We start from the raw sequence: 102,814 nt of genomic DNA on the forward strand, positions 1-102,814 counted from the left end.
GAAATGGGGTTTAACGTCCTACTGTTCTGCTCCTAACCTGGGCTAATGAAGACGGTGAAGAGAGGGCGGTTATTAACAACATAACAGTTTTAAAAAATAGACAGTATTTTATATAAACATATATAAAAGTAGGGGATATTCAGAAACAATACAAAACTGCGGAAATGCACTACTGTTTTTATTAGAGGTAACCAGTGTATGTTAATAACAGGTCAATTGCCTACACATGGACATAAACAGTTCATATGGGCGGCTTATCTGGCGGCCCCATTTCACTCACAAAGAGATACACCGTCAAAAGTGAAAATGGACGTTTTTGATTTTTGTCTTAATAATGAGTAATTGCTCCACCAATCCTTGGATATTCAGCAATTCGTCGTGGCATGCACCTAATCAACCGTTCAATCACGATTTGGGGCAATCTGACCCACCCCTCTCGCAGTGCCACGGCCAATTCTTGCAGTGATAAACCAGCACGCTGCAGTTGTCATCAACCCTTCCTTGAAGTGTCAAATTTGACAATGAACCCCTACTGCGTGTCGCATGTGCAGCTCAGTGGTTCTGTTGGGGAGATAAGTTCTTCATCTGTGAACATACTCACAAAGCATGTCAAATGTCCATGACTATTTATCATATCGCAATCCGCATAGGTTTTTGCATTTCAATTTTAAAGAGTATACGTTTAGTGTACACAAAGGTGTGAATATAAAAACACAAATTAAAACCATATAATGCAAAAATGAGGAATGTTTATAACAAAATATCATCACCGTCACTATAATATCACAGTCTAAAGTAAAATTTATTCCCCATCCATACCGAAATGGCATTAATTATACAACGTTCTTACTGGATTCAGTTCCTTTTAAAAAAGTTGATGTGTCGGTATTGTTTGTATCAGTAGATGAGACAGGTAATTTATGCATCATATTTTCTGCTGGTAAAATATATCAACAAATAACCTTTCACTTTTAAATTTTGTAGTGGTGAATGAAGTAACTGGATGATCTCTAACTGTCAGTTCTGAAATGAAGGAAGGTGGATGAAATGGAATTTATTGTCCATTGGGCCAAATTTTTATGACTTTTTGTTCCACCCATCGGTATTGTGGCTAAAATTAATTGCCGAAACGAGCTCATACGTGCAAAAATCCTCTAACCAGATATCCGAATAATTTTCTTAATTTAGGTTTTTATTTTATTGCGGATTCAGCGATGACAACTGGCAAATAACTGCTGAACGGCTTTTCAGCCAATGAAATCGCTACAATTTGCTGTCATCATTGAAGGTAAACCAAACGTCTCCTTTTGATTGTTGTTCTGGGTTTTACTTCGTCGTGAAGTTACTGGATTAGTCTATTTAATTGTGAGTACACGTCAGTCACAACGCTCGTATGTAGGACATACTATAAATATTCGAAACCGATTAACTCAGCATAATCGAGGCGCTGGATCTGTAGACACTCCATGCCCCTTCTTGCGCCCGTGGGCAGTATAAATCCTGATCACCGGCTTTCCTGACAACGGTGATCTGGATAATAAAGATGCACCACACCAAATAGAAAGACAATGGCATCACAGGAATACCATTCGCCCTATTCTGCCAGATACGCTTCAGATTTATAATATTGGCAAAACAGTATATTACAGCATGCTCAGACAATATCGTAATCTAATATTGCAGGACTTTTTATCGATTGCACTGGAACATTAACACATTTTGAATTCTTCTTTGTAAAGTGGTATGTTTTTGACATTATAAAATCATTAATGATGGTGAGAATAAAGTAATCTAAATCATTTATAAGAATAACGTCATGCTTAGTTTGTATGAAACCGAAAAGTCTTAAATGTTGCCTTTCTTGACTTTTGAGGTATGGAGCAAATGACATACTATTTGGGAAATGGCAGGTAGGTCTAATGGTAAACTTACACTAACCGATGTCATTGTATATAACTATGACAATACTTTTGACAAGGAACGCCTGACTGTGACATCGCCTGCTTGGTCCATGCGCGGGCGTACTTGCACATAGACCAAGCAGGCGATGACTTATTCGCCGCCTCACTAACTAGTATATTGACAATGCACAACGCTATAGCTAGTACACCATTTTTCTGGAATATATTGTTTGTTTCAAAAGGATGACGTCACGTGAGTCTCAGTGTGGCATCTTCTCTTGATGACGTACTGCGAGTTCCACCAGAACGTTGATGTACACAATGGTTTGTAAAAAAAATGTGAACATTGACAACCATATTTCGAAATACCAAAATTTTAAAAAAGTATAAAATTTTGGTTACATAACAAATTTAACGAAAACAGTAGGTCACCGCTATAAGTAACGCTAAATCTGCACTCTTTTAAAAGCTTCGCTGGTCTATATATTTTAGGTCACATCAATTTTATCAGACATAGGTCCACTTCTTCAGCGAATGACCGACGTCATGGTTAAGCAAAAAATAAAACCAGATATACTATATTATGCCATATGACTTAATTATTAAATTATATTAAATATTATCATGTTTTATATACGTCATAAATTTATTCCTAGTCATGCGTCTATTTCTAGCTTATATGTTAACAATAGGCCAATGTGCAAAAAAAATAAAGCAACAACCTCAACGACAACTTCATAGATTTACTTGAGAAAAGACTCGAATCTTGGCCTAGTTGACCGACATGTTTCTTATTCTGCTAGCAATGGCACACTTAAAGATACAGTAGTTAAGAGCTAAATATGCCTACTGCAAATCTATCTGTAGGCTTGAAATGTTATAAAAATTATTAATTAGGCCTTTATTTACATAAAACGACTGACCAATATAACATTTGCCGTTAATCACTGACGTCACTACCGGAGACTACTGATGAAAGGACTGACAATTGAGGGTACCGTACGTAGGTATTGAGAAATGTTATTTGATAATCGATAATATGTGGGCGGAGTTATCGTCTGTCAATGAAACGATCGACATTTCTCGGAGACGGTGCGGAGACAGTTGATGCTTATCTCTAGTCCGAACGTCCAACAGTGATAATTTTGTTCAGAATAAAGTAATTTGACTGAAATTTTCAACGTTTTCTTTTTTTGATCATCTATTTTTGAACTGTTATATCAAGAATGGCCAACTCTTTATCAAAATCTTAACTAATGTATCTTTGTTGATATTGAATGGTTATTTAGTTTTGGTGTTTAAGAAAAATTTAAAGGGCCAATCTCGATTATATTTTGGAGAATAAAACTGCTTAATTTTGTGTTAAAATCCCTGAAAATCTTCTACCTTAGGGCCGAGCAAATAAATAAAAAACTTAAACTCCTCAATATTTATCTGGAAATAGAGACCGGTGTCCCAAGCTGTATTATACGTTATCTGGTTAAAGCCAGACTTTTATTTTATAATAAGGATTTACATGTTCATTTAAATATGAAGGTACATGCGTTGAATGCACTTAAAAATACAACTGTTAAATTTTTTTAATATATACCGTTTTCACTGTAGGAATATATGGAAGATTTTGGGTGATTTGGAAACCAGTCTGGCTGTGATAAATCAGATGAAATGCCACTAAGAAGACTGTAACAGACAATGGTAAGGATATTACAAGGGAGGCTGTGATTTGCGTGGTTAAAATATGGCGGGTGCTGCTGCTGTTCCTGAGATGATACTAGCATTTCTTGTTAAAATGGTTTACTTGACTGGGGTCCAAATATTTACCAAACGCACAAGGCAGCCGTTAAGTCTATATAGCTAGAAATATCAAATTTATTTAGCATACAATATTCAAAGCAGTTTCTTTTTCTTGAATTATTTGAGCTTAAACGCTCCATAATACGGATATTTACAGCACTTTCAATTTTAGCAATGGCAGGAACAAACTATAAACACCGATCTCTTTTGAGAAACGCCAGGGGCGACAGTCTCCGACCCCAATTTTTTTTAAATTGTCCAAAAATGAAACGGAAAGAAAACGCCGAATCATGGGAGAAAAGTTAAAATCGCCCGTGTCCCTTCATGGCGACGACGAACCATTCGCCTGATCAATCGCTCGTTTTTTCGCCGGCGATCAAATTCGGTCGTGTGCCCGTTTCCAGCGTTGGGCTAACCATTTTTATAACCCAGTCGGAGACATAATTGATCTCACATGATCTTAAAATGTCTGCTTCCACTTCCGAAGCATGGAATCACTCCTGTGCCACAAGTTTCGATTTCTCCAACGAACCCTTCTATGTATATTCTGCGTTTTATTTTTAGCAAATAAATAGCAAGCTACAACAGCATTCATAAGATTTCGCGATTCGCCATTTAGAACAACTCACATGATCGACGTTATTTACTCGCAGACCGGCATATACACTCTCGACGATCGCTACGTCGGCCGTAAAAAAATCGCTGGCGAATTTTAATCAGCGCGATCAGGCGAAAAAATACGCTCGTCTGCCCCTAGCATTAGGCAACATCCCAATGGGCAACACCCTCCGTTTACTTAAAGTAGCGAAGTCTCTAACTCAATATCATCCAAAGTCTTACACATTGAAAACACGAATTATTTGTCAATTCAAATCAACACTGATGTTGTAATCTTACCGGGAAAAGGTAGGCTTCTGATATCCAATATTCAAGACAAAATAAACATTTTACCATTGGAACACGAATCGTGTACCATAGTGCGTTTCAGCGTCATTTGTAACAAGTGACCAGAAAGAACGAGGCTAGACATATTCAACAACTCATGTCAAACGGTGACGCCATATCTTATCTGGAGAGCATGCGCAATAGACTGGAATAACCAGATGCTAGAAATTGACATTCGGTTGAGACTTATGTCGTATTTCGCTGGACATAACTGATTTGAAATTAGGATCAAAACGGAAACAATTGAATGTAAATAAGTTTATAAACAATCAGATTACATTATTATATGGTCAATTTCTAGGTCCCAAATATTAACGATTTAGCTCCTTTAACACAAACGGAAAAGTTGATTTGGAAGTTGAAACTAATGTAAACCCCAAATTCGCATAATTTACGTTAGCTATATCATTATATTTTAATATTCTATATAAATAAAATCAAAGATCTCTGTTTGTGCGTTCGCCCCTCACGCTTCGTCGCCGCGATTCACCCCCACATAATGTGGTAACAAATTAACCAGTAGGACCCCATGAATGTTTTGGACCATCGAATTGGGCCTGAGCCCCGGGAAAATCGTGCTTCTTCGCCGCGATCCACCCCACATAATAATATGCGGTATGAAATTAACCAGCATGACCCCGTGAATGTTTTAGGCCATCGAATTTGGGCCCCGAGCGAATTGGGCCCCATAGTTATAACTTAACTAGCAGGATACCCGGCTTCGCTCGGGGGTCATAACTCCGAAACCGGAAGGGGTAGACTAACGCCACCTGGCCTATATTACTCCCCGGTCCGAGCTACCCCTATACCCCAAATTTCAGACTCGGGGCAGACCTAGTGTAGCCGCCAACCCCGACAGACAGACAGATACCCGGCTTCGCTCGGGGGTCATAACTCCGAAACCGGAAGTGGTAGACTAACGCCACCTGGCCTATGTTACTCCCCGGTCCGAGCTACCCCTATACCCCAAATTTCAGACTCGGGGCAGACCTAGTGTAGCCGCCAACCCCGAACAGGCCGGCTTCGCTCGGGGGTCATAACTCCGAAACCGGAAGTGGTAGACTAACGCCACCTGGCCTATGTTACTCCCCGGTCCGAGCTACCCATATACCCCAAATTTCAGACTCGGGGCAGACCTAGTGTAGCCGCCAACCCCGAACAGACAGACAGACAGACAAACGACAGTCACAAATATTAGTATAGAAGATTTGATTTTATTTCTCTTGCATTATAAATACAATGTCAGTGAGGGTGATTTCTGTTACGTGATTACCAATGGTATCAACATTATCTAAGTTCGGTTAAGCCATTTAGAAAAAAGTTCATAAACTGTATAAGAGGGGCTTGCGATTTATAAGAATTAAATCCGGATCACCAAAGGTCAGCAAATAGATATTTTACATACCGGATGTAATATTATTTTGCTTTATAAGATACCCAGAAAACGGATCTAAATATAGGAAACTTATCGGGGAATAATGAAAATAGCGAAAAATATTTCATATATCCGTTATAAAAGATTACATAGCCAACAATTTATATTGTTTAAACTATCCCATCGTTTGTTTATAAGTACTTGCTGATGTAGTAAACTATACGGGCTATGCTATGAGTTCATTGTCTTATGTAATCTTGTTGTATACCTCTCTATTTTGGATATTGTTAGTTATTTATGACTGGCCTCCCCATTGCGGTATGAGCCCCGAAGTACGAAATGTTTGACCCAGTCACTGGCCTTTTCAGCGGATATTTATATACAGCCTCAAAACATGTCCAGTCTACCCGTCAAATTTTATTTATGTATGCCCGCAGATCATGAAGACACACTTTACATTAAATTGAATAGGTCATTATAGAGTTACATGGAAATATTAATCCTCTTAATGATGTTAATAGGTCGATTAATAATTAATAACGTGACTTATATATGTAAATAAATATGACAGTATTCCAAGTCTAAGGATCGGAGCCATGTCACTTCTTTTAAACCCTAGAGCTGCCAATGCAGCTAAACCAACCCACTTCGCTTCTTAATTTCAAATGTCAAATTAAATTCTGTAACAATACTAGGGTTATGTCGAATAGGTGACATTATTATTTTAGAATGCAAACAAATTGTTTTCTTTAACAATGGTAAGGTTATGTCGAATAAGTGACATTAGTATTAGTAAATTAGTAGATTGCAAAGAATTTTCATCCGTTTACAACTAAAGTAAGCTAATCATATTCGGACAGGATAAATAACGGAAAAGGATGAACGCAACAAATAAAATAATAAAATTTTGCTTAACAATTATATTAATGTGAGTGTTACGGCATTTTTCGCCATAATATCCCAATTACTTTATATAAGCTTTAAACAAAATCACATTATGTTGTAATAGTGTTTTTATAAAACTAAAAAGAATTTTTGTTGTAGTTTTTCACTTATTTCGCTTTCTTATTAGCTGTAATAATAACCCATATTTTCCTATCACAATAAACTGTCAATAGTTAACTGTTATTGTGTTTTTTATGGTGTTAATATATACACATGTCACAAATCATGTAACCTAGTTTGTAAATCAGACACGGGGATTGGCTGAGGCGATATGACACATACCTACGTCACAGTAAATGTAAAGGATGTTTTCGGTTTTACCTGTGTACACGGTTTTCACGTCGTTTATTTTTAATTATGTGACATAGCCGTACAGACGCTGTTTATAAAGACAAAATAACTATACTGTTCAGAACCACATTCGCGAACAATCTAGTTAGGAAAGAATCGACGCTATACCCAAACAATGAATTCTTATCAGTTTTTACTTGGATTTCTTTATACGATGGTGAGTACATGTATATATAATTTAATGTTAATAATTTAGATTATGAATTATTTAGCCAGAAAATAAAACTCATTAAAACTGAATAACATGTTGGTATAAGACAAGGGGAGTATTCAGGGTCATGTGTTTTAACATATTTTTTTAATAACCTTGATATTTAAACACAATATTGTAAGCTTGTAACAAATTCGTAATATTGATCAGTAAAGTTTATTTAACAATTTTTATAAATAATATAACATTAATAATTTTAGAATTTCGTTAAATGCTCTATAAGCAGGACTCTTAGTTGTGCATTCTCCTACAAAACAGTATTTAATTTTTTAACAAAAACACCAACACTCGTTTGTTTTATACAGTGTTTTCATTATTGTCTTGTCAATAAAAAAAATACTGACGATGGACTTTAATTGACTTTTGATACATTTACGTGACTGAAAGGGTAAATGTATGAACATTAAACTAAAAGAGAGCCCTAGGGTCAAACAACTTTTCCTGCCATAAATATGAATAATTGGTTTTAAAGACGTCTTAGAATGACTGGGAGCATATACACTCATCACAGCCCTAGTAACCTCAATAATGTTTACAGTTTGACAGGCGCCCCAACTCCTTGTCACGTACAAGCGGGGAATCCAAACCACACCACTTGACACAATGACAGACCTTGTGATCCAACGCGCCCCCACGCCGATGCTAATAAAGATTACCATTACAAACCGTCAAGTTGTTCTTACTAATTAGTTAATTTTAGTTTAATGTATCGTTTTTCTGGAAAGGTTAGAGTATATTAGAAATTCAGAAATCCTCAAATTCAGAACAAGGAAACTGTTTTTCAAAATCGCATGAAATATAAATTCTGTCATACTGGGGCTGTTAGTACATAATCTAAGATATTGCGCAATATAGCCCACTCGGTTATCTCGGTGGGTGGATAAAAGTAGGACGTTAAACCCCCTTTCATTCATTGAATTAAATCATCGTTTACTTTCATCTGATGAAAATATCACCTATATATATCATTTTTTTTTTAAAATGGCCATTGTTTAAATTGTTGAATCACGTGCAAAGTATTTTCCACAAATTTCTGAGTTAAGATATAGTATTTGTTTGTTCCTGAATAGTAATTACCAGTCACATCCTCGTGTGTAATTTTTATCTCTTAAAAACTATTTATAATTAATGTTTGTTCCTATTGCAATACAAATCCGTGACAAACTACAATGCAACGTTTTTCCGAAAAAAATTACCTAAAAAAAAAACCCGACTCAAATACGGATGTAGCTTTAAAAAAATAGATAACATTGTTTCTATAAGTTATATTAAAACAATTGACATTTTAAAATAAAATTAAATAAACATCAAACAAAATTATTTAACTATTTCACATCACATATTTACATAATTTTATGTTTATCGACGTTTGGACATCTTTTTTGAATATCTCAAGTTCTGTAAAGAAACTATGACACATACTTATGGAAGAACAATTACTGATTTATTTAGGCGACGTTTCGAAAAGTATTCCCTCAACGTTTTCAAGCACTACAGTAACAAATATGTAGAACAATTATATATAGACATAACCAGCAATAACAACAAATCATAAACCATGCATGGCAACAAGGGCATCAATGTCACCTAAATATATCAGTAATAGTTCTTCCAAGTGTTATAGTTTACGCTCTATCCAGTTACTAAGTGCCTCTGAAGGATTATTCTTTAATTAACTGATTATTCTTTAATTGATTGTTTTGAATAAATTTCATATGTATAAAAAGAATGTGCGATGAAATGAAATGAAATAGGGTTTAACGTTTTAGTTTTCGACAGCAACCGGGTCACTGTAGACAGGCATGTATAACAACCTTGAGGAACATTTTGCTTAGACAGTGGCCTTTCGGTCTACCCTTCATCGAATTATGAATGTCAAGGGTTCCTTACGTGCACGAAAAGGAGTACACGGGTGGACCTTGGACTTTTGTCCAACCCGAACCCCCAAATTGGATAGGTGAGTGTGGGGATGTGGAATGGTCTAACGCTTGGGTATTAGATCTCGATCTTGTACGTGACAATGAGTAATGTGATCTGCCAAACCTCGTGGGCTTTCTCCAGGTCCTCTGGTTTTCTTCCACTGCTAAAGACCCCTAAAATCAGCGAATTACAGAAATAAAGTTGTACCATATGTTAGTTCTGAAATGACCAAGTCTTCAAAGTAGAAATGGTACCTAGAAAGAGTAAGCATAACCTGTGTCTACAGACAATCTAGAATGATTGGCGATTCCTGTTAATGGACAAATTTACAAATAGTACTGTAAATAAATCAACACATATATACATGTAGTTTAATAAGAATGTCGTTTTATGTATTTCAGTGCCTTTTATGGCGCATCAATGGCGAACTAACTACGACCATTAATACAGCACAAAATGTAGAGAATCAACATATTACTACTGAAGAAACAGTGACACAGAATAATCCGTACACAGCAGAAGACATAGTTCGATACCAAGACACTACAACAACAATTTCGATGATGCTTGATAATACGACAACACAAATTACCGACTATTCCAATGATACTGCTGTCAATGAAACTTTAGTTGGCGGGGCTGAAGTTTTGGAAACAAGTATAGCAACGCCCGAATCCCTACCAATTGGTGTATTTACAGAGGAAGAGGCGAGCCTGATATTTGATTTATTTGGTATCGATACTGATGGAGGTAATTCAGAAACATCAACTCAAGCGATACCAGCAGATACAACTGAGTCAACGTCAGCAGAAACAACCTCGCAGGTGGTGTCAATACAAGCACCAGATGCATGGGAGCCTCAGGTTCTTGAATCTGGGTTAGTGGTGGAGAAACAAATACTAACAAATGCCTCCGACAGTGACCTTGTAAATAAACAAGAAATAAACGTCACTGTAAGTCAGGATACAGAGACGACAACTATTATGACAACCACGTCATCTTCTAAAGAAACAGGGCGGGATGTTATCGCTGCCAGCTCCACTGACGCAGAACCTCGTGCAGATTTCACCCCACACGTTCCGGTATTTGCTGACGTCGGGTCAAAACAACAGACGTCAAATCTGAGCCCAGGAGGCAAATTAAAAGATTTATTCTCAACAACAAAACAATATGAATCTGACATTACAAATATAGTCTATGATGAAGAAAGTCATATTAAAAAATCAAATGACTTTCACTATCCGTCACACATGTCAGTGTTGACTGGTATCATATTAGCAATTGTGGGTGTGTCGGTCCTTGTAGGTGCATTTCTCGTGTTTAAACGCAAAAGAACACATATCAAAAGAAAATTGATGATGAATTTTGACCTTAAAAGATTGGACTTATGGCATTTGCGTCAACAGCCATCAAATGTACTCATTGTTGACTTCCCTCTCAAACACGATGAAGAGAATTGGCATGATGTCAAACCAGTGACGTCATCAGTGATTTGAAATGCCCGATTCACTGCGGCATTCCTGGATCTCGAAGACATTTTGCCTGCTCGGTAAATAATCATGGATCTTTGAAAAAATAGATCGACTTATTTGATTTGAGATGTTGTCCACATTGAAAGGTTTAGGAACATGACTAATTAACATGAACTGTCTTGTTCAAATAGCTCATAATCTAGTCTTTTATTGTATCTTTAAGGCGGTCGGTGTCATTCTCTTTAGAAAGATATACACTGGGGCCTTGGACGGATTGGGGTAAAATGCCCACCAATGAAGTTTCTGGATTAGAGTTACGATCATGAAATCCCATAATGACTTCGACAACAGATGCACATTTGGGGCATTTTACACCAAAATGCGCCGACGCATAGCTAAATTAACAATTTATGAGAATTAGTTTCGTAAGCTTTCATTTAAATTGGTTATCATTATTAATCGTTGATGAAGGGCAATTTCGACAATTGTATGTATCAGTATTTTCCAAATTTAGGTTTATATCGTAGCTCACAACAATTAGCGGTTAATGAAAATATGAGGTCTTGTTCTTTAATTGTGCTTAAAGACTCATTATTTGACATAATTGACCATTAAAAAGAGGGAACTATGAAAAAGTTTATCAGTATTTTCCAAATTTAGGTTTAAATTGTAGCATTAGTGGATAATCAAAATAAGAGGTGTTGCTCTTTAACAGGCATTAGACTCATTAAATGACATAAGGGGTCATTAATGAATATGATTAAGTGAGTTTGGGCAATTTGGGAGGAAAAGGTGTATTTTACTAATGTCAGTTTAATATCCATGACAAATTATTATTGTCTATAATATATTTATATAGCCTAAAGCTTCAAAGATATACATTGTACATTTATATTACTTATATATCAATCTTATCTGTGTCGCCTATTATTTTCTATCTAACCGACAAATCAAAGGAAAATTTAATTTAGATGACATTAGTATTTTTAAAGACGGTAACAGAATTTTGAAGTTGTCAATGTAAAAATATGGTCATGTCATATAAAATATTTCTTATCCGTATGCAACTTGGTTGCACATAAATCAAATATTAGTCTTTAAATAGTTGCATTTTAAAGGGACAATTGTGACTCGATGAGTACCAAATTCAACTTCGTTACGAAGTGTAGAGGACATTGCCATATAGATTTCTTCTTTTAATAATTTAACACGTTATTGTGATTACAGTTGTGGGTGAAAGATCAAAAATACCCACAAAGAAGCGTGTTTGTGAGACACAGCCGTAATACCATTGCGGGGGGGGGGGGTAATGGATATCAAAATACCCGCAAGGAAGCGTGTTTGAGGAGATATAGCAGTAATATCATTGCGGGGGGGGAGGGGGTACTGAATGAAAGTATCGACTTTACAACAGATATTTAAATTACAATACCAGAGGTTGTGTCCTGTTAGAATGACGGTATTCAACAACAGGGATTTCACTGCCATTATATAACCCTGTGATAAGACAAATCTAGATATTTAATACATTTAAATTTTAAAGAGTGGCTGTAATTGTTTATTCCAAATACATGTATATAGGTATTATATTACATAGTATAAATATTATTAAAATACAAATGTGACGTCATCCTTTGATGTTAGCGTACAGTTATTTCAAATAATGGTACGGGCAATGTGCCAAGCGTACATTATTTATACTATTTTAAATATTGGACCCGAGTGATGTATTTCATTGAAATGCATGTGCTGGACAGTGTCTGTATTTTAAGTTGTTTAATGGTCTCTTGAAAGACATTGCGTAATATATGGATACAGCACTCGTGCTATCGCACTCGTGCAATATCAATATATTACTTAATTTCTCGCACTTGACCATTAAACCACACTTAGTACTGTTATGTTATTATTTCTATTTCACCGAATAGATTAGTTTTTATAAATACTGAGTGTAAAAAGGTACTTCCACCCCTGATTTAGTATTCTTTTTTTAAATATCAAATATACATTATGTAAGAGCTAAATCTGAATATTACAGGTCCTTTCTGACTTCAAATGTCTTATAAATCATTATTTAAACATTTATTAACACGACAAGCCCATAATAAATGCCCCGGGCCATCTGATGGCTCCGGTTTTAAGTATTAGAACACCGCGTCCATTTAAGAGTGTCACGATAATAAACAATCTAAGCTAAACTTGGTCAAAACTTCAAATGGTCATAACTTCTCACAGAATAAAGTGATTTGACAGAATTTTTCATTATTATCATTTCTCGTGATCTATATTTGAACTATTATAACAAGAACGACCAGCTCCATGTCTAACTCTTACATATTGTATCTTTAAAACGATTTTGTTTTTGTATATAACTTTACCTACAATATTGTGATAAATACAGGTTGTTTATTTTTTCGATTTTATTTTTTATGTGATATGCTGTTTTGTTCACATTTTTTTGTGATTTCATTGTATAATAAACCTTAAAATTATAACCAATGTGTATTTCCATTATTTTTTTTCTTAATTTAAATATATTTTAAGTGTAATAGTCACTGATCACATAGACCTATACCCGAAGGCAGGCATGACGAAATTTGTTCTCCGTCTTAATCGATTTTTTAAAGGTAGGCTTAATCAGCGCATGGTCTAAGGCTAACCTCTTCCATTTTTAGATCAAATTAGTAGACTTCCATATATATATCAACATTATTTAAAACAAAATCCCATTATAAGACCTCGTCTAGACATTGTCAGCAAAAAGATAATGTTCAAAAATAGAAACCTATTCAAGATAATGTGAATAGCCTAAGTTTAGAGTTATAAAATTTATTTTGAGACCAAGTCATGGTTATTACACATTATATAATTTTATGGAATTGTAAAGTAATTTATATTTAATAAACATAAAATACAAATACTGCATAAACCCCATTAATTAACTGACCCAGAATTACCCCCGTCCACCCCACCTACACGAATCCCTTCATTAAGGTTACTAGCGACATCAGGAATATTTTTTATTATCTTTTGGTATATTAATAATAACACTAACCCAAACGGGTCTGTGTGGTTGACATGGTAGGTTAAAATAGGAAACAAAACGATACCCACCTGGGGCCTGTTTCACGATATTTTAACTAAGATAAAATCCAAATTTTAGTAATTTGATTGGATAATATTAGATTGATTTTAGTGCTTAGGCAATCAAAATTGAAGTATCTACTAAATTTTGGAAACAGGGCCCTGTATGTTCTAATACATACACGTCATAATATCTGGCATTGAGTCAATCGGTGTTGTATCGATTCATATCCTACCCCCCCCCCCATCCCACACTGCTTAATAACCCCGCGCACAACTGATTTAATGACGTAAAATTGAACTATGTTAGTTCCAAAATGACCTAACTCTCTCTCTCTCTCTCCCATTGGCTAGCTTGTAAAAGGAACCCTTGATAATTCGAAATGAACCACTGTCTATCTAAGCAAAATCCCCTGGGATGGCAAATAGCAATGCACAGTGGAAATTTTCTGAAACTTCGAATGGAAAAGTGCTCTCATGACCCGTTCCCTGATTGGTGCCCACTGAGGGTGTATGTCCAGAACTATCTTAATTTGTACTAATCCATCCTCTATAGCGCCTTCTTTCCGGTCCATAAATTGTTCTCATGGTAGGCTACACGCTCCTGTTTTTTGGTAGGGTAGGTTTTGGCCGTTCTTGCTACTACGGTATTTATGTGAAAGTTTACGTAGAGATATGTGGTGGAGTTGCTACCTATTTCAGACTCTCGCGATGAAGACTAAGTATTGACTTGAGGATGCTACGTTTTTATCGTGAGCTTGCGGTGTATGACTGTTGTGCAGCTATTAGCTTAAATTTATGACGGGTTTATGAAAACATTGTGAGACCAAATCCATTGATTTGGTACCAAGGTCATTTGTAAAGTTATCCAGATTTAAACAACTGAAAGCATGAAGGGACGAATTTGTTAAGTAAATAAAAAGGTGGGGGGGGGCTTGATCAAAATGGAGGAAGAATTCTTGGAGATTAGATCAGATCCTGCATGTCATTCTAGTAAAATGTACTAAATATCTGGCCAACATGGCATTTAATGGCTGGAGGGTTCTTGTTTGTCTAGAAATATGTAAATAAAGGAACCACCGCCTCTTAAAACAAACTATAAACACAACTAATTCTAATACACTACCTAAAATATTTATTTGCTCAAATAATATTTAATACAGTAATTTGCATTGGTTGGGCAAGAAAAACATTATCACCAAAAACTGTAGACAAAAAAAATATCTAAGAAAGTGTTGCCGATATAGGGAGTTCAGCATTATAATAAAATATCACATTTTCTTCACATATTTTTTAAATACATTTTTATGTTTTTATATATTTTTTTGCAATCACATTTTCAGACAATAGACTTTATAAAATTCATTAAATATTTATGCTATAAGTAAACTCTATTACAAAATGAAATCTACATTCTTTGAATTTTTTTCAACTCCTAAATCTTTCTAAGCAGCTTGTCTGGATGACCCAAAGTACATTAAAATATTAGACAGTGCATTGAAAGGGACTGCAGACCTCAGCCCCTTTTCCAATAAAATAAGACATTTGCAGACAAAAATAACTAAAGCAGAAACCAGAAATCTTTTTGAAATATGAGGCAGTGGATTGAAAGGGGCTGCAGACCTCAAACAGCTGTTCAGAGAAGATTTTTTCCAACAAAATGACATTTTCAGCCATAAAAGAATAACTACTAGTAAATCAGAAATCTGCCATCTATGGGCAATATTAATTCATAAATTCCGGCACAAATGATAATCATAACAGGTCTCAAAATAGGGCACAGTGATAAGATATTATTAGCTTGATTTAGATCAGGTTGTGTTAGCAAAATGTTTAATATTCTTGACATGTGAACGTTATCAAATTTACATCTAAGACCTGCAGGTGACTTTAAATGTCATATCTTGGGGAGGTAGGCCTACAGTACATACACACTAGTCAGTAACAATGTTAGTAAGTTTAGCACTTTAATAAATACATATGACCTCAAGGATGCACAGTCATATTTTTTTAAATGAGAAAATGACAAAAATTTCATTAACTTGTTATGATATGCCTTTTTAAAATGTTACCAAAAACAAAACTAAAAAAATGAACACATCAGATCTTATATAATACACATAAAACAAAAAAACAAGTAACACTACAGTTAAGATGTCGAGGTCAAAAGTATGTTAGTAGCATTAAAAACTGTGAACAAGAAAAGGGGGGAAAAGGGTGTATGCAAAAATCTGCATTGTAATGATGAAAAATGTCGAAAGAAACAACACAAACTTAACATAAACAACAAACATCCTCTCTTAATTCTTGTCCTTATGATTTAAATTGATCAGAAGTTCTTTATTGGTTTATTGAGCCTGCTCCTGATAGTGCAGCAATTTAATTTTTTTTAAAATTCAATCCAATTGTTCAGAGAGCAAAAGCTGGTCTGACATGTGCTAAAATATTACCATGCTGCTGGCTAAAATAACCGAAGCGAACTTAAGCTATAACTGTCACTGGGTAATAAAAGAGACATATAATAAAAACTAGCAATAATACATAAAATTCCGAAAGGTTGCTTACTAGTAGCCTAATATGACAGATGATTCTGACATAATCATATATTTATGGCTTTTATCATGACATTAGACACCTTTCAGGAAGAACATGTAAAAAATAAATACATAACAAATCGCTATTCATTGCTTTGGATTACATGTACTTTAATTTTTAACATATGGGAACAGAAAAGGGCACTTGAATTTTTAGCCCAGGGACCAGGTCCCTACTACTCTATTCAGTTTACGTACACTTCCTAAAATGATAATAAATTTGAGAACTTACATTTTCTACCTAATTACTAGTTGACTAACAATTTATTAACTTTTAGATTTGTCATTTCCAGTCCTTCTTTAGCCTTTAAACATGAGCAGCCAAATTTCCTACAATACAAACAGTCTGTTCTCCAGCCTTCACCTTCCCATATGTGTATCCAGACAACAACCAACTCTTGGAATATTACAGATAAACTTAGACAGCAACATTATGATGCCCACCAGTAGTTGGTTCTCCAGCTGCAACCTTCATTTGGTTACGTCCAGACATCACTGGTCTTGGTCCAAAGAAACCATTCTATTAGCCGTGAGTGAAACATAACTGGTCTTTGCAGTCAATGAATTAACATTCAAACATTGACACAACTTTAAAAATTCATTAGTCTGTCCACACAATGACATTCAATCTTATCTTAATACATGTGAACAAATAAGTTTTCATTTTATTCACTAAGTCACAACTAGCTAAGAAATAAAATTTAAAAACCTTACTAAACTAATATTGATTCAGTAATACAACAATAATCGACAACAAAAAAATATACATACCGGTAATATATAAATAATAAAAATATATACAAAATATCATAATTCACATAGATAAAAATACTGTATAAAGATGGATAGGAGTTAAAAATAATGATTTTGTACCCTTGTCTCATTGTTAAGTATTCAAAAGCTATTCTATTTTGAAATATTTTGCTAAAGTCCATATCCATCCATATAAGTGTTAGTCACATTATATTAAACAATTCCTAGGCTAGAAAAATTTTAAATGGCTAATTCCTGTCCAACAGTTTGAACTTGGGGGTCTGAATAGAAGATTTCCTTTTAATATTATTATAAACAATTTTACAAAAATAGAACAAAAAATATATTTTGTTAAACAATAATTATGGATGTACAAACTGAGCTGTGTTAGTCTTAAAAAAACATAATTCTGACTCATTTTACATAAATAGTACTGACACATAGCAATAATCTTTGAAGCAACAATTGTAAATATAGAGACTATTCACCAGCTATATATAATATTAAAACATGTTTTGTGTTAAATGGAATGGAACACCCTGAGGTCCATTTCACACAAACAGTTTTAGCGGCATATTAATATCATCTTACTTCTCTTTTTTCTGCTCTTGTCGTTTGACTATACTCTTTTCCATGAAATTTCTGAAACAGAAGTAGAATCATGTGAGCATAACAATTGTAAAAAATAGCTTTGTTTATTTTGCGTTTAGCCATTTTAGTCATAAGACTTTTCTCAAAACATATAGTCTATTTCATAAAGAGAGAGAGAGAGAGAGAGAGAGAGAGAGAGAGAGAGAGAGAGAGAGAGACAGACAGACAGAGAGAGAGAGAGAGAGATGGGGTTTAAGTCCACTCACACAAACTAGGTCATTTCGGGACAAACACATGGTTCAATTTTATTTCAGTAGGGGTCTTTAGCAGTGGAAGGAAACTGGAGGACCCTGAGAAAACCCCTGAGTTTGGACAGGCGACCCTACTCCTTGTCATGTACAACCGGGGAATCGAAACCATGCCAGTTGACTCAATGACAGACCTTATAATACAGCGCGCACATGCTAACCATTCAGCCATCCAATGCCCCAGCTATAAAAAGAAAAGTTTGGAGAAAATTTTATTTTTGGTTCTTAAAATATGATGCCTTAATACCATTAATAACATCCAAGGAATAAATATACTTACTTCACAATACTTGGAAGTTCTGGTGATTTAAAAATATGTTTATGTCCGTATCCATGGTGACCAGGAAATGAAACAAAATCAACATCACCGTGGGTATTTGGTCGGATTTCTTTAGCTGCTTCAAATAACTGAAGAAAAAAATATCATGTTTTTAAAAGTTCTATTTTTTAATTCAACAAATCATTTTAATATAGATCTGGATCGTGGTAAGGCACTGTCACATCAAAATTTCAGTACTTGTGTCCAATCAAAAAACCCATGGAACTAGGTTGGTGGGTTGAGCAACACCGCAGACCAGGGCTTCCACTTCAAAATTTTCACTGTCAGTCATTTTTGATGACGCACGAAAATCATTCCCATAGACAGAATTATAAACTTAATGTCGGTAATTCAATACTGAATCAAGAATTGAAATATGTCAACATTTTCTTACTATGTCAGCACAGATGGACAGGTAGGTGGGTTGAGATATATCCAGGGGCGCCAGAACCCGGGTCCCAGGGTATACAAATGTATACCCATGCCCTAATGAGATTATCTGAATTTATTGTGAAATCTGATCAGCGCATCAATTATTTCGGTCGATTATAGTCTCATTATAGTGTCTCATCAACACTTGCTCCTGAATATGAGCTTTTGCAAGAATCGTGTCTCTAAATCCACTGTCTCGTTCAAAAAGCTTATTGTATTTTCTTGATGAAGATTTGTGTATTGAATGTAAAATTAAAAAGAATTTTTTTAATGAGATGAATTGCTCATGATACGAAAATTGTGAATAATCAGGCTTTTGTCTCTTTCATTATCATGTATTTTAAAGGGTTTTATGTTGGAATTTGGAAGGCTAGATATGCTCCCCCCCTCATTTGGTACCCTGGCCCTCACGTCGTTACGGCACCCCTGGATATATCCACGGGTTATTCGTTTGGAGGCAAGTGTAGAAATTTTGTGACGGTTCATTAGGTTAATTATTCATCATTCTCTACAGCTACCACTGATTGTAACTTTCTTTGTGGTACACAGATTGTAGTGACATGTTACCATTATGGCTAAATGAGACGTATGTCAAGAATGTATCAATTTAGATGGTATTGGTTGTTAAGTCTTGTTTGTATTATTGCAGTAAATCACTTTTCTTTGAAAATGAATGTTATGGTGTATACCAACTTCAATACTAAATATCTCTGCCATTTTTGTAAAGATAACTGCTTATGCACTATACCAATTCATTTAGCTAGAGCTGGTCACAAATGGCATTAGTTCAACTTCTTGGTTTAGTTATCTCCCTTCTGTCGGTTCCTCAATGAGGTGTCATAATTTTGTCAGCTGATGTTTTATCAAGTTGCTACTATGCTACATGATTTTTCTCAGGTGATATTTAATAGCTGTAATTAAATTCCAACAAACCTTTAGACCAAGATGATAAGGTACAACAGCATCATCTTCAGCATGTAAGATCATTATAGGTGAGGTCACATGTTCAACACTGAAATAGACATTATTATTCATTATTTACAGAATATCTCAATAACCAAATTATCTTTAAAAAAAACATTTTTTCAAATAATAATGATAATTGCAAAACATATAAAACGAATATCAATTGAAAGCCTTCTCAAAATAAATGGGTTTTTAATTACATGTGTATGTCATAAAAATAGCTTTAGATTGTGTAAATTAAAAGGAAGGCTATTCGATATTTTTGGAACTTGTGTACTAAAAGACCTGTTACCATATGAAACAAGTTTTACTTTATTAGGTTTTAATAAAAGGGGATCAGAAGATGATCTGTGACTTCTACTTTGTGAAGATATTTCAAAAACTTTCAGTTTTTTCTACACAAGACAAAAAATTCAAATTGTATTTCTTAAAAGCATCAAAATTATGAAATTAATCCTCATTTTTGTGGTAACAGTCTGAAGTAAATTAGTCTTATGACAAGAAAGACCTCTGATTGAACCACTTATATCTCAGTCATATAGATTGTCAACATTAAACCCATTGTCATTTACATCTAGAAAAACTTCTACCTGAAACATATCAACCCTCATCATTTACATGTATCCTACCTTTTATCACTGGTAAAAAAGATTCCATGATCTGCTATACTGCTGATAAAAATGTCACTGAACCAAGGAAGCATTCTGTAAGGCTGGAAAAAACAACAATAATACATTTATAAGAAAAAAGCTAGATAGAATTTTGCAGGTAATCAACTTTTAGAAACAATTACATACTGTATACAATGGTCACATTTATCTTGTAAGATCAATCAATGAAAAATTGGAGACAAGCACTCCAAAAGAGCTACATAACCCCTATAAATAGTGTTTTTGCTTCATATGGAACTCAGTACTTAAACAACCTTTCTTTTTGAAAACAACCTTTCTCTTTTAATTGCCTTTAGATCCAGTAAATAAATAGTCTCGGTCACACAGAACCCCCTAGTCTTCAACGTACGGAGGGTCTGGGTCGGTAGTCAACATTAGTTAAAAAGTTGTGCCCCTTTTTCGAAATAAATCCCATAAACAAACATGAATCCTGACAATGAATTAGGATTAATAAAAAACATAGATATGATCTTCTGAAATGGCAATTCTTAAATTGATTTGAATTATTGTAGTAAAACTTACAAACGAAAATGGGTGATTAGCTGCTGCATCATTTATATTATTAAATGGAGCTTCTAATACAACACCCAATGGATGTTCTCCTTCATCACATAATTTTTTGGCTAGTTTTGTTGTAATTCTGAAAATAAAGACAACCCCAAAATACAGCAAGTTTTCCTATACAATGGAAAATAACATGGTGGAAAACTGGGATCTTTACACATACAAATTCAACTCAAGCTTCAGGAACTTTCTAAAAGAAGCTCTGTGAACTAAGAAGTGTATGTATGAAGAATGGCATATGTTGATTTAAAATGCAGTGAGAACTATACAGAGAACCTGTATTGTGAAAGTAAACAGTGACATCTACTTAGTAAATACAACTTTGTGTTCAGAGCAGTTTCCTCATTAATTAAGTGCAAGCATTTAATTCTTACTTTAAAATGTAAAAGAAAATATGAAGTTGATGCACAAAAAGATAAAGTACATACGCTGTGCCTAATGAATGTCCCCACAGAAAGACTGGGGAATCGCCACTCCTTTCTTTAACCCAGTGATAGAGATGATAGGCATCTGATACTACACCATCTTCTGTTGGTGTACCAGTTGAATCACCAAAACCTGCAGTAACATGATCACATTAACTTGTTATTAACAGACTTTATTTTGGCTTGATTGCAGATTTCTATCGATAAAATGTTAATTTGATACTAACATACGGTCAAATTTGTTCCTATGGTCACATGCCCAATGCAAGGGAGGATAATTCTGGTCGGAGAGCAGCGATTCTACATACTCTTCATTAAATTTCAACTGTCAATGTTTTTTACGCCAATGTGTACGATTAGATTACACTGTACTTGTCATCAGCACAGGCACTACTCCTGACAAGTGAGAACAGAACCGGGCTTGAAAAATCCAGATTCTTCTTGGACAACACTGGGATTCAAATCTGTGACATTCTAGTCAGGATCCCTGTGCTCTTATCATTTGACTCCCTCAGCCCATGAGAAGCAATTTTGGACAGATTAATTAGAAGTTTTAGTTATTTCTACCATTCCGAAACAATTTTGCTGTTTTCAACAATTTGGTCAGCTTAAGCATTTTGTGTAGCAAATGAACCAACTTACACCACTACAATGACCATTTTGCTCTGTATATTGGCAACAAGCTGAGAACCTACAGGGAAAGTTATAGACCAAACCTCTTTAGATACCAGAATAATACAATTTTGTGGCTTACCTCTGTAGTCAATAGTAACAATATGAAAATCATGGCTAGCTAATAGTTTATATAACTGTACTCTATGCCATCCACCTCTGTAATATATAAAATATTTTATATTTATGATATTTACAAACTGACACTTATAAATATAAGGGTACATGTCCTTATCATGATTTACGGGTATTTATCTATGCCCACATTTCATGTATATTGTTGTTACCTTCGTCCATCATCTGACATTTGGTGGTCAGTCAGTGCAGCATCCATCCACAATTGTTCATGACCACCATACAGGTCACTTTACACATATTTTCAAATTCACAGGGATTGCTCAGTGGATCATAAGGAAGGGCCCTTATAAATCACGTATTAGTGAGTTATCCTAATGTCTATACTATGTTTCAATTCATGAAATCTTTTGGAGCATGATAATGGTCAGAGTTTTTGATAGGGACTGTTCTTTTGGGTATACAATAGAACTCAATCATTCTATAAACAGTGTTTTGCGGATTATCTATCCAGTCATATTTTGATTTTTAAAGCTTGTGAATAAAGAATAAAAGTCTCCATTGAATTTTTTGAAAAACTTGCTGGGATTGTTTATTTAGGCCAAGGAAAGAACTCCATCAAACTTCAGAATTTTTCAAATCACAGAGTTATTTCCCTGTTAATGTTTCAATTTATAAAATCTTGCGAATGTCAAGAATCGGGATTCTTGATAGAATCTATCGAAACTCATTGAGATTGTTCATTGGGATAATGTATAAGAAAGATCTCTATCTTTGTTTCATAAATTTTGAACATTCTTTACAGAGTTATCTTTCCATTCAGTATTTGACAAAGCTTTTGGCAGAGTTCATATTGGGATTTGTTGACAATGTTTGCTTTTGATGGGCAAACCAATTTATTAAGAAATCTTAGAAAAAAAATTTGAAAGTTTTTTAAGAAAAACATTTCTGTAAGCGATGTTAAGTATAAGTATAGGATATTAACCTAACCTCGCCAAATAGCGAAAATTACCGAAGCAATCACGTGCAATTACATGCATGTTTTTGTTTATACGTCGCCATTTTGGACTATTGAATTGAAAGCAAAAACAAAATGGATAGTAATACATAGTCAGACGAATAATCAATCCTTTTTAGCCAACATATTGACGATGGAATAGATGTGAATGCAAATATCGACGAGGATCTATCCAAAGCCTGCAGAAAATTTTGACTAAAAGGCATTCTTTTTCAAGAATTCTGACAGTGAACCATGATTAAAGGTTTTCAGTATGTTCAGAGAAGGATTTGACAGACTGTTTTAAGTGGACTGTACCCAAAAATACTTTACAAAGGAACTCTTGGGCGATAAATACTTTCAAGTCTTGTAGTGTGTGGAGAAATAATCACAATGTGGACGAAAAGAAAATTCTGAAAGATGTCTTCACTTTTTTTTGAATTGTTTGTATGTTTGTGTTTTCCTGAGTATGATGTCTTGTCCGTGTATTTGTCTTTGTGTAAATTTTGTGTGGTGCAGTCCCCCTGCACTTACTATTAGACATGGATAACCGATCTAAATACATGTATGTCGATAAGTACGCCGTCTATTTCGGTCCTGAATGTTAGAAACTGTACCATAACAAATTTTAATTGTCAAAAGAATAAAAATTTATTTCTGTGTTTTTTTGTATTATTTCGATCATCTACGTCATCAGCGGTTGATATGAGCCGAATATATTGACCTGAGATGACGTCATTAGCGGTTGATATGAAATATCAACCTGTCATGACGTCATCAGCGATTGATAAGAACGAATAACAACCTATATGATGATGTCATGACAGGTTGTTATGAGATATAACTGCTATGGACATCAAAGTAAAAACTACCGCCAGTTGTATATGTTTATTTTTTTACCTTGTTCCACTGTTTCCATGTAAATAAACAATAATCTTTTTGCCATGAGCTAAATGTTGATCAAATTTTTCATGCGAAATATCTTCATTTGGATGGCTTTCCAATACACTGCTTGGTAACGTATGCCTGAAATTTAATAAGAAAATTAGGACAGATGAGATTATATAATTCATACTGATAAATGTACATGTAATCAAATCATAATTTATTTATATTTGTTTATCCAATAGAGATAAGATATCAGACATTTGACACTTGTTTGGTTATGTGTGCAATGCGAGAAGGAAAATATTGCACAGGTAGAATTGACTCTGTCTATTCTCAAGACCTCAGATTCTTAAACAATCTAAATGACTACGGTAGATACATGGAGCTTTAAAAATCCTGTTGGTTCTAACACATAACCACTATGGTACCCCTGTCTGAATAAAAGTTTGGTTTAAGATTTTAAATATTTTATTTTGATTTATCAATTATAACTTGGACATACCATGCACCAATCTTGACATCATCTTCTACAGTCAGGTAAAAGTTACGAGTTGTATTCAATCCGAAATCAGCTGGCTTCTTAAAATCAACAAATGGTGGCCACCGTACTGAAATAAAATCAACATTAATCCAAATGTTTTAAAGATAATCAAGTGCAATTTCAGAATATATCAACCATATCTTCTGAACCCTAACCCAACATAAAGAGAGAGAGAAATTGGGTTTTATGTCCACTCGACACAAACTAGGTCATTTCGGGACTAATATATGGTTTAATCTTATTTCAATAATTCGCGTGGGAGGAAACCGTAGGACCCGGAGAAAACCCACGAGGTTGGGACAGGCAACCCTACTCCTTGTCACGTACAACCGGGGATTCGAAACCATGCCAGTTGACTCAATGACAGGCCTTATGATAAAGCGCACGTGCTAACCATTTGGCTATCCACCCCATCCACCCCTTATTATACCCAACATATAGAATGTAAAAAAATTAATAGTCCCCTGCTTTCTTCGAAAGGCGGGGGACAAAAATTACTTACTGACATTAGAGAAAACCACTTTAGGTAGAATCCAAGGATTATATTGTACAAATATAGGTATAGCAATATATAACAGGAACAGTACCAGACTGGTTACCTTGGCAACATACCATCCTGTAGCTATAGTTTCACTAAAATACAAATAAACAAATAGATCATAAGAACATTTCTTCTAATATATCATAAAATCAATACATCATATTCATTGGAGAAGAATAAAGTTGTCAATAAACAAAATTTCACAAGACTTTGAATTAAAACAGGAGTTTGTATACATGTACTCCTGATTAACAAGACCTTTCTTTCCCTATCTATGTATTTTCACTCCGCCTGCATTGTTTTATGTTCTAATAGTCACACAGATCCTTTTCAACTGCTGATCCTTCTATATCTCTGCGTCATCCACATATAATACGGGCTTCGTGTATATTACGTATGTTAGAAGCAAACAGTACTAGGACACAAACCCACTATATCAAAACATTTCAATGTGGTCGGAAAAATGGCTAACAGTTCTCCATAATATGTAGCCTATAACAGCACAATATATTCCCAATTTTCAAAAATATGGTGGTCATCATCATTATTATCAATGTAATAATCCACAAAACAGAATTGATTTTCTAAAAAAATAAAAATTTTCATCTAACCGTTTTAAAACAGTTAATTTTGTGATTGGTCCGTGGACAAAATTAAGCATCATATTAGCAAGATTGAACAAACAGAACACTAAGCCTATTTTAGGGGTTCAAACTGTATACTACAACAGGTGTGATACACAAACTTTTCCAATAAACATACAGCTTCAACTATGTATTTCTTCAGCTCAGCAAATCACAAATAAAATGACCCCAGATTATTATAAATGGTAAGTTAGTTTATATATTATTTATATAATACTGTTACATAAACTGGCTTAAATACTTATTATTTTACCTAAGCCTTTCGGTTAAGCTATGCCAATTCATACCTATGTCCCTTCATAACAAAAGAATTCAAATATCTGGCTATTCATAACTACAGCTTACGTTATTATAAAAAGAGTTGCTGCCAAGAAATAGAATTAACATATTAACAAAATATAAAACAGCCTTTACGCTAATATAGTTTTTATCTTAACCTTCATTAATGTTCGTGTCTGTACCTCAACATACAGTACCGAAGTCATGAAAACAGCAATTTGGTTTTTGTCTATATATACAGAAGACATTGGATTTATACATTTTACTGAAGCTCATCATTCAGAGCTTTAAAAAAAGGTATGTTATTATAAATATTATTCATATTTAGAAAATATATTTAATTCACAGTACTTGGTCTACAAACTCAAAGAACACTTAGTTACCCAGTTAGGCTAATGGTCATAATATGTCATGCTCACATTGAATACTGATTTTATTATTCTAATTTTAAAGCTGTTATTCCAATACTATTAAAATACACATATTCTATTCTATTTATTTTCAAGTTTTTGTATCTTTTAGTGCATTTCAGATTTCTACTTCAAATCCATATATTTTTCTGATCTGTTTATTGATTTTTAAATATTAATTAGTTGATTCAATATTTCCAAAAGATAAAAATGATAAAATTCTATTAACTTTAATTAACAGTTAATAACAAATAACAAAAAGTCAGTTTGAATAGCTGTGGGAAATCATTCTTTTGGAAATAACATAATATAATATACATGTAATTCAGATTTGTATCCTGTTGCTTCTACACCTAATTAATGAAACCCCTACCTGCTCAATTTGTCTCTGCCATTTGACTGAAGGGCCAAGCGTTGGTATTTGAATATAAAGTGAGCTTTAATATTCAATTTTGATCTTTTTACATGTATAAACAAAATGTTCAATGTGGGAGCTCTAAATATAAATCTAAACATTTTGAATTCATTACAGAGCAACTTCATGAATTCATTACAGATCAACTTCATAACAAGAAAAAATCCATTTACTGACTAGGGTTTAAAAGCCTGTTTCCAAACTTTTGATTTGCAGACTACATACAAGAACTCTAGACAAATCAAGATGAAACCTGATTAATTGTTATAGAATGAAATTTAAGTTAATGGGATCATCATCATAGCACCACACATTTCATGGTTCATTACCTCTAATGATTACTTGACAGGATTAACATGCATATATTTCACGGTTCATTGCCTTTAATGACCTCTCCATTCATAATTTTTATAGATTATAAATGTAGATCAATATATAAAGCATGTATATTAGTCATGTTATCAATGTCATGTCAAACTGTGTCACTGATATTTTAGGTATACAGATTATAAAATCATTGTAACATTTAACAGAGTTAGATACATGTTTGTCTGCCTACCCCCTCCCCCACCTGCCCACTTACACTGGTTATACCAAGCTTACCTGATAACCTAGATGTTCACACTGCAGGTGCAATACTGCTAATCCCAGTGTTTGACAGATTGTAAAGTCTAGCCAAATTATTTACATTCCTACAAGAATGCAAACAGCAGACTAGATGATTTGGGGAATTTTTGTCCAATGCAATCTTAAATTCAATATCATCTACACTACAATTTATTTCTAATGTACAAAGGCCCATGTACATGTACATAGCCTACATGTATTATGTAATGGCATTTTAAATATCGGTATCTGCATATATAGATTAGACATACAATAAATAAAGGAAGTATAATTAAAATTGAACTGAATGATTCTTGATTTAATTAATATTAATAATAAGATATTAGCCTAAATCAAGACATTAATTAAATCAACCAAATAAATAAAATTAAAATAGAACCTAATTCCTGGTGACAAAAATTCATCCATCCTATCTGCTATAAAATATTACCTATATATTTTTTTTTTATCTGTCGTTCTAGCAATATCAAATGAATGATTGTTTATTTCAATAATATAACCTAGAAACCGCCATCAGCAGGATAAACGGAGAGTCCAAAGTCCAACCTAAATGTCGTTCACACTGAAATCTACATTCAAACGTGAACTTTGTTACCTTGCTTTATCGCTTACCGCGAAGATAACAAACCTACCTTAGTGAAGAACTTGTCGTTTGTTCTTCCATCTTCGACTTGTTCTTAAAAGTTTTAGCTGGGCTGAGTTTTTCCATCATGAAATAAAAGCGAAAAATACTAAAATAGGCCTACTGACAAACAACCTTCTCCGACCATCAAAACACACTGATTTCTATTTATAGACATAAATAAAGTCCCAATTATCCAGTCCCTCTTCAAAACATAACAATACATAGTTTCAGTCTTGATAACGGTTCAACGGAAAGGGTTATCCAATCAAATTGCATTTGTCAAAGTTTCGTGAATTTTTAGCGGGAAAATCTAGCAAGGATAAGTGTAAACAAAACATTTGTGTTGTAGGAATCAAATCTTCATCAAGTTAAGAAATTACCTGCCTTGCTGAACGCATCATATCATGTTTGCTGAAAAGGCATTGGAGTTGATCAGAGAGCTGAAGAGATGTGTAGATGGGACAATGTCCCCTTATAACGTAAATTTATATTTTCATTGTTCATGTAAAGTTTGACAGTTTAGGTTAAAGGGAGATAACTACATTTACTGCCATGGGTGGTCAAATGAAATTAAGACTTTTTTGGATAAAAGTACCAAAAGATATTATATTCGATAATCGATATGAATAGAAATATTACTATAATACACAAGCCATCTAACAGTACGACTCATATTGCCAGTATTACATAAGATATGGGTTCAGGACAGGAAACGTAGCCTGTGCCTTAGGGTATATAGAGCAGGAGCCCAGGGGGTTAACCTAGCTGAAAAGTGTACCAATTTTCTCCTATATGGTATCAATGTATGTATATCTGGTATCATCAGAATGTAAGTCTGCCGGGTTTCTGGTGGTGGGTGTGGTATTCCACGCCCTAAATGCCATGACCCCCTGGGCTCCCGGTCTATATAGTGCGAGAGGTCCTGTACTTAATACCATACTTAGATTCTTAGATGGAATGCATGACCACTCGGACCAATTGATAGACCACTCGAACCAAACAAAAAGACTACTCAGACCATACAAAAAGACTACTTGGACCAAAGAAAAAGACCACTCGGACCAATAATAAAGTTTTGTTTTAATAAATTGTTTGTTTTAATATGACTACTCGGATCGTTAATAAATTGTTGTTTTAATAAATTGTGTTTGTTTTAATATGACTTGTTGTTTTATTAAATAATATTTATTTAATTTAAAATCTGTATTTTATTTCTTAAGTGAATAATTGGATCGAGAAGCGATCCTTTGGGTTGGCCCGAAAGTCAACATAAATATTGGTCCGAGTGGTCTTCCAACATAAATTGATTGGTCCGAGTGGTCTTTTGGGTTTGTCCGGGCGGTCTTTTAGGTTGGTCCGAGTGGTCTCCGTTTTGGTCCAAGTGGTCTTTTTTTTGGTCCGAGTGGTCTTGGTCCGAGTGGTCTTTGGTCCAAGTGGTCCGGGTACCCTTAGATAGCCATTTTAACTTTCAATTGTTTTCAGGAAGATGCTGTTAGACAAGTTTTAGATGAAATGAAGGCATTGTTTGAACACAATCAAAGAGATGTGTAAGTGGAAGATAAATTTTAACTGTGGCTTTAATAAACAAGCCAACACACAGCCACAGGCAATGCAGGCATACATGTCATGTAGTCATGTAGTCATGTACGTCCTACTGGCTACCAGTAGGTACATATATGCACAACATTAACTGACTCAGACACAATGTTATACAACTTACGAGCACTGGCAAAGGGTCTGTTCATTCTGTTAAATTTTGGTTGCCTCCTGTGTTTATGAAGTAGGCTTTATTGATATTTGCCATATTTATATATATAATTGAAATATTATTGAGCATTACATGATTTTTGAAATGTAATTATTTACATTACTCATTACTTCTGAAATCTTCCATTACTCATTACATGACTATTACTTCAAAACATGTAATGAATACATTTCATTATCATTACCCCAGCCCTGATGACAACCCCTCTTAATTTGGGTAATGGAAGTTCCGTACAAGTGTCAAGTTTATGAACCATGTGGAAGAATGTGTTTGACATGCCCACCTTTTTTTTTTTAAAATAGCTAACAAATTAGAATTGTTGTATGTTTGCAGTTCACATTATTTATTACTGGTAATACAATTAATCCTTCTAAAAAATATCTTGTCTTTTAATAGGAGTGCTGCTGTGGCTGGTGAGAGTGAATTGTATTCTAGCGTTCATCTTCGACATGCTGGTTTAGAAAGAAATAAAAGATGTCTTCTTGCTTATTTGTAAGTCAGTTTCAATACATGTACTTAGATTATAAAAAAGACCTATTTCTGTAATTGTTTAAAGGAATGATGAATAGTGAATTATTGTTATGTTTTAAAAGAGGACAAATAATAATAAGAAAGTAATAATCACAATATTTTTAACTGCTTTAAGGGAGCAGTGTGAAATATCAGACATTCAATAGGTATAATAACTATAAATAATTCCAAGACTTCCTCTTCCCGAAATTCATTTTCTCACGACATGAGTAGTGGAGATAAAAAGTTACCATAGCTGATATCACAGATTTCATTTTATTTATATTATATTTATAATACATGTAGGTATAATAGATTAGAGAATATAAAGAAAATTTATATTTATAATAGGTATAATAGATGAAACAATATAAAGAAGATTTATATTATATTTATAATAGGTATAATAGATGAAACAATATAAAGAAGATTTATATTATATTTATAATAGGTATAATAGATTAGAGAATATAAAGAAGATGAGATGGGAGTTTGGTAGTGTTTTACCAGCTGATATTAAATATAATCTATGTGAACAAGAGGTGAGTGTTTTATATAGGTACTGTGTAAAACAAAAAATTAAACATACATTATGCAAGAGCTAAATCTGCCTACTGCAGGCCTTTCTTTAGGCCTGAAATATTATCAGAATTATTTATTAGACATTAGATTTATCCAGACCATAATCAACTTTCGATGCCATTGCTAGAATGTGATATTTAGTAGTTTGATATACACTTATCTAAACAGACCAGTATTCAATTGAAGCTGGGTCCATGAAATATTAAATCTAATTAAAATATAGATGTGGGACCATCCTTTGATGTTGGTGTACTGCTATTTCAAAAAATTTACAGACAACTGTACTAAACATACATTATTTTTATATACTAGATAAATATATTGAACTCGCATGATGATTTAATTGAAATGCACAATTCGCGATAGTGTCTGTAATTAACGGTCTCGAGAGCAAGACATTGGGTAATTATTTTGGAACACTCGGACTAACGTCCTTGTGCAGTATCAGTCTTGCTCTCAAATTGTACACCCTACAGAGTATATGTATGTGGCATAATATTTAACAAACTCACACTTGAACATCAGACATCCTCTTTACTCTGTGATAACAGTAATAAAATTATAGTCGTTTGATTGCAGGTTCAGTGGTTTAATAAATATAATAAAATGTTAGCTAATTATATGAGATCAATAGGTGATGCTGGTGGATTAGATTTAACACAAGATATGAAACCACCTAAAACTCTTTATGTTGAGGTAAAATATTCAATTATTATTAAAGACGATGTTTTAAAAAAACTGTAACATTCTCCTAAAGAACAAGTGAATTAGGTAGTCAAGCTTGACCGAGAAGAATCTTTGTTCAGGGTAGTGTCTGTAGGGCTAAACAAGGATAATATGTCCAGTCATTCGAAAGAGAATGAAATGATATCTATAAAGAAGTGTTTGTTGAAGCGTCTCTGTTAAGACAATATTCTCCTCACTTAATATAGAAAAAAAAATGCAGGTTAGTCCAAGCTTAACGAAATGCTGAGTAATTCAACTGTATTCATATCCAAAAGGTGAACTCACTCAATTGGTTGTTTCCAGTGATTTTCCATGACCACAAAATAATATAATACTCACTCCAACATGTTATTGACCGTTGTGCACACCATTAGCCAACATATAATCACTGTTTTAGAATGCACACTTTAATAACAGAGATTGTTTAAACCTGTGGTTGTGAGAAATTTAAAGCAGTTTGGCTCACAAAATACAGGTAAATATTTGTCTTATATTCATTGATATTATTTCAGGTGAGATGCTTGGTTGATCATGGAGAATTTGAAACTCAAGATGGAAATATTTTAGTTCTTAAGAAAAATAGTCAGGTATTTTAATTAAATAAATACACAACAAAAAAGAAAAGCAACCTCTGTATATTTTACAATGACTGGTTTATACTAGCAGGAAAAACAAATTTGGTTTTCAAAGAAGTTCCCTATTACAATTAAAAGACATCAAAAGTTGAGAGTAAGGCACTGGCTCACTAACCAGGATGTCGGGGGTTCCATGCCGATAATGGCCAAGAAAGTTTCTCAGGCTTTTCCAGATTGTTTTTCTGTTGTCATTGGTGCAGGATGGAGGACCCATGTACATATTAGTGTGCAAGATGGAATTTAATATAAGAGTAAGTCTCTCCAGGCAAAATTTTCCTTTTAGTATAACACACTATATGGCGTATGTCCATCTTCATTTACAACCCAAAAGCTTAACCTAACTCAAGGGGGAGTTAACTCGTTTGTCGCCTTTTGCACTTAGTTAAATCCAATAAATGTTCTCTATTGCAGCATTTTCTACTGAGATCAGAATGTGAACATTTAATACGACAAGGTATATTAGAACACTGTGTTCATTAAAAAGAAATGAGAGAATGGTTGATGTGATATTTAGTGCCATAAAATATGCGTGACAACTACTGCCATACAGTGATGCGAGGTCACAGAAAAATTTTTGTTAGAGATTCATATTTACATCTTTATCACAAACTTTTGATGGTTAGTAATGGAGTTGCAGGCAACTAGATTGAAATTATATATATTCCAAATCATTAACAGCTTGTACATTTAGAGCATGTGGTGTCTGGAGGGAGTTGTATGCATTAAATTAATTGTATATTCAGATTTTATTGTTTTCTGTAACTTAAATAAATCTATATGATGACAAGATTCCCGAACTAACTCATTCACTTACTATATTCGAGGACAGAAGGGATTTGAGCATTGTATGTAAACTGGTTACATATGAGTTACATATTGGTATGTCTGTTCATTGAAGATGGAAACAAAGATATATGACTGCAAATTAGTTGAACATATTTACAATAATGAACTTTTAAGATACATTATGGGAGATAAGATAAAGAGATGGCAGTTCTCGCTATAATAGTTAAAAACTAGAAAGTGTAAAGGTAATTTGCTGAAAATTTCAGTCAAATTGATCCACTATGAGCCGGGAAAGAAGCGGGTGAAATTTTTGCATAGTCTCAGTCATCATTACTAAAATCATTAATATAAACAGCATAGTCTCGATTATCCACTTTTATTGATTTAATTATCAATAGCCGTTAGCGGCATATAGGAATCTAATCCAGCCAACATCAAAGGCTAGCCTTGACATTGAGAGTTTATTATGGTCTGGATAAGTTAATTAATGTCTAATTGATAATTTAGATAACATTTCAGGCCTAAAGAAAGACTTGTAATAAGCAGATTTTGCTCTTGCATAATGCATGTTTAAGTTATTAAGAAAGTAAATAGAAATCTGCTTGGGCTGGGTGGGGACATCTGTCAGCTCACGATTGAAAGTAAACGCATCTATATGTGGAAACTTAACCTAATACAAAAAAACATCAGATCACAAGTTAGTGATAATGAAGAAGCTGACAACTGAAACTTAATGTAGAATTCAGGGAATATTCACAACAGAATGCACTTTGATGTCTAGACATTTTCCAAAATGTTAGGTTCTTGAAAACACAATGTTTAAAAATTTTCCTTCACATAATATTTAAAAAAATAAAAAAGAAAGACAATCTATTAAGTATAAATAATCTTTATTCCAACTAGGAATAATGACAATTTGTCATTGCCAACAATATCTTTGCTATCAAAAAAAAGCAAAATAAAAAAACATGGCTGAACTGCATCAATTATGTTATATATACATATGTATCACAATGTTATGGAAGCACATAGATATACAGGTTATGATTTTATATACCCTAGATAAATACAACCTTATATTACATACACAATCTCTATACAAAACCACAGCTCTGGTATTAAACTATTTAAACATGAGGCCACACAAATTTGATTTTCTGTTCTTAATGAACACCTGTAAAAAAATTTCCTTTTTTATTACTTAGGGAAAAGGACTTGGTTATGCTTTTCAAAAGTTTTTAGTTCCAGATTTTTAAGTTATGTAATTTTAAACAAAACATCTTTCACATGATTCAAGTGGCTATTTATTTATCAAGAACATGAAGAACAGTAAATCAAATTGGTGAAGCCTAAAGCAACAAAGATAAATTACATGATTATTATGTATAGCTTCTCAAAATAGTAATTATTAACTCGTCTTTTCAATAATAAAAAAAAACACACATAAGTCGGCCACTCATTACAATTTGTCTGCAAAGTTACAAATTAAAATTGATACAGAAATGTAGAAATGGAAGTTTTTCAACCCATATTACAATATTATATTGATATGTAGCAAAAGAAAGCCCACACACACTTATTAAAATTGCACATATTTACCTGCAGGTGGTGGTGATATTTCAAACAACAATTGCACATTAAATGTCAGTATTTGAATCATTAGTGTAATTGAAAACAAGCAGCAAAATATACAAATAAACGGAATTAAAATGAGGGAAAAATGGTATTGAAAATTGGGTACCAAAATATGAATTCAATTTTTGAATAAGTGATAGTGAAACAATGTATTCATGCAGCATAATTTTTGTAAACGAATGAGTAAAATTTCTTTTAACTCTGCTGATCATCATTCGAGGGATTTTGAATAACTTGCAAACTACAATATTGTTAAAGTTGAATTGCAAAATGGAAAATGTTCAAAATTGGTTATGTCCATTCAATAAATTTACAAAAACATGATGAATTGAATATTTTGCAATATTCAGCAGCCTGTGCAGATAACATAAACAAGTCACTGATTGATTGGTCTCTTTATAATCCGACCAAATCCAAGCTGGGACATTATCTACTGTTAATATTTTCGTTTTATCTTCTTAATATTAATTAATCAATTTTGACTACATATTGGCTTGGAAAAGCCATGTAAAATAAGCAAATAACGATCAGCAGCTTTGAAACTGGTAACTTATATGGGATGGAAATTTGTTATCATATACTGGACATTCTTCCGGCACTGATTAATGATAGAAAAGATAAATAAGTAATGATTATAGGAATGTTATAGAAGTGGTCATATATTCTATTAAGATATATGGCTGCCATATTATATGGTTTTAAACAAGCATGGTGTATATGGTATTAATCTACACGATTTGTTATATAATATTTGAAGACGTAATTCTAAAGATATTTTTTAGTCCCCATAGATATTAATATTACAAGTATGAAACTCGATTTGATAACATACACAGCTGGTCTTCTTATATTTCTTGAACTGGTAATGATATAGAATATCCGTGTTTCACACTTATTTTTTCATGTTTTTATACAAAAAAATAAACTGGGTTAAATGTCGTCAAGGATACCGAGAGATATACAACTGCAGAACAATTGTCACAAAATGGTTTCTTATCAAAGCCCAGTAAATATTTGATCATTAATTAATATGAATTTCTATATCACCTTCTCATCTAGATCACTTTTCTCAACAAGAGTTTCAACTTGATTTAAGAATATCTACAAGATCACTGATTCCAACTTCACCGAAAAGTATACTAACGAAAAATGAAGTCCGAGATCAGCTGACTGTATTAATATCTTTAGATTACAGTTTTCAAGATATAACAAAATATTTCCAATATATTTATTAAATATCAAATAAGTAAGAACAATTCACTATTTAGAGTGGAAACCCAAACATGCTTGTGGCTTCTTTTTTGAATATATAAATAGTAAGCTCACAACAGTTGCTCACAGGGGAGATAATTCACTAAGTTCATTAGGATATTGATATATCAAATATGTAAGAACAATTCACTATTTTGAATGGAAAGTCATACATGCTTCTGGGTCCTTTTTGGAATATATTAATAATAATAGGAAAGTCACAACAGTTGCTCACAAGGGAGATAATTTACTAAGATCAGATTTTCACAAATTAATGTTTTATACAGGGATATGAATCACTAACTACCATAAATTTAATAATAATTGCCTAGATAAATAAAAACTGAATATATATATACAACTAGTAAATATATAATTTATACAGGCATTAATCGTCGCACTCTTTCATTCCGTATCTGAACACTGTGGTAGAATATATATATTAATTAAATACTTCTTATTTATAAACAATATTACTGTCTGAGCAATGCTTCTATAGAATACAAATTTGAAATGTGCTTCTAAATTATAATAGTAAACCTCTTTGAAATCATGTGGCGTATATACAATTTCTTCGTTTGATCTTTCCATTTATTTTGTGGCCGTTTTCTCAAGAGGTAACTTTTTTCTCTATAAATGCCGAATATGAAAAAGCACCTTGATGTATAGGTTAGAAGCACATATAGAATTTTGATTCCTAAAAATCATGGATCAGACAAAATCACAAACAAAACTGTAGTATATCACAAACAAACACAACTGTATATTGGTATATATAAAATCTAGCTTCTAAAGTCATGATACACAACTCAACTATGTATTATAATTATTTTTGTTGATGATGGACACTTGTTAAAATGTACATAGTTTACATACAACCTTGCCAAATATACAAATAATGAATTATTTAATATTGATATACAAATGTTCGTTGATAAGTGATAGGAAGCAATATATATTAAGTATTGGATTTTGATTTGAGTGATAATACATATTTATATACACCCATATTCCTGAATTCTGATTATGACTGAACAGTGTCTTATCTCTCTAGGAATAAAGAACCCTTTGACTGATTTGCATTAGTCAGAACTATTTGCTTGCCAGCCAGTAAGGGAGCTATTATAGGAAGTGCAGGAGGACTGCACTACACACAAAGCCAAACTGATAATGTTACTAAAGACTATAATATATGTATATGGAAGCTAATTAGTAAACCCTGTCTGTATAAATATTTTATATATTATAATATACATATATTTTATTTTTATGTATGAAAATAGAATTGAAATACCATATGGATAAATGCCCTATATTAATATCTTAAACAGTTACCTTTTATCATTTATAATGAAATTGATAAAAAAGATAATAGCTCTTATTAGTGCTTCAAAAATCTGAAAAAATATAGCACTGAATGAAGAAAAGTAGGTAACCGAGCTATGTATTTTATAACTTTATATACTTTCTTTTGACAATACATTTACCCTGAATGTCAGAGTCCACTTACTACATTAGCATTATGGGGCAGGACCATATATTATTCCCAATGGCTTTAATATAACAGTGGGGGAACCATCATGTGATACTGCAACATTCATTAATTCAAATTAACAATAATTTTTAACAAATATTATATTTTAGCACTTTTAGTTAAATCAATCAATTGGAAAGTTATAACAAGACTATCATACATTTTGAGTACATTTATAAAATGAATCCATTTACAATATATAATAAACTGTTATAAAGCTTCCCAATAAATATTCTATTAATAAATCATTATATTGTACATACATCTTTAATATATCTCATAAAACTATATAGCAGTATTGAAAAATATGAAATTTCTGTGCAATTAATATGTTTTTCTTTTATCAAGGACAAAAATGTGCCATTATCACACAAACGTATTTAATATTATAATGACAATAATTTCATATCTTGTACTACCAGTAATTATTAGAATCATTATATAATTTATTTCAAACTATCGTATGATCGGCATGTAATTTATTTTTAACCATTTCAACTATTTGATCTGAGATTCGAGTTGAGATACGAGATTCTAACTGCTGAAGTATCGGTTCTATTAAAGAACTCGCTTTGTCTATTACACGATCCTCTTCACTTAATTCTTTCTCCGCTGTACATTTTGTTACATTTGATTCTGATTGGACATTAATTTGAGGTATTGGAGGATTATCTTCTCCTGTTGGTGTTTTTGCTGATAAATCAGCGAATGTATGATGAGCTTTGTGGAATGTTTGACCTAATAAAGCTCTTATTTCATTGGACTTCTCATCTTTAATATTACATGACTGAAAAAGAACAGAAATCTGATATCAGCATTTTTTTTTTGTTGCAGATTAAAAATCATTAAAGATGTAAAAGCTAAATCTGCCTATTGCAGGTCTTTTTTCTGACTTCAAATCTTATATAAATTATTATTTAGACATTAATATTACAAGCCTATAATCTACTGTCTAGACATCAAATGGCTTGGATATTAATTTGATTAGACCATCTGTGCCATTTAATCAGTTAATGAAACAATAGAAAATCGAGACTTCGTTTATCACCACAGTTATGTCAATCTAAACTACGCTATTAAAACTTCAAACATTCATAACTTGGCTCAAGATAAAGTAATCTGAATGAAATTTTCAATATATTCATTGTTGATTATCTATTTTGACACTATTATAGTGAGAGAAACCAGCTGTTTTTCTAAATCTTACATAATGCATATTTAAAATAGAGTTGTCTTTGACAGACAATTCTGAATTTATTATTCACCTAATTGTTTGGCTGTCCAAGAAAGAGGCCTGACAAAGTAATTATATAATGTCCCCCCCTGAGAACCTTACCTATATAAGTTAGAAACAGACTTAAAGTGAGAGAGAAATGGGATTTAACCTCCACTCGACAAAAACAAGGTCATTTCAGGACTAACATATGGTTCAATTTTATTTCAACAATTCACTTGTGCATAGGGCTATTTAGCAGTGGGAGGAAAACGGAGGACCCAGAAAAAACCCACAAGGTTGGACTGGCGACCCTAATCCTTGTCACATACAGCAGGGATTCGAAACCATGTCACTTGACTCAATGACAAACGTTATGATCCAACACCCATGCATTAATCATTCGTGTGTTTGCCAAGTGTTATACTGTTAAGTTTTATACAGACCTGTACATGTATCTGTTTTAATTTTTGTATAGCTTTCTCCAGATCAGCTACAGCTTCAGAACAATTAGAAAGGAAATCTGAAATAATAATGGAAATCTGATGTTAAGTGTAGTTTATTGGTCGAGTGCGAGACATTAAGTAATATATTGATATTGCACGAGTGCGTTTGCACATGACCTTAAACAAGTTAAAATACAAACACTATCCAGCATGTGTGCATTTCAATGGATACGTCACGCAGGTCCAATATTTTAACTAGTATAAATAATGTAAGATTGGCACATTGCCAGAATCAAAGGATAACATCACATCTGTATGTTCAATGGCAATAATAATCCCCAATCATTTCTAGCAAAAATTCTAAAAAGCAGCATGATTTTTCCCATAGTTATCTGAGTATTTAATATATCAAAATAAGATAGAATATCGTTTAACAAATGTACATGCAGATGTAGCTGTAGTGTAGAATAATTGGTTAATCTGTGGCGAGGGGGGGCTTCTCTGAGAAATTTAGAAAAACCAGTTTATCAATGAGAACTTGCGGTGCATATCTGGGCCTGAAATTAACATTCAATTTCATCAGCTACATCACCCCAACCAACAAAAAGTTCAAATCTACATGTTTCCTGGAAATGGTTCTTTAGAGGGGGAATCTGCCACTGTGCAGCAAAACAAGAAAATGGCAGGAGAACTACAACACAAGGGAGATAACTTATATCTACTTAAAATAGGTTTCAGCAAGCATAATGATATTCGATTTTGCAACTCAGAAATGAGCGACAACAGCTTTTGATATACATCAAGAGGTGTAATGTGAGGCAGGCTCAAATCATTTCCTGCTATTTGCAATATAATGCAATGATAGGGCGGTGAAAACTCTCCCAATAACCGAGGGAGGGATTTAGTCAATTTGTCCAAAGTAGCCCTTGGTTGTCCAACAATATGAACATTGACTGTGGAAAAATTAAAATTTTTTTAGGTTGTTTTCTTCTAAATATTGGGACAGTCTTGTGATAAAAGAATGACTCAAAACAAAAACTTGGAAGTGACGCCCCGCCGGTCTAAAGGACCTGTTCATGGCGGAGAAGGTAGCCATTTTTTCCCGTGGGCAGACGCCGTGAAGGAAAAAAGAGAAATGACAATTTTGACAGTTCCCCCAACTACCAGGATATGGTCAATATTCTCGTTAATCGCGCCACTAAACCCCCAGGGGCCACTAAAACAAACAGACGATTAATTAAGCTTAATAATAGAATAAACTATAGGTAAACTAGATGCCGAGAAAAAACAAACCGCTCACACGCTTCGAAGTTTTTCCAAGAAGGGAGTCACGTGGTGGCTGATCACGTGACATGTTTAAAGACAGTTTAAAGCTGCATGCTCATATAAAAATTCGTCTTTGGCAAGACGTTGTTATATGACAATATAGACATTGTCGGGCACAAATTCTGACTTTGTCAGGACATACTTTTTCTCTAGTGAATGGCAATTTGTTAGTCACAGATTTATCTATTTTCGGGGTATTTTTTTTAAAACATTATTTTTATGAATGAAGATAATATAAATATAATGTTTACCTTGTGAATTATAATCTGGTGTTACAGGTAAAGATAATTTATTTCTGTTGATTCTAACAGATGATAACGTACTGTCTAAACATGGTGAAACTACAGGGGTTGTTAATGATACACTGAAATACATCAAACATCATTAAGAACAATGAAATATTATATAATATATACACAGATTTCCTAGTAAGTGAACACAAAGATATTACATTGGTCTTGCTCTATTTTCTTTTGAAAACAACATTCAATACTTAATTCAAAATGCAAACATATAATATAATGAAACTAGTTTAAATTAACCCTTACCAGGAGACAAAGCAATTTTGGGCGGATCTTTGAGACAGAAATCAAATACTTACTACTACCATTAACACATTCGGTGTGTCAAGATTTATGAAAACTTCAAATAAAGTTTTTTTAGGGATAGAGGATTTAATTTACATTTTCCTGCTGATTTCACAAGGATGCATAGAAGATTTTTCGGGTCAGGGGCAATAACTACTCCAGCCAGTTAAATCTCAAACACTAGCATTCAGAATGTTTAAATAACAGGATCAGTAACTCTACTGGGCTACTATGAAGACGGGCATACACAGTCTGCTATGATGAAAATTTCGCTCAGACAGATGAACTTCGTCCTACTCATATCAAATTCCAATTGCTAAGGAAATGAAATGAAATGAAATGGGGTTTAACGTCCTACTGTTCTGCCAATTGCTAAGGGATCTTGTATGTTCACGCCAATATGCATATGCGACCTTGGTTTTTCATCTTCATCAGCCTCCAGTCTTGCACTGCTGAAAAGGGGCACCATGCCGGAAATTCTTGATTAACTTTCTCGGTCAACACCGGGATTGAACACCAGACCTCCAGGTTAGAGATCCAACATCTTACTCACTGAACCACCGTGGCTCCCAAAATAGAAGATAAACCCTTACCTGTTATCTATATCTTGATTAACAGTGACGAGAGATAATCGAGGATGATGAGTTGTTTTATCAGGTCGTTTTATTTCACACTCTGTATCCGATTCCACACCTGTATCAGACTGACTATGGGAACTAGTGTTTAAATTTAACATGGTTACAGATGTCACATTATGGGAAGTATGGTTGGAAACATGATTAACAACTTCTGGTTTAGTTTTACTATCAGGAGTTAAATGTGAATAATATTTCGCTATTCTGTCTTTCACACTTGGTAGAGGTTCTTCCTCTGAATCGTCTTTATTTTTATTATTATTATTATTCATATTTACTTTAGGGTTTGTGTCGTTCGGTTTCTCTGCGGGTTTATTGACACTATCATTCAATTTTTTTGTATTTATATCTTTGGTAAAATATTCGCGACCCGATTTTGATCGTCCCATTAAAATATCTTTTGCCTCGTCTAAAGTAAGTTCTGTTTGAGATCGACGTTTGATCGAATGTTTCAAAATGGAATCAGGTTGTTTCTTTCTGCTAACATTTGACGATAAAGGTGGGGGCATTATTCCATTGCTGTTGTTTGGTTTGCCATTTTGATTGAGAGATGGTGATAAAGAACGTCTGACTTGTCCTTGACCGTCTGTTGATAATCTATCACCGATACTTAATGAACGTTTATTAACACGTTTATCTATACTGGCCCCACCAGAATCACGATCTTTTCTGAGACCAGATAATCGTGACCGTAAATTAGGTCTACGTGTGGGTAGAGTATTTGTGTGGTTTTCGTTCGAGGATGCGGTACTATTAGAATCCAAATCATTAACATCCGGCACACTTTTGGTCAAATGACCCAAGTTAACAAGATTAGTGGGAGGTTCTTCTTCATCATCTTCCTCGACACTAGCTAAATTTGGCGTTGAAGCATATTGAGCTAACTTCGAGGAAGATAGTTTTCCTTTGCGTAAATTACGTTTTTGGTGATTATTCTGCGGTTCTTCCTTGGGTGTAATCAGATTCGACAAAGAAGTTGATTTGGAGAGTCCGTTTGTTTGGCTAACTTCAGTGCTGGCACCTAATCCAGGCAGTAATGACGTAGAACTTGATCTTAAGTTTTTGGCTTTAGAACTTTTTGTTGGGCGGAGATAAGACACACCACCAGAACCACGTTTTACACCGTCTGGAGATTTACACACTTCAACTGGAGATGAACGGAGATTTGGCGTACTGCGTCTCTTATCATCATGTCTTACACTGCGTAGGTTAGGTTGACTACCACGCAGACGGATACTGGATGAAGAGGAAGATGTTGACAGGGCATCTTCGTCTTCCTCATCAAAAGTTTTTACTGCTAAAAAAAGAAAAAAAAAAGAAAACAATAATTATCTCTCTCAAAATTATGTTATGTAAAGCAATAAAGCAAGATTCTCTATTTTACATATAACAAGTAAAAAGAAAAAATTCTAGTTCTGTCAAGTCCTCAAATGAGAAGTGGTATCAGATGTTCTAGAAAAGAGTAAACCTATATTTATATTTCTGTTTGTACATACTGAAAATGAACAAAATATCTACGCAATTAAACTCTTAATAGTATCATCTTAATTCATGTAAATTCAACCTCGTGATCATACAACAGTTACAAATAAATATTGTGTTCGAGGGCCTTATACCAGAAAACATTAACAAAAATATTTCTTAATTCTGCAGCCTTTTCATTCGTCAATAGCTAAATATTGTGCTAACATTTTAGTGATCACCCAATAAACAATCAGTATTTCTTAAAAATATTTTCGGTTAAAATTTTCAGGAATAGGGCACCAGGTACGATATACCAAAATGTTAAATATATTTTAAAAACATCCAATTGTTAAAGAAATAATAAGGTTAAGATAATACAAAAATCAAAACACATGTAAGAAACCAAAGATATAAATCCATCCATTAAAATTAGAAATAATTGGGGAATTTGATATATTTTTGACACGGGGTTAAAATGTTTCAGGTGATCATATGTATATTATATCATGCTTGTTAGATATATTAGATTTTATACAGATTCCTTAATAAAAAGATATATCACAGAGTTAGATCATACAGTTTTCTTAATATTTGTTTAACGTACACATCAAGAATGTAGCATTAATAAGCTTATACAAGTTCACAGAGATAAAAATACAGAGTGGAATTCTTTGCAAACAATTTAAAATTTTGGAAGGATAACATTCACATTTAAGTTGCTAATCTATACGTAAAAATTTCCAAATAAAAGGTTAGATCTATAAGAAACACCATGCGACATTCTAATGGCATGAATCATTCCATAAATTTTGGATGTACGTGGAGAAAAAATTGAGGTAACACAAAAATGAAAACATGAATCAAATTGAAATCTTGAAAACTCTATATAAGAACATAAATATTCACAAATAAATCGTACATTAAATATTATACATGTACGCAATAAACTGGTTAGGACTGACATAAATTATAGCGGCATACCCATCACAACACTTCAAATAATATGGTGCATTCTAAACTCTATTTTCATCATTTATGAAATTGATCCACATCAATTTAGGAATTGTTAATAAATAAGTTAATTTGGTATCGATATTTGCATTACATTAAATTTCATAAATTAAATTTGCATAAATTTCTTAGTCTAATGCATAATAATAAACCAAATTTAAAACCAATATTTAGAATTATTCTTAGAACCGAGTTGTTTTGTTATATTTCAAATGAAATATATTAAGAGCCAAAATTTAAGGTTAAAGAAGCTAAAATGCACCATAATTGAAGAAACTTAGTGACAATATTGATAATTGTACACCATGCTTAATAATAATTTGAGTATATACCACTCCGTGAAGGTCGTGGAGACCGTGGTGACCTTGGAGGCCGTGGTGAATGTGGGGCCACCATTTTCCTGGGAAGGGGTGATTTAATGGATGGAAGCCTACTATTATAATTAGTTGGAAGAGGAGGTTTACCAATTTGTGTTCGCATGTATTTACTGATGGGAATTTTGGGCAGTGAGAGCCCCTCATCACGTAGCAGTTTTGAGTGATTAGTCGTCAGCCAAAAACGACGTGGACTCTTTGGGGTGGGGCTAGTTGCTTGGCCTAAACGGAAGAAAATATCACAAAAATATGACAACAAATAAAAAAATCAAAACAATAAAACAGAAACATCGTGAAGAATGACATGAAAACAATAAATATTTATAAATCTTTCAAATGAATTTCAAATGCACAGGGGTTTGACCACAGAATGAAATAATTAGTCGAAAATTTTGAAAGAAATATGGAGGATTACTTTATTATAGGAGAGACAAGTTATTTTTTGGAAATGAAAAATGGATACTAAATGATATTATGATGAAGGGGTCGTTATTTTCATCACAACTATTGAGAGTATTTCATGATGCAGTCCTAACTAATTCAAGGATCTTAGATTTGTCTTTATAATTAATTTGCATGGAAGATCTAATTTCTAGTTAAAGCTATATTCCCTGTTCATAACCAGAAAGGTTATCATTATACAGAGGATTATTTCACTATTGTTTGTTTGGAGTACCATATGTTTAAAAGAGTTAAATCTCTCTGATTTAGGTTAAAATAAGGTATTAATTGGGTTGATCGGATCTGTTCAATTACTGATGTAGCACACTCAACCTAAAATCATTCTAAAACAAATTTCCATGTATTCAGGTCTACCCTGGAGACGCAGAGGAATTACAGCACACACATGAACCCCAGCAGCCTTTCTTCGACACTATACCCAGCATTATGTCATTCCAAAATCTGTGCCCCCCCCCCCCCAAACTACTTCAGCTGTAGACGGTGTGATCATGACAAAAACTAATATCAAGGGAATATAGCTTTAATACAAATGCTCGAATTCTATCTAATATTTAATATAATGTCTACCTTAAAGATATATGATATATGTGGGTATATATATAGAAGTAAATGAGTTAAACTAAAAAGTATTAAGTTACCTGTGGATAAAACAGATTTAGGAGATGTTTTCTTCTCATCAAATTTAGAGAAGTTATGAATCTGTAAAACAATTTAAATCAAAAATATTAAAAATATTTAACAATATTCTTGTATAATATTACCATTTTGAGATGATGGTTAATTTTTCTATAATCTTTCAATTGTTCGTCATTATAAATCTTCTAATTAGAGATAACAGCACTAACTTGCCCAGGTAAAGCTTAGGAAGTATCATCCACAGCTAGCACAGCACGAAGCTAGCAGTTATCTTGTCAATTATATAACTTCAAACTGCTTAACAAGAGCAAAAACACTCATAAAAACATAACTATCACCTTCTAAGTAACTACAAAATTGTCCTAATTCCAAATATAGACACAAATCGAAAAACACCCTCAGGCTACACATACAAAACAAAATAATAAAACAGTGATGTCAAATCTGTGGACTGTATAAGTACTTGTTACAGGTAGTCTTTACTCACTATATCACCAACAAACTCTACAGGGTATGACACAGTCCTACTAAAACAAATAAACACCCATACAAACTACTACACAGCTCGATGTTTAATTACCCTATACTAATACTGACCTTTTATAGTTTTTAACCCACCTGACATTCAACAGACACAAGACTTGTATTTACGTTAGAAACTAGTATAAACCTTCAAGTTTTTGTCAATACCAGAAATAAATCAATGATTACAATGCCCCAAGTACATTTGCTCTTCTACTAGCAAATGTTATCTCACCCCAAGGCTATAACACTTAATCAGATGTAACTAGGTATTTATCAAATCTTAATCTTTAAAATGTTGACACATGAATTATTAATTGAGCTTTAATAGATAGAAAGAAATGGGGTTTAACGTCCAATCGACACAAACTAGGTCATTTGGGGACTAACATATGGTTCAATTCTATCTCAATAATTCACTTGTGTGTAGGGGTCTTTAGCAGTGGAAGAAAAATGCAGGACCTAGAGAAAACCAATGTGTTTGAACAGGTGACCCTACTCCTTATGACGTACAAGCGGGGATTTGAAACTACGCCACTTGATGACTCAATGACAGACCTTACACCACTAGACAGCCCCACTGAGCTTTCATACCGGTACGTAAATGAAACATAAAATCAATGATTTCGATATATTTTTCCATTTTATAAATCAAGATATTGTACCAAAAATGTCCACTTAAAATTATTGTGATTTCATAATATTCACTTTATTTCAAGATTTTATTAAAAAAATATCTGACAAGAATTCAGTTAAAAATTTAATTGACAGAAGAATTTCAATCCAATAAGAGAAAACTCAAAATATATTTTTCTGAATCTGGTTTTTCATTTAGATAGTTATTTAGCATGTCAATGTCAGACTAACATTGAAACAGCAACGTTCATAAATCTACCAGTAAGACAACTTGCATTTCAGACATGATCATTATAACTATAGCTTTGATAAATGTCCAGTTTCAAAGCCTGAATTTCAACTTACATTAGCCTCTAGTTTAGTTGGTGGTGAAGGTGGTTTATTTTCATCATCTAAATCATTGTCTCCATCCCAACCCATCTTCAATATAAATAAAACAATAATTTATAAAATAATGGTAATAATATATTTCTCTATTCATAATAATCATTTGTATAATATCTTATCTTGTACTACATTAACATCTGAAGATGTTATTCAGATCACATGAATGTATTGAAATTTTAAAACCAAGCATTTAACTAGGGTTAACCAGAGTTTAATTCAAGAGAGAAGAATCGTCAATCTGGTCAAAATCAGGCATCATATTATGTTGTACCACAATGAAAACTGACATATTTTCTTTGAACTTTAAAAGTGTTTTGATCATGTGGATTTATTAGAAATTAAAAACCAAAGCATGTTTGACTGGTTTATATACATAGAACTGAACAAAATATAATGGGGTTTAATATCACATTAACACAATATATTGGTCATTTGAGAACTGTGATAACATTTCTATGTGTGCATCGTAAATGGGATAATAGCGACATTTCTGCCTACTATTCTATGAATTCTAATTGCCCAGGTTTATTAACCTCAAAGGTGTGCCCCACCGTGACAAGTGAAGACCAGGATTGCAAAACCTTGATGGTTCTTTTCGGTCTATGTCGGGATTAGAACCTGGGACCGCTCAACCAGCAGAGATTAAAACCCAGTGCTCTGACCGTTTCACTAGCACAGATGGTTGTCATAGAAAGTATGTTATTATATAGCAGCATACGGTAAAAATAAATCATAATGTAATTTTAATCTTATTTCAATTACAATCTACTGGCTACTTTCATTTTAAATATTTTAATCAAAATCTTTATACTATGTAACAAATGTTTTAATTTGTGATTTATACTACATGAGTTATTAATCTTAATAAAGATAGTTTGAAAGGCAATGAAACACACACCCACAGCAGCTAAATCGTCTGGGCAGTGAACAAGGGTTATTGCATATTTTTTCTTTTGTCAGTAATGAAAACATTTACAACACATGAAATCTGATTTTGAGTAAACTAATAACCCATTATGTAATCATCAGAAATCATTAGAATTCTTTTTAGTTGTTTGTCTCATGACCTTAAACAATTTTTATTAACTTTAGCCTATAGGGCATCCACAAGATTTTTCAAAGTAATCAAGGGCCATAACTCTGGTGGCAATTATTGGAAATTGTTGAAAATGATTAAGATTCGTTGTCTCATGACCTTAAACACTGTGTATAAATTCTAAGTCAACCAGATATTAACTTTAGCCTCCAAAACTTCTTTAAGATTTTTCAAAGAAGTCAAGGGCCACAACTCTGGCAGTGGCAGTAATTGTTGGAAATAGATGACAAGCGGTTGCCATGCAAGATACGCCCACATTTTGCAAGAGATGGAAAGAGAACAAGCTCAAAAAAAGAAGTGATTTTTCGTACAATCAATTAGGGCCATAATTCAGGAAGTTACGATCCGATATGCATGAATATTCACAAGATTCTTTGAAGTGATCAAGGGCCATAACTCTGGCAGTAATTATCGGAAATCGCTGAAAATCAATATGCTTCTTCGTCTCATGACCTTAAACACTGTGTATAAATTGAAAGTCAATCAGATATTAACTTTGGCCTCTAGAGCGTCCACAAGATTTTTCAAAGTGATCAAGGGCCATAACTCTGGCAGCAAATATTAGAAATCGCTGAAAATCAATAGGCTTCTTCGTCTCATGACCTCAAACACTGTGTATAAATTTAAAGTCAATCGAATATTAACTTTCGCTTCTAGAGCATCCACAAGATTTTTTGAAGTGATCAAGGGCCATAACTCTGGCAGTAATTATCAGAAATCGCTGAAAACCAATAGGCTTCATCATCTTATGACCTTAAACACTGTGTATAAATTTAATGTCAATCGGATGTTAACTTTAGCCTCTAGAGCATCCACAAGATTTTTTTAAGTGATCAAGGGCCATAACTCTGGCAGTAATTATCGGAAATCGTTGAAAATCAATAGGTTTCTTCGTCTCATGACCTTAAACATTGTGTATAAATTTAAAGTCAATCGGATATTAAATTTGGCCTTTAGAGCATCCACAAGATTTTTTGAAGTGATCAAGGGCCATAACTCTGGCAGTAATTATCGGAAATCGCTGAAAATCAATAGGCTTCTTCGTCTCATGACCTTAAACACTGTGTATAAATTTAAAGTCAATCGGATATTAACTTTGGCCTTTAGAGCGTCCACAAGATTTTTTGAAGTGATCAAGGGCCATAACTCTGGCAGTAATTATCGGAAATCGTTGAAAATCAATAGGCTTCTTTGTCTCATGACCGCAAACACTGTGTATAAATTTAAGGTCAATTGGATATTAACTTTGGCCTCTAGAGCGTCCACAAGATTTTTCAAAGTGATCAAGGGCCATAACTCTGGCAGTAATTATCGAAAATCGCTGAAAATCAATAGGCTTCTTCGTCTCAAGACCTTAAACACTGTGTATAAATTTAAAGTCAATCAGATATTAACTTTAGCCTCTAGAGTGTCCACAAGCAATTGTGGACGCCGGACCGCCGGACAGACGGATGGGGGCGACGACAATATACGACCACATTTCAATGTGGGCGTATAAAAAATTGTGACCTCTATAGGGTCCACAAGCTAAAAATGCGATTTTCTGTACAATCAGGGACCATAATCCATGAAGTTACGGTCCGATACATGCCAATATCGAAAGGAACCAAGATCTTAGGGAGATAAAGCTATATTTCAAGTTTCGTTGAAATCGGATAAAAATTCTGACCTGTAGAGTGTCCACAAACAATTGTGGACGGACGGACGGACAGGGGCAACGACAATATACGTCCACATGAAAATGTGTGCATATAAAAATCAATAGGATATTAACTTTAGCCGCTAGACCCTCCACAAGATACTTCAAAGTGATCATGGGTCATTATAGGATATTGTTAAAAATCAATAGGCATCTTCGTCTCAAAGTGACTGTCAGTAATTATTGGAAATCTTTGAAAATCAATAGGGTTCTTAGAGTCATGATCTTAAACACTGTGTATAAATGTAAAGTCAATTGGATATTAACTTTAGCCTCTAGAGCATCCACAAGCAATTGCGCGGATGTCGTACGGACAGACAGATAAGGGGGGGGCGACGACAATATACGACCACAATTCAATGTGGGCAGATAAAAATTATCATCAAAACCAAAACATGATCATGAATAATAACCCAATGGTTGTAAATGTCCATTATAAAATAAACAACCCACTGACAGAAAATAAAACCAAAGCAAAAATAAAATATATAAAATCTAATTTAATCTATATATGAGAAATCATTATACCCTTAGTATGTAAAAATATATACTTTAAAAACATTTAAACTCACTGATCGTGATTTGGAATCAGTTATTTTTAATAACCTTTTAACATTGATTAAGCTCAAATTTGATTTTTGAATATATGCATTTTAATAAATCTTCTACTTGAAATAATTTTAAAAAGATAAGATAATTTAAATAAATAAGATAATTTAAATAAATAAGATAATTTAAATAAGTAAGACAGAATGTGCAATTTTGCTGGATTATTGAAGTGCTTTTTGGTGTGTGATTGATATCAAGTGATTGGTTACTTACAGCGGCAAGTCTTTTTCGTGTTTCATCAACAGCACGCGCCATATTACTCTTACTTTTCTGTAATGGCTACATGCGGGTAAAGAAAATAAAAAAAGGGTGGTGCAAATTAGAAGGAGGAATTAAAAACCAAAACAAAGAAGTTTGGAGGTCAAAATCTTAAAATGGTTCAGCATGATACATAACAGAGAAAAAAGTCACTTCAAAAACAAAATGCAATGGTTTTTTAAGCTGGTAAAAAATTTCATTGTCATTGTTTTGAGAAAAAAATTGTAGGTATTTTTTCATCATTCATTAATTGTCTTTAGTACCATAATAGAATCAGAAGTGCCCATAGAATTATGAAAATCATGCTTATGAAACCCAAAAAAAAGAAACTGATCTCCTCTTAACATAAAATAAAAACAAAAATCAGAAAAGAAATAAACATAATTGAAGCTCCACAACTTTCACACAGACGAAAGAAACAGGGGTGCTTTTCAGGGTTGCATTTAAGATCGAAAAATGGTCCATAATGTCTGATATAAAACCAAAATTTAAATTCATTATCTCTATAGAAATTGTTTTTCTTATAGCTAGGACAAATCAGACATATCTCTATACACTTGGGGTTAAATGCAACCCTGCTGTCGGTAATTGCCAAATGATGATCTACGATAACTTTGTTATACATACATCTATTAAATCTTTTAGATACATTATAATATCACATGGACAAATAGAAGAAAAATTGCTATCTTCATTCAACGTATTCTGTATTAACTATAAAATAAGATGGATATCAATGGCTTTCTTGTGATTTAATTTTTTGTTAAATTTATACATGATCTTAGATTCAAGAATTTGAATTTTTATGAACAACTTTTCATAAACAATACTTTATTCAGGATATCTGAATGGGATGGAGTACAGGTTTAGCATTATTTAAAACCCATCTCCCTTTTTAAAGTTTTTGAAGACAAAAAAACCCCAGCCCCACAATAATTGACAAATATAACGACAAAATATTAATATTAAAACAAGGTTAGAATATTTGAATATATTAGTATGGAAGAAAAACATTCCCAAATGAACCAGTGCAAAAATTAACATATTAATATATTATATAAATTAGTAAATAAATAGTACTTACATCATACCAGTTTTCTTGCTTTTGTATCCCAGCAAATGTACTCCTGAAAGATAAAATACCAACAATTATATTTGAAACATATTGGTCCAAAATTATTTGATTAGATCAATTCTAACTTAAATTGATTTTGAAACATATTGGTCCAAAATTATTTGATTAGATCAATTCTAACTTAAATTGATTTTAGGTTTATATTGGTTTCAGACACCAATCTTTATATCTCTTAGATAAAATAGTAATAATAATTGTGCTATATTTTTGTACATGCCAACCCATTTTAAATGGAGACCCTTTGATACTCAGATGTGCTTAATCACATACATGCATTTAATGGTTGTAATCATGTGGCAATGCTCTTTGAAAAAAAAGCCTACGACTTTGTCAATTCAAGTATAATTGACATGCTTATTCCTTGGATAATTGTCCATTCGGACGATATGACGTTACAAGTCGAAGATGGCGGAGATGTGTCAGGCTCGGTACCTGGGCCATATAATACTATTGTATTGTTAAAGTACGTTTATGAAGCAGTATCAATATTTCCTTATGGTTGGTTGGTTGATAAGTCTAATGCTTGCGCTTAAGATCATAGGGTCTGTCATTAAGCCAAATGACATGGTTTCGGTCCCAAACTTGTACATGACAAGGCGTCAGGTCATGTGCCCAGCATTGTGGATTTTCTCTGGGTCCTCCTTTTTCCTCCCACTACTAAAGGTCCATACATGCAAACACATTATTGAAATCAAACTGTAATATATGTTAGTCCCGAAATGACATAGTTTGTGTCCAGTGGATATGAAACCCTATCTCTATAACAAACTCTACATTATTAATTCTATTATAAGAATACTAACCTGAGACCAGCTTGCTGAGCACGAGAAAGAAATCTGGCAGATATGCTAAGCCTTGGACTAAATGGACGAGGAATATTACTATCCATTTCTTCTTCCAAATGATCCAAGGCTTTGTGGAATTTTTCTGGGGCGACTGGTGTGAAAGCTACATTCTCAAAATTTTCTTTCACAAACTTTTCCTGTGAAAAAATGAAAATAAAAAAGTTTAATTATAATATCAGGAGACATGTTGGCTTAGTCAACTTAGTGAGAACTCACTGGCTCATTAACCAGGAGGTTCCAAGGGACCTGGGAAGGAACAGCATGTAGTTTTTAGGATGGAACAAAAAAAACGCCCTGTGTATACCTTAGTGTCGACGTAAAAGAACCTTTGTCAGTTGGAATTCAATTGCTGTCTGGGCAAAATTTCCTGTATAGCACAGTGTATGGCGTATTCAGATATTCATTAGCCCGGTAGGTGAAGATAAGTGGGACATTTCATTCATTTATATTATCATTATATCAAAAGGTTTAAACGTTATACCATCATTATATCCCCCAATTCTTTGATAAATTGAAAGTAGATGCTTTAAAGAAGTATTAAGCTTGTGTGTTGTTTCCAATTATCTATTTAAACTTTTCTTTATGTTCTATGATCAAGTTTTATTGTTAAGTATTTCATGTTTGTTTTTTTTTGTTTTTTTTACCTTGTCAGGAGTTGTTGCAAGGAAATATTTATCAGGTTCTGAAGGGGTACTAGGATTAGATAAACCACCAGTATCCTCCTCTTCTTCCATATCTTCTAATGATACTGGATCTGTACTCTCAGAATCTGTAGAGAAAAAGAGAGATGGGGTTAAACATCCACTGAACATAAAACTAAGTCATTTTGTGACTAACATATGGTTCAATTTTATTTCAATAATTCGCCTGTGTGTAGGGGTCTTTAGCAGTGAGAGGAGACCAGACGACCTGGAGAAAAATCACAAGACCCTGCTCCTTGTCCTGTATATGCTTGGAATCAAACCCATACAACTCTACTCTATAACAGACCCTATGATCTAAAGTGTATGCATTAGACCACTTGACCACAACAGACAACAAAAGACTGCAGAAATCAACCAATTATTTCATAGTTTTTAAAATCAGAAATAAATATTTACCATCATCTAGTATGCCAGATTTTCTTGCTGGTTTATTTGCCTTGTTAAACACCGAGTAAGAACTGAAAATATTCCATAAAACAAAATATATTTCAATGTGTCACAAAACCTGAACGTTTAATCCACTCCATATCTAAGCTGATGTTGTCTAAACTGATGCTCTAGAGAGTTGATTGTGGGTATGTCATGTGAATAAATGTTTAAAATTCATATAACATTTAAAGTAAGAAACAGGCCTGAGAACAGGCAAGTATAGCTCTCAAATTAGGCCTTGAACACAAGGTGAAGTTCAAAACAACCATTATTTATAAATTAATAATAGGCACCACAAAGCAGAATAACAATGGAGTCTTGGCAGAACAGAATAACTAATTTACCTTCCAAATGATTTAACACTATCTAGATCATTTTCTGGATAATAAATGACTTCTGGTGTATCAGATCTTGATTCATCTTCATTATCTTCCATCTCAAACGTAAAATGTTTATCAAAGTTTAAACTCGTACGACTTCCCCATTTTCTACCAACACCACCCAGTCTTCTACCCAATGAATTTGTAGAATACAGTGGAGATCGACATTCACCCTGGAAAATAACAAATCAAATGAAATGGGATTTAACATTGTTCTTTTTTGCACCACCTGGGCTATTGAAGTCAGGCATACGCCACACAGTGTGCTATGAGGAAAATATTGCCCTGACAGTGATCACTTAGATAAAAAAATCCAGACGTAAAAATCCTATAAAAAGCATAATTCTCATTTTCACAGCACCATTTTTTACTCTACCTTTTTATTATTATCTATACTTTTTTTTATTATAATCTATACCTTTTTATATACTCTCTGACTTTTCTATAATACTCTAATGTCAATTATTCTAATGTACTTACAGGATCCCAGGAAGGTCGATCACTATCTATACTGTCTCTGTTATTGATACAAGATGAGAAAAACTCTTCCTCATCATCTACATTAGTCACGTCATCATCATCAATTATAGGAATGTTCTACAATGTAAAATCATTATGGTAATTTTCTATAATAAAATGATCATCAAAAATAGTACTGTACTGTTCTATAATAAAGAAATCATCTATCATAGTACAATCATGTTGTATAATAAAATAATTATCTATTATAGTACCATCATCTATACTAATATTTGTTTGTCTGTCTGTTCGGGGTTGGCGGCTACACTAGGTCTGCCCCGAGTCTGAAATTTGGGGTATAGGGGTAGCTCGGACCGGGGAGTAACATAGGCCAGGTGGCGTTAGTCTACCACTTCCGGTTTCGGGGTTATGACCCCCGAGCGAAGCCGGGCATTCTGCTAGTGTTCTATAATAAAATAATCATCTATTATAGTACCATCATGTTCTATAATAAAATAATCATCCATTATAGTAATGTTCTATACCAAAATAATCAATTATAGTACTATAATGTTCTATAATAAAATAATCAATAATTATAGTAATGTTCTATAATAAAATAAATTGTTTTTATCAATCTATCTTTGTACAGGTTTGTAAACACAGATATTATTTAAATGTACACATATTGTGTATTTTACCTGTAAATTAGTTTGCTGGTTAAGAACCATTGTCTCTCTTCTTAAATCAGCTATTTGTTGCTGTAAGGCATTCGCTTCAGACGTGAACCGTCTTCGTTCTACAAAACATTCAATAAATATGATACACAATTTACAAAACATCCAAACCTGTACATTCCAAAACTACTGCTCTCTCGCTCTCTCTTGCACCTCAAGAGAGGAGAAGTTGTTTTGGGAGATTTTGGAAATGAACCGCAAAACTTAATTTAAAAAGGATTATTTTTCTCTATAATTTTTTTTAGGGAACAAGGGTAGTCAATATTTACATAATACCAGGTTTTAAAGCATTAAAAACCTGAAATTTGTCTTATTCAAACTCTGGGAAATATATGAAATTATTGTCATATAGTAATGCCACCTTTCATGGAAGAGTTCCCTCCCCTTTTGTTCTTTATTGGAGTCTTTGGGAGTTATCTTCCATATGTGGAATCTTTTTTACTTAGGGAGGTTGAATAAAAATGGCCTATGTCACATGTGGTTTTTAGATTCAATACAGTTTAATCCATGCCATCCATGGTGAACCAGAGAACTACCCTCACAGTGCATGGTGGAGATGCCAAACCAGAGATCTATCCAAAATATAAGCTAATATTTGTTGAAAATATGGAGAATTCCCCAAAAATACACCAAGATCTACCACAGTGAAAACTGACAATGAGTGACATTTTTCTTAAATATTCAGTTTGACTATGTGGTTTTTAGATTCAATACATATTAATCCATCCCATCCATGGTGAACCAGAGAACTACCCCCACAGAGCATTATAATACTTTTCTAAAAATGAAAATTGAGATTGAAACTCAGCATAATTCAAAACATATTTTATGGTTATTTAACATAACTATAACTTACCCTCAGCACTACTACTGTTATCTATAGATTTGTCTAATTGTGAGTATACAGATGTATTAGTATCAGCTCGTTGTGCCCAGCGTCCTCGAGGTTGGTTACCTTCACTACTAGAATCAGACGTTTCAGACATAGTATCACCCATCTGTTAACAGAAATTACAAATAATCAAACATTAATTTATCATCGATAAAACTGATATTACACAAAAAAATGTATTCCTTTACTAAATTTAAAACAACATGGCATGAGCAAAAATGCCTGGGGATTGATTGTCAGGCCTCTGACCAGTTGCTAAGTTAGCTCTAAAATTCTACAAGCTGTAAAAGTCAAAAGGTGAATGAAATGATAACTCACTGCAATGTATGAATAGTATGATTCAAAAAGTCCTGTATTGCATTGGCAAGATTTTATAAACTTGAACCCTGATTTACAGTTGAGAGACTATCATACAGTTCAATTTATTTCAATAATTTGCTTGCGTGTATGGGGTCTTTAGAAGTGGGAGGAAGCTGGAGGAAGAGAAATAACCCACAAGGTTGGGCAGACGACCCTACTCATTGCAACTCACTCGCAAGAAATCAAAACTAAGCCACCTGACTTCATAGTAGACCTTGAAGTCAAGATAAAACCACTCGGCCACCAATCCACACTACTCTTTAATGGATTTCGGTGTCATTGGAAAGAGAAATAAATATGTTGAGTCCTACCTTAATTTTAGCCCAGTTAGGAAGTTCTCCCACACTAAATCTATAATCCAGATTAGGATTAATTTTATCTGCACCACTGTCTACAGTATCTGTACCTTGTATTATATCTAATACTCTGCCCGGTGATTTAAACTGATTATCTAATACAGGTATATGATCATCTATATTTAAACTTAGAGCATCAGGTAGTATATTAGTTCCTCTCCTGAAATGATAAATCCTTAATACAGCAGATATCAAAAGAATTATTCTCAGAATACACCCGTCTTTCAGATTTTCCATTAAGGTAAATCAAAGCAACAGATCTGGAAACAGTCTCTCTCCCCATTCCCACATACACTACCAACAAGCGGTTGCTATGGAAGATATGCCCACATTTTGCAAGAGATGGACAGAGAACATGTGGGCGTGCAAAAAGATATGCATCGAGAAAGCAAAGTAGTCCTTTCCCCAAGTTAATCATGACCAGAATAATGTTCATCTCTGACAAAAGTCACAAAACAATTCTTGTATATAAGTATCAAATATAAGTATCATAAATTATGTTTTCATTATAATTAAACATAATTTTGACATTATCCATCTATATCCCACAACATAATCTTTAGAATCTTGTCTGATATGCAACATTCACATTTCAATACTTTGGTAATTTCAGTCTAGCTATATCACACAAAATAAATTCCTCCCGAGTCCCACAGAGTATAAATCTAAACTGGACACAGCTGATAAAAGAGCACAATAATAATACAATGATAGTGTTATATCATACTGTTGTAATGAATCACCACTCAACTAGTAGATGATTATTGATTATTTCTATAAATGAATCACATGTTTTACACATTTTACTATTAATATACCTGAGATCATCATAAGATTTGGTTTCTCTAGGAATCTTTCCCACCACATCCATCCGTGATCGCATATGTTTTGTCATATCAGCTGATAATTTCCATATAAATATACATCTGTGATAAAAAATACATTTTTAAATCCAGGGCAGACATGTCTTGAATTTTTAAATGATAAAGTAAAAGTAAATAAGGAATCACCATCATTTAAAGCGGGAGTGAAAAGAAAGAGCATACATATAGAAAAACAGCTTTGTCCTCGACACCTTGGGAAAAATAGTTCTGTACCAGACATCTTAGCAATCATAATTAATCAAATTGCTTTAAATTCTAAATTTTTATAATAAATAACTTATTTAAAGATACATTATGAAAGATTGGATAAAGAGCTAACAGTTCTCACTATAATAGTTAAAAACTAGATAATGTAAAGGGAATTTGCTGAAAATTTCAGTCAAATTGATCCACTCTGAACCAAGATTTTAGCGATTGAATATTGGGGATAGCCTCGATCATCATTACTAAAGTCGGTAGGAAAAAAAACAGTCTCGATTATCCATTTTTTGATTTAATTCTAAATGGAAGTTGAACGGCAAATCAGAACCTAATCAAATAAACATTGCAGGCTAGCGATGCCATCGAGAGTTGATTATGGTCTGGATAAGTTAATTAATGTCTAATTAATACTTTAGATAACATTTCAGGCCTAAAGAAAGACCTGCAATAGGCAGATTTAGCTCTTGCATAATATTTGTTTAATATCTTCATTGAAAACTAAAATCTTAATCTTGAACAAGAAGTGCATAGACAAATTTATCATTAAATTACACTCACCCATCTGACGAGACAGATATGATATGTTTGAGATCATTAGTAAACTGGATACCAGTGACTATCTCTGAATGTCCATACATAGTAGCTACCACTTCTCCTGTGTAGAAATCAACAATACAAATAGATTTATCTGTACAACTCGTAGCCACGTACGAACCAGACGGATCAAGCTGTAATCGTAATAAAACACCATCATCAGCCTGCGTTCCTTTATAATTCTTCTTCTGTTTAGCTTTCGCTATGCTGTAGATTCTGTTAAAACCAAGAAAGGAAATTAATATCTTACAATTTCATGGATTATGTAATAAATTTAATTTTTTAAATGAGGTTTTGACGTTCTTCTCACAAACAAAATTCTGATTTTTAATGTAAAAAACAGTTGCCAGGCAACCAAATTTATGCCCTAGCAGCTAATTTGTCAGAACAATCCATAAAGGAAACAGCATTTTTTTTCTTGTGTAGGCTGTAGGAGTATTTACGAGACACAAGACACTAATCAAGGGTGACAACCTATGATGAAATAATCAATAATAGTTCAAATCATGCATCAATCATACCATTTATTCTAATCTTACCTGACATTTCTATCTTGACATGCTGTAGCTACAAATTTATGTGAAGGATCTATAATCATATCATATAATGTAGCCTTACTAGCTAAATGTTGATCAACATTAAACTGTAATTCTGGACTCTGCAATGTAAAACAAAATATGTACTGGTATTGAATTTACAAATCGTTATATAATATAATATTTAGTTCAATACTAAAATCTCTGCACCTTACAGACAGAAATAAAACTGATAAGTTTCATCCAACTGTGCTTGGTGAGTTTAACTGAACAGTGAAGACCTCCATTGTGTAAAATGCCTTGATGAATCTCATACAGAAAAAAACATATAATTATAATAAGATTAATACAAAGATCACTTCATAGTTTCTTACCATGGTAGCATTTCTGAATAAAATAGATTTATCAGCACCACAACTTAACATTTTAAGCTTATCATCACTTGAAGCAAATTTCACAGCTGTTATAGATGATGAATGATCATCTAATGTTTGTATTAAACCATAATTCTGTTCAGCATCAAATACATGTATTAATCTATCTCGACTTGCTGTAGCTAGTAACTTAGGTCCTGAAAACAAAGCGGTTCAAAATTCAATAAATACTTTGTGCATTTTACTTAGACTCCTTTACATTGATAGTCTGAAATCCATTATAATTTATGGATCTAAATTAGACTCTTTACATTCATAGTCTGAAATCCATTTTAATTTAATTGAAAAAACTGAAGTCATATACCCTGCATGAGGACTTTTTACAAATGTTTTTAGAATGAATGAATGGAATGGGGTTTAATGTCCTACTTTGCTGCACCTACCGAGAAAGTTTTTAAGAAAAAAAGTTTAATGTAAACATTACTGTCAAAATATACCTCCTTTTAAGAGGTTAAACTTCAAACCTCAATAACTTGAAATCAATTAGAATGTATATGAAGGATTTACATCCAAAATCTTGATTTAGAAATTTTTATATGAAATGAATTGGTATCGTCTAATCTTACCTCCTGGTACATAATGATATTCCAGACACAAAACGTCGCCATCATGAGCTTCTATAGATCGTACATCATCCATAAAATGCATATCATAGATTCTACAAACACAAAAAAATAAAATATGAATTTCAACAAATTTAAAAGCTTTAATAATCTAACCAGACAGACAAAGTTGGACTGCTGTAAATTACTTTCAATTCAAATTAATTCACCATAAAAAACAGGATTTTTCAACCCTCCTTCTTCTTCTGTAAAAGATGGTAACTTACTTTATGTTTCCCTCCCTATCACCAGTAGCTAACTGTTTACCATCGGGACTAACACGTATAGATCTTATACCATTTTTACTATCATATGTAGTATCAGTTTTATCTGTTGAACCGGCTGAAATACATATAAAATCATTGGTTTATTAATAATTCATTCATCTAATAAACAATTGGGTGCATAAAGTAACCATACACTTATAAGACAATAGTTCTAATCAACTGAAATCGCTGACAATAAGGAACAGAAACGCTGTGTATAAATTTCACGTCAATCGGATGACAACTTTGGCCTCTAGAGCATCCCAAAGATTTTCCTAAGTAATCAAGGGGCATAGCTCTGTCAATAATTATAAAAAAATCATTAAAAATCAATAGCCTTCTTCGTCTCATAAAATAAACACTGTGTATAAAATTAGACTCTCTAGAGTGTCCACTTTCAAAATAATAGTACAAATTTTATTCCTCATTATTATTATAATATAAATGTCAACTCATGTGAAATCGGAAATCAGTTAACACAAAATATTTATATTTGTATATTTTATTATAAAGATCCGTACCTTGATTATATTCTCCATCACATAAAAACGCGTAGGAAGGATCCGCATACACAATCTTTAATAATTCCTGTAAACAAATATATAGTATTGATTATTTTAAATCTGCAATCCCAAATAATTCCCTTTAATTTTTCCTTTCTGTAAAAAAAATTCTGATATATAAGATAATTTCATCTCCAATTGAGAATGATAAAATCTTCCAGAATTTAAAATATTTCAGAACCATAGACAGTAAGTGTATAAATACTTACATTGCTATATATATTTCGTTTATACAATGTATTATCAGGTAATTGTGGTTCGATGTTCCATACTCTAACTGTATCATCACCTGATGAAGTTAAAAATGACCCTGGAGGTAGTGTAGAATTATTATTATCTAATACAGGATACACCTGAAACATAGTAAATCAGATGATAATAGCATGAAAGCACATTAAAGGGAGGTAACTCTGACATCTAGTCATTGACACAATATTATCTCCCCTTAGACCACAGAATTCCTCCTAGAATCCGTTTCCATATTCACTTAAAACTAATTCTTACAGCCAGTTCAATATACATAATAAATATAATTCAATATCTGTGAAAGTGTATACTTACATCTAATCCCCATATACAAGCACTGTGATATAAGAAAGATCTGACTTTTCCAACTTTTTTAATGTCATTAACATCCCACACGTATAAACTATGATCACTATATACACAAGTTAACTACGAAGAAAAGAGAAACATTATTAGGACAATTTATTGGACGAAGATATCAGATTACCATTCTTCAATGAAAATAGTATTTTATTCTTAAATCAAAAGATTTGAGCAATTATTAGATTAATTTTTTTTAACATAGCTTTATTCCCCAGCCAAAAACATTTTTTTTCAGAGAAAATGCTGAGGTTGGGGTCACAGATTCATTCTCTTTTCAACAATGTATGATGATAAATATGTTATATTCAAACATTATTTTGCTGAAAAAAGATTCTGTTATTATACACTTCTTGTTTCACCCATGACCAGATTTTTAAACATCTGTATATTGTTTATTTTATACAATTTTACAATGAGTGACAGTATAATTATTTTATACAATATTGCAATGCTTGATGGTATAATTATTTTAATCCAAATTTAAATAACTTACCTGTCTGTTAAGATCATCAAAGGCAATGGCCATGGCATCGGGATATTTGGCAGTTTCTTTATTACATACAACATGACTGGGTGTGATGGCTGACGCAACATCCACACCCAGATAATGTGGGTATGGAATTGTGGATAAAAAATATAGAGTTTGTGAACTAAAAATTCTCACTGTTCCTTCGGCACAACCAACAAATATATATTCTTCTGATACATTTATACAATTAGCACTTTTTGTCTGAAAAATAGAAATAACAAAATAATAACTTAACTGTATAAAACTATTTTCTATTCTACACAAAATTGTATCAGTAGTTTTGATAGGCATTTGTATACACTGACGGTAGGTCTACACTTGATTTCAGCCAATCTGAACAGAGATTCTTTCTATATTCTGAATAAACAAGGTTTATCTATTACAGGTTTATAAACCTTAATACTGTGGTGGATTTCTTCTGCTAAAACAAATCTTTTTTTTTTTAAAAATTGATTACGACTTGTGTGTATAAACAGACTCTAGATTTGAATTTGTGACAATCAAGCCTTGCTCACACTAACCACAAACATTTTATCTTCACTAAAACATTAATTTATTAAACAATTTGCTCAGATATAATAGTAAGTACAGGAGGACTGCACTACATACAAAACAAAACCGATAAAACAAACCTGCAGACAAGACAAACTACACAGCTATTGCAAGAAATAAACAATAAATATCAAGTCGTAAGCATCCACTGCACGGTACAGTGAAATTAGTATATACTTACTCTTAATTCTGCCCATTTATCTATTAATCTTTTCTCATTAAATTCACAGAGTAAACCAGCTTGTGTAATACAGTATGTACTACTGGCTTGTTTACCTCGACCACACGCTACATCACAGAAATAATTATTCTTCTGATCACCTAATATACCATTACGTCCAGATAACGGACGAGGTGCACTTATCTGAAATAAATAAAGTTACTTTTGGGTATTTTATAAAGAACAATGTACATGTAGACATTACTTGTTAGCAGCTATTTTTCACAAGTTTATTATCCAAAACGAGCAAAGTCAAGCGAGGGGTACTGAAATGGGCTTCGACAGTCCTTAATCGTTTCTGGAGCATATCTAATAAACGGTGCAAGAAATGTTTATGAAATTTCATAATCATTGACCTATTATATTCTATGTGTCACTTTCTAATTAGAAATCTCTCTCAGATTAAGAAAGTTTGTGTTTGAACAAATTTGATCAAGTCTTTTTGTTGCATTTGGTAACTACCCAATGACTGGGGGTCTTCCTTCTAAACTAAAAGCTTAATATCTTCCAGGATTTCTTCATTCACAGCCTGAAAATATCTTAGATATAATAATAAATTCTAGTAGAAGAACATAAATATTTTCCATGTGAAACATTCCTTAGGCCTACCTTTGATTTACTGCAGTCTAAGTACCAGAATTTAACATGTCGATGACCAACAGTCACAAAGCAGCCACCTTCTTCATTAAAATCTACAGCACTAACCTAACATAGACAGAGTATAAATGTTCTTGATAAGTGTTAATAATGTAGAAGAGAGAGAGAGAAGAGAGAAATAGGGTTTAATGCCCTCTTACACAAAGTAGGTCATCTCACGATTAACATATGGTACAATTTTATTTCAACAATTCGCTTGCATGTAGAAGTCTTTAGCGGTGGGAGGAAACCAGAGGACCTAGAGAAAACCCATGAGGTTGGGGTCGAAACCACACCACTTGAAGACGGGAATACACCATACAGTTTGATATGAGGGAAATTTTGCCCGTACAGCAGTGCTACGGCCTACTCTTATATCAAATTCCAACTGCCAAGGGATTTTGTACGTGCATGCCGATATGTACACAGCACCTCGGTTTTTTTTTTACCATCCTAACGACTATATGTTGTCCCTTGCCAAGCCCTGCAATACTGACAAGTGGGAACCACGCCGGAAAACTCAATGAACCTTTCTCAGCCAATGCAGGGATCGAACAGGGGACCTCCAGGTTAGCGAGCCAACGTTTTATTCACTAAGCCACAGTAGCTCCCCTGACTCAATAACACACCTGATCATCTACTAAAGTGCACAAGTTAAACCAAAGTGCACAAGTTAAACCACTCAAACACCCAAGCCCCATTACAACAATAAAGTTGATTCCTATCAAACAGTTCACAGGCTATATATAATGTTTAAACATACCTTTGAAGATATCTTGTTAGAGGCTACTTTATTCCCTGTTTTCCAGTTCCATACATTAACCATTTTATCATGTTGAGATCCAATGGATACAATGTATTTACTGTTAGGAAAAAAAGCCTGAAAAAATAAAACCAACATCAGCATTAGTGACATTATCTTACAAATTCTTGTCGTCTAATCATATTTTTTTCATAAAATCATCTCTAAATGAAATATTACTCAATATGACTTAGATAACCAAATGGTTCAGCAATCAAATAGTGCAAATATGTCATATCTAGACAACCCATCTGTATTGGATTATATGAAATTTGTCAGGATTTCAGAAAATTTTTAAACCCTTAAAAATTTAACGAGCCAGCAGTTTGTATGAGGTCTCATCCTCAATATCCCCAGCGGTATCACTACATTCTACACAGGCCAATGTGGTCAGACACTGAGGGTGAGCTCTTTTAGTCTTTACCCCTCAGCTACTTCACAGATGCTCAAATTAAATTGCATGTAAAATGAATACAAATTTTATTTGGTGGTATTCAACAAGTTTACGGAATGCTCGTGAAGAAAATACATTCACCTTGCCCTAAATAAGTCAGTGCTTTGATAATTACATTAGATAAATCTAAGGTTATCCTGAATACATGATATTCAAATTCATTATATGTTTTCATGGTGAGAGTGCTAACTCCTCTTTATGTAGAAAATGTTGTTAAAGAGCAATCCATCACAAAATATGATGACTTGAAACTTCATCAATGTGCTGTTTTCAAGTCTGGGAACGTGTAATTATCATAAATTGTTAAAGCGCAATCCATCAAAAAACGGAACCATTATAAATTTTTTCATTCCTGGTATGCATCACAATAAATAGACATTGATCGGCCAATTATGCGGAATTCTCCATTCCCATGAAGGTATAATTACCATCAAAATGTTACTACTAGAGACTCCTATTTAATTCAAAACAAGACACAAAATTTATAATGGTATAATGATTGAATGTGTCTAGACTACGTACATGTGATATCATAAGTAATACCTGTCATAAATCAATATACATATAAGATAATGATCTAATAAATTAATTAATATAAATACTTACAACACAATTAACACGAAAATTATGTCCATGAAATTCAGCAACTTGTGATTTATCTTCGACATCCCAGACTCGTACTGCAGGTAGATGACCGGCCTACAATGAAATACAAATGAAATGAAATGAAATGAAATGGGGTTTAACGTCCTACTGTTCTGCTCCTAACCTGGGCTAATGAAGACAGGCATACGCCATACAGTGTGCTATGAGGGAAATTTTGCCCGGGCAGCGGTGCTACGACCTACTCTTATATCGAATTCCAACTGCCAAGGGATCTTTTACGTGCACGCCAATGTGTACACGGGACCTCAGGTTTTTTGTCCTATCCGAACGACTAGACAGCTGTCCTTGTCAGGCCCTCCATCCTGCATCACTGACAAGGGGGAACCACGCCGGAAAATCTGGATGAACTTTCTCTGCCAATGCAGGGATCGAACACCCGACCTCCAGGCTAGCGAGCCAGCGTCTTACCCACTTAGCCACGTGATCCCCACAATGAAATACATGTTGGGTAGATAATGAAATGGAGATTTAACATCCTACTGTTCTACACCAACTGGTCTGACGAAGAAGTGGACACAACAGTTTCTTAATGCATTATGTAAGATTTAAATAAAGAGCTGGTCGCTCTTGCTATAATAGTTCCAAAACAAATGATTCCAAATTAATATAGTGAAAACTTCATTCAAATTATTTTATTCTGAGCGATGTTATCACTGTTTGACGTTTTGACATAGATTGTTTATTATCGTGGCAACGTTACTTGTGAAACGAGACTCAGCCTTGCTTCCCCATTTTTAAATTAAATCATTAATTGGCAATCATATTTCAATCCATCTACTGCGCCTTCCAATAGTCTAGAGAGTTTAGTATAGGGCTCGTCATGTGAATAAATGTCTAAATAATAATTTATATAACATTTGAAGCCAAATAAAAACCTGCAATAGGCAGATTTAGTTCTTACATACTGCATGTTTAAATGCAAATACACAGGTCACTATTCTATTGCTTGATAAAGATGGGAGAAGTCATGTTGAAAGGTCACTCAGTAATTAACAATAATTGTATTACATAGAACTGTGACCTATGCATGATTGAAATTATGGTATGCACTGAGTGTTTTCTCCAAAGGTTGCCACTGGTCATAAATCAGGTTTGTGGGCAGAAAATCATCCATAATGTGCATAGGTCTTAAGTACTATTTTTTAAAATAAGTTAAACAAGACTTGAATTTAAAGAAGCATTGTAAGAGCATGCTCCTAAATTTTGGTACTCAAGTGCCATTTTTGTCTGTTTATCTTATAAATCTAGGAAATTTGCAGGTAAGCATTTTCAGGATATTTATGCAGTCAGCCAGCATTAGACTTTTACTTATACATCATTTCAGCAGAAAATATTTGAGACGGTTGTTGAAAGAGATAGGTAATTCAATAAATAAGCCTTCACTACTCGCAGGTAAAATAAATGAGATTCTTCTACCTCCCCTGTAACCAAATGTTTGCCATCTTTAGAAAATGCTACAGCTGTTATAGTCTTTTTACTGGAATTAAAGATGTGAGTCTGCTTCTTTCTCTTGGGATTAAATAATACCACAACACATCTGAAAATATAATATAAGCATTAAAATAAATAAAACTTGCAATCAGATCAACAAAAACAGCTTTTTAAAAGTGGGAGCTAAGGTAGCCAATTGAGTATGATGTTACATGTACTGGGATTAAGTCTTGACCAAGAAACTGTCTCTGGATTTTCAAGCCTGGTTTCACCTTTCAAGTGGTACATAAAGAATGGGACGAAAAACCACAGACAACACATGCACATGAAAGAACCCTTGATGAAGAGGAGGCAAAAATGTCACTGTTAGGTCAAATGCCTCTTGGATCTTGTCTAATTGGTGCAGAAATGTAAGACCTTAAACATCATTTCATTCTTTTAAATTGATAATTAGTTAAAAAGTTTGTTAAAAACATAATCACAAAATGTCAAACTGGGATGAAATTTTTGCCCTAGTAGATAAGGAAGTTGTCTAGAATATAACTGGATGTATTTGTAAATTCATTTTCATAAGTATTTCCTCAGTGTTCTTCCAATTTTAATATAAATTTTTATTCCATTGTACGATGTAAATCATTGCTTTTCATTTTTAAAAACAGGTGAAACTTTAATTCACGATAAAAATCACTGCTTTTCATTCCTATAAACAGCAAAAAATTTTATTTATATAAACGTAATTTCTTAACAGCCCACTGATCACAAAATATTTTCGGTTTTTCATTTCAGGCTATGCAGATCTTCATAAAGAATTTTTGATGAAAAACATGAAGGTTTAATTATGACATGAACCATTAACTAGTGTATAATATTAACACAACTCGACCAGCCATCTGGCAAATTGAAAACTTCACCAAATAATATACTGCACTATACATCATTATTGATTTATGCACATCGAAGCTGGCATGTAAAAATAAGGGTGAAAAACAGCGAAAAAAAATGACGATATACCTGAGAATTTGTAATGAATTAAACATACAATGTGCTGTTGTCTGCTACCCTACTAAGCTAATGTACATCTTTATTTGAATCATTGTCAAATAAATCTGATATTTTTATGTATATTCAATATAGTGTTGACATAGACCCAGAGTTACATACTGCATAATAAATTGAAGTATAAGTTGTAAAGGGTGTACAAGTGTACATGTTTGACAATGAATATATATCAGGTTTATTGAGAATCAAGAATATCGCATCAAAACTTGAAATACTCACAACTTCGCTCAGAATAAAGTATAATCCTTATAAGACATATAGAAATAGATTTCACTAAAAATAAAACACACTTATATGGATATACTACTTCTGAATTTATTAACATGCTACGTTTCGATACACATACAGATATCGTTTCCACTTGTTACCTATATATTGTACCACATTTATTGTTGATTATCATTATTTGCTTGAAAACGATATCTGTATGTGTATCGAAACGTAGCATGTTAATAAATTCAGAAGTAGTATATCCATATAAGTGTGTTTTATTTTCAGAATAAAGTAATTTGAAATTTTCAATATACATGTGTAACACATTGGTCCTTCAGACAATATTGGGTCTTTGAAAAATTGTTGCTTCACTCTTTCTATAGTGTCAAATCACATGTACATGTACTTGATGAACAAGAATGATATATTTATATATAAAAAACAGTGATATTTTGGTAAAATCCTAACCATTGTCAAAATATTAATCAAATTCTGTCTGTTTATTGACCAATGGTTGGTAGACCAAATAAGGTAATGTTCTCACCCCTGGTCTTGAAAAATGGGAAGGTTTATTCCATATTTGGGATGGAAATTAACGTCAAGGATAATCTAAGATGTGCAGAAATTAGGGGGTTATAAAAGAGGGTGTTGAGCGAGACTGGTCAGAGCTCACCCAGGTATTCCAAGCAGCTATTATTTATTGAGAACGAGGAACCTTCAAAGTCTTTCCAGCTAAACAATCAAGTTGTAGGAACCATTACGAAGAAAACAGACACAAGGAAAGAAGTCTGATAGTACTACTGGATTAATTTGGAGCTGTGAATCCAGGAGCAGATAGAATTAGCCAATTTTATTGTGAGTATCTCTTTTTCGATTTTTCACTCATTTCTATCTGTAATAATGGCTTTTTTTTTAGAAATATAGGTGCCCAGTTGATAGGCTTGTCTTCCTCTACTTCCACAAATTCGGTAGCAAATATAATTGAACAAACGTTGCCGGTCTCCTTTATAATACATAATCAACCAACAGGCTAAACTACAAGGTCGAATGTACAAGATCTGCGTTTAACAAAACTTGATAATTGGCAAATTCTGGAAAAACAATCCGATGTGGAAAAGTTACTGCGAAAAGCGCAATATGTAGAAAATCCATCGAGCTCCAATTCTAGCTCAGAAAACGAAACCAGTGAGTCCGATGGGGATGTACCGTTTGCACAACTGGCTACACGATTGAGGCAGGAAAGATCGGATAGCGCGTTGGACAAGGAAGATGTTCCGTTAATGGAATTATCTAAGCATCTGAAAGCTCGTGATGATCACGGATACTGCAAATGTAAAGGACACAAATAGTTTACCATGAAGTAGAAGTGATACCTCTGATGATGAACGCAACATGGATGTGGATGTCCTTGAGTGCAATATAAAGAGTGACTGTAAGTCAAAACCTGAAAAATCACCTAACAAAAAGACGATGCAGTTGTTAAAACTTATTGGCAGTTTACTATAGTATTTGATTTTCTTACGTTAATGACTAATTAATTGAGGCGATTTTAGTTCAGAGTGTTAAAAAACAGTTGTTTTATTTTGTAGACGATTTCCACAGCCGGTAGTGGTTATAGACTATACGTCCAGAATGCCGGGGTTAACGTCAACCTATTAATCTCAGTTTCGGATATGCCGGGAATGTGACGGGTTTGGGCCTGTTTATGCCTTTCATTTTACAATCCGTATGCCTTTTTCGAAAAGATGGCCGTGTTACTGGTGCAATCAGTTCATCAAAACAAAAAAGATTTCTTTAGATTCCGGAGAGATTACCATCTGAGTTCCTAGACCATATGATGTAGCAGTTTCTATCAGCAGACTCGCCCATGAATGAGGTTAGAGAGAATGGCTTTATTCTATTATGCATTATACCATAATGATATATAAAATGTAAAAACAAATTGTTGCATTGTTATTCCTGGTAAGACAAACGTCTTAACTAATTGAGATAGATAAGAAGAAGTAAATACACAATGGGAAGTGGAAGAAAAGACAAGAAGTGAAAATACTAGACAATCAAAAGGCTACTAAGATATGTAGTCAGAAAAGATGCATGGGTCATACATAGGATATGGTGACCGACTGACCGGTTTGGAATGGCCCGCTCTCCACGACCCATGGTGCTACACATGTACACATCGTCTATTTTTGAACTATCATAGCAAGAACAGACAGCTGTTTATATATCTTAACCATACATAATGCATCTTTACACAAACATAATTATGTAAGAAATGTTGTGTGATTTAATTTACTACGTTCTGCAATTTTTTGTTTCTGTTTATCAAGATGAAACTGTAAAAAGTAATATCGGTAATACTTTTTAGGAAAAGAAACAAGAGGAAATGGTTTTGAGTCTGCGGAAGTACTGTAAACTTAAGTACTGTTATTCAGGAAAATTTTAAACAAAATATTTTAAGAATGCAGCCTTTTCATTGGCTTACAGCCAAAATATGTACTAAGATTTTAACCCTTGAGCAATAAAAAGACTGCATCCTTAAAAAAAAGAGGGAGAGAGAGAAATGGGGTTTCCCATTCACTCAAAACAAATTAGGTCATGTCGTGACTAACATATGGTTTAATTTTATTTCAATAATTCGCTAGAGCTTAGGGTTTTTTAATAGTGGGTGGAAGGAAACCGGACCAAAAACCCACGAGGTTGGACAGGCGACCCTATTCCTTGTCACAGGCAACTCTACTCATTTGACCACCCAACAACCCAAATCAATGTATCATATTACAGGGAAATGCAGCAAACTACTGTGAATTTGAAATATGTGGTATTTATACAGGTATTTCAATATAATGACTATTTGTAACATACATCAAGGCCAGCTGTCACTCAACATAACGATTTCACTCCTACTTTTTCACACAGTAATCACCTGGAAATCTATAACCCCTAGGCTTTTAATTTACATTTAATTCAAATATTTTAAAATTAACGGAAAAACTTTTCATTGATTGAAATATAATTCTTAAGTTGTTTTTGTTTTTATTCAAACCATGCCATGTTATTACGAAGTTTGTTTGCTGACTTTCAAAATTTATGCCTGGTGGTGTTTGTGTCAGCATTTTTTACTATATAAAAAGGGAAGTTAATACATGTACATACAAACTGAATATTGCCTCTTCAGATAAGGAGCACTTAGTTTTTAAGTTGATGTCCATGTATAGATTTTATTATGAGGATTAACCTATAAACATTATAGTCACAAGCAATATAATTTTACAACCACTTCAACATTGAATTTTTGTGATTTGATGTGAAATGTGAAACGGAATTTGAAATCTCATACGGAAAAAGACGGAAAAGCTGATATTTGCTGATATTAAACAACAATTCAAAACAATTTTGTATTTATCCATAACGATGAAACAAGCTCACAAAGCGTAATTTTCAGTTATTTAATTCTGGAAACCGGTTTGGAGAATAACTAGTCATTGAACATTAAAAGTCATTCACAATTTAATATTTTTTATCATTGGTTTAATATAATCAGTTTTGTAATAAAAGGCATTTTACGATGTTTTATTCATTATGATTTATTCATAAAATAGCATTTTATCTGGAAAAAAAACAGAATATGGTCAACTCTGAAACGGAAAATAACGGAATTCAAAATACTCAAAACAAAATTTGCCATTTTCTGAAACAGAAAATCATCCCCCCTAGATGTGAAGCCATTTATTTCAAAAAATAAAGATACCATTATTCGATTTTAATGAAACTTGTATTACAAAGCATTTTAAATTTCAGTGGGACACTGCTGCTTCTATAAACTCTGGTTGGTTTTGGCCTTGTATATCTACACGCTGTAATGTGTGGTGTATGAGGCAGGGTATACTTTGTAGTTTCTGCTTATCTGTGGCAGGAACACATAGCTGACAGTTTTAGATTATCTTATCTTGGTACTTTGTCAATTTATGTCATAGTTAAGGACTGCCACTCACTGTAACATTTGGGATTGCCTGTAAAGTGATCACATACTGTTATATTTCACTGAGCAGTCCACACTGAACTGTCCTTCAGTTATTAGTAACTCAAATATTTTGTAACATTTAAATGCTTGACCTCTTTCAGATAATACAAGTTCACCATTATTAACAATAACCACCAATTTTTACCAGAAAAAAATTCAATCCTACAGAAAAGACAACCATAATTACATGTATGGTCTTTCAAACTGTCACTCAGTCTCTATGTAAGATATTTATATGATAATAACCTTTAATAAGGCTACTCTTCATTTATAAAAAAACATGACCTCAGCCATTATAAAGGGTTAAGTTACCTATTACTTCAAGTGGTACCATGAACCGTAACATTTTAGTTACTAATGCAAACTAACTTGTCAAATATGAAAAAACAAAAAGTTTCTATGTTGATTATAAACTTTGCTTCTCATGGGAATAAAAAATTAATAATGGTAAATAATGTAGGTCTTTGGTTTCATAACTTGGAATTCAAAACATTATTTTGCTGAAAGATGCATTATGTAAGATTTAGATAAAGAGCTGACTGTTATTGCTATACTAGTTCAAAAATAGATATTGCAAAATGAATATATTGAAAATTTCTTTCAAATTAATTGATTCTGAACTAAGTTATCAAAGTTTGTAGTTTTGACAGACATTATAAATTACATTATAACACTGTAATGGTTATATTCAAATTTTTCAAAATTTTAGACAATTTTGATCCCCATATGTAAAATCATGGAATTTTCTCAGAGAAAATTGTTCAACTATAAGCCTACCAGACATTATTACAGACAACTACAGAGAAGTGATGATAGAAATTAGGAAGGCAATGTGCATCCATTGATTGGTCTAAAATTGGATTTTAAGATCATTTAACAACAACACACGATACCAGAAACCTTCCCAGACTTCTGTTTAATAAAAGATAAGAACAATGCAGTTTATTAATGGCTTTACTTCTCAGGTTTTTTTTCTGTTTGACAACCCTCAACACGTGAGAAGCAGGTAATATAACTTACTAGTTGAAATTCAATACGCTTGTTTTATACTTTTTACGAAGACCACATATTCCTGGATTGTATCACTTTGTTGAGCAAAAGCGTTGCATGTTATTTGAACATCTGATGAATTCTGATACCGTTTTCATGATAAAATAACAAAAGATGTTAGTACTTGGTCGGTTACCAAAAAAGTTGAATAAGTACAGCAACAGGTTTCGTATCTGTTTACATGTAACATTTGAAAGCTGAGCAGACGGGCAAAGAACATAAGGGATAATAAAAATAGACTATTGCTCCATTAAGTTGTTTTCTACCATCGTGACTGAAAAGTTCCGTCCAAAAACATCAGGTATGATCTATAGAAGTTAGATAACACAACAGACGTCAACAGACAGACGAAACATCAAATATCATTTCTGTGCTGGAGTCGTGTTTTTTTTCTCTCTTTTTAAACATCTACAAAAACAAATCAAATACTATTTTCAGCTCCGACTGCCTGCATGTCAATTTAGTGATTTTTCTTTTTGACACCATTGCTTACACAACAAACTGACTAAAATAACACTAAAATGCCGAGAAGTATTTTTCTTTGCAATAAAACATGCAGATGCACATGCTAAAAGGATTACTGGTACCCTCAATGTTTTGATGCAAACCAGATTAGTGTTATATGTATTTTTTTTGCTAACTTGTTCTTATAATAGTAATGGAAGTAATTTGACAGCTGATGTATTGAAGTACCTACAACCTTGAGCGGTCTCTCTGCATCAACACAAGTCTAGACCTACATGTGGATTCAAACAAGTAATCACTTCCCTTTTCAAGTGTGTTTATATGTAGCAATTCTCTCTCTTGTTCTCCCTTTTCCACCCTTTTGTATGGCATTTTTGGGTGACTTTCTGGTCTAAAATCGAAGAGGAGTGTTTGAATTTTCATTTTTGCTAATATGTATTCATGATTTTGGGGAGGAATGATCAGAAAGTAGACATGAATTAGGGTGATCAGCTGATCACCAACTAAAATGACATCATTTGCCTATAGATTACTTTGATCAGGCCTAGCAATAAATCTAAATGGTCAACAAATGTCAATATTTTTATCAGATGATTGTGAGATGTTGGGGTCTTTGTTTTTATAAAGATTAAGATCATCAGAATATCCCCCCAAAAATGTAATAGGCCAAAAAATGTTGTGGAATAACATTAAAGTCAATTGTGAAAGAATTATTATTTATTTTTTTATTACATATGATCCTTAATTGTGGTTTGAAAACGCCTGCTTAAATAACGATAAGAGTTATGCCCCTTTATTTTCGGGAAAAAATGTCTGAGAAGAAAAATTTTGAAATCCCATCACTGGTCTGAGCCATCACTGGTCTGAGACCATGTTAGACCTGCCATCAAGCACAGTTATTCACAATAGTATGGTACCTACATGTACAGAGGATGACCTTAGAAAAATATGGGGTCAAGTCTGGAAATAATCCATGTGTCAATGACAGACAAAGTCGCTTTATCAGACACGATTCCTCTGGTGCCTGTCATTGTGTCAGGCAAATATTTTTTGTTTTTCTTGATGTTTTATTGATATTTTGAATGTCTGACACAAAGTTAAACAAAGTACCAGTTTCTCACTTCCTCAAAAAACATTTACCAACAAATACCAGTGCTTGGAAGTGTGATAAAATTAAAGTACCAAAAAACCTCTTAAAGAAACAAAAAAAAAAATACGGAGCATTAGAAAACATTGTCTCTATATAATCCAGTCTTCAACTTTGCCAGAGACGATCTTTGTTAAATCTGAATTCTTATTGATGGAATAAGACTTTCAGGAGTCGAAAAAAGACTACTTGTTTCATTTAATTGGTTAGTCCGCAGGTATTGTAATCATTGTAGTCATAATGAGGGCCCAATGTTACTGCATGCCAGAATTGGATGATTACATTGTTTATTGAGTTACAGAAGTTAAGTTGTCTCTGTTGGGTGCAACTTACACTAAGATTTACAATTATTTTCACAAGCTTTCCAAGACAATCATACCTTTTAGTCAGATGGTTTAGTTAGAAAGAATGGAATGAAATAGGGTTTAAAGATTTGTCAACAGAACACTTTGTCTATCTTGCGATTAACATACGATTAGTTTTTTCTATGGTCACATGAAGGGGAATCTTGCAACAAAAGCAGCAGTTTTTTTTTCTGCTCTTTATCAAATTCCAACTGTCAAATGTTTTTTCATGTGCACATCAATATGTACACTGGGGAACACCGGTTTTTGACCAATCTGAATGAATAGGCACATTTTCCTTATCAGCTCCGCAGACACCACCCTTAATAAGTGGGAAAAGGTTTTGAAAAATTATGACTGTTCTTCTCTGTCCACACTACACATATTTGAACCTGGGACAACTTCATGTAAAGTCCAGTGCTCTGATAACTCAACCACCATGGCCACCTACAGAGCACAATATGGGGAATAGTTTGGACTAAGACTGTAAAAGTTATAAATGCTATTATATACTTGGTAGAAAATCCTTTAGGCAATGTCCACCATTCGTCCAAATGTATATTACTGTGGCTGTTTTATTATAAATATATAACAAAATTCACATTCACAGACTTTCCATTTGTACATTATTTTTGGAGCAGACACCTGTAATTTGACATTATTGTAAACAGAAAGATCTCATGATATATCATATATAAACAAACAACCCATCTGGTATCATTTGTATTTTATTTTAAAACTTAGTTCCGGTTTAAATTTATTCTCTACAATCATTTCCATACTTTTCAAAATATATAATGAGATTTACAGTGTCAATTTCTAATAATAAATAAATACATATATATATTTAATGTCTGTAAGCTTGCCTAATTGAGGATATTCAGATCAAATCTCTAATAGGCCCATCATAAATTGTTTATAGTCTGTGATATTTGTTGACTTAAGGCATCCATCTCCTAAAATCAGTCAGACTATAAAATAAAGCTTCAGGTTACATTTCTAATTTTAACACTAACCCGTTAGCACCTGGTAAATGTAAATATCGACCATGGCTGAAAAAAGTATAGAAAAGTGATCTGAAACCACACAAAAGTATTGCTACCTAGATCACCTCAAACCACCTGACATTCTGTACACAGAGAACTACCTACTTTGAGAATAGATCTCTGCCTTGAATGGCTGTCATATTGAAAAATTAGTACACTATTTTGTAATGTGGTGCTAATCTGTTTAACCTCTCACACAAAGACCAAATAAAAAGACAATTTTTGCTTTTATTAAATGGAAGCAGAATAAATACTTCTCAAAATTGTCGAAGTACTAGTGCTTTCGACTAAAATCAACGAGTTAGGAATTAAAATGTCAGTCAATAAGCTTTGTGTCTGTTCTCAAGTGGAGATAATTGTGGACAGAAAGCATAACTTTCGTATGACCACCTGTGTCACAGAACTAGAATACGGTCCTTATAATAGTTCACATCTATTCACAGAGTCAGTCTGTTTGAGGCAGTAGAGGGAGCAATAGTTTTTTGCTCGGTCCAGGTGCTAAAGCGTTAAAGAGTACTTATCTTAATTCTTAAAGATAGGTTCCTCCATGGTTAATTAGGTCAACTGTAAGTGAAGTGAAAGCCTTAATGGCAATATCTTTAATTGAAAAATGCTCGTAAAATTTATTGTTTTGATCAACAAAATATATTTAGACCTATCCTCCTGATTGGTACATAATTAGGATGTAATTAGGAGTACAAGCGTTTTAAAGAAATATGTTTTTAATCTAAATACCATTATACTATTACAGCTTCTTTATTACTTTATTACTTTAACTAATTAACTCAAGTCATTTTTCTAATACACAGACATGTATGAAATATGTCAAAAATGAAAAAACCTCAAAAGATTACATGGGACTAATACTAAAAATATTGCCTATTATACCCGTCTCATAATGGCAGCCACGTGTACTAAATAAACCTAGATCTAGGATAAAGTCCACTTATAAAGGATGAAACAAACCATATTTATTTAGATAACCCCCATGAAAACACAAGTAGAATCAGATAAAAAGATGAAGTAGATTGGACTGTGTAAGAAATGTTATGACAGACAGTACCAAACCAGCACTCGGATGTTTTTGCAACCTTACATCACACAATTGATGCCAAATTTTATTCAGACCTTCAGCTTACCTTGAAGTAAAATGTCAAGGTAATGGTGTTATTTTGATTCCAGTGCTTTACATACAATTGCACCATTTCTGTTGATCACCTCAAATCGAGAATTGTACCACTTCCATATTTACACAACTGGCACATTTTTTTCCAACATGGTCACAGTGACATACACAGCACCAGAATTACCTATAGGCTTGGCAGGCTGAAGTTTAGGGCCTCAAGATCTAGGGAGCCTCCAGTCAAGGTGTATTATATTATTACCACTGTCATAAACCTTTCTTACATGCATTGTAGTCTTCAACATCCGTCATCATTCTCAGATTTGCTCAATTGTGTTTAAAACACTCTGTCATCTGCCTCTATTCATAAGGGTGGGGGATTGGGAGGATTCTCATAGGTGGAATAGCCAGGGCCTCTCATCATCTAAATCTGGCACCAGAAATACATACATATGTAGATGTATCGGTATCTACACCACAGATGAAGTTATGTGTTTCATTTTTCATATTTGTCTCCATCATTTCAGCCTGGACAATGATGGACAAAATAGCACTAAATTTGGACACATTGTCAATGGTCATAATGGCTGCTATTTTATCTAGACTAATATTTGTTGTTGTTGAAGTGCAGACAATACAGACTGGAATGATTGAGACCAGTGGTGTAGTGATACATGTAAATTCTATAACTAAGTGGTCTATTAACTGAGGAGTGAACTTACATCCACCAACCAATTCTAGAGCATCTTCAACACTTAGAGACTATCAAAACAGACTAATTTTTACAGCTAAGAGATAAAATTTCATGTAGAATGAGCAAACTTGATAAAAGAAAAAGAATATTTCATTGCTTAGAAACTATGTCAGCAATGGCTTCAATCACCCACAATCGACTACAACCCGGATTCTGACTACAGTATTTTCATATCAATGAAATGAATAAGTTTTAACTTTGCTTCTAACTTTAAGACAAAGTATATTTTTAATGAAAATACAATGCAAAAAGGACCAATTTTGTTACTTGTTTGCAACAGCTAAAGACCCTCCAGGTTTTTTTGAAGAACCCCCATTAATCCCTAATTGATGGAATATACTTCCCTTTAATGTATCTGATGAAATATCAGAAATGATTATATTACAATATAATAAATCTGTTTCTCGTTATATCTACGAGTGAGAGCATGGTTAATGAGGTATATTACCATATATTAATACTGATAAAGATGAAATAAAGCCATCATGTAGCAGACAGTGAGTTGTAATTTATAGTAAGTAATTATAGATGTGATTTGTTTCACCTGTTCAAACTTTAACCGTAAAATTCTGGAGTCTCACGTCTTAGTTTACCTCACAAAACTTTAAACTTTGCTTCTAAATTCTACTGAATTTGAATGTTACATTAAACATGTCGACATTAATATTTGTTTTGGGTTTCTTAATTGATATAAATAATGGTTGCATTAAACTTGTTGACATTAGTATTTTGATTTTGGTTTCTTAACTGACATAAATAATTGGTAATGTTAGTTGGTAATAATGAAGCGCTATATAAATCGAACAATAATAATAATAATATTTTCAATGTAAATGTACCTAGTAAACCATACCAGTAGTCTAAAATTTACAATTTGGCATCAATCTTCGGTCTCAAAGATGTATGCACTGTACAACCTGTACCTTGACTCCAGAAAGGAAAACAAGAGTCACATTTTTGTTTTTACTAAATATTGATATAAATTTAACAGGTAAAAGATCAAATCTTCTATAATTTGTTTTACCAAGGTCTATTACTGAATGCTTTCATAATATTTTCATTTCACTAATAAGACAATTTAGGGGTGAGGGAGAGAGAGAGAAATGGGGTTTAACGTCCACTCGACACAAACTAGATCATTTCGGGACTAATTACATATGGTTTAATTTTTTTTATTTCAATAATTCGCTTGCGCGTAGGGGTCTTTAGCAGTGGGAGGAAACCGGATGACCCAGAGAAAACCCACGAGGTTGGACAGGCTACCCTACTCCTTGTCACGTACAACCAGGGAATCGAAACCCCGCCAGTTGACTCAATGACAGACTGTATGATACAGCGCGCACATGCTAACCATTCGGCCATCCAACCCCCCCATAAAGTTAACAGGTAAAAGATCAAATCTTCTATAATTTGTTGTAACAATGTCTATTACTGAATGCTTTCATAATATTTTCATTTCACTAATAAGATAATTAAGGGTAACTTAACTCTAAACTTAAAGCTTTCTCTAAAAAAGAATGATTCTCAGCACAGTCAGGGTCTTCTATTTCAGTCCATTCTCTTATTTCATGTTTAGCTCATCCATTTTAAACTGTGGCAGACGTACACCTCTCCGAAAAAAATTATCTTTTTTCAGCAATGTGGAGCAGGTCTACCTTTCCGCTTTCACAAAAAATTTAATGAGCAATTATAAGATTCCCTTTTTTCAAGAAAAGTGAGTTTCTAAATTCATCGGAGAGGTGATGTGTAAAAACAATTAGTGCCTCATCAAAATGTAATTTGTGGAGAGATAAATCTATTACTTATCACCAAACATACAGAGCCAGCGATGATCTTCTGCAAAAGGTGCTTTAAATTGCTCAAGGAGGTTTCATGCTTGGCTAATAAGTATGCCTAGATTACCAACAGATACCTTGATAGTGTATGAGTTAATGAAGATCTAAGCTACGTTATTAACTCATATCTTCTAATTAGGCACCATGTATGAACTATTAATATCCTTCCTCCTTCACTTTTCTCATCATGTACCATATCTAGAATCTTTTCACCACTATATTTTGATTCATGTGAAGTACAATATATTCATCTAGTACTTGAATGATGATTTTAAAAACAGGATGATTTAAAACAATTTTCCTTTATAAGTTTTCTTAAATAAATACAAAATCTCAAAGTCCAACAGAATTAGCCGCAAAGAAGTCATCATTTTTTATTTGCAACCATAAAACTTAAATTTTACAAAAAAATCATCACATCACAAGATTCTGGTGACTTTAGAATGTGCAGGGTGCATTACTCATTCCAAACAGCTACTGGTACTAATCAAGACCATAACTGACCCTTTGATCATCAAAAAAAGATACAGAAGTTAGAACTGATTATATAACTTTTAAACAGAGAAAACATTTGCCATGGAAATACAAAAATATCAGACACAATAAGAGAAGTAATCCCGTGGGGCATATAATATATCAGAAGGAGTAAGTCTGTAGGTAATAAAAGTAGAAGATAAGTACAAAAGAGAGTGTGGCATGGCTTTAATAGAAACAACTTGAGAACAGATTTTCAGTAATTACAATTATCTACTACCAGTCAAATAGTAGTTTACCATCTGTTCTTAAGAACTGAAAAGATGAAGCGTATTTTTTTTTCTTTCTTCAAACTGATTTTAAAACAGGTAATGGAAGAAGGCTAAGTGAAGAGAATCTAAAATTCCATTATTAATGTGTAGATTTTAACTTACAGTACACAGTACATGTACATATATCTTATTCAGCATCTTCAATATTACAGATTATGAATGTTAAATAAGACACTTGACCATGGTAAAATAAATTGAAGTGAAGTAACTTTTATCTTTAACCAAATCAAACTTTGTGATGTTGTTTTATGGGTTCAGCTTGTGCATCGTTAAAAACTCAACCTGGACTGTACACTTTTAAGATTGGATATGAATGCCAAATTGTAAATTTGGAATAGAATAGATTTGAGGGGGTGGGATATCCGCACCCCCAACCCACACACCAATCTCAATATGCCACAACTTTCAGCTTGAATACTAGGACCTCACTGACACCAGCCACTTACTTAATTAGAGGGGTAACTCAATGGTCTCAACCGGCAGTGATAATCCACAACCAAGAGCGCTGAGAAAAATTTGAAATTCGATATTGTTGTGTAAAATATTTTCTTTAAAACACGTAAAAATGAATAAACGAATTTTCGTATATACGAATCTTTGTACATTGCTCCAGTTCAAATCGTAATTCAACCACAAAGTAAATACAAGATTTTTAGCTGTTTAACAAATTAACTTGAGATTTGTTTAACAAGTTGGTGGATTGTTTTTTTACCAAAATAAAAACACAGATGTGTAAACTGACCGCACTACATCATTGAAGCCGTCTGGTTGGAACATCAAGGTGTTAGTTCTTAATTTCACTTCAGGTTGGTCAGACGACATATGGTCAAAACATGGAGGTAGGCATCTCCCTCTATCCCTCATGGTGATAAAAAGACCAGTTAATAAATACCTCCAGATAATCAAATCTATTTCTTCTGTTCTGGTCATCAGATGATATTTAAGGTTTTCACCCCATCGGTGAGATACAGACACTTTTATCTCTTCAACAGTGCAATACCAATAGATTATACTATTTAGATATGCTAAAAGGTTTTCCTGTATAAAAAAAGCTCCTCATAATTGCTGTACCTTTTGTTTGCTTGCTTATCTCAACTGACTTCTTGTAGGTTTTCACATTTTCCCCAACAAAATCAGAAAACAGGATAATTGAAATTGGCATGTCAACCCTGACTTAAAGATACCTTCACACATACAAACTGTTTGATTTGATGATATATTTGTACTAAAAACATATTGAAACTAATTTATATATCACAAGTTTGCTTCAAATATCTCTCAAAACATTTTAATCCGAAGAAAACTACACCATGCCGTGAGAATCATGTGACTTGGTAGAGGAAGAAGCCATAGACTAAGTAAATTCATAGATTGCCCTCTGCCAACTTCTTTTTCCGCCAGTATTTTTCTTGTAAGATTGTCTGTTTATTCTTTCCATAAATGTATGCCAAAACTGTCATACTATTATTGGAAATAACTACAATGTATCCAATAAATACTTTCTTGGGAATGCATCTTTTAATATTTAAGCCAATTTTTACTTCATGCTTATTCAACTTTTTCTCACCAACCCCAGCCCTAATTTAGTGATAAACTGGAATATCTAAAGTAAAAATAGTTTAAAAAAATCATAGGCAAATTACATCCATTCTTAGTATTGCGACATTCTGTCCAGTGAAATTTGTTCCCTGTACCATTTTGTCCGGATTATCTGAACCTTATACATTCTATGTCCGACAGATTCAATTTGTGTTTGTTATTTTCTCATTCCACATTTCCAGATATTGATACCTATGATATTATTTTAATGTTGAAGACCATAAAATATGAAATATACATTAATTCTACTCTATTTAACAATAACAAAGGTCATAATAGATTAATAGTTGATGATGACCTTCATGTATCCTCATTTGAAAACAATAATGACAATATTGTCAAAAGAGGATTTAAAATCCTAATCTACAGAGGTCAAGCAAAGACTGGGTGGTCAGTTATAGTTTTAGGCAATTGTCAACAGGATATTTTGGACATTCTCTACTTCTAAAGACATAGGGACTTTACATATTAAGAAACATCGTTGACTTAGGTTTTATCTCCTGCCAAAATCCTCTTAACAAATCTTCTCAAACAAATAAACTAAATGTTTGCTCGACACTTAAGGCTGTGGACATCTCCGGCCCATTTTGATGTCCCAATAAAAACATTCCTCTATCTAAAAAATATACAATGTATTCTTGGTTGAAAGTTTACTTTTTTTAACAATCTAGTGCAAGTGAACATCTCAAAACAGAGCAAAATCTGTTTTGCAAATAAAACAATTCAAATGGTTGAGAACAAAATACAATTGAATATTCTAGGATAATCTTTAAAACCTAACCATATGTAGCAGTTAACAAATCAAAACTTTACAACAAAATCTATTAAGGTGTTTGCGTAACTGCATCATTCAAATAAAACTAGACTAGGCTGACATTTTTCATACAAAATTTTTTCAAAATAAAACTCCAATATATTCTTATCCTATGCATTCGTATTTATCAAAAGAGCCACATTGAAAACATCTAATCTGCCTAGAGAAGCAAATCATTTGTTTGTTTCAGAGATTTCTTTAAGCTGATGATCGTGATTTCATTTTTTAAAAAATCTCTGGCAAATTACAATATTGTGAAAGTTGAATCACTAAAATGAATATCAGTCCAAAAATTATTCATTTCCATTAAGTATTTAGAAAGATATGATGACGAAATGAATAAGACAGCACAAATCTGATTATCTACTGTTGATATTTTGGTTTTGTCTTCTTAATTAAATGTTAAATAATCAATTTTTGTACTTTCAGCATAGATTAAGACACGACAAATTAGATATTATCTGAAAAATGACGATAAGCAGTTTTAAACAAGTGTTCTTTTTTTAACAAAAAAGCTATTTGTTTTCTACAATGTCACCAAAAGAAAGGATACACCAACAACATTGAATCAAAATTAAGATACTTCACAGATTTTATTCATAATATCAAACCGGCCATGTAATATCTCTATTAATAGCATGGTCAATAAAATATGTCAGTTAGTTCACCTTTAATCAAGATTAACCAGAGCATGAAAAAGATGGGATCAACCAGTTTATATTTCATTACATGTCACAGTGTATTTCACTCTATAAATATAGGTCTGTCACTTGTCTCTATAAAATAAAATCACCCTCAGTTCTCTCCAATATTCATTTGAACATGGATTTACACCACTAATATCTTGATGTTAAAACTCTTAATGCATGCAAGTAGTCTGACCTCATTCCCTATATCTTAATTCAGTAAAAAAAAAAACAATCTAACAGTACTGAATTTGTATCCAAACTTGTAATTACATCTAAGCCACTAAATATTAAAGTTAATCCCACTCATCAATCATTTCCTATTGATCAAGTAGCTTACATACTGGTATATGGTGTAATCACCACTTGGATTAACTAATATAATATTTTAAGGTCAATGCATGTCAATCATATGTCCCTTTCCTTCTATAATGTCAGTCAATTATAACTGTTTCCATTCATAATGAGATAACCCATAATTATGTTGATGTTGACTGACTGGAAGTGACTGATCTGTAATATATGCATCTAATATTTTTCCTCTCATGCTCTTTTTCATTCATGTGTCTGTGTCCTTCTGTAACCAACATTTATGTGTCTAAGATCTTTGTTCCCCAATGATTTTTATGTATGTGTCTACATCTGTATTCTGTAATCTTTACTATCTTTGTTAAATAATCTATATATTGTGTTTACTATTTTTGTTAAATAATCTATGTGTTCATGATCTTTCGAAAATAATGTACATGTACAGGTAGGTGATCTTTGTTCGACAATCTACAGTTCTACACTATGATCTTTGTTGAATAATCAATGGGTCTATGATCTTTGTTCATTAAAATATGTGTATGTGATCTTTTTTCTGTAACTTATCCTTGTGTCAATGTGTCTTTGTTCTGTAACTTAGTCTTGTGTCTATGATCTTTGTTCTGTATCTTATGTGCCTGTGATCTTTGATCTGTATCATGTGTCTGTGATCTTTGTTCTGTAAATTATTCCAGTGTCAATGATCTTTTTCTGTAACATACATGTACATGTTTGTGATATTTGCTATGTAACCTACAAGTTATTATTATGTAACCAGTGTTTTATGATTCTGAAAATCCAGGTGTATAAGATCTATGCAGTGTAATTTTTTAGATACTATTGTATATATATATACAACCAGTTTTCACTCTCCATGTTTGATCTTTTATTAGATACATGTACATTAAGTTTATCAACTGTGGTTATCTCAAAGGATACCCTTAGGTTCTTATTCAAAAAGTCAACATGTTCTCTGGGCTGATCTACGATAAGAAAACAAATATCTCTTGCCAAAAAGAAGAGCGAGATCATATGCATGTGTGCGTCAATCTGTCATATACGTCTTTATATGATTATGATAAAAATATATTGTAGTGTATCTTTGTAGTGGTAGAAATCACCATGATGACATTAGGTTGTGTCATAATATCCTTTATCTGAGATGTTTTTTTATTGACTTTTCAAATTTTGCAAAGACCTAAGGCCAAGTGTACTGATACAGTACTACTGTATAATGTAGTATATTATAACTGTTAATGTATTTACTGTTTATTTTTTTGTATTCAATTGACGTGAAACTGAGTAAGTTCATTTATACATTGCAGACATGTCTAGTTCAGATAAATTGTACTTTGAACTAAATAAACAAAACTGATACATGTCATTCAAAATGCATAATAATCAATCTTGAAACATTACAGCAAAAGCCAGGGTGTTTGTAATTTCTAAACCATATTTGGTACTTACCCAGCAGGATATGCGATAGTTCCAGTATTTGAATCACAAGTTAATCCAGCATTTGAAGAAAGAGTTAATCCTAAAACACGTTCTAAATTTACCTGCAATTAAATAAAATATAAATAATTATTACCTGGTGGAAAGTGTTTAAAGAGCTAGATTGTCAATTTCATATGATTTTATTTTTAAAAAAAAAAACAATTATAATTTTGAACTTGTTTAAGCACATGTAACAAAAAATATTTACATGGAAGTAGTAGGTACCACTGTTTCAACCAAAATATTGAAATTACTAGAAACAAATGTCCCCATTTAATCCATCAGATCAGAACTGTAACTTGTAAAAGCGGGTCAATATTTGGCATATTTTGATCACTTCGAGTTGGCAATATTTCTTTTTCAAAGAATATGACAATTTTTAGCATTATTACAAATTTAACTGAATACTATTTATTGAATTTTAAGGTTAAATTGGCTGACAGGTAACATCAGCTGGTCATTTTCACTGCCAGTCAGTTAAGGCAGGCAAATATAACTGAGATGGCAGCCCTTTATCGATTTAAGACTGCAATTGTTTTTTTCTATTGCATCAGTATGAAATTATTAGTACTTCAATTACCAAATACCAAATAAGAGAGAGAGAGAAATGAGGTTTAATGTCCACTCAACACAAACTAGGTCATTTCGGGACTAACATATGGTTCAATTTTATTTCAATAACTCGCTTGCACGTAGGGATCTATAGCAGTGGGAGTAAACCGGGGGACCCGGAGAAAACCCACGAGGTTGGACAGGCGACCCTACTCCTTGTGGCGTACAATCGGGTAATCGAAACCATGCCAGTTGACCCATCTCAATGACAGACCTTATAATACAACGCGCACGCTCTAACCATTCGGCCATCCAACCCCCCAAAATACCCATAAGAGAAACATGACACCAAATACATATGTCATAATATGGTTGATTTATAAAGAACAGCTTGTGCTAATATAATATAAATATTAGTGTTTTTCAGTGAATGAGAGAATAAAAAAACATGAATTTGATAAGTTTCTTATTGACATTATTATTAAACATATTATACAACAATATAAATAATGTAAAAGTTGGGTTATTATCTGTTTATTGAACAGGTGTTCATGTAGATGTAGATATATTATTAATAGGATTAAAGTATTCTAGTTTAATACGAGTCTATATTGACATAAGTAATGACATAGACTGGTTTATATAACATTGCCCTTGTTTGAGAATGACTGACCTATTCACTGTCACATCGTTCAATAAAATAGATTTTTATAATTACATGTAGGCACAATCTATGCTTTTATCATTTTTATTTGATTAAAGTGTTGACTATATCTTACTAGACCGTGTTGAGATTACGATCCTATCATAATTCTTTTGGTTTAAAGGGATAAAAAGTGACTTAAATCAATTTTGTGGATATAAGTTCAATACATAAACTGGTAGAGCAAAGATAGCAGCCTTATTCTTTTAATTTAAATGTATACCGGTGCATTTATTCTACTAAATAAATAAACTGGAAGATCAAGACTAGGGGACTTATTCTTTTAATTAATGAATAGTTTTTCTAATCCATTTTCACAAAAAATAATCGGTTTGCTTTTTCACCCCAATCAATATATAAACTGGAAGATCAAGACATGGGGACTTATTCTTTTATTGAATGTCTAGTTGTCTTTATAAGACATTCATTTTTTTTTTCTACTCAATTACACAAAAGTTGTTCGGTTTGCTTTTTTTTACCCTAAAACTGTTTCTTTCTCTAATTCCAGGCTTTGATAAATTATGTAAAATATGTGCAAAATGAAACGAAAAAAGACGGTAATAACAACATGGCATTTAAAATCAGTGTAACTCACAGCCATTTCCTCAGTTGACTAACATCTCTATATAAACAGACTAGAAGACGAGTGTAAACTCATTGGCCTCTTATTTGAAAGAAAATCCATGAGTGTCAAGTAGAGATATTCAAAGGATGCTCGTGAAATTATTCAGTCGCATCATATATTCAAGCTTATGAAGAAGAAAAAAAAAATTAATACAGTAACAACAAAACTCATGAATCGTATTTTAAGAGGGAGAAAAAAAAAATGGCGTTTAACATAAGTCCACTCATCACACATTAGGCCACTTTGGGACTAACATATGGTTCAATTTTATTTCAATAATTCACTTGTGCATAGGGGTCTTTAGCAGTGGGAGGAAACCAGAGGACCAGGAGAAAACCCACGAGGTTGGGTCTTGACGATTTAATAATATTCCATCCAGATATGTAAGCTGTGTTTATTTTGTGTTCTGTTTCATTGCAAAATCCTGTTCTCCAGATAAAAATATATTCTGCCCTCTCTGTCATTTATCTTTTATGGACATCCTGTAGCCCTTTTAAATTAATCTTATCTTTATTTATTGTTGAGACTGTCTATGGTGAATTATTATATAATATAATATTGTCATGTTTACCTGTTAAATATTGCCGTATTCTGTCAGTATATATGTCACTCTACTTGTACAGGTGTCACATACATGTAATATAGTATACCGGCACACATTGACATATTCACTCTAGTCTCTATTCTTAGTTCTTACAGACTATTATAACATATACTTTATACCTATAATCTGAAGGTCAGCTATTTGACCCTGTCTTTTGATGTTTTGTAAACCTCCTTTTACTAAAGTTTAGTTTAATAAAAAAAAACTGGTTTAAGTAGCTTTGAAATTTTATGAATGAATAAAATGAAATGAAGTTTAATGTCCTACTTTTCTGCACCAACTGGGTTAATGTTGACAAGGATATTTTATGAATAATACTTGAAACATTTCTTAAATTAGTTCCTTTCACAAATTGTTTTTGATTTAACCCCTTGTATGTTTGAATTTTTATGGTTTATGTTCATCAACCTATTCAATGCCATCCATCCATCCATATAGATAAAAGTGTTTTTTTATGACTGATAACCAGTGCTTTCCCTAAGATTAATTTAAAAGGCTACATGATGATATCCATAAAGAATAAACAACAGAGAGGTCAGTATATATTTTCTGGAGAACAGGATTTTGCAACCATACGGAAAACCAAATAAACACAGGTTACTACATGTACATGTATGTTTTCTAAAAAGATATGTTCCTTTGAGAGTCTGGACTTATATCATAAGTCACTGGCTCGCTAACCTGTGTTCCCCAAGAAAGTACCTCTGGATTTTCTAGTGGAGTTTCCTCCTTGTCAGTGGTGCAAGACGGACAGCCTCGCAAGGAACAGCACCTAATATTTCAAATTGGACAAAAATACGAGGTCCAGTAACGAATACACATTGTCATGTACGTAAAAGAGAGAGAGAAATGGGGTTCAAAGTCTACTCAACACAAACCCGGTCTTTTCGGGACTAACGTATGGTACAATACAGATCTACAAGCCTGTCCAGCCTCTGCTTCTCTTGTTTTACAGAGGTTTGCCGTTCCCCCTCCCTATTACCCATATGCTACAATTCTATTTCAGTAATTCGCTTGCACGTAGGGATCGTTAGCAGTGAGAGAAAACCATAACAAAAGAGTACACCCATTCAACCACGGTCCATATAATAATGAAACAAAGTTTATTCAGAACATAGTGTCTAAGTAATAACCTCACAAAAACAATGACATGCTTGACATGTTCTTTTTAAATCCTTTTCTCCATCCTTTTTAAAGGTTACCCTAGGATTTCTACTTTTGTTATAACACTGGAGTATCATGTTTGTACTTAGATAAAATAGATTGCCCCATTGTAAGCTTTCATTGTGTTGTTAATACCCTGAGTGGGGGTCAATCTTCGGGTATTCATTTGACGCATAAGAATAAGAACTACCCAATTAAAAGACAAACGCCACAGATTTCGAGTATTTGCATAATTTACCATTACACATGGTCAAGTTGTTTTCATACCAGGCTCAAGTGATTGACCGTATGTTATGAGTAATGTAAAGTGTTGATAGGCCAGTCAAACAACTATCTTCAAAAACCAAAACTTGAACTGGGTATAGCTCTATATATCTGACAAAAACACAGCTTGCCAGTAGTGAAATGGCCCAAACAAATGATTCTTTTACTTTTTCTTCAATCTAAATGGAATCAATCTGATAATTGACCTTGAAGCTGGATCAACAATAGTGCTGGCACGATATATTGCTGAATCGATGTACATGTATCGTGATTCACTGTCTCATGATTCGCATATTGAATCATGGGATGCTGAATTGATGTATCATGATTCTTTTTTACTTTTGCTTCTGTAAAGTGACCTTTCACTGTTAATTATCCATGCTACTCATTATCCATATATGTAGGTACACAAACAATAATTTTGTTCATTTTGCCAAAACAAAAATTTCAATCTGTTAAGAAATCAAGTTATACTTCAGCTTGACCAGCAAGGCAGGTACCAGTAAAAGGTTGGTTTACCCTAAGATCCACTACATGTAGGTCTACTGCAATAATTCTGTGATTTCCAGACCAGGAAAGTGATGATTGAATTCTTGTTGCCTGATGCCAAATGTTACCTGTCCAAGACACAGAGGTGGACTGAGAAGGAGCCTGTGAGTATGGTAGGCTCTGGGCTAGTGCTGGGTTTTGTACGATACATATTGCGATTCAGGTGCTATCATACAATTCGTATCACGATTCATAATCAGGTCAATATTTACCAAGAAAACAACAGGACAAATGAATAATTGATATTTTTAGTCCTGCCGTATGTCAAAGAAATAAAACTGTTTTATATTCCGATATTGATGTAGATCAAAATAAGGACCAAAACGATTTAAGAGTGTTTGTGTACCTATGGGTAATGTGTTGTGGATAATAAAGAGTGACAGGTTACTTACTGAAGCGACAAAAAAAAACCCAACATACATTGATTCAGCATCTCAGGATTCAATACGCGAATCGCAAGACAGTGAATTGTGATACATCATGCCAACACTACTCTGGGCCTCTAAAGTAGTTAATGTTCTCACATAGTTTGAGGGATGTCTTTTTATTTTGGCTGCCCTTTCTAATCTTGAATGGTACATAGATTGCCACACGCTAAATTTGTGCATGCGCGTAAGTTAGAAAGTACCATTTACAGCCATTTGAAACCTCCACCCTTTATTTATTGTTTATTATTGAACGACTTGTTTTGACTAGGATTCTTTTATCTTTATCATGCAATATTACAATTATCATCAAAGTGATGGGACATGTACAAATTGATTGAAACTCTGGCTAATAGTATACCATACTCCTTGGTATCGTCACCATATAACTTCTGACATTACCATCATACATGTACAGTCAAATTTGACCATTTACATGTAGTACAATCTCTCAATGACATCTAAATGTACATCTGCAGAACTCATGTGCAAGGAGATTGTTACAATTGAAGCCAGGCACACCCTATCAATAAAATATGATTCAAGTGCATATACCCTTATAGGTCCATAATTAAGAGAGGGAGAGATAGACAGAGAGGGGGAGAGATAGAGAGAGAGAGAGGGAGAGAGATGGGGGTTAACATCAAGGTGACATAACTAGGTCATTTCAGGACTGACATAGGTTCAATTTTATTTCAATAATTTTGTTGTACGTAGGGGTCTTTAGCAGTGAGAGGAAACTGGAGGACCCAGTGAAAACACACCAGGTTGGTCCTGGTTACAGTTGTAATTTACAGACCAGTGGTCTTGACGATTTAAAAACATTCAATGCAGAACCAGTTTGTCTCTGGGTTGAAAGCAGGTTTAAATTAATACATGTAGGTCAGTGGGTTTAAAAAACTTAAAGGAATGTAGCATAGCTGTATTAATTTTATGGTGTTATAAATTTGCCAGTATATGTTTACATCAAGTTGTGTCAGTCACCCAAGACTTGATGTACATAAGGTATTATACAGTCAATCATTACTGGACTATTTACCAATTGGTAAATAAAACATGGGAGATTTTGGCAGCTGTTACTGTCGCAAATACTTCTACCTTTTACTTAACCTAGTTTGATCAAGTCAGCATCTACATGTATTATAACTACAGTAATATACTATATTATCTCAATTTATATGCATTTAAATAACCAATTTGAATCATGCTGTATAATTTATCTGGTATTTAGTACTGAGTCTGCAGAATCTATAAATAGAATACTGTTAGTACCAGGGTAATCGTTTCACCCAAGAATAACCATTCAGGGATTAAAGCTTGAGAATATTAATCCAAAAAGGAAGTGTCAAATAAATGGACATTTTTCCCCTAGCTTCTGCATTAAATTTTATTTTCATGTCTACTTCTTAAAAATTAATATAACATTAAAGAACACTTTTAAAATGAAATGATATGAAATTGGGTTTAACGTCCTACTTTTCCGCTCCTACAGGGCTAATGAAGACGGACATACACCATGCAGTTTGCTATGATGGAAATTTATCTCGGACAGCGGCCCTACAGCCTACTCTTATTTCGAATTCCAGATATATTATAGTTAATAAAACGGGATAAAGATTGATTGGTTTGATTTGTTCCATAAGAAAACCGTAATTCTTAATTTATTGATGAGTACATTACATGAGTACATTATTATTCCTTGATCAAGGAAAAGTATTATATTTATATTATGACCTAGCGACATCAGAATGAAGGAAGAGTATCATAAACCCATCAACATGGGTGATAATTTATTGACTGATGTCTTATAAATCACCTTACTACTATTTCTAGATGCATCTACGTCACCTTTGACATACAGATAATTGGAAGTAGTCGATGTCAGCTAGACCTAAGAATAAGAGACACGAATAAACAAAAGACCTGCCCAAATATATCCAGATGTGGCAACTATAAATACAAACAATATATATCCCCCCAAGATATATGCACATGTTTATAAGTAAACCTATATTTGTTGACCACATGTAGAATTGTGTTGGATATAGAGATATTAATACTTATATCCCATGTAAACTGACACTATGAAATGCAAGAGAAATTTTACCTGTGCATCTTGCATGTATTTTTAATGTCAATCATTCCAGTTATTCATTTAACATTTACCGGTACTTCAGTATGGTGCCAGATGATCAGAACCGTATCAAGATCAATATGCATTCAAGCAGACTAGCATTTTCATATGGGCATAGTAAGAATAGTTGTAATCAAGTGTCTTATTTCTGACATGTTTGTCAGTTTTGACTGAGTACCCTTCCGTTATTGTTGTGAATGAAGGGTTTATAGATCTAAGAATAAAGCAAATTTTGAGATATTTGGATACCGGTAATAATAATATGCCAATTCATAAAACACTAAATCCACAGCCAGACTCATACATGTAGCATACTCTTTGCAGTGTTTTGTTTGATTAGACCTAATCCCGCTCAAACACTGCTGTACTCGTTGCAAATTTCTGTCCCAAATTATGATTGGTTCAACGGTCCGATCAACTACCAATACATTACTACGTAATAAAATCAATCGGGATTAACCAGCTAATATCTTACCATAAAGTGCATGGTGACAATCGAGGCTACTTTACGTCACAACGTGTGAAATGTATTAGGCTCAATTAACCAGTGCATAACAGAATATTGCAGAGAAACCAATTGTGTGATAAACGAGGCTATCCAAAATAGCTACAATGTAAACATTGGGTAATCTCTGTGCACATGGAATCTTTTTATCGTCTCTTGGAGCACACAGCAGACGAACCATATTTTCACCATCTTTTAATACATTTAATCAACTGTCCGAAAACCCCAGATCAAATAGAAGGGTTTTCATGTTACGTATCGTGTTTCCCCAAACTGGATAGAAATACGACATGCTTTTTTGATAAAATAAATAATTCATGGATTTTCTTCACAAAATTGGATAAATATTATCGAATATGTAAAGATAGGCAGTAATAATTGGTACAAACGTATACGTTTATAGAATTTATATTAGAGATTTGACTAATTTGAGTCAAAGAATTTCCGTTCCAATTGCGAGTTTCAGCAATGGCCAACTTTACCGATGCGAGTATCGATGTTTGCTCCTGATGAATCCAAGGCCAGGGTAAAATTTTCTTGAAATCAGCAAACACTGGAATTTCTTTTTGAAAGAGCTCACTCTCTGTTAAGTGGCAGTCATGAAAATTCCCTTTATTTTACTGCACTCAGGAGAGATTTGATTGGACGATGAGAATGGACACACTGCGTCAAAATCTCAATTTTTAGTCCATTGCATCAGGAATATGGGCTCATAGTAATGTCTAATAATGTTGTTGTTATAACAGATAATTTTTTAAGTCACATATTAAAATGACTGAGCAGACTTCTGTGCATGTTTCAAGGTAGTTTATTCATCTTTGTGGATGCAGCGACTTGGAAAGACTATGTATATGAACAGAGAGAGAGAGGACCGGTAACATGACCAAGTAATAGGTTTTTTTGTCTGTAAACTTAGATCTAATATAACAGACATGAGACATGAATTTTTAACTAATAGGACAGTGTGAATATTGATAGTGATACAAGTATAGACTTCGTGACGTGGTGGTGGATGTCTCTGTTTACATACTCATCTATGTATTCTACATCCATCAAACCTGTCAAAAATAACTAACAATTTCAATCCCAAACCTTTTGAAATTTGTTATAAACTCTCATTTTGATAAACACAGAAAAATGTCTGCAAAATAGGAGTGCTACATGTATGTCAAATTGTCTGAGTCGTCTATATGTGGCAGACATGTCAGCTACCTGAACAAACTAAAGGAAAAAACAAACAGGACCAAAAATTGTAACAATTCTGATCAACACTAAAATATCATCGATAAAAATAACTTACTTTATCTCGTTTCTTGGGTTTAAAAACTGATAATTTGTCCAAATTTAATAACGACATATTCCTCAGTATCTGTTATCAACATCAACTGCACTGGCAATTAGTAAACAAATGACACTAAGCTATTTAAATATAGTCCCTGTCAATAGGTCTGTCAATTATATGTACAAAACCAATACCTGAAGTATTTGACCTGTGACCTCAAAGTTATAGTCCAATTAACCAGTCTTAAATCATATAATACCTGAAATTCTGCTGGAGGCTACTGGACGTTTTTAATATTAATGTCAGTATTACATCATTATTATATACAATATCACAAATTAAACCCACAATACATGCATCTATTTATTATTTACCGATCATGTGACTAATGCATACATTATGATGAAGTTGATGTGACATCTGTTAGTCCACACCTTTATGTCATCAAGCATGAATACTAACATAAAAGTAGATCATGCTTTAATATCAATTTATAAACATTGTCATTCATTTCTAGCTCTTAAGTTTTAATCAAATATCATAATAGGGTGAAAAAGACACTATTACAAAGCTGAAAACATAACTGACCAATTATGATTAAAGACAATGAAATGTGGTTTAATGTCCCACTTTTCTGTACTAATTAGTTAAATGAAAACAGGCATACCCCATGCAAATTTTGCCCGGATAGTCGTGTTTCTGCCAACTCATCATCGAATTTCAACTGCCAAAGGCGGATTTTGTTTTTTTGTCCCATTGAAAGGGCTAAACAGTTTTTTTTTCTTGTCAGGCCTTCTTCCCTGACCCACAGGGAGGGGAAAGGAAATCAGGCTGGAAAATAACACTTATAATTATGTCATTAATGTTTTGATTAGTTGCAATTTTATGATGTGGGATCATTCAACCAATAGTAAGGCATAATACTGCCAATAACTGAGCTTCACATTTAAGTGTCAGAGCACCAATTATAAAAAAGAGCAGAGAGATTTTATTTTCAAACTCCACCATGTGTCATCTAAAAACCAGTGGCATGTCACTGCTGACACATGCGTTACAGATTCACCATGACTGATCAAAGGGAACGAAAGAGGCCAACCATATATATGTTTGTCAACACTAACATATCTGTGTTTAGGTACAGAAACTTGCTATAGTAATCATCATTTCGAACATCAAAACACATACAAAGCCCTACACCTGTAGATACGGTTACTTGGTAGCATTTAGAATTCCGGTATTGATCTCTTTTTTTTTTGCCAGTAGATACATTGTATGCATATTCAAAACCTCAACATCCTCAATGTTAAAGGCATCTAAATGTAATTCATTTATCACTCACAAAAATCTATATATTTTACTAATCAAATATATTTATAGTGATTTGTCTATATTCATAACATCCAATGGCCACATACAATTCTAACATGATTTATAACTACTGTATATATGTTTATTGTATTCTGCCTAATATTAGAGAGAGAGAGAGAGAGAGAGAAATGGGGTTTAACGTCCACTCGACACAAACTAGGTCATTTCGGGACTAACATGGTTTAATTTTATTTCAATAATTCGCTTGCGCGTAGGGGTCTTTAGCAGTGGGAGGAAACCGGAGGACCCGGAGCCCCCTCCCCCCCCGCCTAATATTAGAAGTTAACGATATAATTTACCTACTTTATAGTAATAATAAACGATATAATTTACCTATTTTATAGTAATAATAATAACAATCTATCAAAAGTTTATTACTTTATCATTATCTTTATATAATATCTAAACACCAGCCATAATTACCTGAAGTATCTAGACATATTAACCTCTCTACATCATATTGATCTAGCTAGACAGACCTACTAAGGTATATATATACCTGTATACATACATGTATGCATACGGTCTGCAACAAGGTGATAATGGTGCACAAAAATAAAGAGCTTATGTTTAGATGTTTTTTCACTAATACCAAAACATCTGACAGGCTGGCAAGGAAATTGTTTCTTGTCCTTTAAATGGGAACAAGGTAAAACGTAAATACATGGACATGTAAATTACACATATTGGCAGCCAATGCACCCCATTTGTACATGGAGCTATGGTGGCTCAGTGACTATGGCACTGGCTTACAATAGCATCCGAACAGAGGTTGTAACACAAACACACTCAAATCAAACATGGCGACCTCCACTGAAATCTTGACATTGAACGAACGTTTAACTTTGCAACTCGATCATCACAGGTAGACATTTTAGCTGGAAAGCGCGAGACTTGGTATTCACGATGATCGAGAAATCTGGTAGGCCCCAGACAGGGTCGGTGGACAATCGAAATTAGTGCCTAAATATGCACGGTATAACGTGGAGGGCTTGATAAGATGTACGGAGTTAAAGCGAGATCAAGCCTTCTATTTAAGATGGGAGGTCACAGGTTCAATCCAAGTGTTGACCAAGAAATTTTCTCAGGATTTTCTAGCCTGGTTTCTTTTGATGATACATGTAAAAACTGAGGGCTGGAGCGAGAGAGAGAGAGAAATGGGGTTTAATGTCCACTCGACACAAACTAGGTCATTTTGGGACTAACATATGGTTCAATTTTATTTCAATAATTCACTTGTGCATAGAAATATTCATTGTCGTTAAAAGCTGAGATTAACAAAACATTACTTTTATAAACGTGGTAGGCCTACCTGCAGATAATGTTTTGGGACATACTTTAGGGTAATGATCATGTCATCTTGGAATCTGTACCATATGTTTATAGTTTAAAGGTAAAAAGGAATGTAAATGGTAAGTTAGTAGACAGAGTAGACTAATATCTTGATATTCATCAGTAAAATATGTTTTTATTACAATGATGATGATGGATGAAACAGACAGGTATATGTTTATTATTGACTGACAGCAAGATAAGGTATGTTTCACATGGCAGATTTTTTCTGTTGGATGTGTATACATGTGTATTGTAATCAACATGTGCATGTGTACAAAGTACGAGATAATGTTTCTATTAGAAGATAGGTGATACAAAATGCAAACAGGGGAAAAATCATAATAGTAAGCAAAGTGCGGAAAAGTGTCTAAAGGTGAGGTTTTCATCTGAAAAAATTAATGAAAAAAAAAAGGGTTAATGCCAAACAAAATGTTTTAGAATCCTCAGTGAAAACACTCTGACCCAGCTTTTTTGCCCATTTTGCAGCTCACGGCATTACTCACTATCTAGTCTTGGTTATCTTGACTATAATGGATGATTAATGTACAAGTCTTGTTTCTCAAGACAATGTTTTGTTAGAGAACCAGACTTTCAAATTCTATTTACATCTCAGCAATGAATTCCGCAATAAATGTGATGTAAAAGAAAAGCCATGTCAAAGATGGTCTAGAATTTTTCTCCAACTTTCAGTGAGAACAGCTTGTAGAACATACATATGCACAATGTCGAATATCTATTGGTATTAGAAGTCTTTCCTTTCCCCAAACAAATTTTGTTTTGTGCTTTGTAAGTTTCAGTTAGACCAACCTATTACTTTGTCGGTTAAATTACTTCGACAGATTGATCGATCTGAGTTATATCTTGACATGTAGTTCTCACTACAATAACTAAAGATCAAAAGGGAAAATTGATAAACACTTGGCTGGTTATAAAGGATAGGCTTTTTGATAGTTACAATAACACTGTCACACATTCGGCATATTGCAAATTCAAAGGACAAGACGACTGGGGGGCACTAAACACTCCTTTTTGGACTAGTATTATCGTTATAATAATAAACCATTTGAAGATCATCTGGTATTAATGGCCATACCATACTGATAGACAATACATGAAGAATGTCTAAATCACTATAGTCAGCTCAATTTCATTTAGAGGCCAATTATCACAGACATTGATTGAATCTGGCCGGGTATTCACAAGGAAGGTAGCAGACTCTAAATTATTATTGAGTTCATGTTTCAGTCAATATAGAGAGAGAGAGGGGAACTCGATAAACTTTATAAATAGATCATCTTCATTAGGAAAAGTGGATGTTTCTAATCTTGAAAAAATGTTCTTTTTCTATATTATTCAGATATCAAATGTCAGATATTATTTTCTTCATGATTTTTTAGAAGTATTTAAGCATTTTTTAAACTAGCTTTAAATATGTATGTAGCCATCTGAAGCCTGCCTTAGGGCAAACCACCTTAAAGTCAGGGACCAATGCTTTTTGTCATAAATAGTCAAAACCAAATTACAATACCAATATACTGGTAAGCATTCTATATAATCTAAATGCGTTTTTTTTTTAAAAATCTGTTGATGTATAATGCAACATTATATGTCCATACAGGCACATCATCATAATGTTTATTTAATCAGTCATGCATCCTGTCATTATACCTGTAATAAACAACTCATTTATTCATCCTTCTGTTAATCTGGACATGTTCCTGTCAACTTCTATACATCTTAAACTTATTACTTGAAACTATACAATAACATATAGAAATAATTATATAACACCACTTAAATAACCCCATCGTAAGGTCATCACATCTTAACCTGTTCTTACAGCATGTCTGACAAAATATTCTCTATAATATATGTATTCGAATTCTTTTACACAAAACTAAAATGTACACCCCCAATGGTAAAAAATTTCACACATTTTATTGCATATATAAATTACTTCTAAAATATCTCCAATTAATATTAATTCCGGTGTGTGGTATATGGAAACCGGGTAATTTCTTTTTTATAAAATTCTTATTTTATATAGTTATAAATTGTCTGGTACTAGCAGATACAAATGTATGAGCTCATGTCTAAATTACATAGTATAATACACTTATTACATTTACTTGCATCCATACCAGTACTGGTAACAATAACAACTTTCAAGTTACAAATCAAATCAATATCGTACTAATTAGTCGATAGACATCTCAAGCTCACCTCTTGTATATACTGAGACCGTCATTTTCGCACCTAACTTTCTTATTACTAACTTTCTCTATTTTGTACAACCATAATGTTTTAGACCAAACAAAAAGGGTATCAATAAAGCACAATATATGAGGTTACATGTTATGTATGTGAATCATTTAATGTAAGTAGTTATAACATAGGCCTATAAATTATGGGTAGTCTACATGCGTATATATATTGGATTTTTTCTTTTCCTGTCTAATAAACTATTTTCATGTTGCAATTGCAAGATATCACTCATCATATGAGGTTTAACAGGGACATGTATATGGATCATTTAATGTAAGTAGGCCCACCAAGTATCGGTAGATATTATTTATTGGATTTCTTGTTTACCTGTGTCATAAACGTTGTGTATGTTGCAATCTTACTGTCAGTCATCATTAGTAATATTGATTGTTAATTGAGTCATACCTGTAGTTATTTTCAATCAATCAATCTTTATTGATTTATAATGGAATGTCCCACCTATCCACCCACTCAATAAGCTTATTAATCAGAAGTAAATTACATCATCAAAATGAAAGTAGCAAACGATTTCAGGAATATCATATTCTTGTTCTGTGCCTCTACTCTAGTTATTGTATTCTATGTTAGTGTTTAATCTATGATATCATTATATGCTGTCACAGAATGGCATCTAGAATTCATTTTAGTCTTTACTGATAAACTGAAAGGAGCAAAATCTGATTGATTTGGGTCAATTTCAATTTTTGAATTGAATTAATTTTTTGTGCTATTTTCATTAACAATAGGATAAGAAATATACAAGAAGAATTTTGTTCTAAAAAAAATAAACAGAGGCCAGTTTGTTAACTAAATTTAGTTTATTTTTTACTTCCAACTGTTGAACACAGAACCAGATATCAATATCCATCATAAAATCTTTAATTCACAAAACCGGCACTTTCTTTTTTTAATTCCACGAAATGTGCCACTTCAAATAAATCTCACAGTTAACCAGTATAACATGTATAATGCACAGTTATGCATAGACAGTATACTTTCATAAATATTTCATTGAAATAGTACACAGAATTACACAAGTATGATACTCATGAAGAGCCTATAAAATATAATATTATGAAATATGTAATTGTTGAAAAGAATGATAAAAAGTAGGAAATAAATGATTATTATTTGTGATAACCATGTGGTGTTATATATTATGATTCACATTAATGTAACATTTCGCTGTATACATGTAAATGCACATGGTCTGACCTTATTAGTGTGAGAAAACTATTATTATGTCTAATTAATATCACAACTTCCTGACAATACAAGTACATGATTATTGCAGTCTGGCACTGCAGGACATTTACCCTAATACCCAAATTAACTTAATACTACCACATTCTACTTCATTATTGTGAAAAACTAGCTAGTTGAATAATAGATGATTCTGAAGTGGTAGGTCTACTTCTTAAAAAAAAAAATTATGGTACTATTTTTTCACAAAATAAACTGTAAATGTAATTGAAACAACTCAAAATAACCTAAGATTTAATAACCTAATAAAAACTGAACCAAAATAAAGGCAAAGAAGAAAGGGCAAGTAGCAGCTGCAGTTAGTGTTATAAGAAGGGGAGAATATGAACTTTATCTTTGTGGTGTTTTCTCTCAGTTCATAAGATTTTCTGAATCACCAGTTTAATATAATATGATGGGTAAATGTATATTTGAAGGTAGGGTAATTTAAATTAGGATCCAGATAATAGTATAGTCTTTTAAAAATTGCCATGATCAAAAAATGAAGGATATATTTAAAATTTTGCTATCCATATGCATATGGGCAGCTGATTCATGTCACATTCATTCACTGACATCGATTTGACAATGACAAAGCATTGCCATTGAAATTAACACTTGTTTTAATTTTTGATGACAAAAATGAATACCCCAAAGATTTTGGTTTGAAAAACCAAGGATGTCACGTGAATTTATCGAAATATAAAATATGTTTTTCTGAAAAAATGAGATATCATCCAAAACTGTCACTGAATGGCATTAAATTTCAAATCTGAAACTGGGTTTAATTTTCTATCTTTCAATAAAAAGTCAACAGATAAACTCACCCTTTGGTTGACGGGCAAAATTTTGCTCTTTCTTTTAACAAGCGGGGATCGAAGCCTGGTCGGTTTATCCATTATATCCAATCAAGTAATTAATACATGCTCTTGGTGATCAGTTTCTTACTATCACGGGCGATACATATCCTTCTCCACACCACAAATCGTAAACACACTGAATTTAAACTTCACCTAACACACGTCTCTCCTTTAAGCCTAGTCTCGTCTATCAAGCTGCGAAATTATCCCATGGAAAATCCAATTATCACATATGTCTGGACACACACGACTTCATCAAACCGTTCCTTCGCCATTACGAGCATTTTGATTGGATGGTATTTTTTTCATATACCACGAGCACTGACTGTGCAATATCGTCTGCACTAGACAAAACGTGCGTTATGACACTTTCAAGAACTGTGTCAGCATGAGTACAATTAGCTGTTGGGTTGTCTTGTTTTGACGCGATAGTTAGTTGGAATTTGTTAGTATCAGAATATTGTGAGGTTTATGGTACATCAATTAACATTATGCACACACCTGTTACGATAGACCCACACGAACGAGTCTGTGGTGTGATTGTCGTCAGAATTTTTATTGACAACATTACAGTTTCCAAGCTGACAACAGGCCGGACAGATTTGTTTTTCTTTAAAATCTCATGGCAAGTTAATGTTTGTAAATTATATATTAAACCAAAGATGTTATTAAATTAACCAAATAGAGTAAATTACCGGCATAAGGCGAAGTCTCATTTTTTCCATAGATATAAGGGAGATAAATCCATTTATAAAACAAAATAAAAACCT

The 102,814-nt window shown here is 33.2% G+C and overlaps 4 protein-coding genes across 10 annotated transcripts; 2 read left to right on the forward strand and 2 right to left on the reverse strand.

Moving 5' to 3' along the window:
- Window positions 1-7,260: 7,260 nt before the first annotated feature.
- Window positions 7,261-13,855, forward strand: LOC126821602 (uncharacterized). Its single transcript, XM_050550062.2, has 2 exons — window positions 7,261-7,468; window positions 9,844-13,855. Exons 1-2 carry the CDS (start codon window positions 7,427-7,429, stop codon window positions 10,936-10,938), a joined length of 1,137 nt encoding a protein of 378 aa, XP_050406019.1. The 5' UTR covers window positions 7,261-7,426; the 3' UTR covers window positions 10,939-13,855.
- Window positions 13,856-15,116: 1,261 nt separating this feature from the next.
- On the reverse strand, window positions 15,117-28,492 carry LOC126821603 (lysophosphatidylserine lipase ABHD12). The gene is made up of 11 exons (XM_050550063.2): window positions 28,343-28,492; window positions 25,297-25,427; window positions 24,756-24,861; window positions 24,266-24,391; window positions 22,376-22,452; window positions 21,625-21,754; window positions 21,155-21,272; window positions 20,591-20,673; window positions 19,929-20,007; window positions 18,525-18,652; window positions 15,117-17,987 (listed from the first exon to the last, which is right to left on the reverse strand). The coding sequence occupies exons 1-11, from the start codon at window positions 28,420-28,422 to the stop codon at window positions 17,933-17,935; spliced, it is 1,113 nt and encodes a 370-aa protein (XP_050406020.1). The 5' UTR covers window positions 28,423-28,492; the 3' UTR covers window positions 15,117-17,932.
- Window positions 26,453-33,343, forward strand: LOC126821608 (DNA replication complex GINS protein PSF1). 5 transcript variants are annotated; one of them, XM_056100876.1, is made up of 7 exons: window positions 26,453-26,555; window positions 29,818-29,882; window positions 30,500-30,595; window positions 31,065-31,155; window positions 31,775-31,891; window positions 32,434-32,508; window positions 32,968-33,343. In XM_056100876.1, exons 2-7 carry the CDS (start codon window positions 29,848-29,850, stop codon window positions 33,034-33,036), a joined length of 483 nt encoding a protein of 160 aa, XP_055956851.1. In that variant the 5' UTR covers window positions 26,453-26,555; window positions 29,818-29,847; the 3' UTR covers window positions 33,037-33,343. The 5 variants fall into 5 exon arrangements, with proteins under 5 accessions (XP_055956851.1, XP_050406028.1, XP_055956849.1 ...); XM_050550071.2 differs by lacking the exon at window positions 26,453-26,555 and adding an exon at window positions 28,622-28,814; XM_056100874.1 differs by lacking the exon at window positions 26,453-26,555 and adding an exon at window positions 28,622-28,793 and having other exon boundaries at window positions 29,817-29,882.
- An 872-nt stretch (window positions 33,344-34,215) lies between these two features.
- LOC130012818 (mitogen-activated protein kinase-binding protein 1-like) lies at window positions 34,216-102,205 on the reverse strand. Of its 3 annotated transcripts, XM_056100766.1 has the most exons (34): window positions 94,993-95,078; window positions 86,138-86,229; window positions 67,385-67,505; window positions 65,909-66,001; window positions 64,810-64,926; window positions 64,020-64,115; window positions 63,372-63,554; window positions 62,603-62,839; window positions 62,062-62,175; window positions 61,710-61,853; window positions 61,459-61,525; window positions 60,899-61,013; window positions 60,636-60,727; window positions 60,010-60,206; window positions 59,639-59,757; window positions 59,064-59,315; window positions 58,239-58,346; window positions 57,376-57,580; window positions 56,669-56,810; window positions 55,777-55,874; window positions 55,097-55,213; window positions 54,581-54,789; window positions 54,204-54,265; window positions 53,748-53,872; window positions 53,062-53,240; window positions 52,208-52,250; window positions 51,079-51,144; window positions 47,420-47,494; window positions 45,919-45,979; window positions 44,777-45,040; window positions 41,928-43,266; window positions 40,999-41,111; window positions 39,422-39,498; window positions 34,216-38,549 (listed from the first exon to the last, which is right to left on the reverse strand). In XM_056100766.1, exons 1-34 carry the CDS (start codon window positions 95,047-95,049, stop codon window positions 38,214-38,216), a joined length of 5,715 nt encoding a protein of 1,904 aa, XP_055956741.1. In that variant the 5' UTR covers window positions 95,050-95,078; the 3' UTR covers window positions 34,216-38,213. The 3 variants fall into 3 exon arrangements, with proteins under 3 accessions (XP_055956741.1, XP_055956742.1, XP_055956743.1); XM_056100767.1 differs by lacking the exons at window positions 51,079-51,144; window positions 94,993-95,078 and adding an exon at window positions 102,012-102,205; XM_056100768.1 differs by lacking the exons at window positions 44,777-45,040; window positions 94,993-95,078 and adding an exon at window positions 102,012-102,205.
- Window positions 102,206-102,814: the final 609 nt, after the last annotated feature.

The sequence above is a fragment of the Patella vulgata genome, chromosome 5, assembly GCF_932274485.2.
Source record: "Patella vulgata chromosome 5, xgPatVulg1.2, whole genome shotgun sequence".
NCBI classification, from domain to species: domain Eukaryota; kingdom Metazoa; phylum Mollusca; class Gastropoda; family Patellidae; genus Patella; species Patella vulgata.

Coding starts and splice junctions, on each gene's coding strand:
- LOC126821602 (XM_050550062.2), top strand. CDS start 7,427: ATGAATTCTTATCAGTTTTTACTTGGATTTCTTTATACGATG. Junction 7,469..9,843: donor TTGGATTTCTTTATACGATG/GTGAGTACATGT, acceptor TATGTATTTCAG/TGCCTTTTATGGCGCATCAA.
- LOC126821603 (XM_050550063.2), bottom strand. CDS start 28,422: ATGATGGAAAAACTCAGCCCAGCTAAAACTTTTAAGAACAAGTCGAAG. Junction 25,428..28,342: donor ACGACAAGTTCTTCACTAAG/GTAGGTTTGTTA, acceptor TTTGTATTTTAG/TGAAACTATAGCTACAGGAT. Junction 21,755..22,375: donor TGTTACTATTGACTACAGAG/GTAAGCCACAAA, acceptor ATGTTACTGCAG/GTTTTGGTGATTCAACTGGT.
- LOC126821608 (XM_050550071.2), top strand. CDS start 28,740: ATGTTTGCTGAAAAGGCATTGGAGTTGATCAGAGAGCTGAAGAGATGT. Junction 28,815..29,817: donor GGACAATGTCCCCTTATAAC/GTAAATTTATAT, acceptor AATTGTTTTCAG/GAAGATGCTGTTAGACAAGT. Junction 29,883..30,499: donor GAACACAATCAAAGAGATGT/GTAAGTGGAAGA, acceptor GTCTTTTAATAG/GAGTGCTGCTGTGGCTGGTG.
- LOC130012818 (XM_056100766.1), bottom strand. CDS start 95,049: ATGTCGTTATTAAATTTGGACAAATTATCAGTTTTTAAACCCAAGAAA. Junction 64,116..64,809: donor CTAACAAGATATCTTCAAAG/GTATGTTTAAAC, acceptor TGTCTATGTTAG/GTTAGTGCTGTAGATTTTAA. Junction 47,495..51,078: donor CACGAAAAAGACTTGCCGCT/GTAAGTAACCAA, acceptor TTTATATTGAAG/ATGGGTTGGGATGGAGACAA.